At 47.0% G+C, this 143,459-nt stretch overlaps 5 protein-coding genes across 11 annotated transcripts; 3 read left to right on the plus strand and 2 right to left on the minus strand.

Moving 5' to 3' along the window:
- Positions 1-8,324: 8,324 nt before the first annotated feature.
- mef2d (myocyte enhancer factor 2d) lies at positions 8,325-66,041 on the plus strand. Of its 6 annotated transcripts, XM_066721494.1 has the most exons (12): positions 8,326-8,501; positions 35,648-36,008; positions 38,039-38,242; positions 40,620-40,757; positions 46,366-46,576; positions 47,202-47,258; positions 50,160-50,338; positions 50,651-50,671; positions 52,491-52,617; positions 52,874-53,066; positions 56,192-56,242; positions 59,560-66,041. In XM_066721494.1, the coding sequence occupies exons 2-12, from the start codon at positions 35,955-35,957 to the stop codon at positions 59,921-59,923; spliced, it is 1,599 nt and encodes a 532-aa protein (XP_066577591.1). In that variant the 5' UTR covers positions 8,326-8,501; positions 35,648-35,954; the 3' UTR covers positions 59,924-66,041. The 6 variants fall into 6 exon arrangements, with proteins under 6 accessions (XP_066577595.1, XP_066577591.1, XP_066577597.1 ...); XM_066721498.1 differs by lacking the exon at positions 47,202-47,258 and having other exon boundaries at positions 8,325-8,501; XM_066721497.1 differs by lacking the exon at positions 56,192-56,242 and having other exon boundaries at positions 8,327-8,501.
- An 8,136-nt stretch (positions 66,042-74,177) lies between these two features.
- On the minus strand, positions 74,178-86,090 carry nes (nestin). The gene is made up of 4 exons (XM_066721501.1): positions 85,039-86,090; positions 82,272-82,396; positions 80,712-80,779; positions 74,178-79,727 (listed from the first exon to the last, which is right to left on the minus strand). Exons 1-4 carry the CDS (start codon positions 85,855-85,857, stop codon positions 75,664-75,666), a joined length of 5,076 nt encoding a protein of 1,691 aa, XP_066577598.1. The 5' UTR covers positions 85,858-86,090; the 3' UTR covers positions 74,178-75,663.
- A 3,650-nt stretch (positions 86,091-89,740) lies between these two features.
- Positions 89,741-95,421, plus strand: LOC136768154 (membrane-spanning 4-domains subfamily A member 4D). Its single transcript, XM_066722205.1, has 7 exons — positions 89,741-89,841; positions 90,432-90,591; positions 90,736-90,846; positions 93,212-93,268; positions 93,419-93,559; positions 93,821-93,931; positions 94,898-95,421. The coding sequence occupies exons 2-7, from the start codon at positions 90,463-90,465 to the stop codon at positions 95,165-95,167; spliced, it is 819 nt and encodes a 272-aa protein (XP_066578302.1). The 5' UTR covers positions 89,741-89,841; positions 90,432-90,462; the 3' UTR covers positions 95,168-95,421.
- Positions 95,422-100,763: 5,342 nt separating this feature from the next.
- On the minus strand, positions 100,764-102,427 carry ankrd34a (ankyrin repeat domain 34A). Its single transcript, XM_066722206.1, has one exon. The coding sequence runs from the start codon at positions 102,417-102,419 to the stop codon at positions 100,764-100,766; it is 1,656 nt and encodes a 551-aa protein (XP_066578303.1). The 5' UTR covers positions 102,420-102,427.
- Positions 102,428-123,246: 20,819 nt separating this feature from the next.
- polr3glb (RNA polymerase III subunit GL b) lies at positions 123,247-128,998 on the plus strand. Of its 2 annotated transcripts, none has more exons than XM_066721502.1 (8): positions 123,247-123,366; positions 124,606-124,763; positions 125,015-125,144; positions 125,813-125,881; positions 126,055-126,111; positions 126,201-126,271; positions 127,586-127,699; positions 128,248-128,998. In XM_066721502.1, exons 2-8 carry the CDS (start codon positions 124,644-124,646, stop codon positions 128,332-128,334), a joined length of 648 nt encoding a protein of 215 aa, XP_066577599.1. In that variant the 5' UTR covers positions 123,247-123,366; positions 124,606-124,643; the 3' UTR covers positions 128,335-128,998. The 2 variants fall into 2 exon arrangements, with proteins under 2 accessions (XP_066577599.1, XP_066577600.1); XM_066721503.1 differs by lacking the exon at positions 123,247-123,366 and adding an exon at positions 123,432-123,450.
- Positions 128,999-143,459: the final 14,461 nt, after the last annotated feature.

Consider the following 143,459-nt stretch of genomic DNA (forward strand, 5'->3'; position numbering starts at 1 on the left):
GTGTGTGTGTGTGTGTGGCTGTGTGTGTGTGTGTGTGTTACTGTATTTGTGTGTGTGACAATGTATGCTGTGTCTGTGTATGTGTGTGTGTCTATGTGTGTGACTGTGTGTGTGTGTGTGTGTTACTGTATTTGTGTGTGTGACAATGTATGCTGTGTCTGTGTATGTGTGTGTGTCTATGTGTGTGACTGTGTGTGTGTGTGTGTGTGTGTGTGTGTGTGTGTGTGACATTGTGTTTGTGTATCTGTGTGTGTGTTTGTGAATCGCAGCTACAGGAGAGTGTGTGTGTGTGTGTGTGTGTGACAGTGTCTGTGTGTGACTGTGTGTGTGTGTGTGTGACTATATGTAGGTGACAGTGTGTGTGTGACTGTGTGTGTGTGTGTGTGTGTGTGTGTGACATTGTGTTTGTGTGTATGTGTGTGTGTTTGTGAATCGCAGCTACAGGAGAGGAGGAATGTTGTCGATTGGGCTGAGGAGGTCAAGTCAAGTGACATCAGGATTAATCAGTTTTAGTGTCTCTCTCTTTCACACACGCATGCTGTAGAACAGTAAATGCCAACCCCACACAGAGGCAATCCTCTTCTGTAACACCAGGGCAGAGCAGGGCAGGCCAGCTGAGAGGGTCAGAAAGGCGAGACACACACAGAAACCCTCACAGACACACACAGACACACAGTGTATTTTTTAAAAAATGGGGGGGCGTTTCTGGTTCTATTTTAACGCGGCATCATTGATTGTCCAGAGGATTATCGGGACAAGATTGGGGATGTAAAAAATATAGAATAATTCAATCAGAATAAAAGACAGCCCAAACTAACTTGACGCAATTCCTCAGCATATCCCTGGTCGTGTCTGTGTGGGGGGGTTATTCCTATTGTTTTTTCTTTGTGCTGTTTGTGCTGTGATTGTGTAGATTGTGAGACAACTGTACCATTACTACAGTTGACACACCCCCTCTGGTATTTAGCCATTTGCCTACCCAGGTGACCTAAAGACGTTGAAACGATCTGTATTTTGGCTGAACATCCTCAACTTGCAGGCCAATTTGATTAATCCCCAGCAGGGCAGTAAAACTGTAGAAGGCGTTTCGGTATATCCCAGTTAAAAGTCATTTAACGGGCCGGCTTTTCCTGCCCTTAGGATTCAGAGTGTGTATTGTGTGTTTAGTGGCTGTGTGTGTCAGTGCTGTCCTTAAAGAAAATATAGTGCGCCATAGTACACCATAACCCCTGTAATATGCAAATACAAAACCAATATGGAAAGGACAGACATACTGTGGTACAAGACAGTGACAAAGTCATAGGGGGACTGACATAAATGACATAATGTCATAAATGATTATAAAAACGGTACAGAAACAGGGTCTTATGTGTCAATAGTGTGCCAACTTATATTTTAAGTTTATTTCACCTCTACATACGTGTGTGTGTCTTGTGTGAGTGTGTTTGACAATGTCTATGTGATTATCAGTCAGTGTGAGTGTGTATGTGAGAGTGTTTGTGGTCTGTGTGTGTGTTTGACAGCGTCAGTGTGTTTGTCAGTTAGTGTGTGAGTGTGTGTGTGTTTGACAGTGTCAGTGTTTGTCAGTCAGTGTGTGAGTGTGTCTGTGTGTGTGAGTGTGTGTGTGTTTGACAGTGTCAGTGTGTTTGTCAGTCAGTGTGAGAGTGTGTCTGTGTGTGTGAGTGTGTCTGTGTTTGACAGTGTCAGTGTGTTTGTCAGTCGGTGTGGGTGTGTCTGTGTTTGACAGTGTCAATGTGTTTGTCAGTCAGTGTGAGAGTGTGTGTGTGTTTGACAGTGTCAGTGTGTTTGTCAGTCAGTGTGAGAGTGTGTGTGTGTTTGACAGTGTCAGTGTGTTTGTCAGTTAGTGTGTGAGTGTGTGTGTGTTTGACAGTGTCAGTGTGTTTGTCAGTCAGTGTGAGAGTGTGTCTGTGTGTGTGAGTGTGTCTGTGTTTGACAGTGTCAGTGTGTTTGTCAGTCAGTGTGAGTGTGTGTGTGTTTGACAGTGTCAGTGTTTGTCAGTCAGTGTGTGTGTGTGTGTTTGACAGTGTCAGTGTGTTTGACAGTCAGTGTGAGAGTGTGTGTGTGTTTGAGTGTCAGTGTTTGTCAGTTAGTGTGTGTGTCTGTGAGTGTGTGTTTGTGTGTGTGTTTGACAGTGTCAGTGTATTTGTCAGTCAGTGTGAGAGTGTGTCTGTGTGTGTGAGTGTGTCTGTGTTTGACAGTGTCAGTGTGTTTGTCAGTCGGTGTGGGTGTGTCTGTGTTTGACAGTGTCAATGTGTTTGTCAGTCAGTGTGAGAGTGTGTGTGTGTTTGACAGTGTCAGTGTGTTTGTCAGTCAGTGTGAGAGTGTGTGTGTGTTTGACAGTGTCAGTGTGTTTGTCAGTTAGTGTGTGAGTGTGTGTGTGTTTGACAGTGTCAGTGTGTTTGTCAGTCAGTGTGAGAGTGTGTCTGTGTGTGTGAGTGTGTCTGTGTTTGACAGTGTCAGTGTGTTTGTCAGTCAGTGTGAGTGTGTGTGTGTTTGACAGTGTCAGTGTTTGTCAGTCAGTGTGTGTGTGTGTGTTTGACAGTGTCAGTGTGTTTGACAGTCAGTGTGAGAGTGTGTGTGTGTTTGAGTGTCAGTGTTTGTCAGTTAGTGTGTGTGTCTGTGAGTGTGTGTTTGTGTGTGTGTTTGACAGTGTCAGTGTATTTGTCAGTCAGTGTGTGTGTTTGTGTGAGTGTGTGTTTGACAGTGTCAGTGAGTTTTTCAGTCAGTGTGTGTGTGTTTGCTTGAGTGTGTGTGTTTGTTTGACAGTGTCAATGTGTTTGTAAGTCAGTGTGAGAGAGAGAGTGTATGTGTGTGTGTGTGTGTGAAGGTGTTTTGCGAATAGACACTATCAGGCCCCACCTTGCCAACGTCCAATCATGACACAGCAAATGGGAAACATGAATTCATGTAGGAAGCCAGATGCAATCATGCACAGTGCACAGCTTATGAGGATCTTTTTATTTTGGATGATTATAGTTCAAGGGCAACAGAACATAAGAAGATAATAATAAGGCACTGGCAAATGAGAAATTGACACAAATACAGAAACCACCACAGTACACCACACTACAATTTACTTGTAGGGTCTAAAAGTGTCCCAGTTGTGACACTATTAAGCTACCTTCTACCACACCTCTTGGGCTTGTATATATATAGGGTGTCTCATGTTAAAACAGCTTGTGCGATTTCCATCGTATGCTCCATAATAATAGTAATAATAATACTATATAATAAGTACTAACACATAATTCTAGTAACTTACATACCATGCAAATGAACATACATGCTATTATACTACAGCTGACAACCTACTTACTTGCACATATTATTACTGGTGCATGCTAATAACCTAAATTAGACGATTACTACTTCGATTTTAAGAACAATAATACATACCCAGTAATATATCATGCAAAAAGTACTGTCATGTGTATCTTGGGATACTTTAAATTCTAGTTAATAATAATAATAATAATAATAATAATAATAATAATAATAATAATAATAATAATAATAATGTTTTATTGTTTAAGTATTATTATTAATAATAAGAATCCTTCAACAGAAGACATGTAATACCACGATTTGGTGACATTTAAGGTCTTGTTGCTTTAACTTCCCCCACATGCTGACCGGTAGTTCTGGAGACTCTGACGCAATTGTGACGTAAGTAGAGGAGTAGGGAGAATTTGGAGCAATGAAAATCCAAAACTGAACGTATTTGACCAGAAAGGCAATTTAAATGGACATGAAGCTAATATAGACTCCAACTAAATAGAACGGTCAGAGATTGTGCAAATATTTAGAAATGTTCGGCTGCTGCTGTTCCGATCAACAAGGCCGACGTTGTCTGTTTGCTTCTATTTTCTCCCTCCCCCATTAAAGCTTCACTTCCTTTCTCACAGTAAACACTATATCCCTCCGCTGGCGAAGCACGAAGTAGTCCCTTTGCCTCCTTCCTTGATAGATCTGTTGATAGTGATTTGAAAAAGGACAGAAAACTCTCAGTACTTTTAATTTACACATTTTATTTTTGAGCTCTTTTTTTTCAAACTGAAGATGGAGAAATGAGAAAAGGAGTTCAACGTGTACCAAATAAACAGCCGACAATTGTCCATGTCAATCTCATGTGCAATTGGCAGAGACATGGCAGACGTACAGAAGAGGGCTTGGGCGGTTCATTCTGGGAGTTGTGACCTTTGAGGATATATGGGTCATCGACACATCGTCCCATGGCCTAGTCCTAGTGCGTCAGCCCAGAAAATATCCCCGACAACTTTACTACACACGTGTGTAGTAAAAATTTAGTGAAACAAAGACCAAAGGAGAAAGTTAAATTATGATGATGATGAAAATCATTATTATTATTATTATTATTATTATTATTATTATTATTATTATTATTATTATTCAACCATTACTATTATCCATGCAACTTGACATTTTATATTAGTCACTGAACTGGATTTTCAGGAACTTACCATTTAAAATATGAAATCTGCAGTTTGGATAGTAAAATTAGTCATCTCTAAATCTACATATAGGGACTTTCTCTCCCCTCTTGTCTCCGGGACTGCGTGGGAGACACACAGCAAGGCAACAGTCCCCACACGACTGTCCTCGTATATTTATTATTGCCAATTATGCAATCACAGTAACGATTACATAACAAGCCCCAGACTTGAGCTGTTATTGTTTGGCCATTGGGACAGAGTGCTTAGTTATGGTCTCCAGGGACAATAACGTTGATCAGCATTGACTATAAAACTTGAGTTACAGACTACATTCTCTCTCTCTCTCTCTCTCTCTCTCTCTCTCTCTCTCTCAAAGGTCTTAAATTATGTTTTTCATATTTCTTTCTTTCTTTCTTTCTTGGTATGATTAGTAAAGTGTCCCTCGAAAACCTCAACAATAACCCTAATACAATACAGAACCAATTAAGTGTTTGCTTTTTTGGACAGAACAGCGGCCTATGGGATGGTTTGCATGTGAGAAGAAATATGACCTCATTCAAAAAGGTGGTAAAACTTAGCGGTGGTTTGTTGACAGGTGAGGGGTGGGGAATTGACGTATGTCCGTGATTTCCACTGCTTGTAAGAATTTCACACCAAGAACATCTCCAGTGAGCACAGGCCTCCCACACCCACCCGTCTATAAATGACACAGTCTGCCCTGGTATGGGCAGCTTGACCTGTGACCCGGATGACTGTGTTGTGATGTTGTTTAGTTATGAAACACGTGTGCAGCCAATTGCTCTCGTCTTTTTCTGGCTCCTCCGCTGCACTGCTCTCAGGCTACACTGTATCCAATAATAATAATAATAATAATAATAATAATAATAATAATAATTCAGAAGAGATTCATTTCAGTTTGAAGCCCAGATTGACTCGGCACGTGTTCAGAATCAAACCAAAGCATTTCCTGTCCTGGGGAGTTAATGCATAATTAAATCACATGACTAATTAAGAAGTCAAGTGGGATTCGAAGGGATTAAGGATCCTGGAAAACTGCATTTGATTAACACTGAGCAAGAAGGAACAAGACAAGGCCAAAACCCTTCCATAGCCAGGACTAGCCACCAATACCAGTATGATCTACTCAGGATATCCCAGTTAGACTCCAGCGCCACTTCTGGAGTCCTTTTTGTCCTCACTCCGACTGAGCTGTCAGTGATGTAGCTGAACCAATCAAGGGCTCGAACTATAGTCACATGGTCATGCTGTTCTGGACCAGGGTTGGACGCCCATAAGACTCCCAACCTGCTGTTCTACATGCTTCTCTCACAGCCAAACCTGTTCAGACTGTTCAATTCGATCGCCGAGTTAAATTCAGCGTTGATAATGGCAGGACTGGTCAATGTAATGGATTCCCCTCAGTCCTCGATGGAATCAAGAACCCAGAGAGTTTTCTGACAGCCAGGCCGATGCTGCAGCCCACGTGGGCTGGCGAGGTGCTTATGTAACCAGAGTCACAGTTCTGGCAGGTCTCCATGAGTCCCTACCATCAAAACAGTTGAGTGGTTAGCAGTCTGGGTTCAACAGCAACCAGGTGGCACTCAGGGGCCCAGGTCAGCAAGTCTTGCCTTTTCTTCTGCGCACCCTTTCTGTTGGCAAAGGGGTTATGGACTGTAGAGGACAGGTTAGCAGACTCTCAATTAGTGTCTTCCCAGCTGTGGGGTTTGTTTCTTTTGAAAGTATTTGATTCCCTCCCCCCCCCAAACAATGAGGATTAAAGTAATTCCATTTCAAATAAGGGTTCAATGTCCAAACTAAATCCTAAATCCTAAATCTCCTAATTTCTTGGCTTTCAAAGTAGATTTCAGAGCCTTTAAAAACAAACACACAAATAAATAAATTCACACAGAGAGGCGTCACAATCTGAACAAACTCCTCAGCGATGTGGTTGAAGCGACAATTTGGGAACATTAAAAAATAGACTGGATAGGATCCTTGGATCACTCAGTTATTAATGGACACCAAACGAGCACGATGGGTGGGATGGCCTCCTCTCGATTGTAAACTTTCTTGTTCTTATGTTCTAAATAATGAGCATAATTTGTTGAATCTACTCAAACTCTGCCTTGCTAGTGAATTTAAGAAGAACATTAGCAAGTTTACAAACTATTTTAAATGTTCCCAAATTGTTGCTTCAACCACATCGCTGGGGAGTTTGTTCCAGATTGTGATGACTCTGTGTGAAGAAGTGTCTCCTGTTTTCTGTCTTGAATGCCATGAAGCCCAATTTCCATTTGTGTCCCCGGGTGCGTGTGTCCCTGCTGATCTGGAAAAGCTCCTCTGGTTTGATGTGGTCGATGTATTCAGTCACCGCAGGAGGGCCACTGATGCTGTATCTATATTTGTAGGTGTATATGTACTTACACCCCTTCCCCCAGCACCCCTCCTCCACACACACAAATGCACCATTTAAATGAATAAATATCTAATGAGTCTCAGTCACCCAGCTCCCACACTGCAGCCCAACGCTGGGAAGACTTCAGCACTGTTCTCCCCAGATGAGGAACGTCTCCTTGCCTCGATCAGTCCATGTGACCTCTCCCACAATGGGATTACACACACACACCTGGCCCGCATCAGCACATGCTACATTAATGTAAAGTGACAGTTAACATTGTGTGAGTTTCCTCTGGGGAGTTCGCTGGGGGATAGTTAAAAATCTGCTGATTCAACATATGTGATCTTTGGCTGTTCTTGTAATGTGGCTTATTTAATAATGTATGTATGTATTTGTTTATTAGAAAAGTGGGGTGGGTGGGTGGGAATGCAGAAGACTATTGTGATATTGTGCATTTGACTCCTGTGAGACCAATTCATGAATTGTACTGTGATGTACTGATTTGTTAGAAAGTAGATTTTCAATATTGTTTTGGTAATAAATATAATAATAATAATAATAATAATAATAATAATAATAATAATATGATGATGATGATGATGATGATTGAATGATTGACATGACTAACACCTACGTCCAAAGCTCTCTCTCTCTCTCTCTCTCTCTCTCTCTGTTATTTATTTACATGCAACACAACATAATCAGAAGAGCACAACAGGTCCGTATGTTCATATATGTAGGCTATATGTACAGCACATCTAGAAGTGTAGAAAGAAAACCCAACCAAGGTGCTAGCGGACAGTGTACAGCCGCTGTATGTTGGATGCAGATCTCTATTTCTACAAAGTGCAAGTAAGAAAGAAAGGCAATCGTATAGTTTCGATATATGTATGTGGCAAAAGGAGGGAGTCGTAATTACTCTTGAACTACGTCATTAGTAAAGTTAATGTAGCCAGCCAATCGATGCAGAAGACAATACATGAACTAGGTGCCTCGGGGAAACGGGCCTGAAATGCTGTATTTTACTTAATAAAAAAGAGGGGGTTATCGTTGTCGTGACTGGTTATTGCTTTAATACGTGTGTATATAAACAATAAAAATACAAAGTGAAACAGGTCTTTCTAGCAATACAACATCCCGTTAAGAAGAATGCTCTGCGCGGGGTTCAAATTGAAGAGAAGGGATGAAAGTGGGGGAAGAAGAAGAAGAAAAAAGTCTATGCCTTTAATGGAGATATTTCCTTCCAAATAATCCAAGCAAACCCTAATTGACAAGGCGGAGGGATACACACGCGTCACACGAGCTTGAGCCCCCTCCTCCGCCCCTCTCCTGCACACAAACAACCCGTTCCCTCTCACGGCCCCCGCTGATTGGCCCCCCGGCACCCAGAGCCGGGACGTGATTGGTCGCCGGCCCGCCCGTCACGGCGCACAGCGCAGCAGGTTCGATTGCGCACCACTTTCTACATTGTATCACTTGACTGAACTAAATAGTTACACTGTACAGCCGAGAGGGAGAAAAGGGGGGGATTTTCCACAGAGACTGGCGACGGCGGGAGCTGTGACTGTTGTTTATAAGGGAAATAGCAGCGCCCGGGCCCCGCGCAGATGTGCAGACCTGGTTTCTGGGTGAGTGCGGGCTTTTCATTCCTTCCTCCGGCGCTCTGACGGCCGCACGGCTCTGCGCCGCCGCCGCCGCCGCCGCTGTTGTTGTTGTTGTTTCTTGCCCCACATCTGACGGATCGCTCGGCTGCTCGCTGTGTGGGTCGGCTGTGCGATGTGGCCGGGGGCCGATCAGAGGCAGGAGCGGGACGGTCTGTGGACGTCCACTGGTGTTTTGGCGTTATTCAGTGTGGGTCTTGCTTTTATGGCTGTCGGCTTCTGCGAGAGGGCATTTGGAGCGGGGATATATGGCGATACATATCGGTACAGGGGCACGTAGGCCTGTGTAGCCTATATTATAGACACACAGATGGACAGATAGCTGCACATAGACAGTAGTCGCTCTGGTGCTGGTGGTTACGGACACGGCTCCTGCGGGATCTGCGTGTGTGTGTCGCCGACACGGCCAGCTGTCGCGACAGGAGCTGTCAAGAGAGCCCGGCTGAGCTGTCACCGCGCACTGGCTTCCAGTTGGACACAAACTGGATCCATGTCAGAGACACGTTTTTGTCTCCCTATACGGTGGACTTACCGTCTGTAGACCGCGATCGCATTGCATTGGATGGGTTTAATGCGCGCATGTGTGATTCGTTTGTTTATTTCGATTATTCGAGCCGATTGGATGACATGTCCCCCGTATTGAGCTAATACTGTCCTTTACTTTCTGGGCATAACCCGCAGTAACAAATCCAAATCCATGTCCATGTAACACCTCTAATGCGTGTGAAGATGGGTGGCCCTGACCGGTTGCTCAGATGTCCCGTCACTTCGCTGTGCACGATCTACGATTACACCCCCTCTCCCGCTGGGGTTTCCAGCCATGCGAACTACTGCAACTGGAGCAAGACAGCACTGCATTCGGTGCCAACTGCACAGATCTTATATATTTTACATCTGTACATATTTATTTATGTGTCTGTCATTTCTGTGCCAAAATATCGGGGCCGCCGGAGCCGTAAAGGAGGATGCGCGGCGGCGACGTCACTTCTGCTGTTATTGTGTTGCTTTTCCTTCACGCGTCTGGGCTTTTTAAGTTCCCCTTTGAAGGAGAGGCGATTTTCCGTGTCTGTTTCACCCATTGAGGGCCATAACCGTTTGCTGACCAGTTGGGTTATTATTATTATGAATGCAAATAGCTTTGTTTTGGTGCATGCATGGCTCTGGCAGTGCTGAGGCTGCGCCGTCCAGAGAATAATAACACAGACATCTGCGGTCACCATAGAAACCCATTCATGCCAGCGCTGTCTTTATTACCCGACAGTCAGCAGAGGGATGGACACATCGCACATTCTGCTTCACATGCATGGAAACTTTTCCTCTCTGAAGCCCAATTTCCGTCTGCGCCACAGTCCCATTGAATGTCTGTTACAAAAAAAAAGAAAGAATAGAAAAACTCAACAAGTGACAGATGCAAAGACATCTCTATGTGTACAATATAGAGGCAGCACATACTCTCATTTGCGGACTGCGACCGTGTTTTCAATTCTCCATTTCGATTTTAGTGGACTTTTTTTCATTTATTATTGGGGGTGGTGGGCAGGTGACATTATAATAACTGCTCCGGATGACTATTCTTTCATTGGCCTTGTATGTGTATGAGGTATAAGGATAATAATACAAATTAAAGCTCTCAGAACATTTGAGAATTACTCCAGTCTTCACACAGTAGGTGCAAAGACTCCCAGCGATGCAAAACAAACGCTCTCCTCAGCAGCCAGTCTGGGCTGCATTTAAACTTGTGTGGATCAGCGTTTCCCATCATTCCTGCACCTGCCCCCCCCCCCCTCGTCTGGTTTTAGTGCTTTCGCTGAACTATCGGTCACACGGCACTTGCAGAATGTTCAATTGTGTTTATATGGCACAACAATGAGAGAAAACAAAAACACAAAAGCAAATCTCTAGTTCAAATAAGAGATCGCCAGAGAGAGATAGAGAGAGAATGGAATGGAGGAATGAAAGCTGAGGTCCAGGTGATGAGGATGTGGCAAATCTGCAATAGAAAATTAAAATAAAATACCAGGATCTCATGTTTTTCTTGCTTTGGTAAATCGGTGGTCTCCAACCCCGTCCCTCGAGAGGCCCTGTCTCACAGCTTTTCTAGGTCCTGTTCAATCTCATGCAACCCGCATTCACGCAGAGCCGGGGAAATAATTGGTTGAGGTTATGTAACTCAAAGTTTGTTTGTCAGGCAAGGGACCTTAATGGCTCTTGAGGATCGGGGCAGCGAACCCCTGCTGGACCCAAACACAGCGTACACTGCCAAACTATGCTGCTTTCCGGGCTGCACCAACCTCGATCTTCCACTCCGTGAAATCTCAGGATTTTCTGGCGCCGCCGTTCCCCCGACGAAGTGTGTTTGGGCTGTCCGGCAACGAGGTCACTTCATTAGGGAGGTGGGTCAGGGTCCCGCAGTGTGCTGTGCTGGGAAGGTCCAGTAATTGACCACCTCTTGCACTGGGGCCTCATTAAAACAGCCAAGCGAGGTACGGCACACTCGGGCAGAGAGCTGTCCTCTCAGTTTGTGCCAAATTCACTGACTGTGAGAGGACAGGAAGTTAAGAGTCTCTGACTGCTTTACTCCTCGGAGGAACTGGCTGTCCTGCCCGGCTTTTCTCTTATAATGACACACACACACACACACACACACACACACACACACACACACACACACAGCGCAATAGGAACACCACAGTGTCAGAGTGATGGGGTCACTAGCAGTTTACCTGGTCCGCAAGCCCCTGGGTTTCTGTGCCTGGCTATGTGTGCGCTCTGTAACCGATCCCTCTCTCGCTTCCTGTTTTTTGCCTCTTATCTTGCTGTCATTGTCACTTGTCCAAACAGGCTTATCTTCCTGAAATCGTACCTTCTGAAAGATTCGGTGAGGGGAAGTGAGGGGTGGGTGGGGGGGTCAGATCAGCACAAGGCTCCGAAAGGGGCGCCCCCCGCAGTAGGATGTAATTGGTTCCTGGAGGCCTGTCTTTTTCTGGTTTTGGTTTCACTCTGGAGTCCTTGATTTCTGTGATGGCTCGCTTAATGGATGGGAAGACGATCGCTGTCTCTCTGGCATGAAAGAGACCTGGAGACCTGATTCTAGCACCCCACCCCATCTCCGTTGAAAAAGCATTTTGCCCAGAGGCCTGTGCGACACTGATTGTCTTCCCCTTATTTTAACAATCCTCTCTGACTCTTGTTTTCACCTGGAGTGTTTTGTTGGCCAAGGTGGCAAGGTGGATTCATCTCTGTACGGCCCAGTGCTGCAGAAACTCTTTCCCTGCCGGTGTTCGTTAAGCATGTGTACGCGTTAAACCGATGTCTCTCTCCTTGAGGAACACTTTTGATTTACAAGGTGTTAATAATGCACCCCAAAAACCCAGAAATTTATAAACACCCAATCTAGAGCTAGGCATCGTAAGGCAATAGGGAAGAACAGAAGTCCATAGGATAAAGACGAATCACACCAGCTTAACCCCGGTGATGTATTTCACGGCTAGGCTTCTGAAAGTGATGTTGCAGGAGAGGTTGCAGGAGGCCCTATCAGCGGGTGTGCGCGGACAGTCTGCGGTGTTGGCAAAATCAGGTGCATTCAATGCCCGCTTGGCACATCGCTTCGCCAGGTGCAGAGCCGTAGAGTCCCCAGATGATCGCAGAACGTGATTTTCATTGATTCCGTTCGTTAGTTCGTGATTTTTCTGTTTAGTTGTGTTTTGATTGAGTGCCCTGCTCCTGAACTTCTGTAATATCGGCCACCTGTTTATTACAACAACAACAACACAACAAAACCCATTATTATTAATGTGAGGCCGGTGATTCACAGTGTATCGTGACCTGCACCGTGAGCCGTGACTGAGGGGAGACGCAATCCCCCGCCAACGCCCCTTCCCAGACATCATAACGAATTTACGCTTTTCTGAAACATCACGTCCCTGACACTTTTCTGTATGTGTTTCTCACTGTGTTGGTGAAATTATGATTCCCTCCCTCCCTCCCTCCCTCCCTCTCTCTCCTCTCCTGTCTGAAAAAGCCCTTTGGTTCAATAGGTATCTATTTCCAACTATTTCTCCATCAAAATAAGCAGCATTGTATAGGACTTTCAAAGCACGTGTTCCAAGACTGAGGGGTTTCGTGAATAATTAGGGTTTATTGGGTCTAACCCCTGAGGAGTGGAGAGTATTGGCCGGCTCAGTGATGCAGGGATCAGGCGAAATTTGCCTTTGGTGAGCAGCTACAAGGTTGAAACCGTAGCGGAGAATATTGTAGATACTGGATATTCCCCAGCCAAGACAGGAAGCTGAAGATATTACGAATCACTAGTTTATTTAGAGGAGAAAAACAACCTATCCACTGAATCTGTTCTTTTATTTCCTTAATATGGACTATTGAGGGTTGCGCCGTGTGTCTGAAGGGCTGAGACATCTGAGCTTCAGGTTGCATTTCCTGTTGGGCGCCCTTCTCAGTTCTCCATTGTTTGGCTACGAAGTGCCGGAACGCTCCAGTGCAGAGCCGGGTCGGACTTCGAGTCCGCAGTGTCTGCAAAAGTTCCTCTTTTACTCAAGTCGTGTAAACTCTCACAATGAGCAGCCCGTGGCGTTCAGGGTCACGACATGTCATGATGCAACTGTACCCCGTGTTTTCTAAAATTAGAATTCAGTGTCAAGAAACAGTTGCCAGGCAAATACCTCCATGGGCCAAACGTTTTTTGCGGGGAATCAGAGAGCTAGGAATTCCAATTCAGACCTACGCCTTTTGCCAGAAAAGCGTCTCGCTTGAACCATAGCGTCTCATTTCTGTAAAGAGCATCAATAGGTAAAAAAAAAAAAAACTTTTAGATAATTATTATTATTATTGTAGAGAAACTAAGAATACAGAATGTGCAATTGCCCTTTAGTTGCTTTAGTAGACCACATACACACACATATACACTCTTTCACACACACAGACACAAACACAAAGACAGTCACACTCACACAGACGCACAATTGCACTCTCCCTCTCTCACACATACACACACACAAACTCTCTCTCTCTCTCTCTCTCTCTCACACACACACACACACACACACACACACACACACTTTCACACTTTCATTCACAAACACACTCTCATGGACTCGCATTCCCCTCCCCAGTTCTACCGGTTTCCAGTAAGAGATGGACGGACTAGGCTGTCATCACATCTCTGAGGGAGCACCCTTCTTGATGTGTGTTGTGTTTGTAGTGTGTTTTGTAGTGTGTGTGTGTCAGTCATTTTAGAGATCGGGTTTGTCAGTTCAGGGCTGCATTCATTCACAACGGTAATGTTCCTTGCTGTCAGGTCCTAGTGTGCGCTGACCCCCGAAAGTCTTCAACCTGCGCTGCCTCTATAAGGTCACAAAGGTACGATTGGTCAGTGTCCGGACGCACTTCTGACTGTTATGCGAGACAGCAGTCTGGTCTGTTCTGTCACTGCGGATCTGCGATCTCTAAAATTTTTCAATTCAATGACAGTCAAATTTGTATTGTCAAAGCAATGGGACATGCATACATATACGGAAAATAAATAATATTATTATAAATCACAATAAGAAGTATTAAAGTACAGAAAGAACAAAATTAAATAATATTTATACTTAGAAATAAAGAAAATAGGTTTACTATTTACAGATTACTTTTTGAAATACGATGACATACATTACAAACAAGTATTTACATTTTATCTACAGCTGGTGCTCGTGTGTCACTGTCTCTCTCTCAAAATCAGACTCGCTTTGTTGGCATATATAAATTATTATAGTATAATGAAATCAAATAAAAATAAAATGCATCAAACACATTCGTATCTCTCTCCCTCTCTCTAGCTCTCTCCCTGTCCCTCTCTGCCTGTTTCCTTCTCCCTCTTCCTCTCCCTCCCTCCCTCTCCTTCTCTCTCCCTCCTTTCCTTGTTGTCTCCCTCTCTCCCCCTCTCTTTCTTTTTCCCTCCCTCTCTCTTTCCATCTCCTTCTCTCTCTCTCTCTCTCGCCCTCCACTCCTTGTCGTCTCCCTCTCTCCCCCTCTCCCCCCTCCTTTCCTTGTTGTCTCCTCCTCTCTCTCCCTCCTCTCTCCCCCTCTCTCACTGTGGGAGATGGCCGCCCCGGGCTCAGGTTCGCTCTCGGGAGGTTTTTTTTTCCAGGCCGGGGTTTGAAGAGCGGTGTTAAGTCACCGGCGCAGTATTCTTGCTTTGGCCGCAGCTGGCAGAGTGCTGTATTTTCTAGCTGATAAGATAAAAGCCACACAAGTCAAAATAATAATACGATTTAAAAAAACAAAAAGATAAAAGTTTGTGTTCGTCCCAGCTGGTTAGGATTCACGAGAATCAACGACAAGACGCCGTTGAGACAGAAAACCGGCTCCGGGGAGGATTGGGGCCGCGGCACACACAAGAACACACATGAAATCGTGAACACGCGTGTGAAGGAGGCCCCCCCCCCCCTCGCCAGGTGAAGCACTTTCTGTTAGCGCTGTTCCCACGGATCATGATTCGTGGCTTCTTGCAGCTGTTGTTGATGCTGGTGTCATTCTCACGTCTCCCTCCCGATGAAGCCCAGCCCAGATCGATCACATGATCATTTCTGTTAAGAAGTCTTTTTCAGGGGTCTTTCAGATTGCTCTGGTTTTCTCCCTTTCCTCTCTCTCTCCCTCTCTCCCTCCTTTTTCCCCTTCTTCTTCTTTTTCTTGTACCTTTGACCAAAAAAAAAAAAAGGAAATTAAAAACGCCCAGAAGTACCCAGCCAACAGCATGGGAAAGAATCCTTGCGAAAATAAACAAGACTCAGCTGGTGTAATAAATCCACACTACATTACACACACTCACACAAACTTACACATATTCACACACACACACACACACTCGCACACGCATTCACACACAAACTCTCACACACACACACACACACACACACACACACACACACACACACACACACAGTCGCAAGCTCACACACACACACACACACACACACACACACTGCCCTTCTTAAGCCTCATCCGGCAACGAGGAAAGCGCCGTTCCCTGTACTCCCATCCCTAATACTCTGCAATCGGCTCTGGCTCAAATCACCCCAAATCTGAAGAGCCAAGCTGTAAAACCACCGAAAGTTGGAAACATGCGCTTTCTAGGATCTCGTAATGGGGGATTAGTTCTATGGCGCTGATGCTTAGTTGAATTCTTTTCAGGACGCAGGCGCCGATGGCCCGAGAATGACGCACCACACTGCGCTGTTTGTGCAGAGGTCATATCCAATCAGATCGAGTCGAATCAAATCAAAACCCTTTCCTTGCAGATTCAGGCCAGGTTGTCTTGTTGGGTATCCTTTACCTGTTTGCAGGTTTTTTCTGTATTCGAATTAGATGGACATACACGTCACTCCCAAAAAAGTGTTGTCACCTACCCTGAATTAATTCACACTGATAATTTGATCTGGTCTTACTCTGGTTTCATTATAGATGTGTCCTATTGGGCTGAGAACCCTTACTACACTGTACTACACTGAATCTTGAGAAACGTAGGTTGTTCTGTGGGAAACAGGCCTCAGAGACATTTACAGAGCGATTGGACCGTTTTCTGTCCAGTCCAGGAGTTTTAGAAGACACAGGATGTCACTGTCACACCAGGGCGAAAAAGTGTGTGTGGACATGGGGCTTTATATTGAAGTGAAAACAGTTGAATTACTGCACAGATCTTTGTTCTGTATGGCGTAATTTAGACCAGTTGGACGCCCTGATTGTGTCTGCCATTGGTTTATGCAGTAATTTTCAGTTATGGCTCCGTCTCCTGTCCTAACTGGATGCCTTTTTCACCTGTGCGAGGGAAAGAGGAGGAGACGTATAGGAACAGCACACGCCGTGCCAAACCCCCAGGCGTCCACTCGAGTGGCATTGTGTGGCGCCGGACTGGCATTGTTTCCTGTCCTTTTGTCAGGTACCCCGACGTGCCGTGTTGTTTAAATACGCATGACAGCGCTGAAAGAGTACTTCCTCTTTTGCTTGCTTGCTTACTTTCCACCTGGCAGACGTTTGTAGGACTCCAGTCTGGGGTGGGGGGTTAAAATGATACACTCCGGACGATCTGGGGTGTTGGAAGTACAGACGCAGTATCGGAGCCTCTGTTTCAGTGGGTGCAGAGACAGACGGGTATACAGCGCTTGCCCTGTCTGTACTGGACCTGTTCAGTGATTGGAGGGGCATTGTTTCTCCGCGCTACCCGTAGGCACCTTCTGTTTGCACAACATACGCAGCTCTGGAAAAACAAACACTTAAACGGACTGATGTCGGCCGTGCTGTCTGAAGCAGGGACGGGACCCGCAGCCCGGGTGACCGCATCGTGCCTGCTCCACCCGCTCCCCCTCGCCGTTACTGGCATTATGGGGTGGCCGGGAGGGGGACTTCTGAGGACTGTCTGAGTCAGTGCAGCCCCATCGCTTTAATTTTACCTACATATTGAAAACACGCAGGAAGCGCGTGGCAGACAACTGTCAAAGCCGAACTGCGTGGTGGATCACAGGACACATGCAGGGCAGTGTGCGTAAGAGAGGACATGAACAGAAGAAAATAGGTGTGCATATATTTAAATATACACACACCAAAACAATTCTAGATGATACACGTTTCCCTTAACTAAGTGTTGCGTTTGTCTAAAAATACACAGATCAGGAGACTATATTTATCCAAAGAGGCACTGATGAGAAACAAAGAGAGAGAGAGAGAGAGAGAGAGAGAGAGAGAGATGTTACTTAAAATATCCCACTTGTGAACAGCCACACAATTGTAAGCTGACCCCGTTTTGGGGAGAGAGAAAGAAATTAATGTTTTTTTAATTTTTTTGAAATTGTGAATAGCGCATCCTGTCTATTTTTATCCCTGGATTACAATGTGTGTAGGAGTACATTAGAATCTGCTTTTATCTCTGTTTTTAGTCCTGGATTCCAGGTCCCTTTTTTTCCTAATATATTCTTTCCCTGAGTGAGTATTAGACCAGTTTGTGCCCAAAGGGTTTATCCAGATTAAGCTCTTTTGTCTTCTATATAGATACTTTAATAACAAAAATGATCAATGGACGTAAAACTGCGAGTGGCCTTCAACGTCGGTCTCCATTTATAGAAATCGCTATTGTCCCTGTGGCCTATATTCTCAACCCTCTGCAGGTCCCGTCCGCTGAGGAAACCAGCCCTGGATTACGAAGTGAGAGATGAGGTTTTCAACAGTGCGGAAAGGGAAAAGTTCATGCAAGGTCATATGCTCGGTTTCATATGCATTTAAACCATACATCTATGTTGGATCAGATATGACACTATGTTATCTGTTGGTTTTTCTTACATCTCGCAACATAAAAGTATCGTGCACCGTAACCACAACGTTTATTTATTTTTCGTTCTCTCCAAACAATGAGGTGACTGTACACTTAGTGAGCTTCATATACCTGTTTGGTTACCAAAGCAGCATTCAGTTCAGGGTTATTATTTTTGTGTTGGTATTATTTTCAGGACACGGGTTTGTGTCATCGATGCCAGTTTTTTTTTTTTTTTTTTTTTTTTTTTTTACGTCTGGTCTGAGGTTACTGTCTTGGTTTTGGGAGACCACGGTCAGATTCGGTTTTCTAGGCCCAGGTTACAGTCTTAAGTGTAAACGTAGTGCAGACCGGGGTTTCCCAATGTAGCGCGCGTGCGTGTGTGTGTGTGTGTTGCTGTGGAAGCGTGTGGAGGTGGTATTCACACCTCGGCCCTCGGTGAGAGTGGAGCATCACTGCGCTGCGACTCATCTCCATGGCAACCCCTTCCCTCTCTCACACTGAAGAGGTGATTGGGGGGAGTTGGGGAGGGGGGTTGGTTTGTGGTACAGAAGGCGAAATGCAACTCGTTCCTGCAGCTTTTTAAGTTAGAGCAGTATTATTATTATTCATAATATTTTTGGAAGGAACAGCCCTAGGCCCTTATCAGTGTCAATGTCAAAGTTTTAGCATTAAAAAGAGAAATAAATTAAAACAAATCTGTCGGTGTCTTCCCTTAGTCTTTGTGTCGTGTATCAGTTTTGCCATCCTGTTGCTTCTGTGAATAAAGTAAATATATATATATGCAGATAGGTGACAAATTAAAGGAAAAACCTGAATAAATGAGTGCAGGAACATAATGAAAGCAGATGCCTCCAAACAGGTGTACTGCATGATCCAATTAAGCAATTAACATCCTATCATGCTCTGTGGCATGTATACAAATGCTGAGCAGGCCTAGATCTCAAGCCAATTGAACACCTATTTGAGATTTTGGAGCGATGTGTTAGACGGTGCTCTCCACCATCATCAAAACACCAAATGATGGAATATCTTTTGGAAGAATGGTGTTCATCCCTCCAGTAGAGTTCAGAGGCTCGTAGAATCTCATAGAGCATTGAAGCTGTTCTGGCAGCTTGTGGTGCCCAACACCTTGCTGAGACACTTTATGTTTGTTTTTCCTTTAATGTGTCAACTATCTGTGTGTGGAGATAGAGAGACCCCTTCAACACACTGCTTTTTCAAAAGTCAATACAGTACAAATGAACGTGAAATCGTTTACATCTGTTACAAGAGCCTGCCTGATCCTCAGCCCTGTGAAGGAGTTTCCCATGTGTCCGCCCGCACAATTAGGATGCCTTTTATGGGCCCGGTGGGTTTTGGTCAGTCGGGAGGGAGGCTACTGCTCTTGTATAAATAAGAGACACCAGACTGTCAGACAGACAGACAGACAGCTCTGGCTTCTGTGATAGGAGAGGACCGGTTGCGAGAGGACTCTCTCTGGGGCCCTGCCAAGTGCGGCCACTGCCCCAGCGCAGCTGAAACAGCAGAGAGAGAACCGCCAGCTGAAACCTTACACCTCTCCCTCCCTCGCTCAATATCTCCCCCTCCCTCTCTCTCTTTCTCCGTGTGTGACTTTTTCTCTCCTAACACCCCTCTCTCGCTGACGATTTCTCTCCTGCTGTCTCTTGCTCTCTCTGTGAGAGAAAACAAAACGGGCTAACAAACAAACAAGCAGCTTCCCTTCTGTCACGGCACACTTCCCCTCCACCACACTTAAGTCCCGCCCCCTCAACTCTGAAAAGCGATCTCCCAAACTTGTTTATTTTTTAACTTTTAAATGTTATTATTTATTTATTATGTTGCGTTGGCTCTCTCTGTGGTCCTCTGCATTTTGTTTGGCTCTCCTCCCCTCAGTGTTTGCATCCTGGAGTCGTTTGTTGGAGTCCGGATTGGGGGAGTCCAATCTGAGCTGAAATTACAAGAGTGTCAAAGATGAGTCACAACACAATATGGAATAGCGAGAAGCGAGGTGTCAACTTTAACAGCCGATGTGCCGACTTACACAGCGAGAAACGCCAGAACCTAACTGTCCGATTTCTCAAATTGATTTAACAGCTTTCCGTAATGTCTTGCGTTTTCATCACAGCGCCGTACGTTCACCATCTGACGCAGTACAGAGTCAGCAGATCTCCAAAACTAACTCACACAAACGTGCTACTTTGCATCGCAGTCCAGTGTGTTGGACATATTCCTCGAAACTCTCACCCGTATGCATGATTTTGCTCAGTTTGATACTCCGCATTGCCCATCACTAGTCACACATTAGTGCTAGGGGTTGGTGGGGCTCAGAAATGGGGTCTGTGCATCATTAAAAAGGCCTCTCCCCGCAACATTGGTCCCCTGGGCCCCTAAACGGACCTGCCAAATAAAAGGAGCATTTTTTTTGTATTTATCATTGGCATTAATTTCATCCCGGAGGCCAGGCTGAGGACTAGTCTAAAGACGTGACTTTTGGCAGACATTTCTTGTTTTGTTATTATTGTTTTAAGCAGATGCTCTTATCCAGGGCGCCTTTTTCCTATCTTCCTTCTCCTTTCCCTCCCTTGCCCACTGTCTCACTTAATCGTGGTCGGAGCTACTTTTTACAAGTTTTGTTTTTGCTCCTAGAGCCCAGTTCCAGTCCCATAGACATGTTTCCTTTCTTTTCTGTCTATCTATCTATCTATCTATCTATCTATCTATCTATCTATCTATCTATCTACCTACCTACTCCAGAGAGTATTACTGCTGTGGTTTATATTATTTAAACAGTTATCACACTACAGATAACCCCTCCCCCCCAGCACCCCAGCTTGGTGCCTTTGTATCATCACTGCAGAAAAAACACCTCTCTCTCTTGTGCTTGTGTTTTTGTTACTTCGTACACCCAGACCACTCCCCGTCTCCTATTATTTTTAGTTTTTCTCTTTTCTTTTTCTCTCTCTCTCTCTGTTCTTGGATGCTGTGGTGTTTCTGTAAACTCCGATGAGCCTCATTTATCACCAAGAAAATGAAGACTGTTATTTGTACAGCAGCGCGGTGCCGGGTTTCGCAAGCTGTGTCGAGAGTCTGCCGGGGCGGGGGGGTGTTGGGATGAGCGTTCGTGACTTATCATGCTGCTCTCTCCTGGCCTCCCTAGCAAAGTGTGGCCTTCTTGTGTTGAGAGCCGAACAGGATGGTGGGAAACTCACACTGGGGCCGGAGTGGGCACTGAAGCCATTATGGATGCTTGTGAAGTGGCCCTGTAGTGTCCCCCACGGTGTTTTATGCAGCTGAACCCTGATGTTTTTTCCTGTACTGACTTCATACTCCCCCCCCAAGGCCCTGCCTGCTGCCGTAGCAACAGACACCTCGCCTGGGCTGAGATATGCTAATGAGCTCCGATGAGAGTCATGTCCAAAGACGAAAAAAAAAAGTCAATTAAATGAAGAAAACATTGCAGGGGAGGTACAGACACTAATCGTACTGTCTGCCTCATAACTTATCTTTCCATTTCTGCCCTCTGAGGCATTTCTCTCTCCCCCTCTTTTCTCTCTCTCTCCCCCTGACTCTCTCTCTCTCTCTCTCTCTCTCTCCCTCTCCTCCTCTTCTCTCTCTCTCATCTTCCTCCCTCCCTCCCTCTCTGCCCTCCGAGGCCTTCTCTCTCTCTCTCTCTCTCTCTCTCTTTCACTTGCACTCTCGCTCTTAGCCCATCCCCAGCTGGTATTTTCACTTCTCTGTTCCACCCAGTCTCGAGGGGAAGTGGCCCAGTCAGTGTGAAACTGCGGCCAACGGCCCTGGCGCTGCAGCCCTCGCCCGTCACCCGCCACCCACCGCTCCCCGACCCCTGACCCCCCACAGCCGGGCCAGGTGTTGCGCAACGTCCCTCCACGGCCCACCGCACTTGCACCCCGGTTCCTCTTCTGCCCTCCCTCACCCCTTCTCTCCTCTCCCCTGTACTTGGTGAGGGATGCGTGGACCACACTTTCTGATTGACCATCTCACCCAGGTCTTCAGTGGAAGAATTAAAGAGAACTCAAAAGAGGGAGGAGAGAATTCACACTAAACCCTAGTGAAGCCGCAGGATTGTCCAGGACTGTATTTGGCACGCACTCAGACATCGCAGTTTAGTGATTTTGTGGCCGGGATGTGTGAGGTTCCCCAAACGGGGGCGAGAGAACAGAAAATTGATGCCGTATCTTTCGATGGTGTATTTCTTTTATTAAACTTCTTTTTTTTTTTCCCTGGTAGGGCGTGTTTGGAACTTGTTTGGCCACTTCTGTGTACGGCGAGAGACAAAAACCAGGAGGGGGTGTTTGCAATACTTAGCTGAAACTTCCCAGTTTGGATAATTTAGCCTGTTGACTAACTAGTTGGCCAACACATGACTCCTGAATGTGTAGCTGACGGGGGGGTGGGGGGTTCAAAGTGGTGACGTGAGGTGGGGAATATTTGTGTGTGTGTGTGGGGGGGGTGAGGCGAGGGGGAGACATTGGAATCTCATTATTTACAAGGGTTAAATGTCTCTCTCAATGTCTCTCTAGCTCTCTCCCCCCCCCCCCCCCTCAGCAGGCCGCTATTCCGGCCACCTGTCTCGCGTTCCCTGTGGCCTCGCCTGTCTTTTCTCTGTGAAATCTAATCCTGTGCTGTTTATCATGTAATGCTGGCGTGAAAACGTCCCGAGAGCGCCGGGAGAAAATCCTCTCCTCTCAACAGCAGAAGCATGTAGAACCCCCCCTGTGGCTTTCTGAAGCAGTGACAAATACATCTCTGCCTCTAGTATCCCCTTAGTGAACCAGGTAGGTTGTAAGGATATTGGTTTATTAAAAAAAAAAGTACACCAAAAGGGGTGTTTTACGCATGAATGGGAAAAGTTACACAATATCTGTGTTTGGCCCACGGTGTGCCCTAGAAGGAACTGCAGTCCCGTCTGTGATGTATCTGAGTCCTGCGTTTTGCCCTCAGAAACCCTTTCTGTTTCTCCGCTTCCGTGTTGCGTGAGTTTGTGGCACTGGAAATTCATGGGCAAAGTGTTCAAATGCACACACACGCATGCACACACACTCACAAACAAGCCCAGACTTGCACACACTCACAAATGCGTACAGACACACAGTCACACAGTCACACACACACACACTCGTATATAGACATACACAAACTTTGTACACACACAGTCACATACAGTCTCACACACACACACGCAAACACGGACAAACATGCCCAGACTCGCACACATACTCACACACGTGTACAGACAGTCCCTCCCACTCACGCACACAAAACACGTAGACACACAGTAACACACACACTCATACACACACACACACACACATACAGACACGCACCCCGTCCTGTCTCTTCGTCCGAGTGCACAGGGACTAGTTTGAATAGTAATTTAGCGATCTGCTTCCGGGCGTCTCGGGGGCAGAGGACCCCGGCGGTTCCCTGAGGGGGCTCTGACACAACCAATCACATGACTTGACAGGGCAGCAACGCAAACTCACGGGCAAAACGTTGTACAAGAAACGGAGCAACCCGAGCAAAGCAGGGGGAAGACAGCTGAACTTGCAGTCGGCTTTTGCAGCGCACAATGACTGCACGGGGGAACAGGTGGGTGGTGGTGGTGGTGGTGGTGGTGGTGGGGGTGGGGAAGGGAGGAAGAGAGAGAGAGATGGTGGGTGGGAGGGTTAAGGACCATCCCCCCTCCCCCACTTGTAGATTGTCAGCTGTCTGTAGCCCGTTAAGAGTGTCAGCTGTTTCTGAGCAGGGGGAAAGAGAGATTGGTAGGGGTGTGTGTGTGTGTGTGTGTGTGTGTGTGTGTGTGTGTGTGTGTGTGTGTGTGTGTGTGTGTGTGTGTGTGTGTGTGTGTGGTGGGGTGGGGGGAGCCTGTGTGACTGCACATCTAACACCTCACTGCCTGTAGGGATTTTCTACATCCAGTCCCGGCATCCACTACAAAACTGCGGCTACCGACGAGGTCCGTTTGATCATGCGCCGATTGAGACATCTCTAGGGCCGAGACCGGTGGGGGGGACAGCTGCACAGCCGGGTAGTGGTTCCCGTGGCAATGGAATGGGCGCTGGACTCCGGGCGGCAGAGTGCCAGGCTGCCTCTTCAAGCAACAGCTGACTCCTTGACCCCTGACCTTTCCAGTGGAAAGGTCAAAGGGCAGAAAGATGCCTTCTGGGCTCTTCGCTTGTGGATTCCGTGGGACTTTGGGAATGTGGAGGGAGGAAGGAGGGAGGGGGGTGGCTGACTCAAATCCCACAGGCGCTTCCTGTCACAGTGTTAACTCTTTCCCGATCACAGAGTTGGGCCGGAGTTGCTGAATGGATTGATTGACTGCAGCACCAGCCCCTCCCCCCCACACCCAGTTGCGTTTCAAAGCACAGTGTACTTTCCAGCCCAGGCCCCACGTATGGAGACTTTTCTCTCTCTCTCTCTCTCTCTCTCTCTGTCCGGCTGGCCTGTGACCCAAAGGGGTGACGTCACTCACACACCAGGCGACACTTCTCAGAAATTCCCCCTGAGTGCTGAGTGTAGGGAAACGTGGCGGCGAGGAGGTTGTGAAAGATCGATTTCTCAAGTCGGGTGTGAGAGCTGGGCTTTATGAGCTCCCCCACCCCCACCCCCAGAACCACGTCTCCGATGTAACTCCAGCTTGCCGGCGTGAAACTTTGTTCAATTTTTTTTTTATGTAACTGGTTTATGCTCAAACTGGTTTATGCTCAAACGATGCGACGGTAGCAAATCTGTCAGTAAGTCAATTGGAAAAGATGTGTTTTCCTGATTTAGTTTCTTTGAAAATGTTTTTTGTTTTTTTTGTTAAGTTTTTTTGACATCAGTGACTCTGCAGTGCAACACAAACAACACAAACTGTGTAACCATGCAGTGTAGATGGCTGGCTTTGCTTTCTGAGGATATTCCATGTGCCCTGCACAACCTTATTCACTTTTAATACCTTACATAGACAGACAGGTTAGGGCGGACTTTGGACTGTACTGTACTGTTCTGTACTCGTGCTGTACCCTGCGTGTGCCACACGGGCTGGTGGCAGCGCGGCCTGGGCGAGCGTGTGGCTCGGCGGCGCATGTCCCAGCAGGCTCTGAAGATCTCGAACAGCAGGTGATGGCAGGCGGATGTGAGGGGGGAAGGGGAGAGAACAGAGCCCGGCCAGCAGGGCACTGAAGTGACCCTGAGCAGCCCTGTGGCACAGCAGGGAGCCTGTAACCTTACGTAATGGCTGTAAATCCAGCTTAGCGTAGCACTTGTTTTTAGTGGTGGATGTTGTCTGGGTTTGTTTATTTTCCTCCTTTAAAAAAAAATATATATATTTTTTTATTTATTTTTCCTGAATGACAAAATCCGATGAGAGCGTAGAAACATAAGAGGCCCAAGCTATCCTGTCTCGGGAGGCTCCCCCCTGTTTCTCATCTCTGGGTTGCTCGCTTGCTCTTTCATTCAAACCCTCCCCTCCTTCTTCCTCTCCCTCCCTCCCTCCCTCCATCCTGCTGTAACTCTTTCGCTGCCACCTTTCCCTCGCTCTCCTTTCCTCCTTCGATCCCCTCTCAGCTTTATTCCCACCCACCATCTCTCTCTCGCTCTCTCTCCTCCTTCGCTACCCTCACTCCTTCCTTCCAGGCTTCATCCCTCTCTCTCTCTCTCTCTCTCCCTCCCTCGCTCACACTGCACCAGTCCTGGCAGCAGTTAAATCTGCTGTGGGGGGGAAAAGCACAGCGCACAAATCCCCTATTAGGTTGCGGCCCAACTATCTCTCTCCAGCCGAGGGGCGTCCGGCGGAGGACAGCACAGGGGTACAGACGGGGCCCTCCTGCCCATCTGTGTCGGCCACTTTCCCTCCAATATCACTGGAGGCACTCGACGAAAGGGGAATGACCTAACCATACACACCAGTCCCTATTTCTAACAGTGGACACCCAGGGGAGGAGAAAATAATTGCTCTGTGCCTGCTGGGAGCTGCAAACCCGGGCGGCTTTACATTCCTCTCTGGCTTCATGTTTTCCTTTTCCTCTGCTCCCTCGCCCCATTTGCAGGCTCGTGTGGCCCTCCACCACCATTTGGCAGGCCTACCTGTTTTCTTAGGTGCTCTGATCTTGTTTGGCTTACACAGGCCCTCAGACGGCCGCGCTGCTCTCTGCTCGGCTTCCGGCCTTTAAGAAGGCGACAGCTGAGGGGCGGGCAGGCGGGCGGGAGGGGTGGTCCAAGAGATTTTTAAACCTAGCTGATGCCGCCAGACTCTGTGAGTGAGTTGCTGGACAGGACAGGACTAAACCGAACAGTCAGTTCTACAGTCAGTGACTCTGCCGCAGACCTGTCCAGTCCAGTCCAGTCCAGTCAGTGACTCTGCAGCAGTCCAGTCCAGTCAGTGACTCTGCAGCAGTCCAGCCGCAGTCCAGTCCAGTCTAGTCAGTGACTCTCCAGCCGCAGTCCAGTAGCCACAATTCACCCGTGAGTCCTGTAAGTCGCTTTGGATCAAAGTCTCAGCTAAATGCCAAATAAATACTATTACTAGTCTGACTAATGTAGAGCTGACAGAGTTCAATAACAGTGGGATATTTGTCTTAGGTAAGCTGGCACGGATGGCAGAGCGGATTTCCCTGCAGTTAACAACCCACTTGTGTGCGTGTCAGTCAGCGTGGCCCTGCGGCCCCAGCGGCCAAGTTACGGCTTCTTTTTTGCCACTTTTTTCTTGTTCCTTTCTTTGTTTACTCTGCTTGTCCTTCGGAGTTGTAGTTTTTCTTGTGTACGCCAATCCAACCTCCTCTGGTTTACTCTTTACGTTCAGAGTGTGGCTGTTTCTTTTTGGTTGTTGTTTGTTGTTGTTTTTTTGCGGTTGGCCCCCCGGCAAAACCTGTACCGCCGCACGTCACAAAATCTTTTACAGGCGATGTAACGACAGGCTGCCGGACTTAACCCCAGCTGCACCACCAGAGTTACGAGGGTAATAGCTGTGTAATTAAAGAGTGCCTGGCAGCCCTGGGGTCGTACATTAGGTGTACATTTATGGTTTTGGTCCTTGGGACAAGAAGTAAAGGAAAAATTCCATAAAAAAGCAGGACCATTATGCCAAAATTTCTAAATGGCCTAATGGTGGGGCTCCAATAGATCAATTTACAGCATCCATTATATGCCGGGTGGCTCAATGTGAGACGCACACTCCTGGATTAAAAGTGCTAAGACCAACACGGCACTCCCAAATGTCCTCCGTTGCATTTTGCAGGGCCGTTTTTGTTAGTTTCCCCCTCTCTGCAGTAACCACAACAGCCAGAAATAGACAATTTAGTTTCCCCCTGCAACAAGTCCCTACAAACACTACACCTCCACTACATGTGGATGACATCAGCAGGAAATTACATCATAAAGCTCTGCCCACGAACGTCAGTTGCTACGGCAAATACATTTTACATTGGGGTCCTATTGGTTCCTGTCTGCAGAGCTGTCAACCGCACACAAACACTGCTAATAATACTTTGATTACTACTATGCATATTATTACTCACTACTATTATTAATTAGCATCATAACCCTAACTGTGGCCCCTGAGGGATTTACACACTGTAAACCACAGGGCCACTCGTTCACTACATTAGCAGGAGTGACCATTGGGGGCCGAGACTGTGATTTTAGCACTGGGGTGGGGTATCTGCTCGAGCCAAGATGGCGGTCACTGACACGTAAGCTTGGTCTACAGACGGCGTCCCGAGGCCAGCGTTTGGACTCTGGCCTTGTCCTTGCCTGTCGGACTGGTCATGACGGGGACACACTGGAAAAACCGCACTTTTTACGAGCCGCTCGCCCAACAGCTGTAGGGGGGGTGGGAGGGGTCAGCCAAAAGGTGTGTGGGGCAGCTGCTACTGCACTTTAACAAGCTCTTAAATGTGAAGAACAGAGGGACAGAGAGAGAGAGAGAGAATGTGTGGGACCGTGTTTGTGCTGGGTAAGGGAGGTCTGTCCTTGTTCTTTACTTCACCCCCCCCTACCTCTAGTCTGACACGCACCCTGACGAATGAGGGGCAGTTGTTGTCGAAGTTTGGGGGTGGGTGGGAGTGATAGCGCTTACAGGCAGGGTCTTTACTCAGTTCGCTGTGGTGAGAGGGGGCTAAGGGGTCTTCTCGTGAGGGACTGAAGAGCTACAGAGTCGGGACAGCGCAACCTGGGACTACAGGGATCGGTCTGTGAGGAATTGGAAGTGATTCGCATTCAGTTTTTGTTTTTTGGGTGTTTTTGTTCACCTGCACCCGCTTCCGAAGACCACCGTTCCGAATTAGGCCCGCCCCACACGCCGACACCGGCCGCTTTGCCCCGAATCAGGTTGGTCACATTTTCCTACGCTCGTTGAGATTCCTTGAGACCAATATGAGATTTCAAAAGTGTGTAGCAGTAACGTCTTAGACTTTACCTCCAACACCCTGTTTCTGTGTTCATTTATTTATGTATGTATTTATGTATTATTTATTTTGTTCTTCATGTTAGGACAAGCATCAGATCAAATCTGAGACCTCCCTTTCGATGGACTAAATTTATTTTTCCTGGGTGCTGTACTTTGACCCCCACAGATGTCTCAGGGGTTTGGCAGCCCTTCCAATAATCCTTTCAGGCACTGGGCATCACCCTTTGAGTCACTTTTTTTGTTTTGTCAACCTGTAGAAAAGGACACAGCGATGCACACAGTGACTGGGCCTGTGAAAAAGTGTACGTTGGTCTTAGTTTGGCCCGGAAGTGTAATTAGTACATGAAGGCTGTTGCCCGACGCTCCGGGCTGCGTAGAAGTCCTTCGACTAGTTATGTGTTCAATGCTGAAGCAGGTCAATAGCTCTGGCGTTACCCGGTCACTTGCCCCCGGGTTACTTCCGTACAAACATCAGAGGCCACCGTTTACTGGTGTCGACGCATTCATGTTTCTGGTCCTTTACACGTGCTGCTGCTGCTGTTGTTTTTTTGTGTGGTGTTTTTGAGGGCGGCTAAGGTGCCAGAGATTGAGGCACAAACATGATTACGCCATTACAGGGTTTCGGATTTTATTTTAGCTGTCAGAAATAATTGCCGCGGACCGCAAAAAAACACACAAAAAACAACAACCTGTCAGTATTCCTGGCCCCTGTAACCAGACTATTTTTGGTAGGAAACCTCAATGTTAGGGCGGGGGGTGGGACCTAATCAGTCACTCTGTCTGTGCCAGATATGTCGGGGGTCTTCTTAGATTTGCAGGGGACAGATTTCTATATTAAATCAGAAAGTGAAGAGCTCGGACAGCTCGAGCTGCCAACTTCAGGGCTGAAGCGGATAACGAACAGTGAACCAGGGTGAGGAACAGTAAATTCCTCCTAATTTGCTCCAGGCAGGCCTTTCTGACAGAATCCCCACCAAATTCTGCCCCAGAGCATTCGGCATCTTGGATCAGTGTTCAGTAACAGGCAATACCTTTGAAGAACAGTATCACTTGTTACCCAGAAATGCACCCTGTCCGGTGAGAACACCAACCTTGCGCACTTGTCCCCCCTGGCGGTTTCCTCGGATTCACTGTCTTGCCCTTTATAAATGCAGGTTCGTTTGGCACCATTGCTGGGTGGGTCACAGTTTGGGTTTGGTCTGGGCTTGAGTTTGTATTCATGCTCACTGATGAAAAACTGGAAGGTTTTGGGGTCTCGCCAAGTACCCGTATCTTAATTTTTGTCCTTGGCATAAAGGCTGCGCTGCCGGGCCTGCTTTCAAGTCAAGTATTTGCAGGACCTGTCTGCCCTTTTTTCCCAGGCTGCTCAGCTTGGCGAGTGGCCTTTTGGAGAGGCGGTGGCAGGTAACATACCTTCCATTGAGAGGAACACGTTTAGCTGGTGAGGACAGGTACGTCAGCTGTGGGCCCCACACGTCTTTTCTCCCACCGGTGACGTCTGTGGATCGTGGCGTCTTTGGCTCTGATCGTATTCCCCCCCTCAGATGATCAGAGAGCGAGAGAGAGGGGATGGGAGTGGAGAGAAGCAGTCAGTGAGAGATGGATGATGTGAGAGAAAAAGTCAGAGAGAGGGGATTGGCAAGGATGGAAAATTGAGGGGTGAGAGTGGCAAAGGGGGCTGGAGAATTTGGCAAAGCTGGCAAAGAAAGGAATGCTGTGAGAGACAGAGGGAGAGAGCGTGAGGAAAGGACGGAGAGAGCTGAGCCAGTGAGTGTGTTCTCGGATCCTCTGTGTTATCGGCCGGTTGAACCACAACAAGGAAGGAAAAAGAGAGAAAAGGGAGGGGAGCGATCTTGTCACGGCTCGTTCCCTCGTGTCTGCGAAACAACAATGCTGCCCTCACGATGTTGTCGTCTGACAGGCCAGACTGCATTGTCCCCGGCGGGTGGGGACATGGGTGTCCCATTAGAGACAACGTCACTGCACCCTGTCCCGTCACACGTAACTCATGGCTTGATTGACAAAACCTTGTGCTTTTGACCTATTTTATCCCCCCAACTTCTCTCCTGTAGGCCGTGGCTATGATGTTTTTAGTTTTTAGTTTTTTCACCCTGCCCCTGAATGAATTGCTCCAAAGAGGTGTTTTGTGAGGGAGTTGAGGAGGGGGAAGGGTTTTGGGGATGCGCAGGCCTTGGCATACTCTGCCTTGATCATTGTTCTCTAGTAAGAAGGGGTTTGAGAGGATGCAGGTGGTCTACAGTAAGTCTAGGGATTCCTTCACAGGTCTAAAGGCCTGTGGCTTCACTGGTCCTTACGAATGACTGCACAGGAAACCGCGGTTACCCACAATGCACCTGGCCAGAGGAATGAGGTCCTGCCAGCTGCAGGCCAGCGCTGTATCCTGTTTTGCATGCTTATCTTGTCTTGCCAATGGTGTGGTAGATGGTGTGGCACAAACAGCTTCTGCAAAGTGAGGAGAGTGTGGTGGCAGGGTGAAGGGGATGCCCGTTTGATGGAGCGCTGTGTGATGCGGTGTCCTGTGTCACCCCTGCACCTACCGCCGGCCTCCTTGGGTATGGTTTCTGCTGAACCAGCCGGCCACCCTTCCAAAACAGCAGTTTGGATTCAGTGCTGATTTTTGCTGCGCAGACAAACTGCCAGGGAAGAAAGAAGTAAACTGACTGGCAGAAAACAGGCAGCTCGCTCCTTTTCTAGAAGTGTAGGCAGCAGGTCGCGGATCAATCGGTGAAGGAAAGGTGTGGGGGCGCCCCCGGTGAAGACCACGACATCGCCGGTGGATGTGCAGGGACAGGTTTTGTTGACACCAAAAGCTGTGTGAATGTGTGGCCTGGGAGGCATGAAACAGGATGGGGTGGAATCGTGATTTGTGTGTCTGTGCCACGCTTTTCGATTTCAGCCGGTTAAGCAGGTTGAGGTCCCTTCGTGAGTCTGTGCCACTTGCAGGCTGGGTGGCTCATTCCCCGCTTGTGTCCTCCCCCAGAGGAGTGTCAGACCCCAAAAAACACCACTTCTCGCCCACAAGTTTGCCATGGCCGATTGTTTGTCCCCATAGCCGTGCACGCCAGACCCATTTGACACAGGCAGCTGCTGCTTCTACCTCTCTGAGTGGCCTGTGGTGCCAGTTTGGGGGTACATACTGGTACCCCCCCACCTCTGATTCCCCAAATTGTCCTGTAGCCACAGAGGTGAAAATCCCTCTGCCCTCTGCACCCAGCGCCCACCCCCTGCTCTGTGATGCCCCCGCCCCAGGCGAATCCCTGTCCTCGAACAACACTGCTAACCTCAGAAATCAATCGCTTTGCACTTCTCTGCAGCTGCTGTCCATGGGAGGTCTTCGGTTTAACCGTATCTGTAAGCGCTGTCTGCGATTTCATGTGGCCATTCTCGGGACACTTGTGCTGCCTGGGCTCGCCAGTCGGCCAATCAGTCCTTGCCATGACCCACCAGAGAGCATTCTGGGATAGATGTTGGCAGCAGCGAGAGGCACCATCCTGACATCACTAAACCCTGCTGAATGTCGGTTGGCACTGTAAACAGGGCTTCGCTAGGGTTGCAGGCGTCTCTAGTGGTTTTAACACGCTTAAGTACACTGTGATGACTTGCCATGGGGAGGCTGCCATGGAAATATTGATCTGGGTGAATCTGGGTTTCCCACAATCCCGAGCGGTCATAGCAGAGGCATGTTGAACTCACAGAAAACCACTGTCAAACCAGGGGAGAAAGCCATTCACAGTGGAAACAGTCTCTGTAGGCGCCAGTTTACCCTATTACTAGATATAAATACATTACAAATATTAAACGAACTACTACTCCTATTTAAATACTGATACAAAATAGTAGGATTGATCTACAGAAATAGTTTAAATAAAATAATTTGTTACAGGTCATTTCTTCATCTGTAAGTCGGGTCTTTAACCTCCAGTGTCCGATATCGTATTTTTAAAAATGTGTTCTCTAGCCTCTCTTGATAGATATATTTATTTATACCAGTAAAAGCTTTTTAATTACCAATTACATGGTAACAGTGATTGATCCGAACATTCGCATGTTGCTTGTGACATCATCTCGGGTCATACAGGGGAAAAACACCCGACCTGTGCCAGGCCAACAGTGGAAGAGGGGCATGTGTGTCCATCAGAGCGGTAGGGGGCCGGGAGAGGATAGGGGGGACATTAGTGCCCTAGTAATCTCAGTTTACATGAGTAGTGGACGGGGGAGGGGGTCACTGCATGGTGGGACTCAGGTGTCACTGCAGCCGCCAGGACGGGAATCAAGGGCCCCCCACCGGCTCTCTGCGCAGCTGTGAGACAGCCGTCCCCCTGTCCAGCTGCCACCTGTACCAGCCTGGCACACCTGTCCTGGCAGAAGGCAGGGAGGGGTGTCGTGAGTATAGCGGCTACTTTATTCTCTGCACTGTGGATTGGAGCCCCAGAGCACATCGGTCGTATTGGTTGAAAGCAGGTCCTGTTTTGAAATTAATGTTGAAAGAGTGGAGACTGCCTTCCCCCCCTCTCTCTCTTCCTCCCTCTCCCTCTCTCTCTCTCTATATCTCTCAAAGTGCTGATTAGTCAGTGCCGATTCTTGCAGCTGTTCCTCAACTTTGAATGTGTTAATCTCTCCAGTCAGTGTCAATCTCGCCACCCCCCCCCACCTCGACAGGGCCCTCTTCCTCGGATGGTGATGGAATAAGTGTTTTTCAGCTCCTCTCAGTCACTTTTTTTTTTTTTTTTTTTTTTTGCAGATTCTCAGTCGTTTCTTGCTGATTTGTCCTGTCTGATGGTGTTTTTTTTGTTTTTGTTTTTTTTGCTTTTATTACAAAAACCCACGAGAGAAACAAAATATATTTTCTGTTCCAAATGCAAACCTAGGATTCCCCGCCGATCCACCCAGGCCTTGGGAGTCCCCTTATGTCTTCCAGAATAAGTATTAAGGTCCCCCCAAATAACCCCTCACAAAAAGCTTAAATCCTGCAAAGTCGTGATCTAAAACATTGTACAGATTGTAACTTTGGTTTGTTGTTTTTCCCCCCTCTGCCCCAAGGCTAGATAAGTTACCATGTTTGCTAATAAGGTGGAAGTGAAAGCAAAGCCTTGTTTTTCTAAATACATCTTGAAGCAGCAGCGGTTGGGGATTGTGTCACCGAAGTGATGTACCGTGTAACTGAACTAGGCTAAAGGACACTGTATTCTGTCAGTGCGGATTGACTCACTGGCGCTTTGGTTTTGGAAAAAAAAGGGAGAGAGAAAAATAAAATGGGAAGTAGGAGGCTTACGCTCACAGCCCAGCCTCCCAAGTCGCATCTCCTGCCCCCGTTCCAGAATTAAGACACCGCAGTACGTATATAGTATGTATATATATAGTGTGCTATTTTTAAGACCTACATTTTTATCCACTTAATAGTCATAGGCGGTTTTTCAAATGATCATTGAGTCTGTTTGCAGCCCGGAGTTCTATTTATTCCCAAAGCCCACATCTGAAGAGACTCCCACACACATGCACACACAGCCGCAGACCAAGGTAAACACAGCCACACGCATGCAGCACACCTTAACGCAGTGCTGGGAGCGAAATGACGCACATGCACACACACACGCACGCGCGCAAACACGCAGCTTGCAGATGGATGCAGGGTGAGGGAGACACAGCCCCACGCAGACAGACACTCTGTATTTGCCGTATGCTGTTTTGTCAGACCTGTTTTTCTATCCGTTTATGGGAATCGCCTGGATTATGAATCAGTTCCGATTCCAGGGTTATGCTAATGAGGATTGGGGATCGACGCAGGACTGTGGAATACAAGGGGCAGCTGGATCTCTGGTACATACACACATTCACATATACACACACACTGACACGCACACGCACACACACACATACACACTGACGCACATACAGTCACACACTCTCACACAAATACACATTCACACACACTCACAAACAACCATAAACAAACAAATACAAATGCACACACACAATCATAAACACACACACATGCACACACTGACACACAAAGTGTCACAATGACACAGTCACACTCACACACATTCATATACACCCATACACATAATCTCACACACAACAATAAACACACATGCAATCATAAACACAACCACAAACACACACTCAACCATAAACAAACACGCACACAACAATAAATATACACACACTCAAACACAACCATAAACAAACACGCACACACAACCATAAACACTCAAACACACACAACTTCATACACACTCATGCACACATATACATACACTCATACACAACCATAAACCCAACAAATAACTACAAACACACACACACAAACACACAGACACACACACACACATGACCATAAACACAGACACACACACACACAACCATAAACACAAACACACACACAACCATAAACACAAACACACACACACACACACACACACACTCACACACAACAATAAACACAAACACACTCACAAACACACACACAACCATAAACACAAACACACTCACACACAACCATAAACACAAACACACTCACACAACCATAAACACACTCTCTCTCACACACACACACACACACACACACACACACACACACAAAACCATAAACACTCACACAGTCACACTTGAGTCAGCTCAGTGCATGCCCTGGGCAGTAGAGATCAGCATGAAGGAGCGGAGGTGGGGGGGCATCTCTAATGAAGCTGACACAGCACAGCCCTGCTCTCTCTGGCACTCTCGCACTACCCCCCCCACCCCTCCCGGCTACAGCACAGCTTGACACTCTGCCAGTGTGTGGTTGGCTGCTCTCAGGGTGCGCGCGCACTCTGATACCCTCCACCTCGGGAAACGCAAACCCCACGCAGAAAGGTTCCTGTTTGAGGGCTCCTGCACTATTGGTGCCGGTCCATAGTATATCTCTTCCTGCCCCCTGTCCTCTTAATCTCAAATCCACATATAAAAAATGCATCAAAATATGAAGAGAATCATTGAAAATGCTTCAGGTGTGTCGAATTGCATTTTTTAATTGGTTCTTTCCTTTTTATGCATTATACGAGTGTGTGTTTATAGGTGATAAAAAAGGTGAGGCTTAAGGTGGCGTCCATCTTGGTTCTGAAATTGTGAAGTCCTGCATTTAAGGGACAGCATTGGTCCAGCGATGTCATGGCTGTGAAGTTCAATTTCATAGGTGCAAACATGGAGTTAAGGATGGATGGATGGATGGATTGATAGGCAGACAGACATTTGTTATTCATCGTGTGCTGGCGTGGGGACAGGTAAGGTGGTCCCTGAAGTGTCTAGCGTCTCTATATCTTTCTCTCCATCTCTTTCTCTCTATCTTGCCATCTCTCTTTCTTCCTCCGTCTCACTCCCTCTCTCCCTCTCTCCCTCTCGCAGGAGTAAGACCAGCCCAGAGAGGACACATCAAGGGGGGGAGCAGTCTCACAGGGAGGAGGCTTTGGCAATAAATCAGGGGGGACAAAAACCCAACAAGACCAAGAAAAACCGCCAGGCCCCAGACGTACCATGAACTGACCGCCCCCGCCGGACTCGGCCCCCGCTTCTTTCTTTCTTTTTGTTTTTCTCTCTGACTCCCATTGGCTCCTCACCCGGCAGAGGAGGGGAAGAGAGTGCCAGCGGCCAGCTGCCCCCCCACACCCACCTGATCGACGTCGTCCCTTCTTCGGAGCCCAATCCCGGGACAATGGGGAGGAAAAAAATTCAAATCCAGCGGATCACAGACGAGCGGAACAGACAGGTGAGGGTGGGGGTGATGAAGTGGGGGGTGTCTGTGTGTGTGTGAGTGTAAAGAATGTGTTTGTGGTCTGATTGTGTGTATGGGCTGACTGATTGTGTGTATGTATAGTCGGATTGTATGTATGTATAGTCGGATTGTTGTATGGTCTGATTGATTGTGTGTGTATGGTCTGATTGATTGTGTTTGTGTGGTCCGATTGTGTGTATTATCTGATTGATTGCGTGTATGGTCTGAGTGTTTGTCCAGAGCTTGCTGGAGAACATAGAGCAGGTGTTAGACACCCCAATGTGATATTTCAGTTGTCTGTTTGTGATTTGGGATCACTGTGCACTGTGAGTCCGTCACACCCTTAGGGAAGTGCACCATGTGAGTTTTGCACTTCTACCGTGCTTTTACCCTAGTCTGACCTTGGTTTACCTCGCGGTCTCGACATGCCTTCACTGTGCCTTTCCAGGTCTGGCCTAACAATGGTTTTGCTAAAATAAGTTATATTGGTGGTGTTGATGTGGGGGTGGTGGACAGGAGAAATTAAAAACAAAACAAACAGTCAAACCAAAAACAGCCCTAGCAGGCAAATGACGTCGGATAGTCCCACCAAGCCGAGAAAAAGGGATCTGAAACAAGCGATCAGGCGCAATAACGTGAATCTTCGCCAGACCTATGCAGCCTCCTTATCAGCATCCGTCTCCATCCAGTGACAGCTGGGAGTGGGAGTGGGAGTGGGAGTGGGAGTGGCAGGGGCAGGGGCAGGGGCAGGGGGTTATACTAATTATATTAGTTGTACTTAAAATAAATAAATACAAATAATAATAAAGCAGAAGCAGAAAACCAAGAACACTCCCCAGGTGGTCGTGAATCTCACAGGGTTCTCTGTGTGTTTGTGCATGTTTGTCTGTGCGAGTGTGGGCCTACCTGTGAGTGTGATTCTGTACGTGTCTCTGCATGGAATGTTATCTCCTAGTTGGTGTCAGATGTCCTTTAATCCAACGGATTCCACGTCTTCTACTCGGCAGCATTGTAGCACAGCCAGCTACTTGCTACTTAATTACTTAATTGGTTGCCAAGGCGCTGCCACAACACAGACGGAAGTAAGCTGAACGCCCCTGTGGCATTTACACAAAAATGTCCTGTTTTAAAACTGCAACCCATATATATATATATATATATATATATATATATATACAGCGATGCTTTCTCTCTCCCTCTCGACCCTGCGATGTGTGTCCCACCGCTTATCCTTCTGTCCAGTTTACAGCTTTAATTGGGACTGACTTTTGTCTGTGTGTGTCTGTGTGTGTCTGTGTGTGTCTGTGTGTGTCTGTGTGTGTCTGTGTGTGTCTGTGTGTGTCTGTGTGTCATGTTTAATTGTTGGGGCGTGTGTATATGTGTATGTGTGTGGTGTGCGAGTGGAAGTATGTCTATGTTTGTAGAATGGATGGGGAGGTGGTTGGTTGGTTGGTGATGTAGGTGGAGTCTGGCTGGCGGTTGCCCGTGGAAACGACCCCGAAATTATTTGATTTGAGAGAGAGAGAGAGAGAGAGAGAGCAAGCTGTCTTCTGCTCGGGAGAGCTACATCGATGTGACATGCCGAGCACTCAGGCAATTAGAGGAGAGAGGGAGACGGAGAGAGAGAGAGAGAGAGAGGCAGGATGCAATGGGCAGATGCACACATCTGTGCGCATCTGCCCATTGTAGTTGTTGTTGTCATTGTCGTCGTCGTCGTCGTCGTCATTTTCTTTTTCCCTTTCACTTCCTCCACCATCCCTCTGTACGTATCAACCTGAGATCCAGGGACAGGGTTGTCTTCTGAGTACCTTTTGCACAGACGTCTCAGTTGAGGGGCTGTAGACTTTTCCTTTTAGCTTAATCAGCTTTGGAAAAGATAAGCCACGGACTGTGCATTTCAAATCGGTTCCCTCTTTTTATGGGGGAGGGCGGAGTTAAACAAACGTGCTTGTGTGCGGTGCAGTCGCTTAATACCCGTCTCTGTCTCCTGCCCGCTCTTCTTCTCCCTCCCTCCCCGTCCCCAGGTGACGTTCACCAAGCGGAAGTTCGGCCTGATGAAGAAGGCCTATGAGCTGAGCGTGCTGTGCGACTGCGAGATCGCCCTCATCATCTTCAACCACTCCAACAAGCTCTTCCAGTACGCCAGCACGGACATGGACAAGGTGCTGCTCAAATACACCGAGTACAACGAGCCCCACGAGAGCCGGACCAACGCAGACATCATCGAGGTAGCACACAGTGCCGGGGGTGGGGTGTGGCTTGTATGGGGTGGGCGGAGTTTGATATCTGACCTTTAACCTTGCCTTCCAATTCCTTCCTTTCCAATCCAGGTCAGCTGAATTCCTCTCCCGGTTCAACTTCAGAACCCCTCCTCCTTCTCCCTCTCTACCTCTCTCAAAGCTAAACATTAACTGCAGCCTGAGAGTTCTCTTGTTTGTGTGTGTGTGTGTGCTTCGCAGGAGCTGCAGTTCATACAATATTCAGGGTTTCCTGGAATTTGTGCCCCGGGAGCCAGGCTAAAGACATTTTTAATGTGTTTCTTTTATTTGATGAATTCATGTTTAAACTCAGTCGGGGGCGCAGGGATTCCCTCTTCCTGGACCACAGGGGCAAAGAGTGTGCATTTTATATCCATAAGAGCAGGCTTTCGAGGGACATTGCCCTGATGTCACACACACACACACACACACACACGCACACGCTCTAATGCACAGATGTGAATGCAGACTCCCAACTGTCACAGAGTGAAACATTTGTCCACAGACTCGCGAGATGATATGTACAAACACACAGTGCAAAACTGTTGCATACAGACACACAGACGCACACACACTCACACACATGGACATATGGACTCACACACACAGGGAAACGGACACACAGACACGCGCAGACATTAACACACACACTCAAACACACAGACACACACACAGACACACACACACAAACTCACACACACACACACACGTAAACACGCAGACAGACTCACACACAGACACTCACCCACACAGACAGTCACACACACACACGTTTCGGCACGTGCTGTGAGTACAGACAGCCCGCTTGGCCTGCCACTACCAGTTAATCCGCTCGGCTGATCCAGATCAGGGGAGAGAGGGAGAGAGAGAGAGAGACGGAGAGAGAGGGAGAGAGAGAAGGAAGGGGGGATGCCCTTTTCTTAAGCCGCTCAAGGGGAGATCTCGCTGCAGCACACTGCGCAGGATTAAGAGCTTGACATTGCCCCGATCACAGGCTTTCCAGGAAGAAATTCAGGTGGTGCGAAAAGAACAGCTGTCACTCACTGGGGGTTGAAGCACAATGTGTTTCTCTCTCCGCTCTCCCTTTCTCTCTCTCTCACGCTTTTCACACTCTCCCTGTCTCTCTCCTGTCCCAGCTTCCTCTCTGCCTCCACACCACCCCCCACCCTCTCTCTCTCTCTCCTGTTCCAATCCACACCTGCCTGTCTGTTCCCCCTTCTCCTCCTCCTCCTCCACTCCTGTTCCCAGATCTCCTGTCCCCTTCTGTGATTACTCCACCTCTCACTTCATTTAACTCTCCAGCTCCCAAGGCCTTTCCTCCAGTGTGTGAGTGTGTGCTGGTCGGAGGGCTAAGGTCACACAACGACGCCCCACGCACAAAACCTCCCACCAAAACACCACCTGGGTATTTGACCCGGGTATCTTTTCTCTTTCTCTCTCTTTGTGTCTATGCCATCTCCGAGTCACCAGGCATGCTCAGCTGAGTCTCATGCCACTGGGGGGCTTTGGACACAATCCGTGCTGCTAAATCACTTAATTGATCTTTAATTACTTAATAGACTCTGGCCCATGCAGCTCACCCTCAGTAAGTCAGGATTAGCTGGAACAAAGACTGTAAGTGGACTGGAGTGGGCCGACCAAGGTCACCCTCCACCCCCTTCCCAAAAGGTCAATATCGAGACGGTGGTCAGCAAGTTCGGTCAGCCAGCACTCCAGTCTCAATCGCAGCCGAACCCTTGATTCAAATAATAAATGTGTCCTAATTAGGCCCCTTCCTTTTATAATTGTGTCTTCAACAGTTGGTGGATTTCACGTGACTTAGAAATGTTTTATTGTTGTTGTTTGTTTTTAAAGTGACCATTAAAATTCAAACTACGCAGATCATTTAAGCAATAAAGTATTTTTGCTAGGTCTGAAAGTCTAGGAAAGATTGACATCCTTAGCCAGGGAGACTGGATGGGTTGGGATGTGGGGCAGGGGCTTAATTTGGCGATCTTCCTGAACTGATCACCAAAGGCTTTATATGGACACTGAAAAATTAACAGTTCTCTCTTGATTCAGGGTCCGCGGATTCTGACATATTGAGTTTTTCGCTGAGCGGACGAACCGCAACATGGGCCGTGATGCACAAGGCTTTGATAGAACAAAGAACAGATCCATTAAAAACAAACAGAAAGGTGCCTCAGGACTTGTCCGTAATTCGGTTTGCGCTCTTGTGGTTCGCCCGCTCGGCCAAAAGCCGCGCCTGACCCCTTGAGTCCAGGAATGGTTCCCTAGCAACGTTCAGAAGAACGACATCAACAACTTTCTCTCTCTCTGGCTTCGCATCTGTCTCCCCCCCGTCTAGACGTTACGAAAGAAAGGTTTCAACGGCTGCGACAGTCCGGAGCCCGACGGCGATGACTCCATCGACCAGAGCCCCCTGAACGATGACAAATTCCGCAAGACCAACGAGGACCTGGACATCCTTTTCAAGAGATATGGCGTGAGTAGCACACTCTACACCTTCGCTAACCCCCTCTCTCTCTCTCTCTCTCTCTCTCTCTCTCTCTCTCCCTCCCTCTCTTTCCGTGGGCCCCTCTCTCCAAACACAAATCAAGGCTCTGAGCAAGAAAGAGCACAGGGACTGCGAGAGCCCAGACCCCGCGGAGCCCTTCTCACTCACGCCCCGCACTGAGGAGAAGTACAAAAAAATTGACGAGGAGTTTGATAAAATGATGCAGAGCTATAGACTGTCAGTGAGTACTCTGCCAGGCCAATGACAGAACACAAAGCCCCACCCCCTCCCCCAAACCCCATGCCCTTCACCTGCAGAGGTGTGTCTAACACAAGCTGTGAAAGGAGAGGTTTGCTGTATTTGCGCCCTGTTGGGCTGCTGGCTTTTATTCAGTCTCTTTCCCTTGGTCCTCCGGACGCTTTATTTGCCATGTGTGTCAGGATTGGCATGGAGTGCATGGAACAAAAATGACTGTGAGAGAGCTTCACACTGAGACTGAGCACCAGCCATTATAGAGCTGGGCTGGAAAGTGTTCACTACCTTCATTTGAAACCTGAAAGGCGCACCCACTTCTCCTTTTGAAGCTTTTCGGTTTATTGCAGAGCCGTGTGAGCCACTTAGGAGTTCTACTCTGGGCAGCTTTCCCAGCTAGCCAACTGAGGGAGTGCAAGGCCAATCCAACCAATCAGCTCAGACACAAAGCTTGTGACCGGCCCCTGTCCAGGCAGTTATTGGCTGGCCGTGGCACAACAGTCCCCTCGCACTGTGATTGGGCAAGAAAGAGTCTGACCTTGGCATTAAACAGCCGATAGCAGCCAAGCAGCAATGGTCCACAAAAGAAGGGTGTGGTGAAGGCGCTATATGAATTCAAGATATATTAGCTGTGGGCAGTGGTGTGGAGTAGTGGTCAGGGTTCTGGACTCTGCAGTGGAGGATTGTGGGTCCTGTCCCAGATGGGGGACACTGCTGTCGTATGGTACTTTACCCAGACTGCACCGGTACAAACCCAGTTGTATACAGGGGTAATTGTATGTAAACATAATGTGATATATTGGAGCAGTTGTACGTCGCTCTGGATAAGGTTGTCTGCTATAATAATATTATTATTATTATTATTATTAAGTAGTAGTACTTTTAGTAATTGTCGTGAAACTGAGTTAAAAATTAATATAAGGCCCTTTTATCTATATATCATGTTTCAAGCATATATTATGTGTCCACACAGCATGACAAAAAGACCCAAAATAAGCAAGAACGTTGGCTGCATTACCACCAACTCAAAAAGACAATAACAAAACACCTGGGTCAAGCTTAATTTACACCTGTTCTTACTGTCCACGTGGTCTTGGCTCATGGAGGAGGCATTTGTAACCCCTACAGTGTGGGCGCTGAGGTAGCCACAGATCTGTAGCGACCAGATTAAATGGGGCAAAAAACAAACCAAAATGAATAGATTGAATCTACAACCGTAATAAATAATCAGGACGCCTGTAGGTGTTGACGACAAAGCAGAAACTGTACTGACAGGGCACGCTTCCTTCCGTCGCTGCAGCGTATCTTTCACCTAGAAATGGTCGCCCTCCTCTCTTGGACTGCCCACAAGCTACCCCCCTCAGAGAAGAATTGAAATACACTTGCACTGCTCTGCAATACCCATGACCTCCTCTCCCCTCTCTCCCACCTCTGCCCACACACCTCTCCCGGGGCTGGTGAAAATGTAGCGCACAGCACTCACACGGGTTATAACTTTATGTGACTGATATCCGGGGCTGAGAAAAAGACAACAAGCCCGCCGAACAGAGAAAAAGACAAGCCCGCCGAACAGACTGCACCCTCCCATCCCCTTCCCCCTCCCTAATCCCCGGGGGCCGATATCCTCCATAATCCGATCCCAGAAAGAGGCAGCCCGTGGTCAGGTGGAGGAAACAACCCGGGAAAACATCTGGAAGCAGGCCAGAAAGGAAAAAGGAAGCACAACCCCTTGGCCATCTGACCTTGGTGTGGTCTTCGAGTTGCCGTGGGTGAGAGCATGCACGACTGGAGTACGGTGTGGGGGTGCTGTGGGGCTACCAGCTGTTCCTCACCGGTAGAGTAGGCATCAGTCACCAAGATCATCAAGAAACAGAAGGTCCAATCAGTGGCCTGTCTTTGCAACCCACCCAAGCTATGCAGGTTTTTGAGGTGGTGGGATGTGTTTAATGTGTGTGTGAAATAGAGTGTATTTGTCTGTGTGTGTGAGAGAGATAGAGAGAAAGAGTTAGTGTGAGTGAGAGAGAAGTGTTGGGACTGAATCTTCCCTGGGTGGCGAAAGGGGGCACGGGATAGGGCAATCTTCCTGGGAAAAAACGAGCAGTTCAGAATTGGGGAGGAGGATAAGGGGAAGAGCAAGAGAACTGGGGCAGAGATGAGCAGTCCCAGGGTAGGAGGGCTTGCGCGGGCTTCTGGGGCAGGCGGAACTAGGGCAGCGCATTAATTAGTTTGCGGCGGGAGTGCGTCAATGCACCAGAGTGAATGTCAGAGGAGTGACAACTAAATGAAAAATGGGTTAGTGCCGGTTGAAAGGATTGAGAGAACTAGTGCCAGGGTTTGAAGGGTTTAAGAGCAGTGTTTCCACGATATTTGGATATATCCGTGTATGTTATTGTACGTTATCAAAAAATATAGATTAATTAAAGGCTGTGAGCTTTATTTTAAAGCTCCTGCTTGAAACCTGGAGACAACAGTTAATTGGTTAATTGATAGTTCCATACAGTGCTCTCCTTTGGCGACCAATAACATCCTCCACCCATCCTGTCATTCAGCCTCTCTGTCAGGTGACTGCTTAATTGCCCTGCTAATGATCACTTAAGCAATTAAGGACTTGCTAGAATAAGGACCTGCACTAGAAGGTGGAATAAGAAAAAACACACACACACACACACACACACACACGTGAAGTGCTGTACGCAACATTTTCCACACAAGCCCCTAACCTCACCCCTCTGTGCTTCGTCGCTGTGCAGTGCTGTAACCTAGTCTGAATCGTGGCCACTAGCATGTCCTCCGTTGGCTTGCGCTGGGCGTGGGTCCTGGTCTTGCCTGCTCGTCTCGCCCTCTGCCCGGGTCAGTGCTGGCTAGTTGTCTTGTTTTTTGAGGGTAGGTGGCTCTTGACTCGGGCCCACCCAATTTCTGCCCGTGCACACTAACACCAATCAGAACCCAGGCGACAAAAAAGTGTGTCGGAGCCCAGGTGGGTGGGCCCTAGGTGTCGCTGTACTGTGATGCATGACTGTAGTGGTGACAAATACTTTCAATAATAACAGTAAACCTAAACTGAATAGATTCATGCACCAATTTATACATCCGCTACAGCATAGGTAGGTAGGTTAATTTCAGGTCACAGAAAAGGAAGTTAACAGCATATAGGGAGAGTAGGAAAGAAAGGGAATACACGCAGTATAAACATTAGGTTCCCCCCTAGAAGTCATAACCAATCAAGGGCCCTAATTCAGAGTATGAGACAGAAAGGAAAGCAGCTTGGATTTCCTATTGGCCGGTGAGAGAGTGGTTGGTCCAATGGGCAGTGAGGGGCGTTTCCTGAAGTCTGGAGTATTTATTTATTTGTTTGTTTATTTTTAACACAGCGTCCTGTTCGGCCCATTCCCCTCATCGCGGGCTCTGGTGTGTAATCCAATTTTAGAAAGAGAATCCGCTTATTTTAGATGAATCCCGCAGTGCTGAGAGATCTTTAATTACTACAGTGCACTTACTACTCAGTGGAAAGCAAGTTTGTACTATCTGTTTTATTATTACCTCCCTAGCTGCTTGGAGTCTCGCAGTGTGGGCCTGGGGTGGACTAACTGGAGACTGAGGCGTGTGTGTGCGCGCACGTGTGTGTGGGTGTGGGTGTGGGTGTGGGTGTGGGTGTGGGTGTGGGTGTGTGTGTGGGTGTGTACGCATGTGTATGTGTGTGATTTTGGCTCTCTCGGGGTTTTGTCCCTGTTTTTCTGTCTGGGTAGGGTCTGCTTTTGTCCCGTCTGTCTGTCTGTCTCTAATAATATGCATCTTAATCTTGGTGTGTTTCAGTTGATTTTTTTGAATTATTTTTCATTTTAGTTAAGGGGACACTTTGATCCCTGGGTTTCTATGTGGGTCTATTTCTGGTGCAGGGATAGCGGGTAGCTGATGTGATTATATATATATATAATCTGTGTATTGATTATTTATTTATTTATTTATTTATTTATTGATTGATTTATTAATTTATTTATTAGCAGAAGTAAAGATGTTCCTCTTTATTAGCGGAATATATTTCTATTTTGAAAGTGTCCTAAGAGTGTTAATGGATTTGGGAAACAGCTGGGGAACATGGGGCACAGGATAGAGAGGAGACCAGGTAGATGCCCAGTGATGAGGGACAAAGCCTTGATTCGAACCCCTGACCTTTTGAGATGAGGTACTTGGGTAGTGTCAGTCAATCAATCAGTCAATCTGAACACATTGATAACAATCCACAAAAAAATCTGCTGTAATTCACAATTTATGGAAGTTTTATGCCACTGACCCCATGGACCCCCTTAGCAATTTGTTTACAATCATTTTACAAAACAAATAAATTATAGACACTTTCATTCTTAGGTGTTTTTTAAGCTTTTCTCTCGTAAAACAGTAGGTCAAGACAGGACAGAGAATTTGTTTTCAAATCAGTGCTGCTATTCAAACCGTTAAGCATCTAAGTGAAGTTTGCAGTTATGATCCATAGTTGTTGTTGCTCCAAATTTGCCCACACCTGATTGCTTTGTTTGTTTTGAGATGCGTAGTAGCAAGCGTGGCAGGAGGAAGCTTATTAGTGTCGCACAACATTGAAGTTCACAGTGCAATATCCCTCTTTGATCCCTTCCGTTCCTCCCGCCCTGCATCCCGCCCCACGGCCCCAAGTCTCCCAGATGCAGCAAGTGGGGTATTGTATCTGCAAAGGAATGTGGAACGAGAGAGTGAGAGAGAGAGAAATAGAGAGTGCGAGAGAGAAAGAAAACAATACACCAGGGGGTTCAAAAAAATCAGATGACACAAACCAGCTCCTTTAAAACTGGGTCCCCATTCACGACATCAGAGGACACACTTGTCCCACATTCTAAATATAGCGGCCCCCATTCATAGGTGGGGGGGGCAAAAGTGGGTTGCTTAAACAGTACTGTACATCTCTGTTTTTGAGGGATCGCTGGGCGCTCTGGTTCCACTGCGAATCTCAAGAAAAAGGTCAGGCCGATTTTTCTTCTGCCCGAAAATGCCCCCCCTTTGCCTCCGCTCTCGTTTAGGCTTCAGACTTCCTGCATCTGTCCTTGTCACATCCACTAATGTCATCCATCGCTCCCCAATTGTGTGAACCGATTTGTATACTGGTGCCGTGCAGAAGAGGCCAAAAGACCCTTTGTTGCTGTTCGTTCTGCTAGAGCCAGTTTTTTACTACTAAGTTATTAACAACCATCTTGCCTGGAGATTTAATATATCGAGGGAGTGTAAACGCATTTCGCTCACTGTAAAGATGTGAAGGATAGTGTGTCTAAGGGTCTGTCTCAAGCCATTGTATTTAAATATCTCTCTCTGTCTCTCCCAGCCCGGAGTCCCGCCCACCACCTTCTCGATGCCCGTCACGGTCCCGGTGTCCAATCAGAATGCACTACAGTTCAGCAACCCCGGCAGCACCCTGGTAACCACCTCCTTCGTGACGTCGTCGCTCTCGGACCCCCGCCTCCTGTCGCCCCAGCAACCAGCGCTACAGAGGAACACAGTGTCTCCGGGGTTGCCACAGAGACCGGCCAGTGCAGGTGAGGTCCCCCTTCAAACCCCGGCGGCCAAATCAAAATCAGCTCGTCTAGATCTGGAAGGGGGATGGGATTCATCTCCATTCCTTTCCTCCTGTGCTTTGGGGATTTTGATCCAGCCTAGTTCTCAACTTCATAATTGGTCTAATTACCTGATTAAGTGGATGAATGTAACGCCTCTCTCCAGGCTCCTAAAATGATCCGTGGGTATCTTGATGTTTTAAGCTTTTGCCTGTAAATAATAATTTAAAAGAATTAAGAGTCACTGAGAAGTTCATTTAGACCCTGGGAATTGGAACAAATCCAGAGACGATGAAAGCCTGTAGGAACCAGATCATCTTCAGACAGACGGCATAGAAAGTATTCTGAGTCTCATTAGTGTGGGACAACCGGAGGCTAATTTTAAACCCCTGTCACTCTCGCTCACTGACCCGGGTTCTGACTACCGATAGCATGGAAGGAGCCTTGCCTCGCCAAACTGGAGTGGATCTACATTAGTCTCCAGTCGGTGAGACACTCGGATCTCAGGCCAGGTGTGCCTGCGGGAAAGAGCTTTGGACTTTATGGGGTCGGGGTGGGGGGAAAAAAAAAACAAATCCTAACGCGTTGTGTCTGTGTGTCCCCTCAGGAGCACTTTTAGGAGGCGATCTCAACAACTCGAACGGAGCCTGTCCAAGCCCAGTGGGTGAGTGACGCCGCACGTGACCGACTGTCCCCGCAGAGCCACCAGCCGCTGCCAAGAAGCTTCCCGATACGCCACGAGGGTAGTGTGCCTAGGTTTCCCCAAAGCAGCCCGAGCTCTGGGTAGCAAATGCGGCCTCGAAAGCTAGCAAGGATGTGCCATGCCTTCCACGTGATCTTGCGCCCCCTATTGCATTCTGAGCGAGCCTGTTGTGTTCTCAGTCAGTTGAACAACGGCAGTCCTCCGTGCTTGACCGTAGCTCTGCCGTGTGCGGCTTGGGGTGACTCGCGGTATGAGATGGAATTGCATCCTCGGTTGAGGCCAAGTCGGAAACCGCTAAGCAAGAAAAAGCTCGATAGGTTGTGTGACAACTGTCAAGCGCACGCGTGGTCAATAACACCACGTTTCAGTGCTTTTCTAATAGAAATCACAGATGAAAACCCAACCCCCCAGGCATTTGGAACCGAAACCAGGACGATTACAGCAGCGTGGAGGCAGGTGGGAAGCGGCAGGGCGTGTGAATGAGGGCCGAGGACGGCCAGCCGTAGTCACAGATGCCCTGGATAGCGGCGGAGGATATAAACAAACCGTTTGAAAACAATTTCGTGGTCACTGTGTCCATCCAAGCGGTGTCTGCGTCTCGGGCCTCGCTGGACCTGGAGTCCATGCTTTCAATGGGGCCTACTTTATTTTCTGTGTAGCAGTTGGCCAGGCGTAGGTCCTATTGGCACTACCCAGCCCCGCAACTGCACACCTCTCTGCTACCTTGTGACCCTGGCTAGAGGGAAGCTGCCCGTAGTTGGCGAACTGCTGAATTATTCCACGCTTCCACTAGTGATCCAGCCCTTGAGCCCCAAGGATTCGACCGTGAGATTTGCTAAGAGTGTGTGGATCGCGCGATTGTGCCAGAATTCTGTGATGTGGCCAAAAATTACTTCCCAGTCCAGGCAGGTGCTTAATCTTGGGTGCAACAGTGTGCTGGCGCCAACTTTGCAGTCCCAGAGGCGCCCGTGAGGTGGTTGGAGGAAAACAGTGTTTGTGGGGGAGTTGCACTTTAGGGATTGCTAGAGAGGCTGTGAAAATGGTCTCGTGAAAGGACCAGGTCTGTCAGACTCCTGAAAACATGCGCTGTCCCATGATCTGATGTTCTTCTCACGCTGTCAGCAGGGCTCAGACAATGTAGGGAGGACTAATGTATGTATATAATAATATGGTCCATCCTAATGCAGAACTGAAAGATCAAGAAAGGGAATTTGCAGCAGTGTCTCTGCTCTCTTTCTCTCTCTCTCTCTCTCTCTCTCGCTGTCCTTCCCCCCCCCCCCCACCCCACACACACTGCAGCCTGTTTATGAGAACACTGGTAGGGGCTCTTAGTGACCTTCAGCTGTCCACAGTGAACAGGTGTGGGGCAATGTCCAGAGAGAGAGAGAGAGGGGGGCAGGGGGCGCATGAATGGTCGAGACAGACACCTCTACAACCCCTCCCCCTCTCTCTCTTCTCTCTCCTCTCTCTCAGCTGTTCACTTATATCCAACTCGCCCAGCCCTCCCTGCTCTGGCACTGTGGAGCATCCTGACTAAGGTCTGGCTAGACATAGGCGCTAACAAAGTTCCTATATTGCCAGTATGCCAACTGCCAAAATAACTTGACCGGAAAGTGGCTGCATGTAAAGAAAACGGGCATTCCTCTGAGTGGCATGGATCTACCTGTCAGTGGAGAAGATGGGGCATTAATGCCACACGAGGGGAAGTGGGCTTTAAAGGGGCGCATTTAAGCTGAGCTACACCCCTATGCCCTCCCCTCGCTCCTCGCCTCCCTCCCTGGCTCCTCAGCTGTTGCTCTGCTGGCCGAGGCTCTGGGAATGTCACTATTGACGTCACCCAGCATTCCTTGCATGCTTCCTCCCCAGGCCCACAGGAATGGGATCCAGTTCCCAGCCCGATAGGGAGACGGAGACAGGCTCCGGGGGATCGTATAGACAAGGCGGCCAATGGGGTTATTTGTGTCGGGGGGAGGGGGGGTTTGCCTGGCAAATGCAGCCTGGCCGAGCTCACTCTTTGCTGGGCGATGAGAAAATCGAGTCCCAGGCCTTGGGGCATAATACATGATAAATAAACACGAAACTCCTCACTTTTATTCAGCATCCCCACCCGCCAGCCTTCACCCTAGGGACCTGTGATACTGACAGCAGAGGATTTTGCCTGGATTTCAGCTGCCAAACGTGATATCTAAGCATGTTCTGGTAGTGCCGGGACCGCCCTCTCCTCTCCATCTGCCATTCCGAGTTCCCTTGTCTTTCTTCTGCTGCCCTTGTTCCTTCCCCCCCCGCGTTGTACAAGCGATCTGAAATGCACTCGGGGGTGTAAACGGAGAGAGGCTAGTCATGGCCCTGGAACGGTGCAGCACTGCCCTATATAGTCCGGTACTGGGGCCACCACCCTCTCCCACGCCTCTCCGGTGACTCATAGCATGGCCAGGCTGCCCCTCACACCGGCCTGCAGGGGGCAAAGGTCGGGTCAGGTGTTGCAAACAGTAAGGGATTCAATTAGTTCGTTAATCGTTTAGTGAGTGAATCGGTCTGTCAGTTAGTGTGTCCGTCACTGTGTGAAACATTGGTGAAAGACCAGCAGGTGGCATTCTCTCTCTCTCTCTCTCTTTCCAGTCTGCTATTAGTAATGGGGCTCTTTGGGGTTTTGCATGGCAACATCCGTGTTTAATCCGCCAGGAACTCATTTCATTGAATTAAATGAAAAGTTTGATCTCATTTACTTACTTCATTTGTAACCATGTGTGACTTTTCCGGAATACCACATGGCGACCCCCTGGTTGGGGAAACCCTGCTGTGCTAAAAGACCATTACAATGTCTCTGTTACTGATCAGTGTTGATGTGTCTCTGTGTCTTAGCGAATGGGTACATCAGTGCCAGGGCGTCGCCAGGCCTCCTCTCGGTATCCAACGGCAACAGCTTGGGGAAAGTAGTCCCGGCCAAGTCCCCGCCGCCGCCCAGCCCGCAGATGGTGAGCAGTCGCAAGCCCGACCTCCGGGTCATCACCTCTCAGAGCGGCAAGGGCCTCATGCAGCTGGTAAGTTGACCCTCCCTTCTGTCCAGTCTGGTCCACTTTCAAGTGCAAAAAATCTCCCCAGAGATTCTGTTCACCTTTTTCGGTCTGAAGTGTTCAGTTGCTTGGAGGTGCGGTGGGAGGGGGGAAGCAATTTAATGTCGCACCCGTGCCTTGGTTAAAGCCCAATAGCAGAGTACATCCTGTAGACACCTTCCCCTGGACACCAGCTGGGGAACAGGATATGCTCAGGGGTGGGACTTGGGGTTAGCAGCCTATGCGGTGCTGAATTAACCGCCTCTTGCCCTTCTCTCCCGTCCTCTTCCCTCCATGCAGACAGATGAGGATCTGGAGCTGGTGAGTGAGGTGCATAGCCCGGCTGTCGTGTCGTGTCGTGTCATGCCGTCTCTGAGGGCCATATTCACAGCGCACCCGCCCGCACGTGCTCAGTCCGAGATCCGCTTCTTGTACCGAATCACGGTCCGCGGTGCTGGGAAGTGGCATGGCGTCTTGTTTCCATTCCAGCCAGCCATTTATTTCTCTCTTGCCTTCATTCTTCATTTGAAACCGCAGGACTCTGTTTTGGTTCAGCCGGGCCTGGCGGCGGGTGTGTAGTGAATGAAGCCCTCGGAGCAATGGATCTTTGAAAAACAACAACACACAACCCAAAAACAGCAGATTGCATCCTGTTGTCGTCATTCCCATCACAGTCGAGGTGTCCTTGCACCCAACGGGGCTGGACAAGCCCCCGGTGAACCCTTTCGTGGTGCTCCTTTTAGCCATTTAATCATCGTAGTGCTACTTGTGTTCCATCTGTGCTACTTGTGTTCCATCTCTACTGCTTGTGTGAACGCTCCAAGACTTAAAACCCAAAACGTTTTTTTTTTCCAATCAGTGCATGTTTTTTGTGTTTGTGTTTGTGTCCGTATCTGGCTGTCAGTGCTGGAATGGTGTGTGCATCCCTCTTGCGCAATGCTGTCCTATTATTGTTATTATTATTATTATTATTTTTTATTTTTTTATTTTTATTATTATTATTTATTTATTTATTTATTAGCCAGTGCTCTTGTCCAGGGTGACTTACAGTTGATACAACAAACATTTTAAAGCATCACAAAAGTGCGGCAGTATAAGCCATACAAAATACAATATACAATACAAACCTACACACATTCCCGATAAAAGACACAGCAGCTTTAGTCGTGCTGTGGTTCACTGCATAAGCAAAATTTGACCCTGACCTGGTGCCCCATCACTGTGTTGATCCGATGGAATTCTGTTCAAACTCTGTCCCGGTTCCGAAGTGGCCAGAAACACTGTGGGAGACCTCTGTTTGTATTTGTATATAGATCCAATCGGTCACTGTAGTTTGTCTTCCTTTCCTTTCCCGAATAACGCCTCGAGAAATGAGATCAACAATGAGCAGGGAATTCCTTGGATTATAATCGGAATTTTAAAAACAGCACAATGGGAACTAGAATCGACTAGATGGCACTCGGGTGGAATTGGGATCCTGCAAAGAAGGGACAGACACTTGACTTTGGTTCACATTGCCGACTTCAAATCCCAGACTGCCTGTGTTTAAACCAGTTAGGCCCCGTTGCCGTTTATTCCTCTTCCCCGCTCTGGCACCTAGTTGAGAGCTCCTCCCTGGTCCCTCGCATTGATCTTGTGAACAAATGGAGAATGACAAATCAAAAGCTTCTTCTTTCCTCATGTAAAATGGCCCTGTTGTCCTCCTCCCCACCAGCGCAAGCTTGGAGCGAGGAGAGCGGTACTAATCTGATTGGTTAGTTTTCAGACTTGACTAGATTTTAGTTTCTCGTCTCGCTTTGCTCCCAGCTGCAGGTTCAATGCCGGATCAGCAGTTCTCTTGATTTTGATCGATTAGGGCAGCAGCTGCCTAGAATTCTTTAAATGTCAGTTTTTGGCGGAGGACGCGTCTTTTTTTAATTTATTTTTTATTTCCCAAATAGGTGACACTTTCCCAAGGGTGGGGTGCTGAGGCTGTTCTGTGTGTGTTTATCGATCTCTCAGAGCTGTGCACCCCAAGCAGATGGCTAAACCGTGCACACACCAGACAGGATATGAAAAGGCTGGGAACTGAGGTGGACTTCATTGCATGGGAAAGGATTAATCGTATCTCTCCCTCTCTCTCTTGCTCTCCATCTCCCAGAATGCTCAGCGCTTGGCGGGCTCTCAGGTGACGCAGCCCTTGACGACGCCGGTGGTCTCCGTGGCGACGCCCAGCCTCCTGACGCAAGGCCTGCCATTCTCCGCCATGCCCACGGCCTACAACACAGGTAAAGGGCAGGGTTGTGCCGTGGGTGCCAGCCCAGGACGAACGCTGACTATTTTATTTTATTTTATTATAATTGTTATAGTTACACTCATTATTTAGTGGACACCTATCCAAGGGTAACTAATGACAGCAGTCCCTGCATACGCATACACATCGAAGCCAGCGAATTAATATGCATTATGTGTGTTTAATTTTAGCAGACAGGAATAAATATGTATGGAACTTTGTCTCCCTCTCTCCCTCTCTCCCTCTCGCAGACTATCAGCTGACGAGCGCAGATCTAACGGCTCTCCAGGCTTTCAGCTCACCGGGCGGCCTGTCACTAGGCAACATCTCCACATGGCAACAGCAGCAGCCGACAGCCCAGCAGCAGCAGCAGTCTCAGCAGCAGCAGCAGCAGCAGCAGCAGCAGCAGCAGCAACTCAGCCTGGCATCGCTCAGCAGCCTGGTGTAAGTACCCCCCGCTCTCCAGCACAGCGCCCCCTGGCCACACACCCCCAGAACTGCATGCCCCCCCCCACTTCCCCAACCCCCCCCCCCCCCCCCCCACGTGAGTTAAACGACTGTCTGCTTGCTTGGTCTGTCTACCTTTGTTCGGGGTCGGCAGGGATCCGCAAGCCCCTTTCCTGGAGAGCCGCGTTTACAGTAGTCGCATCCGCGGAAACCCAGACAGTAACCTGGCTGGCAACCCCTGTTCCATTTCGGTTCTTTTCCGTAATGGCTCAATCGGAGTGACAGATAGGCCGAACGAAAGGCAGTCGTACGGGTGGAAATGTTGCGCTGTGGCTCTCCGGCGGCAGGGCGCTGCAGACCTCTCGCCCCCCATCTTCAGGAAGGCAAGGGGGTCCCAACTCTCACCCCTCGAACTCTCCCCCTTCCTCTGCTCCCACCTCGCACAGTCATACTTACTCCGCGAACGTGGCGACATAACAGAATATTACAAACCACAGCAGGCCATTGGGGCGTCTCGAAGCTACACTTCCTGTAGTGGAACCAGCTGAGAACACTGGCACCATTCATTCACCATTCACTGGTACCTAAAGACCAAAACAGGACTTTAGTTCATGGACCCTGCTGTTATTGATTTATCAGAAAGCAGACATTGCTATAGTTATCAAAATGAAATAAAAAACACACGTTGTTGTTGTTTTTGCAATGCTGAGACACACACCCTGCATTGAAGGCTTAGGGGTCTGCTCGTTCCTCCCACGCACTGTCTGCTCTCGTGCCTCAGCCAAACTCTACAGAGGATTAATTATTTCTACAGAGTGGGCAGTGATATCGGTCTCTAACGGCGACCTCTGTTTTGTACACGTTCGATTATGCTCGACCGATCTAAATGTCACCAGGACATTGAGCTGCACCATTGACATTTCTAGTGTCGCCTTCTCTGGGGCTCCCTGGCTGGTTGGTAGCATACAGTATGTACGGTGACCCTCAAGTGACATTTTCCCAGAGGTGTGCATTCTTTACAAGACTAGACACGCCTAGGCAATTTGTGTTTCCTATACGACGCACACAGTTTTTCTGGATTAACCCCTCTTTCCTAAATGACGTAGAGCCCTATTCAAATACGCACCACCTGTTTTTTGTAAAGTGATGCTCAGCACTTTTTTAAAGATGTCAGTTCCCATCGGACACCGCACTGGTGAGGGACTCCAATAGTCGGAATGCAAATGAACCATTAAATCTGCAGAACTTGTTGGGGGGGGGAACAAATCTTGATATCGACAGTTTCTAATTCAGTTCAAGTCTAAGTGTGATAGGTGCCCATTCCAGTATAGTCTTTTCCTTCACCCATGCTCCCACAAGCCCCCTGACATTTTGGAATGAGCAGTGAATAACTCAAAACCCTCTTATCCTATGAGCTCCGTTTTGTGCTTGGCTGTCGTGTTGGCGTGAAGCTCACAGCCTGATTTTGTTTGGCTTGAGTGTTTTGTCATGTTCTGGGCCTCTGCATCCACCCCCTCCCCTCCTTCTCTCATTGCCCAGAAAAAAAAGATACAGGACATGAAGCGCTCCCCACGTTTTAACACTTGTGTTTGGGATGAGCGAGCATGCGTGTGTGAGAGCGTGTGTGTGTGCATGTGTGTGCTAGTGAGCCTCAGAAAGAACGAAAGCGCTCTCTGCCTTTTCTTACTCCTGTCACTCCGTCAGGTCTGCGCCACTCTCTTGCGCAGCTCAAGCTTTGTCCCTGTCACTTTTGCTGACCCCCACACCCCGTGACTTTTTACAAACATTTAGTGAGCTTTTAGCAGTTGCTGGTTTGTGGCTTTTCCTCCCTCCACCCTACACACACACACACACACACACACACACTTAACACAACAGCTAGGCAACTTAGCACGGTGCTACCAAGTCTTTTGTCTGTAGCTGTGTGGTCAGTGTTGCCGGGTTACCTGTTTTTTCCCAAGGTACTTTGCTGTCCTTTCCTGTGCTCGAGTGTTTCTTCTGCGCTTGTTTGTCAGCCATCCTCTCCTTGGGAAAGAAGATGGGGTGGTTTCCAACACCGAGCCTTTCTTTATATTGTTAACTTTTCCTGGTTTCCCTCCCTGCTGCACTTCCCAAATGCAGTCCTGGAAAATTCACTAACAGTTCCAACAGCTTTTAAAATTTGTGTTTGTTTGCTTTTCCATAGCATCTAAAACCCTTTGTGCATCCCACATTATTGCAATAACATTAATAATAATAATAATAATAATCTGGGCTGTTTAGTGCATTCAGGGTTCTGTCGAGGAAACGCTGCTTGTCTTTTGGTTTGTGTGGTGACTCTCTGGTGTGACCTGCTGCTGGTTCATTATTCTAGCTCATCTCAAAAACTGGGGGGACCCAAGGCCCCCGGAGCACCTCAGTGGGGGGAGGTTGACTTGAAGGAAGTGCTGGGAGGAAGCATTTCACAGTTGCGCGCAGCCAATCAGAGTCTGGGCCCGTCTGTGATGCCTCGCTCACTCCCAGGCTTGTGCAAAGCTGATATGCGCCCCACCTCCCCGGCCTCTCCATTTAGTCCCATTCCTCCTTTTCTGTTCCTTTTTGGGAGACTGGAATTGTTAAACGACTGGTGTAAAAAAAGAAAAAAGAAAAGCAGAAGTTACATCAGACATTCACCTTGTGCAGGGGCTCAACTCGAGTTCCTGGTGTCCAGGTTTTTGATTTAACCAGGATGGATTGGTTTGCATCAAAAATAAGTACTCACATTGTTAATTCATTATATTATGCAAACAACAAACGAAAAAGACTTGCTTAAATCAAAAACCTGGATCGCTTCTAAGTGAACAGAGTTTGGAACTGTAAACTCACTAGCTTAAAGAAGAAGAACAAATATTTGATTACCGGTGATATTCGCTTAATTTTGAAAGTGTGATTTGTGCTTTTTGAAGGTGGCCGCTGTTTTCTTGTTTGTTTGTTTGATTGTTTGTTTGTTTTCTGCCACGGTTGTGGTGTTAATAGATTCCTCCGTGTGCCCCTGATTCCTCCTCTCTCTATCTCTCTCTCTCTGTGTCCCTTATCTCTCTCTGTATCTCTGTCCGTCCGTCTGTCTGTCTCTGGAGTTAAAACCTGCCAATTTTTCTCAACAGTATGACATCTCAATCAAATTCCCTGTTGGGGAGGGAAGAGGGTGTCTACTGGTACTGTACTCCTTTTCCATCTTTCTAGAACCCACAGGACGTTTAAAGGGGTAGTGCACCCAGGGGCTCCTTCCTATCACAGTCCCAGGGGTCTGGCATCCACCCAGAGCTGGCCCCCCTCAGCGTCGAGTCTCCATCCGAGACCATTCTAGCTGATCGGCTAAACTGCTACGCCAACTTAGGGCTGAAAGAACTTTGACCTACCCGCAAATTGTCCAAATTACCAACCTGTACCCTATTGTTTAATTTTTTTTTATCAGTTTGAAGTTGTCGAAAGCGGCCTCTGACAATATTATAATCTGCCATCAGGTACAAGCTAATAATTTGCGATTTGTGAGTAGATTGGTTCAGACCTTCTTTGGACTATGTACACTGTATAACAAATAAAATAAAAAATCCTGTAAATTTCACAGTAGATCACTGGAAGCAGAGTTGTCAATAAGTTACAAGACTTTTTATAGTAACACAATCACTGTAAATTGTCATACTGTTAATGTGACAGTAACAATTTGGGGTAGGGTACTTCAGGATTAGTGCTACTCCAGGTCCTGGACTGGCCTTTCATTGTAGAAATTAGTGTTTTACCCCCTGAGTCACTATGCCACCCTGTGGAATGTGTGATTTAGCGACCAGTACAGCAATGTCAATGATAGATCTGGTTCCAAAGTTTTCAAGTTTTGACTCTACCCACCAACTAAATACAAGTAGAAAACAACAGGCATTCCATATAGCCAGACTGCTAAATGTTGTACCAGACAATGGGTGTCCTCAAAAACCCAGTAATATACAATACCTTACCATAAAAACCTCACATCGTATTTTACAGGTGAATTTACATCATTTTTTAAATTTTTTTACAGTGTACAGTTAGAGAGATATAATCAGGGACAATTCAGCTCTTCTGTAATCCAAATTGGGCTGACATTTGATGATGATGAAGAGATCAATAGAGCCCTGTTTGGCTATATCATTGGATTTTGTGTGTACCACTGTACTCCAAAATGAGAACTGGCCGCTTGGCCATCAATGCTCATCTTGTACTGGAGGAAGGAATTGGAGCCCCCTTCTGTCTTACCAGCCATGGGCACTAAGATGCATTGGTCAGAGAGAGAGAGTGAGTGAGAAAAAAGGCCTGGTCACTATCTACCCCTTTAAACTGTCCTGTTGTACAAAGAAAACATAGAATTTGCTGATTTGCTTGGAAGTGTCCCGTTTTGTTGTGAGCTCATGGTGAAGCTGTGAAAGGGGCTGTGTGTTGCACCACATAAGGGAGTTTCCTGTCTGAATCCAGTGGTGTCTCTCGTCGATGCCTGTTCTTTGGATCTACTGCTTCCCATTTTGTTTCCAGTGGCTTTTGCTGTAAAGGGGTGTGTGTGTGTGTGTGTGTGTGTGTGTGTGTGTGTGTGTGTGTGGCTGTGAGGTCGCAGTAGGAGTTTGTTATACATTATATTTGGGTGCTGGTTGAAAGTATATTTTGATATTGGATGTGATTTTGCTGTTATTTCATGTGTTGACTCTTGCTTTGATGTGATAACTCTCTCCTGCCTTGTTTTATTGTACTGGGCCAGGCTTATGCTTTTCAACATGAAGCAAAACAAAAAAACTCCAAAAAAATAAATCCTCTAAAAAGGCGACTTGGATTTCAATAGGGGGAAATCACACGGGGAAGCATTTCAGTGTCGGACACACTGCCGGATGAGTTTTCTCTGATTGTGGCTGTTTCTATTCTGTTTGAATTTAGCAATATGAACCTGTCTTGGTGAATGTTGCGTCATAAGTTGATTGTATTAAATCACCTCCACCAAAGATAGTTCAGCTTTAATACTAGGCCTTCAGGGACAGGATTTCGTACTTCTGCTGACACTAAAGGCTTCCCCCACCCACTTCCTCATAGATCCTTAATTATGATAATTTTCAGAAACCGTTTTTGTTAGTTTTTTTGTCTAAAGCAACGTGTTCAATAACCCAACATAAACTCAGTGGGGCTCCCCTATGCCCATCGCCTAAGATCTAATTGACATTGTTAAGTCCACGTCCATTTCTTAATTAAGTCACACTCGGCTGATACTCAAATGTTGTTGTTTATTTGGTTGGTGTTTTTTTTTTCTACCCGCGCTCTCATTCAAGAAAACGGCTCCCCTCTCCCTCTGGGACAGATACAATCGGTATAGTGACCTAATGCAACATATCCAATGAAGAGTCTGTTTATGTTCCACTTAACTGAATACAACTGTACGGAATTGCGATGAAGTTTCAGAATTGAGAGCTACAGGTGCCACAGGTGTTCGACGAGTGTGAATCCTTTCATTTATCTATGAATGAATAAATTATGTATTTATTTTCTGCTTACTTGTCCTCAAAAATAGTTTTAAAAATGGCACTTTGGGCAGGACTAAAAGGTTGAAATCTGGTGGTCTTGACACCGGTACAACACAACTGCAAGGATTAGGGTGAGACCCGGCATGAATCTTGAGTCGTGGCATCCTGTGGTCAGACCTAAATGTGTGGTAGGCGGGTTGCCTTACTGGACCAGGTAGCTATAAGAGCCAACAACGGGCTCAGAGTAACAGGCACTTCCTGATTCCTCGGGCAGTTCTACAGTGCTCTGCAGCATCTGTTTGGCAAGCAGGGAGTGCGTGTTGGCGAGAGTGAGTATGTGTGTGTGTTCTCTGCATGCGTGTGTGTTTCGCGTGTGTCAGGGCCTGTGTGTCTGGCATGGGTGTTATTGCAGATAATCTTACACAGGTTGCGTTATTTGGGTCGGAATACGATAATTATATCAATTACACATGCGTGTGCAGAGATGACAAATGGACATGGTTGCCAAGAAGGAACTTATCCGCTGCACGCAACCCCTTTTCTAAAAACAAATTTTATTGTGTCTGCTTGCTCAAACAGGCCCGGCAATACACAAACACAAAGTCACTGATTCAGTTCAGTTGAAGCTGTGCAGGATAGCTTGGTCTCCCAGCTTTCGTAGAATAAGATACACGTTGACGTTCACCTGAATGGTACTAGCTCTGTGTGTGTATGTGTGTATGTGTGTGTGCGTTCGTGTGCGTGTGATTGGATTCTGTGCTTTAATCCACTCAGTACACACAAACACACAAACGCATAGACTTAGCCAGCCAGGGCCACAGTGCCCCCTGGTGGAGCCTCTGCCAATGCAACAGTGCCTGTCCCAGATCTTAGTGTAGTGTAGTGGTTGGTGCACTGGGCAGAATCCTGTACAAAATAGCTCTGCAAATATGCAAAGCAAAACAAAAACAAATCCTCTCTTTCTTCTCTCTGTCTCTCTCTCTCTTTCCCTCTCTCAGGCCTACCAGCCACTTACCTCAGAGCACCACCTTGACCGTCAACACCAACCCCAATGTGAGCATCAAGTCGGAGCCGGTGTCGCCCAATCGGGACCGCAGCACCCCGTGCTCGTCCGCTGGCAGCGTGCTGACGGCCGCCCAGTACCCAGGGGCCCTGCGCCTGGACCCCACTGGCCGCTCACCCGTTGACAGCCTGAGCAGCAATGGCAGCTCCTTCGACGGCAGCGACCGCGACGATGCCCAGCCCCGCCTGGCCGACCCCAGTTTCGGGGGCCAGGGCCTGGGGCTCCTGCGGCCCTCGGGGGAGACCGACCAGGAAGGGGCCAACGTCAAGCGCATGAGACTAGACGCCTGGGTCACATAACGTGCCACACCCCCCCCCTACAGCCCAGCCCACCCTCGCCACACCTCCCTCCTCCCCCCACATCACTGCTGTCACCCCCCATCCACTCCCACCCATCCCCAGCACAGACACATGACACACGCTCACTGGCACAGAAGCGTACTTACACATACATGTCCCCCCTCCACATAAGGGCCACGGAAAGCCTTGAAAACCAGGGATAAGACAACACCGGTAGGTGGGTGGGTAATTGACTCGAGGTAGGGGGTGTGGGGCAGGGGGGCTTAGAATCCTAAAACTGAATCCTGAGATCATTCACTTATCGCGCTTTTCCAATTGGTGAGGGGCGATTGGTGCTGCCGCGTGGATAGGACAGCGATGATCTCGAGAAGGGAATTGTCCTCTGTTTGTGCAGCGCCTGGGGAGAATGTGGATCTTTGGGTGGGTGGGGATTGGCGGAGGGGGAGATGGGAAAAGGACATAGAAATAGACAGGAAGTGGGCCTACGGGAGCCTCTGGAATCTATCATCTGTCCCATTGCTCAGTGATCAGAGTGGACAAGCTTGAGAATCGCTGATTGGTCAACGTGTTAACCAATCGTGGCAGTCCCTTACAGAGTCTTTTTTTTTTTTTTTTTTACAGTACTGTTCTGTTATTAATATTATAAGTGAAGTATATAGTAGATTTGCGAAATTCAGGCCTCAACCGCTTCTCAGATTAGTTATTTCCCTCTCTGTCACCCCCCCCTCACACAAGCACCGCGACAAGCAGCAGAGACACCTTTAAAGTCACCTCGCCTGTTCTGCAAAAACAGAATTCTGTGCACGGGGGTCGACACAAAACAGTCGCTGGCTTTTTATTGGCTTTTTTAGAGCTGTACCGTTTGTCTGCTCTGGGTGATTGGGGGCTGTGCTCTCTGGAACCCCCGCGCCGTTGTTGAAGAGCACACCCCACTACCGCAGGCACAATCACGACACGGTGACCGGTCTTCGGCCTGAAGGAGAGCAGTATCCCTTCCACGAGAGGCATGTGAAGCAGCGGGAGACGGGAGGGTTAAATCTGCGGACTTGTAGGCTTCGGGGGGATGGGGGCCTAGTGGGGTTGCAGGTAATCGGGTATATCTTGGACTTGGTCTGTGGATTGTTTTTTATTGACACCAGCTTGGGACAGTGCGGGGACTAGTTATGGTTGGCTGTCTGGTGTCCCGCTCTGCTAAAGCCTTCATGCACAGACTTTATTTTAATTTATTTTACTCTATTTTAATTATTTTGCTCTCTCTCTCTCTATATATATATATATATATAAATCTCTCTTCATTACTCTCTATGTTTATAGATATATATTTATTTATTTTTCTTGTGATTGAAGTTTGGGAGCTCAGGCATTAGAAGTGGTACTGCTTTCTTTTAGTGGCCGGTGCACCTAGGTCAAAAACCGACAACATCCAGTCAGTCTTTTCCAGGATGTCTAGTGAACTGTTATAACGCACCCCAAAACCTGCCCACCCCCTCACCTCAGCCACTTCGCCACTCCCCACCCCCACCCACCCCCCCCCCCCCCCCGACATCCCACCCTCCCTACATTGTTTCCACTCCAAAAGTATCCGGGTATAACGAATTGTCAATCATGTGTTTTATGCCAAGGTTCTCCGTTTTCTTTTTCTCGGTTTTGCAAATTGCAATGAAAATGTAACCTTGGAAGCGTTTTTCTGTTTTGTTTTGTTTTGTTTTGTTCTTTTGTGGGTGCTTGTGTGGGTGCTTGTGTGTTTGAGCGTGTGCGTGTGCGCGTGTGTGTATGTGTGTTGACATGCAAACACATCCAACACACGCACACACGACGGGCCTGATGCCAACCCTTCTCCAGTTATGATTTTGAAAGATGGGATTAATTTCACACACACACATACACACACACACACACACACACACACACACACACACACACACACACATATCTATGTTGTTTTTATTCTCTTCCCATAACTGAATCAGATTTTTCTTTTCACATTTCTTCCCTGTTGATCTTTTTTCTTTCTGGGTCCCTTCTGGCTGCTAAAAACTAAATCAGGTGATTCTCTGTTAAAATCGAAAATCAAGTATCAATGAGTATTCTTAGACGCGGTTTGGGGGTGGGGGCGGAGACCAGAGGAGGAGCTTGTATTTTGTTGGGGTGTTGTTTGTGGTCGGGAGTAAAAAAAAAAACAAACAAAAAAAAAAAAAACTAAAAAGAAGAGACGGAAGACGGTGGCTGACAAAGATCTATGTATATACACCTCCTTGTGCTCTCAGTGTTCCTGTACAGCCAACTTAGCTTTCTTTTCGTAAGCAAACAGAGAAGCGTCCTTTCAGCGATAGTTGGTGGGTGGGGGGTATATATTTATAAAATTTTAGACAACATTCAAGCTATGTAGGTTTTTAAAGAGAAAATCAGAGATACAGATGTGTGTATTGTGAATGAGAGGGTAGACATTAGGGATATATATATATATATATATATATATTCACATATATTTTAAAGGTTATCCCTAAAGTAATGGTTGAAAAATATGCTGTTGATTCTCAGTGGATCTGTCTCTATATTTATGTATGTGTATATATATATATGTATATATATATATATATATATATAATGTGTGTGTGTGTAATATGTTTCGGGCAAAGATGTTGCTGTGGAGAGGAAGTAGCATCTGCAATTTTGCTGAACCGGTGATCATTTCAGACGGACTATTGACAGTGGATGGAAAGTTCTTTCTTTTTTTCTGCCCACCATCCCTTCATCGAAAGGGTTTGGCACGGCCCATCCGCGGGGGGAGGGGGGAAATGTTTTGCTCGTGGTTGATGATGTAATGTCTCATCTTTCACCTCTCTTTGAATTCCCCTTTTTGTGTCTCCGACTTCCTCCTCGCCTTGCCCATCCTATCTGGCTGATTGATGCCTGTTCTGCTGCCCTATTTGATCTCTTCTGACACAGACACTGTGGGGGGGTTGGCAATAAGGGTTACACATGCTAGATGGCCCAGTGGACAAACATTATTGTAGCGACTGTAACGAAGTCTCATAGTCCGTGTTGTGCACTTCCGTTCCGCTCAGCAGATGTCCGCCGAGTTGTGTGTTTGGGGCAGCGTCGATCCGCCTTGATCCTGGAGTCCCCTTGCGATTTGACCATTTTAGATCCAAGATAGTCTGGTTAGCGACTCCCCTGAAGCCGTAATTAAACTGCATTATTAAATAAGATGCCTTTATAAAAAAACAACAACATAGGATTTTATGGGGCCGGGGATCACAAGATACCCGTATACCTTTTGTGAGTAGCGTCACAATCCCCTGCCTGCTCAGGAGCTGATAAATGGCAGCAGGCCTCATTAAGCTCAATTATGATTTCCCTTTGGCTTTCAAATGAGGAAAGGGAGAGCTGCCAACCAAAACAAGATGACACTGGGATCCAGCAGGACTGGGACTGAGTAGTCTGGCTGATTTTGTGGTACCCGAGTCTAGACGGCCGCTGGCACCAGTGATGGGCGTTTGCAGCACTAATTCCCTTCTCCTGCACACACACACACACACTCACACTCACTTCCTGCTGCTTTGAGCAGCAGACACTGGTTCTTTCTGTAGCCAGTGTGGCGTTTGGCCACTGTTTGGAGAAGTGGGCCTTGAAAATCCCAGCAAGAAACAGGGCACAGGACATGCAGACAGCATGGGAATGGGAAGGATGGGAGTGGGGACGAGGACACAAAACCAAAAACTGCCACTGCTGTTAACTGTTGAAGGTTGTGCCTCGCTGGGAACCCTAGTAAAGGACAAGTTTGCCTCTCTTCCCCCATGACTTTGTAAGCTGTAAAAACATCCCATTTAGTATCACCTGCCATCCTGCCCCCCCACCACACTTTCAATTGTAATCTTCGCCTGGAACATATAGCAAAAAGCTGTCTTTTTTTCATTTGATTTTTCCTTCAGTGGTTGCTGTTGTTGTTGTTTTGCCAAGACGTTTAGGAAACTTGAATTTCTCATGGAAGCTGGAAACACACTCACACACTTTATTTTCCTCTCAGCAGATTTAAGGGTAAAGCCATTGACGTGGATGTGTTCGGAGGGTGGGAGGGGTTTATAAACAGCTGACCGCGTGGGCGGATGCCGGGTGGCACTTTGATACGGACAGAACGGAAGTCGGCACAGATGTGTGCACATGGCGTTGTCCCCCGACTTCCCCACCGGACTGCCACTTAGTGTGGCGTGACGCAGGGCGTTGCGCCTTCACTTCCTCGTTGTATTTCCCACGACTACGGCCTCCCTGCTCCTCGCTCCCACCCTGCCCTCGCTCCCTGTCTGCCAACGGCCACGCCTCCCAAACTGCGACTCACAGTGCTGTCTGCAGGGGGTGCACGTTTGGCTTGTTTCAGTCGCAGCCTCCTTTTCACGGCTCGGCTGTGTACATGATCCGCCGGGGCCAATGAGAAACTGACTTTTTTTTACCGACTATCACATTAAAGAATCGAACCTCGCTTTCCGAGACTCGATATGCATGTGACGGGCCCTTCTTGGTTTTGTTTTGTTTAGCTTATCTCTCGGACGTGAAAGGGAGTGTGAGGTTTGGGATTGGGGGGGAGTGTTTGGCGTCTGACAACGCACACACCGCTAACCCCCCCCCTTCCTTTACTATTGAAATGGTTCTGTGGATATTTTGCCGGACCAGGACAGACTGGGGCCAGGGGAGAGAACACCCTTTAGTCCATTTCACCGCACCTTCTCTTTTTGGTGTTAAGGAATGGGTGGCAGTTAGAAAATCGTCTGAGCGTGGGACAAAACCGAGCAGTGGAGGTTTGCAAGAAAAATGTGGGGAAAAAAGCGACACTAAGCGAGTCAGTCTTATCAACGTGGCTGCGTCCCAGACCAGCCTCGGCGTCGCTGCCAGATGCCGTCCCAAAAAACGCAGCCGGAGCGGCTGTGGCCCCCGCTTGCTGTTGGATCTGAGCTCGCGTCCTGTGTCACTGTTAAGCACTGGCATTCGCAATTTTTGTGTACAGCCCTCTGACTTTCTCTCCTTCTTCAGTACAGAGCTTATCTACAGAAAATCAATGTAATCTATCTGAACGACAATCTTTAAAAAAAAAAAAAAAATGAAAAAAAAAAAAAACGACACCCCTATTAAAGGTGTATTATGATGTTTTTAGAATATCACTCATTTTCTAGTGTTAATTTGTGCTGGTGACAGTTCTATTGTCTTTTATTATTTTTATTATTATTATTATTATTATTATTATTATTAAAGAGAAGCGATGATTTTATTTTCTGCCGTTTTCGTGTAGGGTAGCCGTCATTTGATTTTTTTGATTTTATTTTATTATATATAAATATATATATAAATATTATATATTTTTTCTTGTTTAATTTCGTTTTTTCATTTTGTTATTTTTTGTTTCTTCAAAAGGGGTGTTGCTACAATTGCACGATTTATAAAAAAAAAAATATATAAAAAAATACGCAATTATGATATTAGTAAATATTAAAGGATGGAGGACAGTTAAGAAAAAAAATAAAAAATATAAAAAAATATATAAACAATACCAGTTCAATGCTGCAATTTTTAGTCAAAAATGTAAAATAATGACATACACACGAGATAGTGAAAAAACAAACAACAAAAAAATACAAAAAAATATAAACGTGGATTTTTAATTTATTTCAAACCAGGAAACACAACTATGATTTAAACAATGTAAATGCATGGGAGTAAAACAAACCGGTAATAATCAACATCATATTTTTTTTTTTAAATGAAACGTATTACAAATGAAAAATTAAACCTCAAAAGTTAAAAAAAAAAAAAATGTAGCTGAAAAAAAAAGTTTAAAGAAGAAAATTATAGCTAATATATTGTGTTCGGCTAGTCTGCTTTGAGTTTTGTTGTAAAAAAAAAAATGTTTCTTTTCTGTTGTTTTTGGAGAATGATATACAATTTGTGTATATTTTCATAAACAAAGTATGCACTGATATGTTATTAAAAAAATTCTATACTGCTTTTACAAAAAAAAGTGTTTGTTATTGTACCAAAGTATCCATTTGTTCCTTGAAACCTTCCCTTTTTGCGTATGTTTTACCGTATTTTATATATTAAATAGACAAGTTGACCTAAAAAAAAACTAAGATCTTTTGTCTTTCTTGCAGTAGTTCCAAGTGGATCTGGGATCATTCATTCATTTCTCGACATGTTTTCTGAGTAGACACTGACTAAAATCAGCTCATACACACGGGTCACAAATTAAATTCCATTGTCATCCTGGAAAAGGTGACTCCCATCAGGATAGAAATGTGTCACAATAGGATAAAGTTGATCACTCAGAATAACTGTAATGATTTGCAGTGACCCTTCCCTCTAAGTGGACAAGTGGACCCAAATCATGCCAGGAGCCAGTTGAGCGTCTGTGTGATTGAAGCTCCTGCCCTTCGTGCCCCAATAATGCCCCCTGTTTCAAAGTCACTTAGATCCTTTCCTCTTGCAATCTTCATCCAAAATTGAGGTCAGCTGGGCCTGCTCAGCATTTGTACAAATGCCACAGAGCATGATAATGTTAATTGCTTAATTGTATCATGCAGTACACCTGTTTGGAGGCATCTGCATTCATTATGTTCCTCCACTAATTTATTCTGGTTTTTCCTTTAATTTGTCACCTGTCTGTATATTGCGTAGTTCACTCTTGGCAACAGAGACCTTGGGTGTGAGATTCCAGTCCCTGAAGACAGAGGGAGGGAGTATCTACAGGTTTATTTATGTATTTATTTATTGCAGCAGAAGTGTCCTCCGGCGGGCTTATCGGACGCTTTCACAGATGAGTTTGATGACAGCTGATAACTGCAAATGGGTCGATCTCATACCTTGTCCCCACAGGGCCCTGCAGAGTCCGCAGACAAGAGCTCGATTCATCCAGCTAGGCACTTTGTTTGACCACTTAAGGGACCGGGAGCTGGGCTGGAACCAAAACCAGCATCCCCCCACATCCCCCTTCCCGCTCATCTGTTATTCCCCTTCCTCCCCCAGGTCCAGGGTTCAAGTCCTGGGATCGTTGCCTGGGCCACAGCTCTCCTTCAGACATGTTGGACCGGGCATGGTCCTGCTCCATCCGGCTATTGAATTGCACCGATTTGTATTCCAGTGGGTGCTGTTGTTCTCTGGGGTGACTTTTAGCCACTTGGTCGATTTCTCGCTCCCAGCAGCCCCCCCGATCAAAGCTCATCATTTACATCAGGTTTCAGTCTGGGTTGAGTCCTTTACGAGGAGTGTTGGAATGTTTTTTTCACTAGGAAAGGTGGGGGGGGGGTGGTTTTGTTATTCATTATGCTTTCTTGTTTGTTTTAACTGATAGATCGATAGCAGCGAAACGGGTATCCCTCTGGACTTCCTGCTAAGTAATGGAAATGCCTGGGACTGTTCAAAAGAAATAAGTAAATAAACGGTGACCTGTAGTATCACTCTTTTCCCACACGAGGGCGGCATATCCCTTCAGGACAATGCTGCTTTGAGGAGGCAGTGTTTTATTTAAAGCTACTGACTCAGACTCTCAAAGCACTCTAACCCCCTCCACGTTCCTCAGGTACCACCACGGTTGGCAACGGGGCAGATACAGGCAGAGAGCATAAGAGATGTCCGAAAGAGAATGAATGGAAACGACGACATCTTGCTTTGCTGTTAGAGTTGCAGGGATTTGAGCTGGGTTTTTGGAAGGCGGTTTTGCTTTGATTTGTCACTTAGGAGTCCCTGTCCGATGGGACTCTGGTTTCAGGTGCTGAAATGCAGTCTTCAGTCTTATTGGGTGTCTGTTGTGGACACGCACACATGCGCACGCACACATACATGCACACACACGCACACACACACACACACACATTCACGCACACATACACGCACACACACACATTCACGCACACATACACACACGCACATGCACAAACACACACACAGACACAATGCGTACACACACACACACACACAGACACACACACATACATTCACACACAAAGATGTTTCTTTCATTCCAGGACTCGAGGCATTCAGCTGGGCAGAGAGGAGAAGAAGTAGAACAAAGGAGGAGAAATGAAAGCACATGAAGGAGGTCTTTAGCAAGTAAGAGAGGAATAAGAAGAGTTGAGTAAGTCCAGAGGAATTCACCCTCTCAGCCTGAGCATTATTGAAACTGGGGAGGGCAGTGGGGGGAGTTGGGGAACGGTCAGTCCATATTTCTCTTTCCTGTCTCTCTCTCTACCTCACCTCTCAGCCCCTGGTCTAACTGTACTGCCACAAAGACCCCAATTGGTTCATTTGTATGCTTTTGTTTTCTTTTCCTTCTTTCCTCTTTCGCTATCCTTCCCCTTCCCTGTTTCTCATCCCGCACCTCTCCTTTCTCTTGCCCTCCATGCCAAACGCCAGCGAACCGCCTCGACCAAAAAAGGGCAAAAACAACACAAAATAAACCGAGAAACCAAGCGAAAGCCCAAGTGATCTTGGCAGGGCCCGGCAACAGGAGATAAAGCGTTACACCAAACAGTGAATGCTTATTTTTAAACCGCTGACCTCATCCTTGGTTTAACTGTAGAACAAAACCTCTGGCAATTACTATACTGATATTTAAAGAGGCAGCGATTCCTCTCCCCCTCTGTCCCTCTCTCTTTCTCTCTCCCGTTATCATTTAAAGGGGTTTAGTGACTGTGCTGGAGTTAATTATACTCGGCCACTGGTCTACAGTGCTGGGCTTTTGTGAGTCAGGCTTATTATAGCCGACCGCTCGCCTTGCCTGCAGTGAGGTCATCCCCGAGACGGAGACGGAGACAGGGCAGCTTTTGTTTTTTCTTGGTTTTGTTTTTTATCATCCAATTGCTCTTGGCCGGGCCTGCGGTCTCTCACACTCGATCACGTTCTCCCTGGCAGCAGCAGCTGACCCGGCCCACGCTCCCTGCCTAGACCACGCGAGCGTCCCCTTTGTCCTCCCAGCACTTGTGCTCCGGGACATGGCGGCGCGAGGGCAAGACAGAGGAATGGCACAACCAGCTGCACCCACCGCCGGGCCGTTTGTCATCGCCAATTGGTCTGACCCCCCCACCCCCACAAACACAAAGATACACTCCCACCCTCACTCCTTTGGGGTTTGGAGGGGGTTGTTGAGTTTAAGCTTTTACTCCCGAAGGAGTCTTGTCAGGAGTCACTGACTGGAATCGACTGGACTGGACTGTGGCAGAATCAATAACTGGACTGGACTAGACTGTTACAGAATAAATGACTGGACTGGACTGCTGCAGAGTCACCAACTGGACTGGACTGGACTGCTGTAGAGTCACCAACTGGACTGGACTGGACTGCTGCAGAGTCACTGACTGGACTGGACTAGACTGGACTGGACTGTGGCAGAGTCACTGACTGAACTGGACTGGACTGTTGCAGAGTGGCTGACTGGACTGGACTAATGTAGAGTCACGGACTAGACTGGAGTTGGCAGAGTCACTGACTGGACTGGACTGGACTGGACTGATGTAGAGTCACTGACTGGACTGGACTGGACGGCTGCTGAGTCACTCTGGACTGGACTGCTGAGGAATTTGCATGGGCTTTGCCTGACATTGTGTTGTTGGCCAGGGTTGGGGTCTGATTCTGAAATAAAAATGATAAAAAAGATCTTTAGTTATTTGCCGCTCATGTCTATCTTTACTGAAGACATACATGCAGAAGAAGAGTTTAAGGAGAAAATATGGAATGAGAAGATGTGACTGAGTTAAATTTAGATTAGGGTTACACGGAAGGGTGGAAATTGTTAAACTAGGAATAGAACTAGATGAAGTAACGCATGAGAAAGAACTAGGAGTCTACGTGGACTCCTCACTTTCTCCATCCAAACAATGTGGGGAAGCAATAAGAAAGGCAAACACAATGCTAGGGTATATTGTCAAAAGTGTAGAATTGAGAACAAGAGCAGTAATGTTCAGACTGTACAATGCACTAGTTAGAGCTCATCTGGATACTGTGTACAGTTCTGGGCTCCACACTTCAAGAAAGATATCGCTGCTCTAGAGGCAGTTCAGAGGAGAGCAACCAGACTTATTCCAGGTCTGAAGGGAATGTCCTACTGAGAGACTGAGGAACTGAACCTTTTCACCCTGGAACAGAGGAGACTACATGGGGACTTGATTCAAGTCTTCACAATCATGAAGGACATCGACCACATCAAACCAGAGGAGCTTTTCCAGATCAGCAGGGACACACGGACCCGGGGACACAAATGGAAATTGGGCTTCAAGGCATTCAAGACAGAAAAACAGGAGACACTTCTTCACACAGAGAGGCGTCACAATCTGAACAAACTCCCCAGCGATGTGGCTGAAGAGATAATTTGGGAACATTCAAAAATAGGCTGGATAGGATCCTTGGATCACTTAGTTATTAATGGACACCAAACGAGCACGATGGGTCGAATGGCCTCCTCTCGTTGGTAAACTTTCTTATGTTCTTAAACATTTACATTTATGCGCTTTAGAGAGCATTATTTTGCAAAATTTACCTCCAATTAATCAATAAATTAATTAACATTTAGGTCCAGACTAAAGGCTTTATCTCCGTGTCTTGACTGCTGATCTTCTGTGTCTGAGTGTAGGGGAGGTTTCGGTGTGGATGTTAAACCCCTTGATCAGAGGAAACAGGTGTAGCACATGTTCGCTCCTCACTTCCCCCCCATTTCACTTTCATCTGACTTCCCGTGTGTCTGGCCGGTCGGTCTCCCTATCAGTCTCCGTAGCTCTGTCTTTGTGTCCATCTCTTGTACTATTGTCTGCCTACCTGCTTGTCTGTCTCCCTACATCGACATTTCCACTGTGCTGTGGCAGAAACAGTGTCACAAGCCCCCCATACCCCCTACAGTGCCATGAGTTCAGTGCCGGGGAGTGGCAGTGAGGACGGGTGTCCGTGGTGGAATGTGCCCGGGGTGGGGAGAGGGGCCACCAGACGCACACAGCCGGCCGAGCCCTTGAGCCCCTCTGTCTCAGACAGGATCTCAAATGGCACTGCCAGCTGACACGACCACCTGACACTGCCCTGTCATCCCCCTGCGCCCACCATCCCGCTCTCTCTCTCTGTCACATTCACACACACACACACACACACACACGCACGCACACAGAGACAGTCAAATACGTACTCCCAGATACATACAAGTAAAGGACAAAGTGCATGAGATTTATCAAGTTTCATTTCTCTGTCCATTCATGTCCATTCTATCTGTCTTTCTCTCTGTCTGTTTGTTTATATATTTGTCTATCTGTCTGTCGGTTTATCTCTCAATCTCTCTGCCCATCTCGCTGTCCCTGTCTAATGCTCTGTCTCTCTATCTCTGTCTATCTGTCTGTATATCTGTCTCTGTCTATCTCTCTTCCTGTCTGTCCTGTCTGTGTGATTCTGATGTTTCCCTACGTCTCTTGACAGCAGCAGCCCGTGGGCTCAGGGTGTTGTTTAGGCTGCTGTTATAAATAGTGTGCCTAAGTGCAGCTGGTGCTGGTGATAATAGCCTGTATTGCGAGGGATTGCATCAGCGGCAAGCAGCCCACAATGGAAGTGACCGGCCAGGCGGTGGAACAGGTGCTGTGATTGCACCAGGCTGAGCAACAGTGCTGCCACCATTCCTGCCCTCTGAGAAAATGCTTCCACATGACCGTCCCCCCGAGCCTGCTGGTCGAGGCCCCAGGATAGAGCTGAAGGTCATTTTATCAGAACGGCCACCCCCCCCACCCATTCCCCTGAGAGAGTATGGACTGGAATGGACCTCCTTGAGCTCCGTCCTTTGGATGAGATGTCAAAGAGCTATGCATGACCTGTGGTCTAGTCAGTGACTCGGTAGCAGTATATACCTATGGAGTGCCGTTTGTGCCAAAAGTGTTCAGCCGTCAATTTGGAAGTTTGTTCAGAAATTAATTTGGCTATTCGTCAATCCAGGCTTATATTGGAGTGCAGGTACTATCTTGTCTCAGTTCACACAAAGTCAAACCATATGTTTTTCACGTCTAAATAAGCGTAATATGTCTGTATTATATGCGTTGTGTTAAATGATCTCCGTTATGAAGGCGTTTTTATAGAAAGCCATACAAATCTGCTTGACTGAACTGCTCTGGAATCAGGAATGGACAGTCCTGTTATGTGTTGCTTTTTGGCTTCATAATTTCCGCAACCTGATGTACACAAACTACAATGCAACGGCAGTGTTTCCCTGTAACTTCAGTGGTTCATTTATTTTTTGTAAGTATAATTCAATAAACCAATACAAATATTAAATTACAGTTTGTCTGTCTAAATTCATTACACTTGTAACAAGTGTCAAACATTTCTTATTCAGACGTCTGGAATTTCCAACCCATGCCCGGGAGACGAGGATGGGCCGCTCCAGTCCACCCCATAATCCTCAGAACCAAAGGCATACCTCAAAAATATCTGTGGCACATTAGAATAAATATATACATGATTGGACACTGATATGTTTGAAAAACCATGTATCATAAAAGCACACTAATCAACAACGTAGAATTAAAATATGAATTATGAAAATATGAAGTAATTGTGACTTTCTCTTTGCGTGGAAGTTGGTCTGTTAATCTGGAAGTTTGTCTGTATAAATCTGCATGTTTCATATTAATGAGTAGTCACAATCATGAAAGACCTAGTTGATCAACTGACGTATGGACAAAGTGATAAAGTTCTTGACGGATTCCTGGATGAATTTACGACTCGATGGACAAACTGCTGGCTGAATGGCCAAATTGATTAATTGCCTAATGAATTTTTCGAATGAACTACCAAATTGATGCAGTGATACTTGCGGCACAAACAGCGCAGGTAAACCAGGGTCAGCGACTGCAGCACTACAGTAGCAGTAGTTTCTGCACAGTTGCTTGAAATGAAGACATCTGCTAAATGACTTAACCGCCGTTACCACGAACTGGACCCTTGTGCGGTTTGGGTCGCGTAAGTGTTTCGCAATAGCAAACAGAGGAACCGCAGTCACTGTGTATTAGGATCCTCTGAAGTTACACAATACCGAGACACAATCCAGTCTCTCGCCCACAACGGATGCCTTTCCAGTCTGTTTTCCTCCTTTAAGGGATGGCTCCCCCAGCAAAGATTTAGCCCGTTGAGTCAACAATATAAACGGCAATTAAGGACCAGACAGTGTCAATTATGTCCCGTGCAGATTGATATGTTCAGATAGCAAAAGTAAATGTTAGGACTTTTACCCACTGCAGCACTAAGTTTACAATGTAGAGGCGCTTCATATCGCATACACGGCATGTGTGTGACACGCCTTATTTTCACTGGTGGTTTGTTTATAAAATAGTGACGTCAGCTATTAGTGGATCTGCTAATTGATTAATTGAAAGCAACGTCTATCCGTTGCAATTGCGCAGTTGAAGGGTTAAAAAGTGAAAATGAGAAGAAAAGAAAATGAAATCAATGGTGAAATGGGAATCATGATTTATCGGACAGGAAACCGAGAAAGTACCAGACAATTTCGTCATGCAGAGAGAAGGGAGAGAGAGAGAGAAGCAGACGCAACTGCATTAGGAGAGGGGGAGAGGGGAAGAGGGGTGGGTGTACGATTTTGTGAACAGTCGGAATGAATGGGACCTAAAGAAAGAAAGAGAGGAGAGGAGAGAAGAGCGGGGGGGGCAGCCTCGTCTCAAAATAACTGGCATTGTTTTGAAAATTAACAAATGAATAACCAAAAGGAAAAGGGGGACGTTGAGACAGGGATGTGAAGTCATCCATTGTCTCTCTGTGCCTGTTTTTCTCCGCTTTCCATATAAGGGCCGGGGGGCTCGGTGCGTCGGCCGGCCCGGCTTTGAGGTCACCCTCGCTGGGTGGAAGCCAGGCTGTGTGTGGCCCCCACGCTAACCCGTCCATTCTTTGTAGCAAAGGGACGGGACAGCAGCCACAGGAGAGAGTGAGGAAGAGATTAATCCCGAGTTAATCCGGAGGAAAGTGAAAGCAAAAAGTGACGGAATTGAATGTATTTATTTATTCATTCAACCAGTTGAACTCACACACACTAACTCCGATTCCGACTCTTTTTATGTATCAACAGTGTTCCTGTTTTCCGTCCATTGCTTTCGTCCAGGTGCGTGTAAGGATGTGTATTCTGTAGATGGCTCTTAATTTTTCGTTTTTAATAATCAAACAGAGATTAAAACAGACAAACACTCAATTAAGCTTTTTATATAGCAGTGCAGTGGAATAAAAACCCTGACACAGAAGGTAAAGATAGCAATTGTAAGTTAGTTTATTATTCATTCAACTAACACCCCCCACCCATCCCCTCCCCAAAGTCTACATGTTAGCTGCAATACATGAAATGGGTCTTTAAACCAGTGATGCATGAGCACCGAGCCTGGCACGGTGGTGGCTGTTACATAAAGGCAGAACTGGGCGAAGCACTAAAGATAACTCATTACCGCAGGAAAGGTGGTTCTGACGGGTTCAAACACCCGGAACCGGTGGTAGGTTGAAGACCATTAGGCGGAGACTGGTTCGCTCCAGTCAGCAGTCCTGGTCCCGGAGATCCCCAGCTGAAGACATTCAATCATCTGAGAGCCACTGGCCAAAAACATTGCCCACCTAATGGCTGAGAAGTTCAATTCGCCAAGTCTTTAAAGAATTGTGGTCGAAGAATAAATACAGCAGCAGAAGCCAATCAGAGATGAACAGGAAGCATTTCTTTAAAAGCATACCCCTCCTCCCCCTTCCATCAGGATCAATACAATAAATACAAGCAGCTGCTGTTGTACAAACTCCCCCAGCCCCATTACTGAGCCCATTCCCCACAGTTTTGTTTGACGACAGGAAATGGAGCTTCTCACGCTCCTAACTCCACAGGGATATGGATTTGGAACATAATCCGGAGATGCTGATTGAATGACAAAATGAATGATGCGTTAAAGGAAAGACAAAAAGACCACAGGAACTGACTGGGTCCGATTTGCTAAGCTAGTGCAGTTCAGTCTTTCCTTAAAGGGGATGAATAAGCAAAGATTTCATATGAATGTGGTTTGATTTATATATCAGATCTGATCCCCCCCCACACACACAGGGTTAATTTAAGTGTAGTCTTTATGCAGGTTTCTTGTTTATAACTTATCTTGTTATGACACGTGTTCTCTATTTTGGTTCAGGTTCACAGCACACCCCTTTGTAAATGTGTCTTAAGATGGCTGTGCATTCACTTGGTGATGGCGGACTGAAAACGGGGAAAAAATTGAAATAAAAGGTTTCTTTGGGTCGGTTTACATTTTTATGGTTTTAAATGATTTGGATGTTTTGGGATGAGGTGTCTGTCACCTCGGAGAAGAGATCAACTGGGGTGTGAAAGACAATGACAAGGGCAATGGAGCTCAGGTTCCAGTCACGTTCAATCAACAGTTTTGGTTTACAACTGGAGGAAGCCAGGAACTCATTGGATCCAAACTTTACTGTTTTCCATTTCGTGATGTTTGGAATCCCAAATCATTCCCACAATTCACTGCGACAAATCTGCAATCCAAGACTGGACAGGTAAGGCTTACAGCATCTTCAGCTTCACACATCCTTCCTGTTGTCTCTGTCTTAAAACATGTCAACAGTCAAGGTGTTCCTCTCTCTCTCTCTCTCTCTCTCTCTCTCTCTCCCCCTCTTCCCCCCCCCTCTCTCTCTCTCTCTCTCTCTCTCTCTCACTCCTCTCCCCCAAAAGCTTGTTTTCAAAGTCTTTTCTACTCTTCCCCGGAGGACCAGGAATCTCCCTCGTCCAGGGAATCTTCTGACTGCCTGTCCTCGGCCTCCAGGCCCCCATCTTGCGCTGATGAAGGGCCACGCATGGTGAGGTGGGTCTTCTCCAGGGTTCCTTGTGGGAACAGAGCAGCCCCGTCCCCCTCGGTCCTCTTGGCCTCCCCTTCCGGATCCTCCTTAAGGCCTGACTTGAGCTCTTGGTTGACATCATGGCCCAGGGGTGGCAGATCCTCTTCCTCCCCTCCCCCACGCTTGTCTTTCGCATCAGTGGGGGCTCCCGTCCTTTCGGCCCAGCCCCATGTATTTCCATTCACCTTGGCACTGAACACGTCCCCCAGCTCCTTGTGATCGCCATTGCTCGCAAACCCTGAGCTGGGCTCTGGGGGACCCACTTTGAAGATGTCCATCTCATCTGCTGCGATGCTGTCCGGAGACTCTCCAACATCCCGGGTAATGTTTTGCTGGTCCACCTCCCCCAGCTCCGGTCTGATTGGCTCCTGGTCACCATGGAAACTGTGGACGGGGTTCTCGAATTTGGGATCAAAGTCTGCTGCCCCCCAGGGGTTGGGATCTGGGTTCTCCAGCACCTCCCATTCCTCCTGCTCTGGTATGCTCCTGGTTTCTCCGTCATCTGAAAGGCTGTCACTCTGGGTTTCAGGCCGGTCTTCTTTTAATTCTTCAGTGGGGTCAGAGTGCTGGGCGTGGGTGGCCAGCCTCTCCATGCTCTCCATATCGGCAGACTCTCCTCCTTGGCCAGAAGCCTGTGAGAACTGGCTGACATTGGGTGACTCGTCCTCGCTGCAGGAGCCCTCGGAGTCGGACCGAGCTGGGGCCGGGCTGTCCAGGGTCCCACTGAGGTCACCGGGCAGGGAAAGGCTGTCTGTGTGATCCACGTTGGTGAGCATAGACAGGTTCTGCCCTTCCTCTTCTTTCCTATGTACCGTCGAGTCCTGATGCTCTGTCTCTCCAAAGCCCTCACCCAAGTCACCCGAGACATGGGCCTCCATGTCCTGCTGCTGGGGTGAAGTCCTGGTGAGATCGTGCAAATCTGCATACCTTTCATCTGTGTGGGCCTCCTCTTCATTCGTCTCAGGCACCCAGTCCTCTTCAGTGGCTCTGGAAGGGGACAGTGGTGGTGTGACCAGATTTTCAAGATGAGAGTGATTCACTGTCGCCTCCTCGACCGACAGGCTCTCATCTTCACTCTCCGATGGCGTCTGGGATTCCCCCTCCGGTTGGCGCCCCTCCTCTGTGTCTTCTGTCTGGTCTGTGTTGTCGGCTTTCTCCTGCATTGGGTCTGTTTTTTCAGTATGGGACTGACTTTGATCTTGCAGATTTTTGATGACTTCCAGGTCCACTCCCTGCTGCATCTCATTCTCTTCCGTTATCTTTTCTCCTGTACATTCTGACTCATCCCTCTCTGGCTCTCCCTCCACATCTCCACCTCCTTGGATGTCTCTGTCCCCCTCTGAGTCTGTCTCTGATCCCATAGGATCTCCCTCTCTTGGTTCCTCACCCAGCCCATCTTGATCGTCCTTCTCCTGGTTGGCTGCCAAGATCAGGGCATCTTCTTTTCCTAGTCTCTCTTCTTCTATCTCTTCTTCCTCCTCTAACCCATTATGAGGGCCTCCAATCTCTTCGTGGCTTTTGTCCTCCCAGTTGTCCGTCTGCTCTGTGCCTTCGTCACCTCGTTCCACCTCACTGTGATCTTGGGCCACCTCGGCCTGACTCAAGATCTCTGCTTCTTGGGAGGGTGTCAGAGGCTCTTGAACTTCTTCATTGTCGCTCAGGTCTTCATCTTGTAACCTGCTTGGCTCCTCTGCCTCAGAATCTTCACTCAGAGTCTCTGTAATGTCGTCTTCTTTTGATGGCAAGTCCTCTTGACTTGCTTCCTTCCCCAGGCCTGATCCTACTCTTTCCTTGTCTTCTGTCTTCAGTCTATCAGCTTCCAGGTTCCTCAAAGGTGACCCCTGGGTGTTCATATCCCACACCGCCTTGTCGTTCTCGTAACGGATCAAGGGACTAGGATCAGCCAGAGTGTTTTCCAGTGCATAGCTGTCGTTGCTCTCCATCTCTGCAACATCTGCCCTCCAGGACTGGGAGACATTGGGGGATGATTCCTCCTCCTCCTCCTCCTCCTCGTCCTCCTCCTTTTCCTCTTCCTCCTGAGGTGACTCATCGCCACATTCCAATTCTGAGGAAACGTCTGGCAGGCTGCTTGGTGTTCTGTCTTCTCCCAGGGGTTCCAAGGTGGAATGTGGTTGGTCTTCCACACTCTCCTGCTCTGTTACTTCCTCTGGGACCCCCACTCCACCTGTGCCCTCCTCACAGCTGTGGGTGCTGCCCAGTGCTCCGCCTGCAAGGACTGTTTCCTCATCAGTAGCCACCTCTCCCATTTCTGCGATGCCTTCGTCCCTTGCCTCCCACTCTGTCACTCCAGTACCTGCATCCATCCTCAGCTCTGATACAGCCCCAGTCATGTCTGACTCCTCCCCTGAGGCCTCCCCGGCTTTGTCTCCCAATGAGCCCGCCGGTTCTCCTTCACACTCCGTGTTGGGGCTCTCCAGGGTCTCCAGGCTGTTGTCCCCTTCTTCCACTTTTACCGACTCCCTCTCGACTGGGGCCTCTTTGGAGAGCAAAGGAACCTCCAGGGCAGCTGTTGGCAGCTCCTCCAGAACACCATTACCTGGAACTAGGTCAACCTGGTCCAGCTGGGCCATCTGTTTTAGGTCACTGGTGGGAGAATCTTGAATCCCTGATCCTGGGGCAATCTCTTCCATGCTTGCCTCAGAATCTGATCCACTTTCAAGCCCAGGAGCTGTTGAATTGGAATCCCACACTGGGGTCTCCTTAATTACAGACTCCTCCTCGTCAGTGCCAGGGAAATGAGGGGGAGCATCCTTCAGTCCTGGCAACCCGCTGCTTTGCATGGTAGCTACAGTGCTGTCTTGCGCCTTCCCTTGAATCATTGGTAAATCATCCACAACTGGGCTTTCCTCGCTCGATTCCTCTGCCCGCCACTGGTCCTCTGCAACCCCAGTGGTCATCTCCACGGCATGTTCCAAGAAACTCTCAGCTGACCTTTTTACCAGCAGGGCTTCTGGCTGCGGTGCTTCTGTAACGGTTTCCTCCTCAGTGTCCTCTTGGTCCTCCCTCTCCAGCTCTGCCATGAGACCTCCTTGCTCTGCAAACGCTTCCACTGCTGACTCCCTGGTCACCGGTTCTCCCAGGAGACAGAGTGGGGATGAGATCTGCTGATGGTCGGGAAGATCTTCATTTCCAGACTCACAAGCGTCTTCCTCTCCCACGCCCTCAGAAGCGCCCAACGGCTCTGGTCTTCCTGTCGCGTTCTCCATGGCCGACTCCTGCTCGGTCATGCACGACTCCACAGCCATCTGAGAGCTGGAAATCTCTTCTACAGTGGCAGGTGTATTCAGAGATGCAGCGGCTTCTAGGGCAATGAGTTCTTCTGGCTGTGGACAGAGCTGGGTGGCAGTTTCATCCTCTTCAGCTGCAAGCACCGTAGTCCCTTCCTGGGCTGCCTTTTGCTCCATCAAGTCACAGCCATCTTCCGGTTCAGCTTCAGCTTCATGGGCGCATGGGGCAGAGTGGTTAATGGATTCTTGTTGTTCAGCCATGGAAACAAAGGCAGCCTGGCAAAGCTGCTCCACCTCAGCCCCCTTCTCTCCTGCCTGCTCGTCGCCCCCTTTCTGATCCTCTAGGTGACCAGTTGACCGCCCCACCTGCCTGGTTGATTCGACGTGCCAGCCCGCCTTCATCTGCTTGGTCTCCTGCGTGACCCGGACTTCCTGCAGGGGCGTGGTGGCCAGGGTCCTTGCCGTGGCCTTCAGTGTGTTTCTCTCCAGGGGTCGGAAGGGGGTCTCGTCTATCACTGCCGACTTGGCCTGGGCCAGTGTTGCGCTGCGCGGTGTCGCGTGACCTGTGCCGCGGGGTGCGGGGGGTTCGGTTGACCCTGGGGTTAAGTGGCGACTCTTGGCCATGGTTGCTTGTAGGCTCCCCCGCAGACCTCCAGCACTGGTTTCCCCATCTGTCAACAACAGAGAAGGAAGGAGACAGTGAGAGAGAGAAACTGAAGGAGATATAGAGGGAGAAAGAAAGAGAGAGGGTACCACCGCTAACATATTTCCTTGTGGCAACATCGTGTGAGCTTGTAGTGTAGTTGTATTTTGGTTTGGACAAAGGTGATGTGAGGAGGGGTGATACAGGAAAGAGTGTCTTCATTACTGCCATGATTGTGTGTGTGTGTGTGTGTGTGTGTGTGTGTGTGTGACACTGTGAGGGTGGTTAATAGGCCCATTGAGACTCTGTACAATGAACCCAGCTGCATTGTTCATAAAGTTAGGAGTCATGGACAGGAAATAAGTCATCCAACTCTTGCCCACGGAGAACAATAGTACAGAAGTGGCAACCAGGGGAAAAACAAGGAAGACAAAGGAGGGTGGAGAGCAGTGGGGGGGCAGAGAAGGGTGCACTTCTCCTGGAGTATGCCAACCCTGCAGGTGTCATTGGTCACTTTTAAAGACATAACGGCCTTGAATTCTGATCTCTTTAGCAGGTGTGAATGTAAAGAATCTATAACCCACACTTCTTCCTCCAGGCCTTCTGAAATTGCCGGTCTAAGGCTGAACAGCACTGGGGGTTGTGTTTCCACAGTGCATCCTGCTGTTTTCTGCTAATGCCCCTGGATCAAAGAGAGCGATCCCTGCTCCTTCTCAGCTGCTGGTACTCTGCAAGAGAGTGCCTCCATATGGCTCTGGTTCGCTCTGGGGACCAGTGTGGAGAGCTGCAGCCCCCAAGTCAAACACGAATGAGCGTAGGGAAGTACTGCTCGCCCCCCCAACCATCTTCTAAGTGCATAAAAGGGTCAATAGGCCAGCAGCTCATTTATTTAAAAAGGATCCTGTGAGGAAGTGATGAAAGGGAGCATTTTGTATGTGTGTGTGCAAGTGTTTGTTACTGTGTGTGTATGTGTGTGTGTGTGTGTGTGTGAGACACCAGTGCAGTTACTCACTGTAGTGGCTGAATTGACCTCTGGTAGAAGGGATTTCTGTCCTCAAGCTCTCGAAGTCTAGGAGGGCTCTGGAAAACATAGAGACAGTTGTTGTCATTAATCGACAATAATGGTCAAATTCCCAGATTAGGGAAGTGAACTATGGCATCAGAAACTGCACTTTACAGAACTGCTGCAGAGTTACAGACTGGATTGGACTGCTGCAGAGTCACGGACTGGACTGTGCTGTACTACTGCAGTACACAGCACACCGCTTTGGTCGTCTGGAAACTGACTCAGGCAAGCATATTGCGATGACATCACCGTATCCCCGTGGGTTCGGATGGGGGGGGCTCTGTCACAGCGGCCCTGGCGAGGCTGTTGTTATGGTAATAAGGCGACGGCTCTCTTATTGTCAGGCCATCTGGAACAAGTGGACCGCCCGCATTCACTCCCTCTCACTCCCAGCACACAGGCGGACACATGCACTGGCATACCCACACACTCACTGGCATACCCACACACTCACATACACACACACACATGCACAGAGGCACACAGGCAATTCCGACACACAGACATGCGTGGAGTCCATTCCTAATCCTGGTGATGTGTATGTTCCTGAAACACTCCCACATGCACACGCAACATTAACCTGTACAATATGGCACCGAAACTACACCCAAGACTGGTATCTTGGCAATGATGTTCACCCATATGAGTTCATTTCTGACCGTGACTTGAATCGGGTCGATAGCTGCCACAGTTAACTCTCCCCTGAACCCCCCATCCCCCAACGCCCCATTTCCCATCAAGCTGCTTTTATCCCCTGAGAAAACTTGGACTCCTATTTTTCTTCCTCTGGCCAGACGTCGAGGTGAAATGGGGTCAACACAAAGGGAGAGAATGAGAGAGAGGGGGAAAGAGGGAGGAGGGGAAAAAGTGAGTCCTTTTGAATAATCCGGTATAGTGTCAGTCAGTGCAAGAAAGCCCACTGCTTGCGGCCCGAGGGTGGGAATGCTAATGCAAGGAGATGGAGGGCATTGTGAGTGATGTCTTCATTTCACGCTGCAGAGAAAGAACAGGGCTGTGGAAAGGTGGAAGGAAGGAGAGATGGAGGGAAGGTGGGGGGGATGGATGTACCCTGTCACTTGACCCCTTAACTGACTCACACAACCTGCTGGACAGAGTGCACCACAACTACCAGGGCTGGACATTCCCAGTCCTATTAATTCATTAATTGCCCGGCACAGTTTGGCACTTTTGATTTGGATTGTAATGTGGATGTACCACAGTTAGATTTGTTGGTTTCCTACGGGTCTTCCACATACCTACACAGTTTTGTCCAACCCTGGACCCTGACTAGACCCTGGTCTACCCTGATAAATGTGCCTCAGAGACATTCACGTGGGGTATTGGGGCATTGCCATGGTCCAATGTGGAAAAGTGCAAAAGAAACCACGGACACACCATGGTACAACCAAAGTGTAATCCTATGGTACAATTTCCAGGCTACATTTGCACAAGATGGGGTGGCAGATGGTAGGGGCCTGTCTGAGCACCACTGCCTGAAAGAGATACCTGTAGGTGGCCACTTCCAGACCCAGAGACATCTTCATCTGCAGCAGTTTCTGCCGGTCCTCCAGAATGGATGCGATCTGGATGTCCAGACCCTCCTTCTCCCGCTCCAGACAGTCCAACTTAGCCTGATAGAGAACAAAGACAGGTAGGTTAAGACATAGTGGGTTAGGTTCAGGTAGATTAAGTTTCGTTGGGGACTAGCGGTAAGCTTACGTATGCCAGGTGAACTTTGCAAGACCACCTACATATCTGATGATGTTCTTGAATTTAGCTTCATAGAGCACCTCTGGGATGAACTTGGTTTTGCCATGAGGGTGGTGGAGGTTGGGAAACAAGCTCTAGACAAAAGTGTTTGGGGCAGCGTTGGTCCAGTGTGGGCTTCAGCCACAGCCGCAGGGCTTTCGATAAGTGGCAGCTGCTATGGATTTATTCTACCATAGAGAAGTGGACGTATTGTTTCTCTGTTCAGTGAAAAAAAAAAAGACTTTCATTTCGGACGTTCCTAAGTAGGTGAGTCACTTTTCACTCCCTCCCTCCCTCCCTCCCTCTCTCTCTCTCTCTCTCTCTCTCTCTCTCTCTCTCTCTCTCTCTCTCTCTCTCTCTCTCTGTCGATTCAATTAAATTCAGTTTCAATTCGAGGGTGCTTTACTGGCGTGACCATTATCGGCTGTGTAGCCAAAGCAATTTACATGTTGAAAAACAAAGGAAACAGGATATGTGTGTGTATGTACAAATCATAATATAGCAGGACAATCCCGGCAGCCATGGGAGGTGAGCAGGTGAGTGAATGACAATGCCGCAGAGTGAACAGAAGAGGAGAGAAAACATGCAATACAATCAAATAAATACAATGTTTCTCTCTCTCCCTCTCCTCTCTCAATTCAATTCAATTGTGCTTTATTGGCATGACCATCGAAAGCAGTATTGCCTGAGCAGTTTTGATAATATTAAATATTGGTAAGCTCTCTCTCTCTCCCCCTCTCTCCTTTCTATAATCTCTCCATCTCCTTCTCTCTCTTCCCTCTCCCTCTCTTTCTCTCTCTGCCTTTCTCCCCCTATGTCCCTCTCCCCCTCTCTCCTTCATCTCCCCCTCTCCTTCTCTCTCTCTGTCTCTCTCTTCCCCCCTCCCTTTCTCTTTTTCTCTCTCCCTTTCTCCCCCTATGTTCCTCTCCCCCCTCACTCTATTTCCCTCTCCTCCTCTCCCTGTTCCTCCCTCCTTCTCTCTTTCTCTCTCTCCCTCTCTCTCTCTATCTCCCTCCCTAGCTCTTTGTCACCCTGAGTGTTTCATATGAAAATGCATCTCTACCCCCCACCCCACCCCTCACAGCCTCAGAGCTCCCCTAATGACCCCCAGGCTGCATCTTACACTTGGATAGATCTGGAAACCAACCCCCCCACCCCACACAAACACACACAATGTGCACGGCTGGACATTGCTGACTATTTCTCCATCAATGCCTTTCCTTTAACCCCCCCCAATGCTGTGCAGTGGCACTGACTCATTAGCATTTAAAATGAGATCACTACTCAGACTGTACAGAGGCAGGAGAAATAAAGGAAGCAGACAATGGTTCTTCTAACGGACATCGAAAACCATTGAGAGAGAGAGAGGGAGAGGGGGGAGGTGGGGAAACCTTTCTTCACAGGCCAATACACGGGAGCCTCTGACACACAACCCCCCCCCAAATTCCGATACTCACTAATCTCATCCAGAGCCATTCCTATAGCAGGCTGGCCCCCATTCACGCCACCTTTGTGTACCGAGCTGCACGGAGTCACGTGACGCACCTCCCTCCATTACTGTCCGAGTGTAAACGGTGTTGGGCTCCTGTGATTTTCCCGCGCTCACAGGTTTTGTTTTGGGGTTTTCTGCGTGCACTTCATAGAACACCTCTGGGATTAACTTGGCTCAATGCTCCCGGAAGGGGGACCAATCAGAAAAAGTGCCGCCAACTTCTCTGGCTGCATGAGAAACCGAGCTGGGGGGGTGGTAATTTAATTTGTTAAGTGTATGGCAGAGTGTTGGCTGTATGTGGGCTTTCACCACTGCCTCCGTCCTTTTGATGAAACGAGGAAAACGGAGAGAGGTTGATCTGTTTTGTCTCCTCCTGTTCTGCTGTTTCAGTTAATCCCAGAGGTGTTCTATTGGGGCAAAGTCAGGACTCTGAGAAGCATCATTGAGCATTCTCACAAAGTGCACTTTTAAACTTGCAGTTCCCTAACATCCAAAATAACCAAGATGGACTCTAATCATTCTGACCCTTCTAAAAATATAGTCAAACACAAGTAGTAGGATACGTCCAGGTTGTTTGTTTGTAACAATTGAATGCAGTTCCATTTTATACCCTTTGAAAGTCCCTCGCAGTGACAGGGTCAGCACAGTTGAATGTCTACTACTTACACTACCCAACAAGACATCCACACAGAATCCCATCCCGGCCACACTTCCCAAGCAGCCCCTCCGTCCGCTGTGCGAGCGAGCAGGAGGACTGCGTTTGGTCCATCGCATTCAAAAGACTTCTTGGACACACACTATTGGTCTCTTGTTTCTCTGTTTTTCATTGCTTTTGTCTTTAATCTTTTTTTTTTGCACTGCATGTGTAGCTATACGACACCTCTGCTGTAAGACACTACACTGAAACTGACCCTTTGTCTATGCTTCCCCTTCTGACTTGATTTGATCTCTAAAATAAACATCACGACCTCCTCCTAAAATCGATTGGTCATCCCTTCACCATCTCCCCTAACCCCTGACCCCTGAGCTTACCTGCAGCCCCTCCAGCTCCCTCCTCTGCCGCTCCTGTTTCTCCACCAGACCCCTCTCCAGTGCTCCCTTCCTGGCCTTTGCTCCCTCCAGCTCCTGGGCCAAGCTCTGAACCCGGAGTTGGCCCTCCCTCTTCTCCTGGGATACCTGGGCCATGCGGGCATGTGCCTGGGCGAGGGTATCTTCCAGCCGCCCCACCCGGCTCTGGTAGGCATCCGCCGCCTCCTTCCAAGCTTGGGCGGCCCTCTGGGAGTAATCCAGGCTCAGATCCTGGAGCTGCAGGTGCTGCTGGGAGGGCAGGGGAGCCCTCAGCCCAGGTTTGGCTTGACAGAGGGCAGCCTTCAGTTGAGAGATGTCTTCTTGGTGGGCTTCCATCTGCAGCTGGAGCTCCTTCCCCAGCTGGGTGACCTTCTCCCGCAGCCAGATCTGCGCCCTCCTCTCCTCCTCTACCTCCTTCCTGCTCTCCGCCAGCTTCCTCTTGGCGTCCCCCTGGGCGGCCGCTTCCCGCAGCCGCCTGGCCTCCACCTCCTGCCACTCCTGGCTCAGGCTGCCCACCTCCAGCTCCACCCGGTCCTTCTCCTGGCCCGCCGCCTCCACTGCCCTCCTGGCCTCACTCAGCGCGGACTCCAGCTCCTCCTTCCAGGTCCGGGGATCCTGATGCCTGCGCAGGCCCTCGATCTCCCCCCGCAGAAAATCGTTCTCCTCCTCCAGGAACTTCACCCGGGACAGGTAGGACTCCAGACGCTTGTTGAGCTCCCACATCTGCATCTTCTCCTCTCCGTGGGGCTGGTGCTGGGCATGTCTGAAGCTGAGGAGGTCCATTTGTGGATGCTGGATGCTGTGTGTGTGTGGAGGGAAGGGAGGGGATGACTGTGGTTAAAAGATTTTGAAGTCAATCAAATATCTTAATCTCTCTCCCTCTCTCTCCCTCTCTCTGTCTGTGTCTCTGGCTCCGTCTCTCTCTCTCTCTGTCTCTCTCTCTCTCTCTGTCTCTCCTTCTCTCTCCAGCCCGTAGGACGAGTGCCCTTTAGTGTGCAGATGGCTTGGGGAGCTGCTCCTTTCATAGTCCAGTGAAGGGCAGAGTGGGAGGGTAAAGGAAAGAGAGGAGGGATGGGGAGGAGGGGGGAGGAGAGAAGTAAGTTTTGGTTTAACCCTGGCAGTGCTGGGAAGTTCTAAAGCTTGGCAGACTGGTAATAATATTAATACAAATAATAATTCATTGATTAATGATTCAGTAATTTAGATATTACTGCTGCTTCTACTACATCTACTACTGCTGCTGCTGGAAAATATTATTAGTACTAGTGTTTTACAATTAAATTATGAGAACTGACATTTCTGATGTGCTTTTCATAACTAGCATGTTGAGATTATCAAGGTCTTAATATCTGGATAACACACACACACACACACACATACACACAGACAAACATACACACACGCACACCCACACACACACTCACACATATACATACACACAAACACACACATACACATACACACACATAATACATACACAAAACACACACACACAAACACACATACACACATACATATACAAAACACACACACAAACACATACACACACACACACATACATACATGCATACATACATACACAAAACACACACACACACATACATACACAAAACACACACACACATACATACATACATACACACACACACACACACACACACATACAAAAAACACACACACAAATACATACACAAAACACACACACACACACACACACACACACACACGCAAACCCACACACACACACAAACCGATCAGCCATAACATTATGACCACTGACAGGTGAAGTGAATAACACTGATAATCTCGTTATCATGGCACCTGACAGTGGGTGGGATATATTAGGCAGCAAGTGAACATTTTGTCCTCAAAGTTGATGTGTTAGAAGCAGGAAAAATGGGCAAGCGTAAGGATCTGTGACTTTGACACGGGCCACATTGTGATGGCTAGACGACTGGGTCAGAGCATCTCCAAAACTGCAGCTCTTGTGGGGTGTTCCCGGTCTGCAGTGGTCAGTACCTATCAAAAGTGGTCCAAGGAAGGAAAAGCGGTGAACCGGCGACAGGGTCATGGGCGGCCAAGGCTCATTGATGCACGTGGGGAGCGAAGGCTGGCCTATGTGGTCTGATCCAGCAGACAAGCTACTGTAGCTCAAATTGCTGAAAAAGTGAATGCTGGTTCTGATAGAAAGGTGTCAGAACACACAGTGCATCGCAGTTTGTTGCGTATGGGGCTGCGTAGCCGCAGACCAGTCAGGGTGCCCATACTGACCCCTGTCCACTGCCGAAAGCGCCTACAATGGGCACGTGAGCATCAGAACTGGACCACGGAGCAATGGAGGAAGGTGGCCTGGTCTGATGAATCACGAGTTCAAGGTGTTGACTTGGCCTCCAAATTCCCCAGATCTCAATCCAATCGAGCATCTGTGGGATGTGCTGGACAAACAAGTCCGATCCATGGAGGCCCCACCTCGCAACTTACAGGACTTAAAGGATCTGCTGCTGAAATCTTGGTGCCAGATACCACAGCACACCTTCAGGGGTCTAGTGGAGTCCATGCCTCGACGGGTCAGAGCTGTTTTGGTGGCAAAAGGGGGACCTACACAATATTAGGCAGGTGGTCATGATGTTATGGTTGATTGGTGTATATCCACTCAAACACGCACACATACACACACACACAAACACGCATACACGCATACACTCTCACTCTCTCATACACACACACACACAAACATATACATATATACACAGCCAGCAATAACGTTGTCCACTGCAGAAAATTAACAGTCCGCAACAAGCTCCCGTTTTAAGACATCCTTGACCTGCTTTGCCAGCAGTACAGGGGCTTCGGTGTCCTTTGATGATGTCATCCTCTCTGCTGCAATGCCCTCTTGTGGCGCCCTGTCCACATGACATTTGATATTTGGGGATCTTTAGGCCCTCGAATCTTCAGCACTAGTATTACAGTTTTTTACAATCACTTTGGCACTGATTTCAGAACCTCAAAACCTTCAAAACTCACAACCGATGATCAAAATACACATTTTTCAAAACTCTAACACTTTTTTCCAATTGCTTGGATACAATACTAAAATCACCTGTTCAAAATGACACAACTTAACATCAAAGTATTACCATTTCAAAATGCAATTCATACATTACATCTGAGATGACTGTCTATTCATTTCATTACAATGATCTAACTATCAATTGATACAGCTGCTCAAAATGATAAGTGACTGTTGCATTACTCTTAATGCATAGTTTTATGGAAACTGACAAACAATATTCCATGAAAGTTAAATGAGATAATAAACCTTGTATTGGATCATATAATGCAGCTCTCCTTGTAACCTTCCTTGATGAGCTAAATCAGGTCTGTAGAGCTGTGAAATAATGTCAGGTTCACCTTGCTCAAATGGTGCAAGCATGGTGTCAGGCCCATCCACAATTTACCACCCTGTACTAACCCCGACACTCTCCTTTCCTTAACCCAATTGAGGATTTTTTCTCCACATGGAGGTGGAAGGTATATGATAGGCGCCCTCCCAAACAAGTCACCCTTCTCCAGGCCATGGATGACGCATGCAATGATATCACGGCAGACCAGTGTCAGGCCTGGATTCGCCATGCCCGAAGATTCTTCCCAAGATGTTTGGCTAATGAACACATCCATTGTGATATGGATGAGAACCAGTGGCCAAATCCACAAGACAGGGTTGATGGAAATATAGAAGTTCAACAATCAATCCTTTGTTTTGCTTTTTACAGTAAGCCAGGTGAGGAACACTGCACTTGAGGTTTTACTGTCGTTTATTTCTTTTTTGTAGCCAATTATTTTTGCTTTGATTCAAAGAAACATATGGTGTGATTTGATTGTATTGCATCAATACATTTCAGATTTTGTTCAATGATTCCACTGTCTGTAGTATTCTCTCTACTAGTCCTTTTACAGTGATGTATTTACGTGTAGTACCATAATGAAACATGTATCACATATTTTGTACTACAATATTTAATGATTGTACGAACAACTACACAGTGAAACTATCGGTATCTTGTGTGTGGGTGATCTAAATTAATGTTTCTATGATATTTCATGATAAATGAGTAATTTGAACCAATGATTCTGCAAGTGCAAGGTTTCTTTGAAGATATAAATGCACAATGCAATGTTTTGAACATTGGACAGCCTGTTTTGAGTTTTGTGTCTAGAGTTTTGAAAAATGACATAAAGGTTCTGAAATTAGTACCAAAGTGATTGTAAAAAACTGTAATAATAATTATAATTATAATAATGGGAACAAGCCCAGCCGTCCTGTGTGTGTAGTGTCAGAGGTAAAGAGTACATCATCGATGGGCAATGTGTCTTTTCTTATTTCTTTCTAGACCCATCTAGTGCCAGATAAGAGGCGTGATCCTCGCAGGGCACCCATACAGTGTGTGTTCTTGTAGCCACCCGCCCCACTGCCGAGACAAAGGGGTCATATACGGTTAAGGGTACTCTCTATTGTAATTTCTCGAAAACCATGTTATCAAATTGTCTATGTGATAAGGAGAGGGGAATTGTGGGTGATTTAGATTAGGTGGCCTTTGCTATAAGGGATATAAATTACCAAGAAAGGTGGTGTGTTGAGATTACATTGACGTGGAGTTATGGAGGTTGGGCTCCAAACTTATAAGGGGACCCACTGCAACAGAAAGAGAGAGAGGGAGCGTGAGAGAGAGAAGGAACGAATCTCCCACTTGCCACTTCCCACTTAAGGTAATACATTAATGTACGTGTTTGTTTGTTTGTTAGTCACATATTCTTTTTCCAGTGGTATTGAGCCCTGGTCCTGGCGAGTATTCAGGAGTCTAATAACTCGATTCAAAGTGGTTCTTGTTGTAATTATATATATATATATATATATATATATATATATGACAAACTACAGTTGACAGAACAGTATTCTCCAGCCCTGGTCCCAGCCTCCTATTGGTCTTCAATAATGGGGGCTACTAATTGGGGCTAATTAAGACACCAAATAGTTAAGTAGGGAATCAATTGTTTGGTTACAGTAGAAACCTGATTGGCTCTCCATGACCACGGCTGAAGACACTTTTTAGATTGTGATGGATGAGACGTATTGCAAATAAAATAATGTATCTTTCTCTCTCTCTCTCTCTCTCTCTCTCTATATATATATATATATATATATATATATATACATGTTGTTGATAATGTTTTTAATATGTACCAGCTATTAAAATCATGCTCTGACTTTTAACACACATGGGGTCTTAAAATGAACAATGTACTACTCTCTCTCTCCTTCTCTCCCTCTCTCTCTCCCTCCCTCTTTCTCTCTGCAGTAGGAACATACCTCCATCTCATCTCCTGAAAATGTCCAGCCCAGGCTACACCCCCAGTGGAATGGTTTTCACACAAAACCATACTGCTCCCACTGCCTTCGTGTCCAACCCCCCTTCTCACTTGAAGAAGTTCCTAAATGGGCAGCCCAAAATCCTTGGGGTACGAGCTAACCTGTTTGTCTGTGCCTGTCCGTTTGTGTGTGTGTGTGAGAGGTGATCACAGTGGTGTACCCCTGCATATCAGTGTAGTTACACGTCCTGCTGGCTATCTCAATCGATGACTGTCTTTGCTTATCTCACACAGGCCATACAGATCTTGATCGCAATGATAATATTTATGCTCGGTATTGTGGACAGCTTGTGGACGAACAGTCTCGCCCTGTTCTCCGGAGTCTATGTCTGGGGAACAATAATGGTAAGTTCGCCACTGTCTCTGGGTGTGTAGCTGTGTGTGTGTGTGTGTGCATGTATTTGTGTACCTCTGTGTTTCTGTGTGTATGTGTCTCTCTGTGTCTCGGTGAGTGTCTGTGTGTGCGTGTGTGTGTGTGTGTGCGTGTGTGTATGGGTTGGTTTATGTGGTTTACGAGGACTTTTTTTAGGTTACAAACTGGTAATTACAAGGTTATTATGCAGAAAACGGCGGTTAATGAGGACATTGCCAATGTCAATAATTCAAAACGCTTAAAAAACATACTAAATTATGTTTTTTTGAAAATGTAAAAATGCAGAAAGTTTTTTATGGTGGTTAGGTTTAGGGTTAGGGTTAGGGGATAGAATCTATAGTTTGTACAGTATAAAAGTCATTATGTCTATGGAGAGGCCTCATAATGATAGCAGCACCAACATGTGTGTGTGTTGTGTGTGGTTGGGAAGAAGAACAAATCACACAACTCCCTATAAAATACAAAGAAGTGTAGGTGTAGTAGCATCAAACTGAGTTCCCGTCCCTATCAGACCCACCTTTAGTCAGCCACGCCTCAGGTATTAACTTCTTTACGGGAGAATTAAATGTGCATCATGGGATCAAAGTTTGCTCAGAATTACTGTAAGAGGTGATAATAAATATATATATATATATATATATATATACATTTATCTTAGTCAGTTACACAATGACAACTGGAGGGGGGGTTAGCGGAATGTGAGAACGGGGGGAGTTGAAAATCTGTGAGACAGGTGGGGGTGGGTGAAAAACGGTGAGGGGGGGCTCGTCAGAAAACCAGACCGCATTTTATGTTACGATATACACTCACCTAAAGGATTATTAGGAACACCTGTTCAATTTCTCATTAATGCAATTATCTAACCAACCAATCACATGGCAGTTGCTTCAATGCATTTAGGGGTGTGGTCCTGGTCAAGACAATCTCCTGAACCGGAAAGAAAGGTGATTTAAGCAATTTTGAGCGTGGCATGGTTGTTGGTGCCAGACGGGCCGGTCTGAGTATTTCACAATCTGCTCAGTTACTGGGATTTTCACGCACAACCATTTCTAGGGTTTACAAAGAATGGTGTGAAAAGGGAAAAACATCCAGTATGCGGCAGTCCTGTGGGCGAAAATGCCTTGTTGATGCTAGAGGTCAGAGGAGAATGGGCCGACTGATTCAAGCTGATAGAAGAGCAACTTTGACTGAAATAACCACTCGTTACAACCGAGGTATGCAGCAAAGCATTTGTGAAGCCACAACACGTACAACCTTGAGGCGGATGGGCTACAACAGCAGAAGACCCCACCGGGTACCACTCATCTCCACTACAAATAGGAAAAAGAGGCTACAATTTGCACAAGCTCACCAAAATTGGAAAGTTGAAGACTGGAAAAATGTTGCCTGGTCTGATGAGTCTCGATTTCTGTTGAGACATTCAGATGGTAGAGTCAGAATTTGGCGTAAACAGAATGAGAACATGGATCCATCATGCCTTGTTACCACTGTGCAGGCTGCTGGTGGTGGTGTAATGGTGTGGGGGATGTTTTCTTGGCACACTTTAGGCCCCTTAGTGCCAATTGGGCATCGTTTAAATGCCACGGCCTACCTGAGCATTGTTTCTGACCATGTCCATCCCTTTATGACCACCATGTACCCATCCTCTGATGGCTACTTCCAGCAGGATAATGCACCATGTCACAAAGGTCGAATCATTTCAAATTGGTTTCTTGAACATGACAATGAGTTCACTGTACTAAACTGGCCCCCACAGTCACCAGATCTCAACCCAATAGAGCATCTTTGGGATGTGGTGGAACGGGAGCTTCGTGCCCTGGATGTGCATCCCACAAATCTCCATCAACTGCAAGATGCTATCCTATCAATATGGGCCAACATTTCTAAAGAATGCTTTCAGCACCTTGTTGAATCAATGCCACGTAGAATTAAGGCAGTTCTGAAGGCGAAAAGGGGTCAAACACAGTATTAGTATGGTGTTCCTAATAATCCTTTAGGTGAGTGTATATATGTTTCGACCCCCCCAACCTCATCATTTTTATTTTTGAATCTTTCGGAGGGGGGGTCCAAGTCTTAATTAGGGGGGTTGAACCCCCACCCCAATCCCCCCTGTAATTCGAACCCTGATCTTAGTTTAATTTATTAGTTTCATTTATAGCAGCATTCCACAGATTCCTCATTTACAACACCTGTAATCCTGGGAGGGGTTCAAATACAGTTCAGATATGAGGAAAATTTCAGGCACTGTCCTTTTCTTGTCACCCTGTTTTCTCCCTTTAAAAGCATAGTTTATTTTTTTCTTGTCCCCCCTGTCTACTTCTCTCTTCGCTCCGGCAGTACCTCACCTCTGGGTCCCTCTGCATTAAAGCCGCCACACAGCCCAGCCGATCCCAGGTGAGTGCCCCACAGCCAGCCAGGACACTTTATGCTTCGAGTGGTCTTCACAAGAAGTTTTTAAGAATCAGCTGTGTTTCTCCAGGACAAGGGCTGGAGACTCTGCTGTACTGGACTGTACTGTCACCTGTGTCCCTCTCTCTCTCCCAGGTGACTGCCGCTCTGACCATGAATGTCTTCAGCGCTCTGACAGCCATCAGCTGCTTCATCCTCATCATTCTGGATTTCTTTGTATGGTACTGGGAACGCTGTAGCAGCAACAGCTGCTACACTTACCAGATAATTGCAGTGGTATGCTAGTGTTGTATATATATTTTCCATCATGTTTTCTTGACTTTATTTCTGTATCAGCACAGAGAAGAAGTACATCGCCCCGAAGCTTAACCGAGCTTCTTGTCAATTCGATTAAAAAGATGGTCAGCGGCCCCTCAAATGGAAACAATAAGCCTAGTCCTGGCCGGGCTTGAACCATCTCTCGCTCAATGCTCTCGGTCCTGCTGTGGACGTCCGTGATGCCGAGGGCTGAGACGTGTCTGTTCTTGTGGTTGACAGGGTAAGACTTTCGGCATCAAAGGAGTGTTGGTGGTGCTCTCCCTTCTGCAGCTCTGTGTCTCCATCTTGGCCTCGGCCTTCGGCTGCAAAGCTGTCTGCAACAACTCTGAGGTACGTGGCCCCGGGCTGCTCCCAGATGGGGGCAGTAGCTGATGTGGGGTTTGGGCGGGTAGTGGTGGTGGAGGGGGTCTTGCAATCACTTATACTATACAAAATTATGCTATAGTACACACAGTGCTGACTCCAATTTGGGCCCTATACTATACTATACTATTGTAAACGCTGGACACAATTAGAGACAGAGACTCAGGATCCGACAGTGTCCTGGCTTTATTTGGGTTCCCGTGAGTCCAGTAGGGAAACACAAAAAGGGGAGGAAAACAAAGCAAAAACAAACACACAAACGTCCACACAAACAGCGGGGCTCAGGGCAGTTGGGGTAGTCGTGTCAGACTTACTTCTCACCGGTTAGCTAGCCCACCCGGCGAAGGAGCAAGATTTAATAGATAAAGCACAGCTGCCGCTGACGTCACAGTCGCCTCGGTGCTCATTGCCCGCAGCCGTGAGTCCACAATCTGTTTGCGAGGGAGCAGGCAGCACAGCTGCGGCACATGAGCACCTAATCAGTAGGCGTCAGCAGCAGCCATGCCGTGACAGACAGCGGCCTGTCACAACTATACTATACTGTACTATACTGTACTATACCATACTATACTATTCACAGTGCTGACTCCATTCTGGGCCTTATACTGTATTATACAACACTATACTGTACTATACTTTACACATACTCACTCCAGTCTTGGCCCTAAACTATACTATACTATACTATACTATACTGTACTATACTATGCTATAATATGATATAGTCCATACAGCGCTGGCTCCAGTCTGGGCTGGTGTCAAATCCTTAGGAAAATAAATATTTCAGTTTCCAAAGAGTAATAAAATATATTAAAAAAAAAAACATAAATACAAAAATCCTATAGCTATGTAGGACTGGTGCATTGTCCTTAACTGAATGTCTTACCTCTCCTTCCTCCTGCCTCTCTGCTCTCCTGTATTGGTCTGTTTCAGCTTGTGGTGGAGTTTCAGAACTACAGTGTGACCAGTCCGCAATTTGGCACAAACCTGAACACCCAGCTCAGCCCAGCTCAGGGATACCAACCCAGCCCAGCTCAGGGATACCAACCCAGCCCAGCTCAGGGATACCAACCCAGCCCAGCTCCGGGATACCAACCCAGCCCAGCTCAGGGATGCCAGCACTGCACCTGCACAGTGCCCCCACAGGGGCAGAACCTCATGCTGCCAACAGTCCCTCGGGCCGGAGCTCCCAGATACTACTGAACACCTTCACGTCCTGTGTGTCCCTGCAACAGTGTTGCCCGCTGGACGATAATTATTGCATTTGTACGATACTTGAAGCCTCTGTAGGATCAAAAGAAAACAAACACGAAATTACTTAAATATTAAACACAGCATCATCATTTTTGTATTAATATCATTTTTTTCTGTCTTTAGTTTTGCATATATATGGATGCTGATATTTTGTTTGGCCTACATATGTTCTCTCCCCAATAAAATAACTGATAACCATAAAACACAACAGCTTTTTCCTTTAACTAGAGTGTTGTGCTATTTTTGCACCCTAAGCTTGAGCTCCAGGAACCCTTTTGGGCAGTATTCCTCAACTCTGTTCCTGAAACCCCCCATCCCACAGAACAAGCAGAACAAGCTCTCGAGTACTTCATATCTGAACTGACCCCATAGCCTTCTCGATTTGACTCCTTAAATGGTGTAGCACAGGGGGAAAAAAAGTGTGAGAATTAAATTGCTATCCTACAATGTGTTATTTCAACTTGAGATCTCCCGCCGTGTACAGTTACAACAAATCTCCGACTGGGTCAGATAATTACTCCAGGAAGTAACTGAAAACTCAGATGGAATGATTTGCCAGCAGCTCAGTGGGGCCCCTGGGTCACGAAGCCTGCGCTTTTAGGGGTAAAACTCAACTCGGCCCTTAAGGACCCACTCTGATGTATGTATGCCACCCGTGAGGGAATGTCTGCGATATCTACAAATGCAAAATGGACACTACCTGGCTACACCCATACCAAATACATATACCCCCCTCTGTTGCAGTTTGAGCAGCTCTCCACTAGATGCCGCTACTTCCCTCATCCATTGTTTTGTCTTCTGGAAGGGAGGAGGACTGAATTCCTAGCGTGTGCAGCCATGTTCGATTTGCATCAATGTCAGGGGCTGGCACTGTGCACTAAACACGGAACCTAGTCTTCACTGTCGGGACAGAACCAAGCCAGTATCATCTCAGTACTGTGAGGTCCAGTAGCCATTGTGTGAAGGGAATACTCACTCGCACATTCCTCAATACTTCCATTCTTGATTGGGTCTTCTTGTATTCCGGAAGCTGCTACTGAGGCCCAGGCCAAACCAGACCCATCTGTGTCCCGGCTTGTGGTTTCATTGAGTGTCAGAAGCCATTTTACACTACTCGGGAATAAACACTCAGTAGGGTACAGGTTTGCAATTAGAGATTTGCAGGTCACTTTACGTTTTGACCGGGTCTAGGCAGGTCAGGGTCCAGGTCTCGAGGAGAAGTCTGAAGAAGAGGATTGTGTGTGTGTGTGTGTTTGGTGACCTTTTAAAACCCAATGAAAACAGAACACACCTCAAAATGAAAGGCTTCTCAGTGGTACATCAGTTATGGGGCAAATCTCACTGGGATTGGTCTCATTTTAATTTCTGCATTTGTTTCTGCTTCCTCTCCAACCTGTAGGTGCTGACATAAGCATAATCAATCCACAAGCATACATGCATGCGTGTGTGTGTGTGCACACGCGTGTACAATCAAGCCTCCTGTCACTGCCACAATAAACAGGGCCCTGCAAAGGTCAAACCTGCTGGGAGAGAATAATGGTCTCTATAGCAACGTGGCCTGGCACTTGAGGATAGCACTGGGGTGGTGTGGCATACAACGCTTCCCAGCATGCAACACTTCCCACATGGACTTTGTGTTCCATTTTAATTGTATTTTCAATTAAAGAAAGAATAAAAATATCTATACATGTGTGCTCCATAGATTGGTATTTATAGATAGATCCCCTTTATCTGTCCCTATGACATAAGGTGGTTAAAGAGCTTAAATTAACCTCAAAGTGCTCTCCCACATATTTGTGGTATGTGGCAGCTTCCTGGTACATAATTATGACATCACTTGTATATATTTGTAGAGGTTATCTGTAATAACTTGATTGCATTATTTACAGTTGTGGATTGTATTCTGCTACTGTGCTCAGGTTTTGACTTGACTTTTTGACATTTTGGACAAATATGCAAGATAATGGAGATATTATGGACACTGGGGATCGTTAATCAACAATGGTCAGTGGTTTGATGTGATCCAGGTTTAGGATTAGGCACAGTTAGGCACTGTGTTGAGATCACAGATCTGAGATCACAGACAGATGCTTCAAACGATTAGCAGTTACAAAACATCCCTGTTCATCAGCTCAGACACCAGGCTAGACAGCAACGTTAAAACCAGCTGTTCTTATTATTTTTATCATTATTATGATGATGATCATGATTTTGATGAATCCATGTTTAAAGCACAATCAAATAGTCATTTTCACACAGCCGGGAAAAGAAAAACGAAAGAAAAGTAAAGTGCATAAACGAACACGTTGACAGAACTGTACAATTTCCTAACAAGCATTAGAAAACTAGCGTGTCTTTCTTCTTATAAGCATTCTCGTACACTATTTTGTTTTTCAGTTTTATTTTATTTTGTTACCACAGGAATTGAATTTGCAGCACTTGACAGTTCGTTGTGGAGAGACAGGAACAGTGTAAAGCAGCAGCATTTATTAAGAACACAGACAGGAACTTCCATAGTTATACTTGGAAACATATTTTCCCCCCCTATTGTTAGTTTAATATTATGATTGTTATTAGTAGTAGTATTTTTAGAGGCCAAACTAGAACAGAGACATCTGTACAGTCCAAAATACAAGAGGACGCCATCTGTGTTTTTACCAGCCCTTCCCTGTTACTTTTTTAATCTTCCCTTTAACTTGTGGAAGTGTGCGTGTTTCTCGGACAGTCGTCCTTGAAGCCAAGTAGGTCCACTCTGTCATACAAGGTACTGTTGGTCAGTTTACCCTGTTATTTCATTTGATATGTTTTTATCTATTGCTGCCAAAACTGTGCTATCCAATACGTGCTCTCCTGTTTTTTTTACCCTCAGATTTCCAGTTGGGTGCACACCATGCTTATCCATGGACAATACTACGTCTATGCTCAGACAGGAGCACCCTCTACCTCCTGGAGAAACCTCCTTTACCTCAGCATGCAACGGAGATGGGCCACTCCAATTTCAATTGTCCACTTCCCTGATAAATGTACAGTCCTACAGCTTTTAGATATGCCTTTTAATTAGCACCTGAGGGAGACGCAGTAATGCCCCGGTAATTCGGCCTTTTAGTGATCACTTATAGCAATCAAGATATGAGGTGGAACAGAAACAAGTCCGTTCATCCATCCCCTACAGGGGAAACGCAGGTGTGCTCTTCCTTTAAAGCAGTGTGCTTAAAATGAATTTGGAGACCTAAAGTCATTTTTATAGATATCTCTATTCTCCTGCTTCAGACCTTCAAGATTACTCTGGGGATTACTCTGCTCCTGTAAAATTATAGGATGTTCAGTTAACTGCAAGATCTGAAGAGGGATGAACATCAAGGAATCCTTTGGCAGATTCATGGACTGCTTTAAAGGAAAGTAGGGTACTCAAAAATCCCCAGAAGCCCTACTCCCCATCATGGACCTATTTGTATCTGAGACAGAGGGAGAGGGGGAGGGGGAGGGGGAGGGGGCGAGGGAGAGGGAGAGGGTGGGGTGGGGAGTGGCCCAGTCCTTTAACCGTTACATTAACCAAACTGCTTTCTAATGTGCTTCTGACTGCTTCTGGCAGAAATTAAAACAAGATATTTCTTCTACACGAGAAAGAAAACAAAATCACATGGAATGTGATACAGCAGTACAGTATATTGCACATATACATCTTATATAAAACACTTAAATACTTTCATATACTTCAATATGTACACTATTTACAGCGTGCACTCATTGTGTAGGAGTCCTGGTGCGGAGTGTGCGCAGGACCCAGAGAGTGCAGGGAGAAGTGTCTGGGGAACGCTATTCTGGGCGTTCTCCTTCATTCGGGAGCAAAAAGACCGGAATGAACTCAGCCAGAATTTATTAGGAATCCAAATGAGAGAGGGATCTACAAGGGGGAGAGTTGATATGGGAACTGCACTTAATAAACAAATAATATGGTGACACCTGATTGGGTGTTATTTGTTTGGGAGGGGCTCTGCAAACAAACATTTGCTCCAAAACTTTAAAGACAATCACTGGATATCTACCGTATGTCGCATTCGCAATGGAGTTCTGTCTGTGCTTTCACATGTTGTCTTTTGGAGGTCTTTGCCTCTTCTCTCAGTTTAAATTGAATAGACCACCCCTAAAGTACTCATAGCTGCAAAACACACGTTTGTTATTGATCAATTTGGCAAGAAGAATCACTTGTTCATGGAAGGGGAACGCTGGCTCTCTTAGCTTTCTTAAACCACTACCTGCTTCACTGATCGCTATGCAATCTTAACAAAGTGGTGGTGTCAGGGGTGGCGTATTAAACATGCTGCATTCGTGCTCTCCCAAGCCCAGGGTGGGAGACCTACAACTCATGGCTCTACTGCTGGAGAACATCAGGACTTCATTGTGCTCTACTGGATTGGACCGTCAGGGAATATCAGGACTTATTTCTATAAAGTAACATTTACCCTAAATACCATACATATTTCTATGGCATGTGTATAGCGTTAGGCCCTGGTAGAGTGCAGTAAAGCACAGTGAAGACATGTTGGACCCCATAGGAGACCACTGTCAGACTAGGGGACAGCCACAGCCAAACCCTGTTGAAAGTGTTCCGCTGGTGAATTTACCAGGGTAGACAGGCATAAAGGGCATCTATCAAAATTAATAAATAATACATAAATAAATAGGCCAGATTTTTATATCTCTATGCCAGTTCCTTGTGATCAATTGGAAATAACCATCCCACTTCAGGGCGCTGAGCTGTCCCATACAGTGCAGCATGATGGCAGAGATGGCTAGCCGTGGTTTATATGTCCTCCAGTTCCCAAACTATCTAGGTGCATCTCTCCCTTGTTCAAGCTATCTTGGCATCACTACTACGACTACTACAATACACAGCTTGCAGAGAGGGTGTCACAAACTCTCTACGTTGAGGGCCATACTGACTAGCTCAAAGTTTCCCTACCACTTTTTTAATAACCAAAGATGGAGAAAAAGGAAGTGTCAAAGACTGAAAATCATTACTTATAGTCACTAAAAATAGAGAGACGGAGCAAGAGAGAGACAGAGGAAAGAGAGAGAACATAAAAAAAAATAAAAAAAATCTTGGACTAATTCAGTCAACCCAATTCCAGAGCGTCTTGGTTGCATCATTCTCTTCCTTATTGCGCAGCTAATAAAAAATAAATATTAATCTCTTTTGTGAAGTAGGTCACCCAACCCAAAATAAAAAGCTCAGGATTTTCCAGCGTCCCCAGGGAGATCGATCCAAGCTGTCTATTCCTAGCTCGAATGCGGAGGCTGAGCCTTAAATAACAATGCAGAGCTTGGAGAATCTGGGCCGGAGTGCTGCTATTTCTCCGGTACATTTTTTGTCTTTTTAACGAAAGAGTGCGCCCCTGTGAAAACCGGAATGGAGGGGAGTCACTGAGAGTGACCTTCCTTTTAATCCATACATCCATCCCTCAATCCCACCCTCTGTGTCCCCTCCCCATTCCGCAAACCCCCCCTTCCTCCATCCCACCCCCAACCCTCTCCCAGGAGGGTCTCAGTCCCCTGTGAATTCGATCATCTTCTCCGTCAGGACCTCCTGAAAGCTGGAGAGCTGCTTCATCTGCTCGGGCTGCATTGAGTGGCGCCTCGTTAGCTTCTTCTTCAGCTTGGAATCACCGCGCTTGGGGGAGCTGGGCGCCACCGGGATCAGGATCTTGTGTCCCGTGTGGACAGGGGACGGTGGCTTTCCGTTGGCCCGGATGTCTGGGATAGGCCGCTGGGGGTTGATGTTGAGTGGGGGTAGGAAGCCTGGCCGAGTGTGAGAGATGTGGTCCAGGAGAAGGGTGCCAGAGCCCCTGCGCTCCAGCAGCCCCGGGGGTCTCCGGCGGACAGTGATGGGCGACACTGAGTTGGGAATGCTCTCCAGGGACTCCCGGGAGGAGCTGGTGAGCAGGGAGAGGGGGGAGGCATTGTACTTGCGGCGTTCCACTGATACCCTTCCCGAATCAGGGGAGCCGGGGATGGATTCGGGACACAGGTGGGTGTCCGATTCGTAGTGTTCCATGCGAGTCAGCTTGGGGTGCGCCAATCCCCGGGCTCCCACCGGCACAGGTCCTGAACCCGCTCCTGGTCCGGGCACCATTCCCGGGCCCGTGCCGGCTGTCTCCTGCGATTCGGGGGCTGTGTTCCTGCGGTACAGCATTTGGTGCTGCTGGACCTTGTCAGCCCAGGAGGAGCCATAGAGTGCAGCACAGTCCTCGGAGCACGAGCGGTCCTTGAGTTTGGGCGAGATGGGGTCGTGGGTCTCGATGCTATGCCGTCGTGAAAGAAGGGGCCTGCCAGGCCCAGAGACGCACAGGCCGTTCATCTCGGAGAGGAGGCGCTCTTCTGTCTCTTCCTCCACCCCAGGCACTACTTCCCTCTCCCCCTCCCTGGGGGGCTGTTCCTGGGCTGCCGCGCTCAGCACAGAGGGCGCCACCAGCCCCCACGGCTCCGAATTGAGCCTCTTGAGGAGCTTGCGTGGGGGTGCCCTCTTCTCCCCCAGGGGACGGGCGGAAGGCAGGGGGAGAGCAGTCGACAGGGCAAAGCTAAAGATGCCCTCCTCTTCTTCTTTCTCGCTAGCCGGGGACGCGGTGGTGCGGATCTCCACCTCAGAGGGTGACATGCAGGAGACGGGGGAGAGTTTGTCGTCGATGCCGGGTGAGGGTGGTGAGTTGAGGTACTGCTTGGTCTTCTTGGTGCCTGAGGGGGACGTGTCTGTGGTGATGATGATAACCTCCTTGCCTTTGGCCTTGCAGGCGTCCAAAAGGATCTGCAGCGTCTCACGGTCCCCCCGGTTGATGGCGTGGACCAGGGCTGAGGACCCTGAGTAGTCCTTCAGGCTGGGATCGGCCCCGTACTCCAGAAGCAGGGACACTACCTCCTTGCCAGCCTGTTCCGCACAGGCGTGCATAAGAGCTGTGCGCCCGGACTTGTCGGGGATGTTGGGGTCAGCGCCCTTTTCCAGCAAGTAGCGTACCATCTTCTGCTGGCTCTGCGCATCCTCGTAGCCAGCCAGGCAGGCGGCCGAGATGGGCGTCTCCCCCCTTTCATTGCCCTCGTTGATGTACGCCCCCCCCTCCAACAGCAACCGGGTCAGCCGCAGCCTGCCCTGGAACACAGCCTTAAGAAGGGCATTCCCCTCAGTGTGGAGGGCCCCCCCGTCACCCATGGCACCCCCTCCCTCCGCCGGTCCGTCAGCGCCGCCCAGTCATCGTGGAGAGGCCGGCAGGAGAAGCAGGCAGGGGGGGAAGGAGGGGAGAGACCTGGAACAGACAAGAGGGTACATGGGTCAGCGAGGCGGGCAATGAAAGGAGAGCACAGGGGACATCTGCGGAGACCTGTCCCATCATTCCCAAAAGCCGCTAGCTGTACCGGGGGGTTTTCACATTCCAGCCCTGGGGTCTGGGGGGGGGCGTCAGGTTTTGCCTCCAGCCCAGCTCAAACCTGAATTGGCTGAATTAAATAATCAACTGAATTAATTTAACACTTCCGGCTAGATTGTGAAAAGCTCCGTGGATGCAATATTTAGAGTAATCGATATATTTTAAGTCACCAGGTGTGAAGCTAAAATGCGAAGGTCTTCGAAAAGCCTATGCATGAAAATAATGTAATTAATTGAGTAATTGAAATAATTAGTGTCTACACCTGCCTGTACTGGGGTGAAGGGTGAAAACAAACAAATTAAAAGGGTGATGAAGATAATTATTAGATTTCATGGGCTGGCACTTTTGAGCAAGGGGACGGGATAACACAAGAACCAATTACACAGTGATTGAATTGAATTGAATTGAATGCTGTGTAACAAAATGTAATTAGTTACATCCATACATAAAACATACTACATGGTTGCACAATACAGCATGGTATTAGGTATATACAGCATAACAAACAGAATGCAAAATACATTTTGTAGGGTGTACTACAGACCCAACCCTACCCTTAATGTTAATCACTGCTGTGTTTTTATTGATTGCTTGCTTGCTTGATTGATGGATGGACAGAGGAATATACCAGTGTCCTGTCAAATTTGGTATCAGTCCTGGAGTACAGCTTGCAGTTCATCCCAGAGGTGCTCTGTGGGATTCATGTAAGAATCCCATTCTTCTTTCTTAATTATATTGAAATGATTGTGCTGCAGTCCCTGTTGGGTCACATGATGTGTAACTCCACTGGTCATGAGATCTAAATCTACCTCCAGACGGGATTTGGGTTTGTCTTGTATTTCTACCATTTATCCACGTTTTTAACCACGCCCTCCTCTTCAAGCCTTAGTTAAGGGTAGTATGTCAATCAAGCTAACCAGAAACAAAAATACCACACAAACAAGTCCAGCCAAGAGCGAGAGAAATCTGTTGCCACAGCCTTGATGACATCAAACTGCAGATATGTTTCTTTACAGGTTTCAAAGTATTCATACAGGAAGAAGAAAAAACACCAGGCACAAACCTTTGGAGTGGCACTGATCAGATTGGAGCTCCAGTCAAGTGTGAGAAGTTATAACTAAGGGCCCCTTTTTTTCCCAAGGTGCTAAGAAGATTTACTTGCGAATATGAGCAGCAGTTTTAAGATGATTTCTCACATCCTGCTGCTCAAAATTAGACACTTTTCATAGTGGGGGTTGGGGAGTTGCAACCATCTTGTATGAGAAGATAAGCTGTTACAGTAACACTAATAAAGACATGCACTGCCATTCCTAATCAGTGATCATCTGACCCGTTTTGCAGAAGCAAAAGCCTGTTCTAGTGTCTCGTTATGGTGGCACCCCTTCTAGGAAAGGTACGATACTGTCTGGGCATGGATCACATACTAGAAACCACACTAGCCAGCTTAACTGTATAGAGTCTTCTGTTTTATGCTCTGAAGTTCATACAGCGAATTCCCAAACCACTCAGGATTGATAGAGCAAGGAGCACACACACACGCACACACACACAAATCCAAGTTTGTAGCTGCAAGTCACCGCACCGAATCCAGGGGACAATGTGCACTACCCCCCCCATCAAGAGAAGTAGCTTTATTAATCCAGCTGTCGTCTGTCAATTATCACCAGCAACGCGAGCATATGTTGACAGAGCTCCCTGCCAGGGCAATTACCACGGAGCTAAGACGGCATAATTGCTGGCTGATTAACGAGCCGACCTTCAACGGCGCTTAATGGAGACCGTGGCGAACACAGACAAATTAAAGACCAGAGAGAGGAAAAAAAACAACTCACAGCTGCACCTGTGCCAGCCCTAATCCTGCACTCTGGGTGAAGATTACTTATTTTTTGGACCCCATTTGTTTAACATTCTTTGGCAAATATTTTTAAAAGGTTGTCTGCCCTGTCAGGACACTGGTTAAGATGGAATACACAGAATGGGGTTATGAAAGAAAGAAAGAAAAAAAGCAATTTGCTCCTAATTAAACCCAATAATGGAGTCAGATAAGTAGTTTACTAAACACAATTTGGCTGTCCAGGACCAGATTGGACAGATGAACTATAGAATTGGTCCCAGAACTTTACCCAGCTGGTTCTTGACGAGAGAAGATTTGTCCCAGGATACTTTGCCGCAGGCCCGTCAACTCTCTGTGTAAATCAACGACCCCAAGTTTCAAAACCTCTTCATCTGACCTTTCTTAAACCTTTATGCAAATGAACCCCACTGAATTCTCCACTGGATTTTTTACATGCTTTTTACTGTGGTTGCACCATACTTTTATTGAATTCTTCTATGGGCTCCAACACTGCTTCACTGTGCTCTGTTCTCACTGCCCAAACCCTGGTCGACCACAGTAAACGTGCCTTTGAGAAGTTTATTGTGGCGTATCGGGACATTCCCATAGTCCAGTGTGGAAAAGCATAGCAAAGGCACGTTGAACCAAAAGCAAAGCTTGTTGGAGGTGAATCCGCAGCATTGTGGGGTTCTGAGTTTTTGAATGGAACGCCCTCTCCCATTCTTCCATGCTCACCCCAACTAGGGAAATAGCAGAGAGCAAATTACAACCCCCTGCCACCTCCATATGTGGATGTCATAGGCAGTCTACAGAGATGTGGAAAAAATTGTTCTGGTCAGATGAGTCATCCGTCACCATATTCTCAAGTGGGCGAGTGCATGTGTGGGACACCAAGAGAACGGTACAGGCCTGACTGCTTGACCCCTACAGTGAGGGGGTGCAGAGGCTCTGTTATGCAGTGGGTGGCATTTTCCTGGCATGGTTTGGGTCCACTTGTCCCCTTAGAGGGAAGGGTCACTGCAAATCATTACAAAGTTATTCTGAGTGATCACCTTTATCCTATGGTGACACATTTCTAAGCTGATGGGAGTGGTCTCTTCCAGGATGACAATGCCCCATCCACAGGGCACAAGGGCTCACTGAATGGTGTGATGCGTATGAAAATGATGTGACTCATATGCTATGGCCTTCGCTGTCACCAGATCTCAACCCAATTGAACACCTATGGGAGATTCTGGACTGACGTGTTAGACAGCGCTCTCCACCACCATCATCAACACACCAAATGAGGGAATATCTTTTGGAAGAAGGGTGTTCATCCCTCCAGTCCAGAAATTCATAGAATCTGTGCCAAGAGCATTGAAGCTGTTCTGGGGCTCATGGTGCCCAACACCTTACTGAGACACTTTATGTTGGTTTTCCTTTAATTTGTCACCCGTCTGTACGTCTATTGGGGGTGTCCAAACTCCTGAATTCACTTTCTTGGGGCTGGGATTCCATGCTGCTCAGAAAATTACACATCCTTTAAACAGAAATCAGGGCTGGTGACAGGTGACATACTGTAACACTTTTCCCGATCCAAAAAAATGACAGAAGATGTAAGCAAACCAGAACCATCCAAAACACAAATCACATTTCTTTCTTTCTTACAGAATATGGCAAAAAAAGGCTTGAGCGCACAGATCATAAGTGTAAACGGAGTCCAGGACGAGACTCACAATGACAATAGACAAACATCACAGTTTAAGGAAAATACGAAGGTGCAAGAACTCATTTACGGGAAGAAAGAATAAAAAAGAAAAAGCTAGAAATAATAAGTGGATATCCCCACACGGAGATCTCGTATCATTTTTGTTGGATGCAAATCACAACCAAAATATCAACAAGAGAACAATACCTCGGCTCTTGTATCTAGCACACACTAGAATGTCCAGAAGAATTCATTTAACTGTCGTATTTATGCATACAGTTCCCCAAAAAGAAAATGCATCAAAAACAACGAGAAAACAAGGAGGATATCACAAATAAAGTTAATTCAAAATGTAATCCAGTTTTCAGAATCCATGTTTTTGAACTCCAGAACATGAATAATCACCATAGTCTCTTCACATAATTTAGTTGAAAGTATTATTAGCTGTTCTTTTAAGCTGTTTGTCAAGTCCAAAGCTTGCATATTCTGAACAGAAACCTGTCCCCATACTGCAGCCAAGGGACTGACATATTAAACATAGCATATCATAGTATCAATCATTTCAATGAACTCTAATATTTTATAAATGTATTTGAGCTCAAGAAATCACCTGGCATACTGCAACTTTTACTTGTGCAGATAATGAATACGATTGTGAATTGCATTTCATTCATTATCTATATTATGTGGTAGTCCCACCCACCCTCTACTGGAGGTATTGGGAATTGCACTGAAATAGGGTTTCAGATATGCAACATTTTTAACAGCTGCTTTGTCACTAACAAGGAACTGAGTCCTATGGTTAATTGGTCCCAGATTAGACCAGGACCACTTTGGTGCCACTTGAGCAGAAAATTCACTTGTGGTGTTAGCGGTGGGATGTGTCTCTCTCCACACCAAATCTCCCTTCTGGAACTACATCACTTTAATGTATAGTACTTTGCCAGCTTATTTTGAGCTTTATCTGCATTTCTGGCAACTTGCTGGGATAAGAGATATTGTATACATAGTGATATGTGTCCCGAGGAAGATGGGATAGGAGCATTTGCTATCAAGCAATTAAGGGGTCCCTTACGTTTTCTACCCAAGGCCAGTTCTGCTGGGGAGAAGCCTGTTGACTCTTGAAAAGAAGGGTATAAAGCAAACCTGAACTCATGGACCCACCTGCCCCGATTCTGGTGATGTTCCCCTACATCTGAGGCGATAGTTGTTTTAAGTGTCCCATTACTCCGCTCAGTCAGGTTAGTTTGTGGATGGTAACTGGTGGTAAGCGACCCCATCAGATCCCCCCCTAGCATGTGCCGTGGCTCTGACACCTGTGTTAATTGTAACAGACCAGCCAGCTTGCTGTTAGGAAGCTTGAATTGTTGACATGTTGGACATTTCATGTCAAAAGCCCAGGTATGTTTTCTGATATCTGACCACCATGCAACATCTCACATCCCAGGTAGTGTTTTCAGGCATCCCAGAAGTCAACCTAAGTGGGTTTTAATGATAATACTAAAGAAACATGGATGTTAACTCAGTAGGAACCATAAGCTGCAGTTTATAACCATCATTGGTTATGAGCACTGGGCAATATATAAAACACCATGTTCCTGTACAAAAACCATGTGATAAGTTTTTCCCACAGCAGGTGAAGGCCAAATCCGCAACTCTGTCCTGTACTTTCTAGTCTCTTCATTGTGCTTCTGCAATGTGGCTGAGGGACACTGGGATTTCATAGGTAACGTCTCTGATTCTGTTTCTATGGCGATGATGATGAGACACTCCGAGGCAATGCTTTGGGAGCGGCTTTGAGACTCCCTTTCTGATACAGGACGACAACATTGTAGTGTTGGAGTCTTAAGGTCCTTCTAATGTGATGGGATTTTAGGGTTGTTAAATGCCCAGGTCCGAGCAGCAGGACGGGCAGGGGAGCAGAGTTGTCGAGCAGGGTTGTCCTCTTCAAATCGACCAAGGTTGCTATCCAGTCAGTCCATTAAGGATGCTCTGGAATGGTCCAAAATGCAGTAGAACAAAATTCAGTCCAACACAGGGTTACTGCAGGGCCAAGGCTGAAAACCAGAAGTCAATATTTTTCCAACTTTCTTCCCACCTCACCCCAACCCCCAAACATTTCTTTCAAGCCATTAACAGGGTTGCCAGTTTTCCGCACCTAATGTGAGATGTAAATCGCAGACTGAATTATAAATAACACAGAATTCAAACGGGCACAGTGCCTCGGCGATCTAGGATAAAGGGGCTGTAAAAAATGCCTTGAGAGGGAGAAGAAAGCCATTCCACGCAGCCATGAGTTCTCTCACCCGGCACTGCGCCACATTGCCTTTTTAACTGCATTACACACACATGCCAGATCAGGATATGATCACAATCTAATTCCACCCTTGTTACTCTGTCATCTTTTACTGTGGTTCTATTGCTGCTTGAGGAGAGAGAGAGAGAGAGAGAGAGAGAGAGAGAGAGACAGAGACAGACAGAAAGAGAAATAGACAGAGGGAGACATAGACAGACAGAGAGCGAGAGATAATGACAGTGAGGGGGAGAGAGAGACAGAGAGAGAGAGCAGTTGCATGTCCCCTTGCAGAGAGAGGCGGAAGGAGCTCTGTATTCCTGCCAAAACAGACATCAGCCCACGGCAGTGTGTGGGTATCTGCATCCAAACGCCAGGTACCTGCAGCTCGGGAGAGAGCCGAGCCATCAGCTGCAGTTATCCTCGTGTCGATGTGCACTGCCTGGTCCTGCCCCGAGGGTATACAGCATTGGTCCTCCAGACGTGATCCTCACAGAACCATCAGGCTTAAAGAGTGTCTTGAACATCATTGCTCTCTTTAGCTCCAGGGGTGAAAGAGAAAAATGCCTCAGGCCAAGTCAGGGATTCTGAAGAGCTCTGATTTTAAATTTGTTAACCTGCGCCACCCCTGATTGGGAAAATTTGTGATCTGGTCAGAAATATTTCACTTTCACTCAGAAACTTATATCTGGTTGTAATTTCTCTTACCCTTCACCCCCTCATCCCCTCTCCCATGGAAAACATTCAATCTTTTCTACTGGGGGAAGTAATAGTTGGGTAACTCTATGCAGAGAAACAACCAGGCCACTGCGATCACACACCACTGCAGTTTTGACACTGTGCAATGGGAAATGCCACCATCTCAATGCCCACTAGTTCGACCAATACCACAAATAGCACCGTCCAAAAGCCAGACCCATAGGTGCACTATCATACAGCCTATTCCTCCACTTATTCATAATTAATGTACCATTCAGTTATACGGCTGCTAGAGCCTGACCACAGTTTCTCCAAATCTATATCGCTTCCCCCGCTGTGTTTCTTGCTGCGGTCTGTGGAGTCGCAGGGCAGAGACATGGTGCCCGGAGAGCACACGCATGTATACACACGCCCCGTGCACACGCCCCGCACACACGCCACAGCACCCTTTTGCGTCAAAAACCAGCAGGGTGAAAAGGTACTGATCCAGCCTGCCCAATTAGCTCAAATGCAGGAAACGGGTGCTGAAATCCGCGTGAATGGCAGACCGGTGTGTGGCGAACACAAACAGCTGCCTACCTCTCTCCTGCATCTGATCTCGCTCTCTCTTTCTCTCTCTCTCTCTCTCTCTCTATCTCTCTCTCTTTCCCTCACTCTCAGATTGCTTTGGCCTGGCTTGACCTTCTCCTGCTCACTTGATTGGATCACATTCGGAGGCCAGTAGGCTGCCACCCACACATTATAAAGTCATCTGCTCTATATCCACTGTGCACACCCCTCCCTCCTCTCCATCTCTCTCCCCTCTCTCTCTCTCTCCTTCCCTCTTCCCCATTCCTCTCTTCCCAATCCCCCCCCTCTTGGGAGGTCCTCTGCAGAAGATGTCTTACTATCCAGGATTTGTATTCCGCACTCCACTCAGGCAAAGCAGAGAGAGAGGGAGAGGTGTAGATTGGCGGGGGGGCTGTCACTTGGTGAGTCACTTCTGCCCGTGTGTCAGTCCACTCGAGAATACAGAAGATTGGCTTTCTCCATGCAGGCAGGCAGGCAGGCAGGCAGTGGGTGGCGGGAGACGGGAGCAAAGACTCAATCAGAGCCATTCTCTCTCCTTCTCTCTCTCCCTCTCTCTCTCTCTTTCTCTCGCTCACACACACACACCCACACACACACACCCACACTTTACAGCAGCCTCCCAATGCAAACGAGGGAGGCTGCGAGACAAGGAATGAGGAACTCTCTCTCTGTCTTTCTCTCCTTTCCTATTTTAGTCCTCTGCCTCCTTCTTCTTTTCATTGTCAGTTTCTTTCCTATTGCTCCCTATATGTCTGTCCCTCAATCCATAGTTCCTCTTTTTCACTGTTCTCAATTCACAGCACTGTACTCTGCTGTTCCTATTGAGTATAATTCTTGCCAAAGCAACCATAAAGCATGCCGTCCTGCCATGAAGGAAAGACATTCAACACTTCACCTGTATTTTTTAACAAATACAACCTCTTTCTCTCTCTCTGTATAATATATATATATATATATATATATATATATATATATATATATATATATACACTCACCTAAAGGATTATTAGGAACACCATACTAATACTGTGTTTGACCCCCTTTCGCCTTCAGAACTGCCTTAATTCTACGTGGCATTGATTCAACAAGGTGCTGAAAGCATTCTTTAGAAATGTTGGCCCATATGGATAGGATAGCATCTTGCAGTTGATGGAGATTTGTGGGATGCACATCCAGGGCACGAAGCTCCCGTTCCACCACATCCCAAAGATGCTCTATTGGGTTGAGATCTGGTGACTGTGGGCACCAGTTTAGTACAGTGAACTCATTGTCATGTTCAAGAAACCAATTTGAAATGATTCGACCTTTGTGACATGGTGCATTATCCTGCTGGAAGTAGCCATCAGAGGATGGGTACATGGTGGTCATAAAGGGATGGACATGGTCAGAAACAATGCTCAGGTAGGCCGTGGCATTTAAACGATGCCCAATTGGCACTAAGGGGCCTAAAGTGTGCCAAGAAAACATCCCCCACACCATTACACCACCACCACCAGCCTGCACAGTGGTAACAAGGCATGATGGATCCATGTTCTCATTCTGTTTACACCAAATTCTGACTCTACCATCTGAATGTCTCAACAGAAATCAAAACTCATCAGACTAGGCAACATTTTTCCAGTCTTCAACTGTCCAATTTTGGTGAGCTTGTGCAAATTGTAGCCTCTTTGTCCTATTTGTAGTGGAGATGAGTGGTACCCGGTTGGGTCTTCTGCTGTTGTAGCCCATCCGCCTCAAGGTTGTACGTGTTGTGGCTTCACAAATGCTTTGCTGCATACCTCGGTTGTAACGAGTGGTTATTTCAGTCAAAGTTGCTCTTCTATCAGCTTGAATCAGTCGGCCCATTCTCCTCTGACCTCTAGCATCAACAAGGCATTTTCGCCCACAGGACTGCCGCATACTGGATGTTTTTCCCTTTTCACACCATTCTTTGTAAACCCTAGAAATGGTTGTGCGTGAAAATCCCAGTAACTGAGCAGATTGTGAAATACTCAGACCGGCCCGTCTGGCACCAACAACCATGCCACGCTCAAAATTGCTTAAATCACCTTTCTTTCCCATTCAGACATTCAGTTTGGAGTTCAGGAGATTGTCTTGACCAGGACCACACCCCTAAATGCATTGAAGCAACTGCCATGTGATTGGTTGGTTAGATAATTGCATTAATGAGAAATTGAACAGGTGTTCCTAATAATCCTTTAGGTGAGTGTATATATAGATCAAAGCTGAACAAAGGGAGCAATTGAATGGATCCCAAGAGATAAAAAGAGGCCTAGAAGACACACATAGAAGATAAGATGAAATAATAATCTTTGCAGGCGAAGCAAGTGGAAACATCTTGGGGGGCCCGAAGCACTAGGACTCACACCTCTTGGGGGTGGAAAGGGTAGAAGAGGGACTGTGTGTCACAATAGGGCTATAATAAATTAATACATACGGAAAATACCAAATGGGATAGTCACTGCTGTGGCTACACTGTCTCGAGTGGAATCACAGCATCGGACTGGCTAGACCTTTGACTGCCATGGGGGAAAACAAAAAACAGTGTTTTGATGAACACATGTAAGAGTGTGCAATCAAACCATGAGATGTGAGGAGCCGTTTTCCCTGGGCAGCGCAAAATGACTCTCAGTCCTTACCATGTAATGACAAGATTGAAAATAAATAAATAATGAAATAAAAACACCCTAAGCATCACTGCAATGACTGGCGGACGCAGGATCACCCAAGATATAACACTCTCAACAACATTCCTGCGATTACCTGACTTTTACCACAACCGTCACCTAGAACAGTCTCTCTCAAACTTATCTGGCCTGCGGACCACTCAGCCGGTGCCAACTCTTCCCCGGACCACCCAGTCACACCCCCGACCCCGCAAAATTCATTTACTTATCTCTAAATACCAGCAACACAAATTTATTCATATCAGCAGAACATAAAGACTTTCGGTTTTTTTAAAGGCAGCTATAAGGTGTGTGTGTGTGGGGGGGAGGGCATTTAGATATATTCCCACCATTATATATGATCCTATAACCACCACAGCACTTACCTCATCCTCTCCCATTGGCCACCCAAATGCGACGAGTGGTGCTGCATTGTGAATAGGACAGAGCAGCTCAGTGGGTAAGGCTTACTCCAGCCGCTAAGAAATGAAATATTGCTAATGAAAACTAATTTACCAGAAAACATTCCTTGTATTTAATCAGGGTTGTTTACCTAACTTCATTTTAAAATTACATCTAAGTACGATATTAATTCATGTTTGAAATAAAAGGTTTAAACCGTGTCATTATTTACGGGTTGGCCTGTATTGGCATCATGCTTGTGAACCACCTGAACCACCGCACACCATTTGTGCCGAACAGATGTCACACAAAGAGACAAAGAAAAGTAGTTGTGGTCGAGTCATAAAACAAACATCAGTTCCATCCGTTATGTATATATATATATATATATACACCGATCAGCAATAACATTATGACCACCTGCCTAATATTGTGTAGGTCCCCCTTTTGCCGCCAAAACAGCCCTGACCCGTCGAGGCATGGACTCCACTAGACTCTGAAGGTGTGCTGTGGTATCTGGCACCAAGACGTTAACAGCAGATCCTTTAAGTCCTGTAAGTTGCGAGGTGGGGCCTCCAAGGATCGGACTTGTTTGTCCAGAGGTCAGCATGGGCACCCTGACTGGTCTGCAGCTACGCAGCCCCATACGCAACAAACTGCGATGGACTGTGTGTTCTGACAACTTTCTATCAGAACCAGCATTAACTTTTTCAGAAATTTGAGCTAAAGTATCTCGTCTGTTGGATCGGACCACACAGGCCAGCCTTCGCTCCCCACGTGCATCAGTGAGCCTTGGTCGCCGGTTCAACGCTTTTCCTTCGTTGGACCACTTTTGATAGGTACTGACCACTGCAGACCAGGAACACCCCACAAGAGCTGCAGTTTTGGTGATGCTCTGACCCAGTCGTCTAGCCATCACAATTTGGCCCGTGTCAAAGTTGCTCAGATCCTTACGCTTGTCCATTCCTGCTTCTAACACATCAACTTTGAAAACAAAATGTTCACTTGCTGCCTAATATATCCCACCCACTGACAGGTGATGATAACGAGATTGTTAGTGTTATTCACTTCACCTGTCAGTGGTCATAATGTTATGGCTGATCGGTGTATATATATATATATATATATATAAACCATCATATTCATCAGTCTATATCGATGAAGACCTCCACCAGATGTTTCTACTTGTTTCTATCTATATCTTCACTTTTCCATGTCAAGCCTGCAAAGTTCATTATTCCATCTTTTATGTGATTGTCTTTTAGGTCTTGTTTCACATATACAGTGGGGGAAAAAAGTATTTGATCCCCTGCTGATTTTGTACATTTGCCCACTGACAAAGAAATGATCAGTCTATAATTTTAATGGTAGGTGTATTTTAACAGTGAGAGACAGAATAACAACAAAAAAATCCAGAAAAACGCATTTCAAAAAAGTTATAAATTGATTTGCATGTTAATGAGTGAAATAAGTATTTGACCCCTTCGACTTAGTACTTGGTGGCAAAACCCTTGTTGGCAATCACAGAGGTCAGACATTTCTTGTAGTTGGCCACCAGGTTTGCACACATCTCAGGAGGGATTTTGTCCCACTTCTCTTTGCAGATCCTCTCCAAGTCATTAAGGTTTCGAGGCTGATGTTTGGCAACTCGAACCTTCAGCTCCCTCCACAGATTTTCTATGGGATTAGGGTCTGGAGACTGGCTAGGCCACTCCAGGACCTTAATGTGCTTCTTCTTGAGCCACTCCTTTGTTGTGTGTTTTGGGTCATTGTCATGCTGGAATACCCATCCACGACCCATTTTCAATGCCCTGGCTGAGGGAAGGAGGATCTCACCCAAGATTTGACGGTACACGCCCCGTCCATCGTCCCTTTGATGCGGTGCAGTTGTCCTGTCCCCTTAGCAGAAAAACACCCCCAAAGCATAATGTTTCCACCTCCATGTTTGACGGTGGGGATGGTGTTCTTGGGGTCATTCCTCCTCCTCCAAACACATGGCGAGTTGAGTTGATGCCAAAGAGCTCGATTTTGGTCTCATCTGACCACAACACTTTCACCCAGTTCTCCTCTGAATCATTCAGATGTTCATTGGCAAACTTCAGACGGGCCTGTACATGTGCTTTCTTGAGCAGGGGGACCTTGCGGGCGCTGCAGGATTTCAGTCCTTCACGGTGTAGTGTGTTACCAATTGTTTTCTTGGTGACTATGGTCCCAGCTGCCTTGAGATTATTAACAAGATCCTCCTGTATAGTTTTGGGCTGATTCCTTCACACAGGCTGTTGTCACCTTCTCACCAAGCTGCTTGGCGATGGTCTTGTAGCCCATTCCAGCCTTGTGTAGGTCTACAATCTTGTCCCTGACATCCTTGGACAGCTCTTTGGTCTTGGCCATGGTGGAGAGTTTGGAATCTGATTGATTGATTGCTTCTGTGGACAGGTGTCTTTTATACAGGTAACGAGCTGAGATTAGGAGCACTCCCTTTAAGAGAGTGCTCCTAATCTCAGCTCGTTACCTGTATAAAAGACACCTGGGAGCCAGAAATCTTGCTGATTGATAGGGGATCAAATACTTATTTCCCTCATTAACGTGCAAATCAATTTATAACTTTTTTGAAATGCGTTTTTCTGGATTTTTTTGTTATTATTCTGTCTCTCACTGTTAAAATACACCTACCATTAAAATTATAGACTGATCAAATACTTTTTCCCCTCACTGTATACCTGTGTATGCACGTGTGTTGTTAATTAGGACATGAGGTGAGGGTTGAAGAAGACCGAAAGAAACCAACTCACTCGACTCAACATTCGCCATGGGACAGCGGCTGGGAATCTGTCATTTTTCTAGTATGTGTCCAGTTGTACACATAACCTGATTTCACTGTGTGACTGTTATTCCCGAACAACCCAATACAGAGATGGCGAAGGTTAGGATTAGGGATGGTTCCAGGTTATACTCACCCAGTAACAACAGCTACAGCAAACTCAGGCAGATACTTGGCTGTAGCCTCAGTGGTCCCCATTCTTGCTCCTGCAGTACCCTACATCTGTGTAAACCCCTGGCTGATCTCAAGTTCACACCGGTATATTTACCATTAACATGTTTGCACTTGAGTTTTAAAATGAGGTTCGCCCCTCACACTCATCCCTTCCCACCATCCATCACTTCGCCTCCCTCCGCCACCCCATGCAACACCTTCGCAGCAGCTCATTGGCTCGTTCCATCTAGTGGAGGTGGTGTTCGGCTGGCCTCTTTCTCACACCCAGGTCATCATTCCCTTAATCAAGCGAAAAATCGGGGGAAAAATCAGCTATTTACCTTCTACTACACACATCTGTTGGGGTGGTCTGAGCTCCTGAATAATATGTTTTTCCTGTCATTCAGCAGTCATTTCCTTTGCTTTTACCACACTGGACCACGGCAATACCCTGATACACCATGGTACCCATTTCTAAGGCATGATTACTATGGTAGACCTGTGTGTAGAGTGTTGTACAGCCATTCTCAAACCAAAAAATCAAAAATACTAAAAACTCCTATGGTAAATTTAGCAGGGTCAACTCGCATATCGGGAAAGGCTGTTTGTCTCAAGGTGCCGCCACTCATCGGTTCCCTCGAGAAATGGAGAGATCGGCTTGAATGAGAAGCAGAAGGCACTGTGAGTCTGTAACGTGCATATGATTCTATATGGCTCTCCTCCCCAGTCCTTATTGCTCCAGTCATCACCGAACCATTTGTAGTAAAATCTACAAGTATTAATCTCTCACCCACCGGAGGCTTTTAGCATGAATGAGGAGAATTTGAGTGCTCTGTGTGGAATAATAATTAGCATCGTTTAGAGGCCTGAACGTGGATTTGACTAATTCTGGTCCCAGGAATGAATGAAACTGCTCCACGTTTATTCAGGTGAACATAGGTGACAATATGTCAAGGAAGTGTCAAATAAAAGAAATACCTTTGGTTCTTTAAGAGGGTAGACTAGAAGCTTCTTGCTTATCATCTGGACTCCACCACTATATATACACTGTGTAGCATATCCAGTCACCCACCCAGTAAGATAGTATTGTCTCGACACCCCAGCTGGGGGGGGGGGCTGGAGAGAGGGAGAAGGAGGGACTTCGGCTTCTGTGACAGCCTGTGCTTTTTGGGGGGTCTGGGTGGGGGGGGGGTGAACGAGCTACCTGCGTGTGGTAGACTATACCTGCCCCCATTCATCAGAAAGAGCTACACGCCGGCTACATCGCGCGTATGTCGTATTTCTTGAGGGGTGGGGGGCTCCAGTCTGGTCTGCCTTGTCTGAGAGCCCGATCACCGTTGGCGAGCTCAGGATGCGGTTTTTCCAATCCGGAGATCCGCATTGAAAACCTTGTCTCAGAGCAATGCACAATGCATTCTGTAATATATAGAGATCGCAGAGAGTATCAATATACATTATTATTATTATAATTATTGCACTGAATTAAAAAAATATATTAATAAAATATCCTTTTATTTTTGGTTTTGCGATACGCTCTCGTTTTCTCGCCTCTGTTTCTCATTTTTGAAATATTCCTTTCATCTCTGAAGACCGTCAGAAGGCGCTACATCAAGTGTGACACATTCGTCTGCGGCTGAAGCGTTTTCTTCGAGATTAGTGGCGTTTCAAGGGGGGGGGGGTGCTCGTCAAAGTTGTATCACAAGCGCTGGTGCTGTTATCTCCAAATAATACACTCTCACCGAAAATAACTACACACAGGCAGAGCAGTGATATAGATAGATACATTCATAGATACACAGATAAAACAGTTGGTCCAGGCTGTATAGAAATGTATTTTGCCAGAGATTGAAAATGCAAGATGCCGATTTAAACGCATCTCCATACCACCCAAGATCGATAGCCATGCTTTAACCATAAACCACCCGTAGCCTTTGGCTGTCGATATTTGTATATATTTTTGCAATTGCAACCAAATATTCCATATAATGATAAACGGAATGATAAAGTTTTATTATAGAATATCAGCACATGACATATAGCTGCGTCTGTATTATTTATATGAGGTGAGTGTGTGTGTTGTGTGTGTTGTATGTGTGTATATACATACACATACAGTATGTGGCAATACACAAAACACAATTAGAAACACTCCCTGATGGGCGCGATTATAACGAGGAAGTTCCAGATTTGCAAAGAAAATTGGTTAATTTCTCCAAAATCGTATTCCAATACGCTATATTTAACTCAAAATTAAACAGGACATTCAAATGCATTTACAGAACAATTAATAAAACACATGTATTCATTTTGAACTATATATATATATATATAGTTCAAAATGAATACATGTGTTTATGTATATATACACACAAACACACGGTGGAATCGACTAGAAAAAAAAATGTATTATTTTAATAACTTAGCAATATGTATAAAAATACACTATGGTCAATGCAATGGTATATAAATCGGTGAACACAACTCCTTACCTCGTTTGCGCCGCTTGCAACTGCGTTATTCTACACAGACTCCATGGACCGACAGTTCCTCGCTGTAGCCGGTGATAAGTCAGTCTGCGCTCCGCAGCGGTTCCTATTTGACAGTGTGTTCTGCATTTAGCTTGACTTACCCCCCCCCCCCTCCACACACACACACACACACACACACACACACACATACACACACACACCTCCCTCCCACCATCAGCACCACCAGCACCACCAGCCCTCCACCCCTCCCCCCTCTACCACCATCCCTCTAGCGATCGGGAGTTTAGGGCAATAGCTGTGGAGCCGCTGCGGGGGTGGGCAGCGGGTAGGTGGGAGAGAGACAGAGAGAGAAGGAGCTAAAGAGAAAGAGAGGGGGTGCGTGTGTGTGAATTCAGTTTGCCCAAAGAAAGACACGGCACAAGTTCTGCACAGGAGGGAAACAGCGACATGGGAGACGGAGTTGGGAGGCCGGGGGGGGTGGGGGGGTGTTGGCTCTGAACTTACCGTAACCCACCCGTGGTCTTCGGACTCGCTGGTCCGTCTAGCAGGATCAGCCGCAGCTCCGTCAATAGCATCAGCCACCGCAGAGCAGAAGCGCACAGGCTGGCGCTATCAACACAATCAAGACCTTTCCGACAATAAATAAATAAATACATGCATGGTTAATTATAACATATTGTTTGTTCATTATTATCATTATTACTATCCTTGTTATTGTTATTGCCTTCAAATCGCACCCGAAAGGTGTACAGCAATAGTTGAACATTTAGACTGGTTTTAAATGTATTTATTTGTTCCTTTCTTTCTGTAAAGTATAAACAGCCCCAGTGTGACAGCTATCTTGTTAGCTGGATTTCTCTTTTACCTCCGCCTTTTTCACAACGTCACTGGCCTGTGCCAAATAACCGCCTCCCAGACCGCCAGGCTGAGAGTGTCTATATAAGTAGGCTATTAAAAGGCGGCTTGGAGAGCCTCAACGACAGTCTAGGGGCTTGACTCAATGCGCAAAGACGCCAATGCTATGGTACTGAAATGGCGCAAAAGTGCGATAACCGAGACGATTCATTTGAATGACCGAAACAGATATATATCTCCTGTCATCTCTAGCTGTTATCTCCCCATCATGCGCACAACAGAACCGCGGGGTTTAATATCAACTGCATTTCGGGCCAGTCTTACGCATGATTGCGATACCGTGGTTCATGGACAAGCTTGGCCTTCTACTAAGACCATTGCTCTTGTCCGGACGGGAGTTCAATATTAACACTCTCGATTTGTCATTTTCCCTACATGGGTTTGCCTGGCATATCAGATTGGCATACACCACATCCCAAAACGCACAACAGTCCACTGTTCACCAGATCTCTGGGTCATGCATGGTCTTCTGGGGTGTTCTCCCCGCTCAGTCATTAATGCAAAGATGGTGAGAGGTTTTAATGAGAAATGTGTCACCTGGGCGCGCTAAAAGTGATTTGAGCTCTCGCCGACGTATTCTAATTGCAGATATCTTCGGGACGCCATGGCAATGTGATTGTTGCAGTTCTGGATGTGTACCTGCTCCCCTTGTTGCATGTGTGCATTTGTTTATTTTGTTTTAGTGAATGTTGCTATATATGTCACGGTGTTGGAAAAATAGCAAATACACACAAAATCTGCTATTCTGTCAATGGTCAGTCGGCGGTGGCTGCTAAGGCCGTCTTTAATGTTGTATTATGCTGACTCACTTTTCCCAATATAAAGCGCTTTTTTATTCCTGTGATATGTTTATTTCGTATTGATTTTTTTAGGGGGCTGGTGTAGGCTGCTGTGAGTAATTGGGATCTAATTCAAATATGTTGTAACACCGGGATGACAGGCCTCGGCGCACAGATCTCACCAGATTGTGGAGGAGAGATCCAAGGCCACAGCTGGCTTGCGTTACATAACCTGTACATTGTTCTCTTGTCCTCTCCCCGCATGGGATTTCTGTATTTGTGTATTTTATTGAGTTAGATCGTTCGTTCGTAAATCAATCCCCAACCGTTTTTTCTCTTTGTAGAATTAATCCCCCGTCATATTCTAAAATACCCAACTAATGTTGAGCCCATCCCGGTTTGATTTTCCACAGAGGCACACGCACACACAACGCGATGTTTGCTATTCCCGTTTTCACACTGCCACCAGAAATGGAGATGCATGGGAGTCCACAGAACAATCACCACATCGAAACGGAATGACCTATTTGGGTAATCTCCCACAGGCTCTTTAGACTTTGAACAAGGTTTGACTGTGAGTGTACTGTGGTTTGTCAGTGGCTCCCTGTGATTTTAACATTCCTTCACTGTGTTTTACTACAGTGGGGTATGGAAACCCATGGGCTATCAGAGTTAACATGCCTTATAGAAATATCTATCACAGTAAGTGCTTCCCATGCGCGCGTTCTCCGCCCCCCCTCTTCCTCTTTCTACTTCTCCCTCTCCCTCTCCCTCTCAGTTCAATTTCAATTTAAGGTGCTTTATTGGCATGACTTACAAAACCAGTGTTCCCAAAGCAATTACACATTGCATACATACATGGAAACCTAATATTTCACAATGTTTTATCAATTAAAATACATTAATGGACAAAAACTCTCATATATATATATATATATATATATATATATATGTGTGTGTGTGTGTGTGTGGATATAGCCTTCATGCAACAGTGTATCGATAACAGCTGATGCTGATATACTTTCATAATACAGACAGGGTGCCACTTTTATAAGTGTTAAGCATTAACCTATACCTGAGCCTGGAAAGAAGACTGTCGACTGATTTTATCATTTGTTGTTTATTTCCTTATTTTTGTGGGAACATCCTTCATCTAATTAGTGTATCCGAGCTTAATCTAAAAGAATACGCGCTTGCAGCAGTGCAGAGAAACACTGAGGACCCACAGTTAAAAATATGTCTTTCGAGGGGTGTGTGGGGGTAGGTGGGGGGCAGAAGGAGAGCGAGAGAGACAAAAACACCTAAGAATTGTATTCTCAGACGGCATAAATACCAATTTAATAACTGTGGCGCTATTCTAGAACACTGGCTGTCAGTTTCTATGGCAACGGGCTCGCTGGATTCCAGCAGGAGCGTTCCCACGGTGCCGCGCGGGGAGGCGCGCGCTCGGCCGGCCGGTCGCTCCCTCTATTTCCAGGTTCTCGTCGGGACGGAGGGGTGTTATCGGATTTTAATAAACAGGGTTGGGGGCTCGCTGCTCTACGTTGTCATAGGAAATGAAAACGCGATGGAGAGGTTCAGGGTTCTCTGCCGCAGCTCCTGTTATGTAACACACCCTAATGTGTTAGCAATAGGACACTGGGGGATGCGGTGAGTGGGGCGCATCACCGTCAGAGTACACCTGAGAGCTCTATGACGTCACTCGCATTTGTAGAGCCCATTCCGTTTTTTTTTTTTTCTTTCTTGTTGTTATGCATTGATTTGCTTATGATGCAATAGTGAGGAACAATAACAAATCGTTGTGTAACGCTACCGAAACCCTGATAACAAAAACGTAACGCACGTTCCCGCACACGCTCCGCCAGTTAGGTCGTAGTTAACCCCCCACCGTTCACACAAACTCCCTGTGTACATACTGCAAAATGTTGTCTCTCTTGGTTCCCCGTTCCTCAAGAGGCGTCGGGTAGGGGTGTCAATTGCACACATTTCAGAGTTAACCGATTCTTAAAAAGAGAAAGAACATATATATATATATATATATATATATATATTTGTTTGAAGAGATCCAAGTGTCCTACAGAACAGATTAACGGAATTCAGAAATATAAACTCACATAATGTATTTATGCTATAGGCATAAATTAGCAGAATTAAGGCAGAATTAAATAAATAGCCAAGTTTTTTCAAGGGACAAATCAATGTTAATGACAAATCTGAAAACAACACAAAAAACTGGGGTATAGAGAACACGGGATAAAATCTAAAGTCGAAAATGTATTCTACTTATACTAGTAAAAACAAAAAATATGAAGTGATATGCTTTTAAAGATTGACAGTTTCATTGTATCATATACAAACATGATACAATCAAAACTCTAAAATGTGAATAAATACATAAATACATAAATAAACTGTGTATGTACTATAATACAATCAAACAAGTTATGTTTTGCAAGAATTGCACATTTATTTTATCCGTTGCATTATTGTCATAGTCGGTGTAATTCACTTATATGATCTGCGCACCCGTGCTTTGCAAGTGGGTTTCATGCTGTTTTGGAGTCATAGGTTTAGGACGCATACAGATGTTTTAAACACACATGAATGTTTTTGACAGCAGTTTAACTGCCTAGCGCGAACACACACACTGACAGTGGTAAAATAATAAACGGGCATACTATATGGGCCAAATAAGAGGCTGGGACACTTTTCTCCCCTAGGGCATGCCCGTCCCCCACGGCACGCTTTTGTAATCTTCTAGGACACTTTTGTGACGGCTTGATACACTCACTGACTGATTGATGACACAATGCCTGTGTGTCATATCCTAGAGTTGTATAGTCTGTATGTGACAACAGCAGAGTACTAATCTTTTGCACGGTTATTATTATTATAATTAATTGATGATTATTATTAAAATATTAATCACAGCGTTCTGAGCTTTGTTCAGTGATTCGACAGCAGTAGGGTGTTTCTCTTTTATGTACAGCACAAGTCACTGTCAACTTATTCTGACAGCTAAAATAGTAAATGTAACATGTAGAGTTATAGTATAAATCCAATATTTGTATTGTATAATCCAATAAACACAAAAATATCTATTGGTATTGTGTAAACACTTATTGATCTGGCGTCAGAATATGTTGTTCAAAGGCAGCACTTGAGTAGCTGACTGACTGGATCTCCAGCTCTGTGATGCTAAAATGTTCCTAGTAAACTGCTAACCAGACAAACACGTATAGACATACAGATACGGTGCCCGCCTGAGCTCTGGCACATGTACTTTGCACAGCGGTGATGCCAGAGGACGGAGGTAGGACCCCCGCAGCGGAACCAGCGCGCAGCACCGAGGCTTCCGCGTCGGCACAGTTTAGGCGCTGCACCAAAACACGCTGGTGCTATGCGATAGTGTAAAACAAAAGGTAAAATTATTACTATTATTATCATATGTTGTACAGACCTAAATTCACTTCTGTTTTACTACTGTGAATCCGGTCGTTTTTAAGGTATATTTGTGAGACGAGAAACGTAGTACGCGTCTAACGCAGTATGCCAAGTGCTGTGTGTAATAAAGTTTGCTGGAGCACGAAGATGAAGTGTACATGGACTAGTTTCCGATACAATGTGGATTTATGTCCTGTTTTGACTGCAAAGAAGCGGTCGCATTTGGGTTTTATTTTCTGGTCGGCATTCATAAATAATATATCGTCTGGGTTGAATTGCTAAAGTCCTAAAGCTACCCTGCGAAGGGCGCGGATTGATTGATTGATTGATTGATTGATTGACTGACTGACTGAGACTCTGCGGCCCTGATTCAACTAATGCATTTGTGCGTGTGTGTGTGATATTTTGTGAGCAAAACATATTATCCGTATTCATTCAACATTCACCACGCTTAATCTACAGACATATGGGTGTTACTGACTTACTCGCAGGTTTTAATTAGTATTCTTGAGTATTAGTATTATTAATTAAGCCAACCGTTACCTTCAACGACACTGTAGCGTTTTGTGTTTAGGGGGAGCTGTGGGGAGTTTGCACGGTAGCGGTCATAAGAGCGTGACAAAACATGTAGGGCAGTGGATCTAAAACCGGTCCTGCAGGACCCCCTGCCCCGGTTGTTTTTGTTCCACCCGAGCTCTTAATTACATAATTGCATTGTTATTTCAATTAATGATTCAATTAAGCAATTAAGATCTCAGAACCAATCATCAGGACAAGGGGGTCCTCCAGGACTGGTTTGGGAATCTCTGATGTAGGGTAATCCCTGATTCAGCAAGCTACGCTAAAATGAGATCTGAATATGTATCTGTCACCTATTCTATGGTGGAATAAGGAAGGACACAAAGCAGATCAGATCACAAAGGTGGATCGTTTAATTTAAATGTATTTGGCTCACAGAGAGTCCATTCATACAGTTTATTGCTTATGGAGCAATATGCATTAAGATGAAGACATTCAAGAGCAGTGTCTCAACCGAGATTTGAACCCACAACACTCTACTTACAAGTCCGTAGCCCTGAGCAGCACTCCACACTGCTGATGTGCTCAGATGTTTCTCCACAGCTGCCAGAGGACTGACCTCAGCTGCCGGTCTGCGCAGTTTGTTCCCATCACTCACTCTGCTTCCTCCTCTCCCCCTGTCCCTGCTCTCCCTGCAGGTGCCTGTGCTGGTGTTTGTGCCCCGGTTTGCTTCGCGATGGCGGGGAGAGCCCGGGGGCGAGGCCGGGGGCAGATGAATTTCAACATGGAGGCTGTGGGCATCTGGAAAGGGGACCTCCTGCCCCCTTCCACCCTGCAGCCCACTCCACTGTTCCCCGTAAGTAACCAACACCCCAGCAGAGATTCTTTGGCACCAGAATAAAATACAGAGAAACAACCAAACTCGAAAATATGGCAGCAGGACCGCCCAGATAAGATCCCAAGAATAGCACAGGCTGGCGCTTTTAAGTATTTATTTCCTTGAATCGCCCCCAACCCCTCTACCTGGCTGGTGTCTGGTGAATCTGCCTACGCCTGATTCTGCCCCGCTGCTGACCCTGCCTTGTTGTTCCTCTGCCCCGCCACCAGCCGATGGAGTACAAGCCTGTGCCCCTGCAGACGGGCGAAGAGGCGGAGTACATGCTGGCACTGAAACAGGAGCTGCGGGGGGCCATGAAGAACCTGCCCTACTTCGTGAGGCCCGCCGCCCCCAAGAAAGGTGAGGGGCCCGGCAGTGGCGTGAGGGGCGTGGCTGCGGGGGGCGTCGGCGCTCGGTGCCAGGGTTAGCAGCTCCCAAGAGATCTGAGGCTAAAGAGGGAGAAGCCGCTGTCAGGGGCCAGACCTGTCCCTCACAGCTCCTCTGGTGGCACAACCTGGAAGTTACCCATCAAATAAGAGACTTTATCATGGGATCTGTTTTAGCTGCCATGAGGCCTAGTCCTTAAGCCGTAGACCCCCAGAGATTTATCCTCTCCCCCGTAACAGACCCTTCTAATATCCTAGAAGATGGTCTTCTTTCCGTTCTCTCTACTACGTGAAGCGATCTGTGGTGACTTGTTGCCAGGGGGCGCAATATAAAATCAAAATTGAATCGAATCGAATTGAATTTTAATGTCCAATTTCAAGACTCCTTGCCCGATGTAGGCCTGGGCTGTTGGATGCAAATATCCTCCCTTGTGGTAGCTAAATAAAGGGGAGGAATGTAGTTTAATAATATTAGGAATGTGTTATTATTATTTGTATTATTATTATTATTATTATTATTATTATTATTATTAGGGATGTGTTATTATTTGTATTATTATTAGGCATGTGTTAGCTTTATTAGGAGTATTGTTATGTGTTTTGATCATACTGGTTTTAATGGAGATTTACTGGTATTTGCAGACATAGAGCGCTACTCTGACAAGTACCAGAGCTCGGAGCCCACGGACAACACCATCGAGTGGAACCCAGGTGGGGGCGTCTCGTCGCTGGGTCAGCGGGGGTGGGACGGGCACTGATATGGCAAAGGCTTAGTCGTCCTTTTTTCTGTTGTATTCTGTGGTCCAGTGTGGTGTATCAGGACTGGTGTGTTTAACAGTGTTAACAGGGCAAGGAGTATAATGGTTTGTGTGTGTGTGTTACAGACTGGAAACGGCTGCCCAGAGAGCTGCGCATCAGAGTACGGAAGCCCCTAAAGGACAGTAAGTACCGGGTCTCTTGAGCAGGTTTTTTGTCGGCTGGAGAACCCGCTTGCTCTCAGTTTTCTGACCGTGCCCTCCTCTTCCTGTAGAGCCTCCCGCCGCTCCCAAGCGCAGTCAGCACACCCGGGTGGACAAGGAGGAAATCATCCGCAAACTGGAGGTGAGGGTGAGAGGGTGAGAGGCCGTCACCTCAGCGGCACAGTGATAGCTCAGATGTGGCCCCCGGCTGCACAGCGGCCTCCCGGGGCCCCTCTATGATTGGCAGCTCCACCTGCGTCACATTCAACCTCACTTTCAAATGGCCACCTCCAGAGGATAAAATTAACTTTTTCGGCCACTAGCCACTGTGTCTGGTAGAAGGAAAAAACTTACCAGCCACTTGGTATTTTACCAGCCAAAGGCAAACATCACCAGAAATACATAATGTCTGGTGAACATGTTAAAACATGACATTTATTCAGGTAATTAATCAATCACTATAACAAAAGCTAATTGCAGACCTGTATAGACTAGACAGGTGTATATGAGGTCTTTGATCAAAACATTGCATTCTATTGAATTATAACACTTGCTAGTAGAGGTGGGAGCATCGTTTTCAAATGAATCAATCACATATGCAATAACGTGTCAGCTAATGGGGAACTAGCACATGAGAAGGGGTGTTATATTGTGACACATTATTGCTCTTCATACTCCTCTTCCTCTTCAGTGCTACTCCCTTCTCTGGGTTTCTGCACGTCATTAAAAGGATTTCATTGGATTGGCTAGATATTCATAGAGTCACGGTCTGTGGTTGGGTAAAAAATATATAATCTCTAGGAATGATGACAGACGGTAACGTCCTTTCCATTGGTCAATCCCGCACGCCAGCAAAGACGCAATGCAAACAAACAGCACGTTTCTCTTCAGAAGAATCTCCGCTACGCAGCAAAACATATGCATCTCTATTGCAAATCATTTCCCCATAAATTAATATGTTGTAATTGATGCAATTGATGAATACTTATCTAACACAACAACTTTGTTAAATAAATACCTATGTAAAAATACATTATTAGAAGCCATATGGAAATGGCATAATAACAACAGACCTGTCAACTCTCAGGCATGTCATGTCAGACTCTTGTATTATTGTCCCGACATTATCCCGACTGTTTATTGTCACAATTTCAAATCAACTATAAAGGTTGTGACTATTTGTTTGTAAAGGAATATTTTGCAATTACAGCTGTTCCCGTACACTTCTTGGCTACCCACCAAAGTGGCTGGTAAAATTGACAGATTTACCTGCCACTGGCTAAATCTACCCGCATTTGGTTAGTGGTGGGTGCTAATTTTATTCCCTGGTTGCCTCCCTGTTCCAGATTGCGGGGTCCAGATGTTTTGTGCTTCTTTGTTTTTGTTGTTTTGTTTGTTTTGTACTCTGTTTTTGTGTTTTTAACCTGGTCAGGATTGTTTTTTCCCCACGCTCCAGACCCTGGAGAAGAAGGAGCAGGAGGTGAGCTCAGAGGAAGAGGAGGAGGAGAAGAAGCAGGAGGAGGAAGAGCAGGAGAATGAGGAAGAGTACGACGAGGAGGAGTTTGAGGAGGTGAGGGAGCTGAGAGAGCCTACCCCTCTCTGGCACTGTGGGAAGGGGTGGCCGGGGTCAAGGAAGCGTGGACAAATTACCCCTACTACGCCAAGAGGAGTCTCACATTGAGTGAAGGGAGGGAAACAATTATAAGTATAAAACAACTGAGGGAGGGAGAGGGGGAGTGAGAAAGGGAGGGGGAGTGAGAGAGGGAGCAGAGAAGACAGGGAGAGAGAGTGGAGTAAGAGAGAGAGTGGGAGAGGGAGAGAGGGAGAAGACAAGAGGGAGAGTGGGAGTGAGCGAGATGGAGAGGGGGAGTGAGAGTGGGAGAGGGGTAGTGAGAGAGACGGAAAGGGAGAGTGGGAGAGGGGGAGAGAGGGAGTGGGAGAGAGGGGGAGAGAGAGGGGGAGCGAGATAGAGGGAGAGGGGTAGAGAGAGTGGAGGAGAGAGGGAGAGGAGGTTTAAGGGAGAGAGATGGGGACGGTGGGAGAGAGGGGGCACATGAGAGAGGATTCAGATGTTGAATATGTGAAAGACACTCACCGCGCTGCCCCGTGTCTCTGCAGGAGACGGACTACATCATGTCCTACTTTGATAACGGGGAGGACTTTGGGGCGGACAGCGACGACAACATGGATGAAGCCATCTACTGAGGGGAGCCAGAGAGACAGGGACCCGGGACCGGGGCGCAGGGGGACACAGCACTTCACGGAGGGACCTGGAATAGTCTGTCTGGGACAGAGAGACACCTGGGGGTGGAACACAGAGGTGCAGAAGGCAACACTGTCCCCGGATACACAGTCGCACTTATTTATCAATGTTTTAGGTTCACGTTGGTGGAGTAAAAAAACAACAAAAAAAAAGGACACGAGCGTTTCACCCCAACGGACTTTGTGGGGGGGTTGACCATTTTGGCGCGAGGGGACAGGGGTGTGAAACCTCCTGTCATCTCTCTCTTCAGTGTTGCTGAGATCCTCTTGCACTGAGGGACCAGAGTGCTGTTCTATCACCCAGAACAGGTTCCTGACAGAATTTTACATAAAAATGAAAGAAAAGGACAATATTTTTTTATTTTTTGTAACGGTTTTATCGTGTGTTTTTTAAATGGAAGTTGCTGTTTTAGGAAGTGTGGTTTTAAGGTCGTTTTAAAGTTTGTTAAACTCCGAGAGATTCTGATGTCATTCTCAGTGACTACAATGCTGCCACCCGCCACCAGGGGGAGCTGCCGTCCTTGTTATTGTTTTAAATTGTTCTTCTGCCGATGTTGATATTTTGGGAGTCTGTGGCGCATATCAATGTAAACAGTCTCTGTGTCCAGCTGTGCTTTGTGTCGTCTTTTCTGCATCCGAGTTCAGGGTGAAAGCTAAAAGATTTTAACATTTCAGCGTTTGGTTTTGTTCTACCTATCCTACGTTCTTTGCCAGTGAACCTGTGGAAGGATTATTATTAACTCTGTGGCTGTTTTTAAACTTGGATATGAGGATCACTTTTACTAGTTTCCATACCTCCCTTCCCTTTATCAGAATCACAGGGGCACACTCACAGAGTCTGAAATATTGACGTTACAGATTTTCTCGATTGCTTGAGCACGTTTCTCCAAACAGATTTCATTTTTCAAAACCGTTAGGTGAGCTGTATTGTCTGGGCCAACAGTAACACCTTCTCTTAAGATGGCTGCACACATGGTTATAGCTGCACCTCTCTGGCCAGAACACTGACTGTGGCTCTGTAACTGATAAAGCTCCTCCCACATCTGCTCAGTCTGGGCAAATTGAATCCCGCTTCATCCACGTATATGAATTCATGTGGTGACGCATTTGCCTCAAGCGAAACACAACATGAACATGAGTAGCCATTATAATTGTCTGCTACTAAATATTGTGAGGAAATGCATGGAAAAGTTCCTGTGGTTTGATGTGGTTGATGCCTTTCATGATTTTTAAGACTTGGATCAAGTCCCCATGTAGTCTCCTCTGTTCCAGGGTGAAAAGGTTCAGTTCCTCAGTCTCTCAGTAGGACATTCCCTTCAGACCTGGAATAAGTCTGGTTGCTCTCCTCTGAACTGCCTCTAGAGCAGTGATATCTTTCTTGAAGTGTGGAGCCCAGAACTGTCCACAGTACCCAGATGAGCTCTAACTAGTGCATTGTACAGTCTGAACATTACTGCCCTTGTTCTCAATTCTACACTTTTGACAATATACCCTAACATCCTGTTTGCCTTTTTTATTGCTTCCCCACATTGATTGGATGGGGAGAGTGAGGAGTCCACGTATACTCCTAGGTCTTTCTCATGTGATACTTCATCTAGTTCTATTCCTCTCATAGTGCAATTATAGTGGACATTTTTGTTACCTGCATGTAATACCTTGCACTTGTCCACATTGAATTTCATCTGCCAGGTGTTTGCCCACAATTGAATATTATCCCTCTGAATAGCCTGTGCTGCTGAGATTGTACCTGCTGAGCCACCTATTTTAGTATCATCTGCAAATTTGACAAGTTTGCTGACTATCCCAGAGTCCAGATCATTAATATAGATTAGAAAAAACACTGATCCCTGTGGAATTCCATTGATTGAAATGGTCAAGGAAGACGATGGAAAAACTCCTGACGTGTATATTGTATACTACTGTAATGTAGTGAAGTCATCAATGGTTATTATTGCCATTTCTAAATACTTTACTATTATTTTACTAAATACTTTTACTAGTAATTATTGATGCCACAGCTGCTTAGATTGGGCTGCACCCTCTGCCCAGCCTCTGGCATTGAAAGGCCATGATTTATCACATGGTCAACCATAGGGGCACATGTGTCATTAGATACGTGTCTATGTCTTCCCCAGTGAGCTGCTGTGCCACCGACGCACATAGATGCACCCCTCTTCCTCTGTGGGCTCGTGGCTGTGGTTCCCCCTCTTTCTCTCTTTCGTCTTTGTCTTCTGACTTGCTCCATTTCATGCCAGCACCAGCTCACTGTTATGTGTGATTATGGACTGATTGCTGATTAAACAATTGAGCAATAAGGATTCGCACATGTGGGAGTGTGTTGTTGACTGTGAACAAATGCTCTAAGTTTGACCAGACTTACCCAATATATTTGTGTGTGTTGTGTAGAGAGTTGTGTTTACTGTTTTGCACAGATGTGATTGGAATTTTGTGTGAAAGCAACCATATATGTCTTACTGCTCTTCTAGGTGATGGTGTTGGTCATGTGGACCACAGTTTCATTCACATTGGCTTAGGAAACGAGAAAAACTAATTAATGTCTCATATATTTCGGATGAGTCAGGATCTGCTTTTCCCTCCAGCTGTGTCCCAGGTTATTGACTTGAGCTTTTAACTAATTGACATCTTTGCTTATTTCAACTGTTTTTACTTCTCCTTCAGTTGGACATGTTCAGTTCCCTTCTCCCTACCCTGATTCCCGGTTCCTTTATTTACTCCCATGCCTCGTACTGCCTCTGCACACCCATAGGGGGCCCTGTGGCTCTCCGGGCGAGAGGAGCCATCCCTCATAAAAACTGATGGATTGAAATAGTGACAGGCGGGGGTGGGAGGTTGATTTAATGAAGGGGGGCGGGGGACCCAGTAAAGCGTGGATCTGGGCACTGGGAAGTTGGCCCGGGGAGGCCCGCAGCGTTTGGGTGTCACAGCTAGGAATGTACAGTGTACATGCCAGGCCCGGCCCGGCCCGCTGATGCGCTGTAATCTGACCCATAAGAGCCCAGGAGCCCCCCTCAGGAGGGAGGTCAGGTCTTGGTCGATGGGACAGGCCGGGACATCGCTGGTGAGTGTCCTTGTTTTAGTTGTTTTTTTCCTCTTCGTTTAATTTTTTTTCCTTTTGAAAACAGTGGGGGAGGATTTATTTCCTGATTTGGAGGGTACACTGCTACAACACTACTGTGCATGCCCAGTGCGGGTGGGGGGAGCAAGTAGGGGATAGGTGCAGCCATTGCAAAAGTGCTCCTTTTATTACGGCAGGGGCTCAGCTGCCATTTCGCCTCTTGCTCAGTGCTTCCGTGCACAAGGACGGCCTGCAGCCACCGGCGACATAAGAACCTGAACTGCTGGTTCCCAGGCCTGTTTTTGTTGCTCTTGTGTACCTCAGCCTCTCTGCCTGGAACTCCACCCCCTCACCCCCCAGGTGTGCATGGCCGCCGAGTCCCGGGCCACAGCCTTACGGCCACCATTCACCCCACCCCTTCCAGTCCCTGTCGCTGCTCTTCTTGCCCCTTGGCGCCTCATCTCTCTTGCATGCTTTGTGCAACCCAATGGCAGATAGATTGGAGAAGTAAGATGCAGCTGGGCACAGGTCTGCATGGTATATCCACTCCAGATGAGCAGTGGCTACATTGGAGGAATCCATACATGGGCCAGATCAGAGGACAACACCTCCCTTCAGGGACTTGAGGTGCTGGCCACAAGCCACAAGTCAGTCTGTGAAAGGGGAGGGTGTTTTTTTTTTTGTTTAGTTTTTTTTTTTTTTATGGCAGTTGACCCACTTCCACACCCTACACCCATCCCCCCGGAGTAAGGAATTCTGCTTTCGGCTTCCCTTGCAGGCCACTGAGCTGCAGCTCGCTGTTCCCACTCGGAATAGAACTGTGATCCTTGCAGAATCGCCCCCGGCTCAGATGGTGTGGCATCCTGGCCATGAAACAAGAGCGCTGGAGAAAGGAGGGGAGAGGAGGATTTCTGCCTGTTGATTGCAGACTTAGTCTCTGGCTCCTTCTGTGCTGGCAGCCCTAGCATGGAGGGTTAGTGTGGGATACAATAGTTCCCAGCATGTAATTCTGCCCAGGCTGACTGCTGGTTCCATTTTTATTTTTAAAGTGTTTTTTGACCCACAATTGACTGGGGTGTCCTCTTACACGACCAAACCTGAACAGCCCTGTAGAATAGGATCTCAAACGGTCAGCACCATAGCCCTCTCATGGATTAATCAGAGGGAGGCGTTGATGTCATCAACAAGCGCCAGCCACAAGTCCAACCCTGGGCGGTTCTGTCTATGTGTAAAGACGGACAACTGTTATTTCATTGTTTGTTTTTAGAACTTCAAAATAAGAGTCACATAAAATGTGTCTTCGAAATATTAGTTGGACGCAATTATTCTAATTGTGCTCTTATATGTCCGTCTGCTCTGCCTCACACACAGGTTCCTAATCTTTTATTTAAACCAGGGGTTCCCTGCCCTGCTGGTTTTTGTTCCAACCGAGCTCTCAATTATTGAATTGAACTAATAATTTTCTAAATCAGAGCCTTTTATTTACTTTAAATAGTAGGGTTTTAAGTTAAGTATAGAATTGTATAAATAACTTATTAAAGATCCAAATATTTTAATTCACAAGATTGTTACTTCAATTAAGGGTTAAATTAAGTGACTGAGAGCTCGGTTGGAACAAAAACCAGCAGGGTAGGGGGTCCTCCAGTAACAGAGTTGGGGACCACTGGTTTAAATATACAAATATACAATTTTCCACAGAAGTGTTCAGCTTTCGTCTGGGCAAAGGACCCCCCAGTTAGATGTCGCCATGTCAGCCTGTCACCGAACTCCTCTCAGGATTTGTGCCAAAGGAACACATTTCCAAGAATTGTCTCTGTGAAGAACTAGTGAAGATGGGTTACTCATTAGCCAGAACTGGCATTATTTTTGTAACTAATGCAGAGCGGCCAGCCCTGATCCTGGAGAGCCCAAATGCTGCCGGTTTTACAGCTCTCGAATTGCTCAGTCACTGGATACCATGAACACATTGCTCAATTAAGCACTTGATCATAAAACCCAGAATGCACTGCATCTCTCTGGGACCGGGGTCGGCCAGCCCGTGGTCTAATGCTGGAGATTGAACTGTTTAAGATCAAACAGAGGTGTCTGTCAGGTGTGTTGCATTTGTCGCATGAGCTTTGCCTGATTTGGCTTCATAATAGATTTTAAAAATAAAAAGTTTTAAGAGAAAAGGGAAAAGAAGGAGAAGAAGAAACTCCAGCTTTGCATTGCTTGCTGGTGTGCAGGGTAGTGCGTTGAAGGAGGTGTGACAGTTTGCAGCTGTCAGGAGCTTGCATTCCAGCGGGCTGTTTATGTTTTTGGTTTGGTATTTTGTCCCTTTACTCAGACATCTGCAAAGCTGCACGTAGCTCCCTCTCTCTCCCTCTCCCTCTCTCTCTCTCTCTCTCTCTCTCTCACCTATCAATCAAACTAGACTGCTGACTTGCAGAGTGTGTGAACAGGTGAGCGTGCCCCCCAGAGACCAGCCTGTAGGGCAGTGAAGACTGAAAACAAGAGGGCTGGACAGATGCATTAAAAACTCTCTTTTCTCCTGTGCTCACTTTGCCCAGGGGGTGCTTGGGGGGATAAGGCCACAACTCCCACGATCCATTGTAATGCTGGCAATCCTTGTACCCAGCAGGTAGCAATCAATGTGTCCTGTCCTAACATAACACCCCCACCTCCTTTCCATCTGTGACAGGCGCCTGCAGGATGCATATATTGACCTACTACTGGAATTTGTAAAATGTATTATGCCTTGAACAGTACTGTATTGCACTTTGTATTGCTCTTATACACTCACTACTGCACACTTGTTGAATCAATGCCACGTAGAATTAAGGCAGTTCTGAAGGCGAAAGGGGGTCAAAAACAGTATTAGTATGGTGTTCCTAATAATCCTTTAGGTGAGTGTATTTTGTAAGTCGCCCTGGACGAGGGTGTCTGCTAAGAAATTAATAATAATACTAATTGCGCAGGGCTCCCTGTCGTTGAGGTGTTAGTGCCTGCTCCCATCTGTGCTTGGCACTGGGCCACATAAATATTTTCATTCCTTCAAGACGGCCCTCTTTATTGTGCAACTAGAGTGCAACTACTGGCACTGCCTCTATTACTATTACCAGTAGTGCCACTGCTGCAGTAGCTACTACTGCAATTAATAAACAGTACTACTACTACTAATAATAATAATACTATGGCATTGGTTAATGGGTTGAATGATGAATTAGTCTTGTGAAGAATTATTTGTACTATCTTTCTATTGCTTGCTGTAAACCTGTGCATATGTGATGTGATGCACTCGTGGTGCGGGGAATGTCGCAGTTTTGCGGTGTTCTGCTTTTGCTGGAGAAACATCCAATTGGTACAGCGTGCTGTGTGCCAGGGAGACGTTAGTGTCTATATTTGCAGAGGAAGTTGGCGAGGACACACAGTACAGCGTACAACCCCCCCCCCGCGCGTCCTGCACGGAGTCGCAGGAGCATTTTGTGTCAGGGTGGCTTGCATGACTTTTTTGCAGCGTAATACTTTCACTGTATGTGCAAGTCGCAAGTGCTCCTGTTGTCGTTACTTTACAGGGGGGTTCAATCCGGTCCTGGAGTACCCCCTGCCCTGCTGGCTTTTATTCCAACCGAGGTCTTAATTGCTCAATTTAACAGTATATTACGTTGTTAGTTCAATTAATGATTCAATTAAGCAATGAAGACCTCGGTTGGAACAAAAGCCAGCAGGGCTGGGGGTACTCCAGGACCGGTTTGAAAACCACTGCTCTACAGTCTAGATTTTTGTATTATTATTACTAGATTATCATGGATGTTAATATTGTTGTTATAATGTATATTATATAATAATAAGTCCGTTTTTGTAGTTGTCCAAAGCAATGACTGCCTACTAAATTTAATTTCCTTTTCCTCCAGAGCCTGAAGTACTGTAATTACACAGCGTTTTGCACGACTGTCCGCCTCAGGCACATGCTTGACGTGTTTGTGTCTGCTCCGTTTTGTGCCTGAGCTTTGCGCACGATACACCCGTGTCAGCGCTGTCAATCTGACATTGGTAAACAGTATGAAATGCTGTGCTTGTGTTTGGCAGCATGTTGACTGTATGCAGGTCTAAGAGAACACCGCCCTGGGGAGGAGATGACATCACACTCCAGTGCACAGTGTGTACTGTGTTGAAGCGGCTGCGGTGTGCGAGGGAACGCTCTGTACCCGAGCCACTTCCCCTGCACACCACACGATCGGAGCTGCTGCTTTAACACACACTGCCACTTACTCTAAAAGTCTAACATCTAACATTTTGGGCGAGTGAATAGTATGTAAGATCAAATGAAACATTGTGCCCATGTGCTCTACAAGAAAAGGGGGCTGCAGTTACTTTCATGCCCACTTGATGGCGACCCGTCTTTCACCTGGACGCCAAAATCAAGTTCAAGTTCAGAAAGGAAAACATGTTTTGTTAACGCTGGGAGTTCAAGGGAAAAACTTCACAACTCCCAGGCAATTACGTCATATTTTCGATAGTTCTCCCTCAACCTTTGACATTGATGCTGCTCTCAAGGTGTATTTTCAACCACAACGCCGGGTACATTGTGTTTGTGTGTTTAAAGACATCTTACATAATCCATGTGCTTTCATACACACACATTCTGACCTAAGGGTATAGCATCGGGTGTCTCATATGTTTTCTTTACTATTTGTGCTGCAGTTGCTGTAGCTTAAATATATAGACCTATTTGCTATTGTTGGCCTCTTTAATACATTTTGTCTTTCCTGGGCTTTCATATGTGGGGGGCGGCTTAGGCTAAAATACTTCCTCCCATAGAAAACTCACATAAACACACCATGTACAATTGGTCCCATGGGGAAGGCGTCGCTAAAACACGGCATTACGGTCTGCTCAGAAGTGTACTAGCGCTCCTTTACTCTTCACCGGTGCAGTGTCTGCCGTTTCAGCACTTGTTTTGGCCGGTGTAATGCTGACGGCTGTCGCCAGACATTTTCACTCAGTATGCGATGACTTCATCACAGCCGAACAACATTAAGAACACTTACCAGTACAGAACAAACGCACCAGAATGCCTTTCTATAATGAACTCTCTTTGATCTATGCCCTCAAGGCCTGTATACAAAAAGAAACATTTGGTCTACAGATACAAGAAGAAATACACTCACCTAAAGGATTATTAGGAACACCTGTTCAATTTCTCATTAATGCAATTATCTAACCAACCAATCACATGGCAGTTGCTTCAATGCATTTAGGGGTGTGGTCCTGGTCAAGACAATCTCCTGAACTCCAAACTGAATGTCTGAATGGGAAAGAAAGGTGATTTAAGCAATTTTGAGCGTGGCATGGTTGTTGGTGCCAGACGGGCCGGTCTGAGTATTTCACAATCTGCTCAGTTACTGGGATTTTCACTCGCAACCATTTCTAGGGTTTACAAAGAATGGTGTGAAAAGGGAAAAACATCCAGTATGCGGCAGTCCTGTGGGCGAAAATGCCTTGTTGATGCTAGAGGTCAGAGGAGAATGTGCCGACTGATTCAAGCTGATAGAAGAGCAACTTTGACTGAAATAACCACTCGTTACAACCGAGGTATGCAGCAAAGCATTTGTGAAGCCACAACACGTACACCCTTGAGGCGGATGGGCTACAACAGCAGAAGACCCCACCGGGTACCACTCATCTCCACTACAAATAGGAAAAAGAGGCTACAATTTGCACAAGCTCACCAAAATTGGACAGTTGAAGACTGGAAAAATGTTGCCTGGTCTGATGAGTCTCGATTTCTGTTGAGACATTCAGATGGTAGAGTCAGAATTTGGCGTAAACAGAATGAGAACATGGATCCATCATGCCTTGTTACCACTGTGCATGCTGCTGGTGGTGGTGTAATGGTGTGGGGGATGTTTTCTTGGCACACTTTAGGCCCCTTAGTGCCAATTGGGCATCGTTTAAATGCCACGGCCTACCTGAGCATTGTTTCTGACCATGTCCATCCCTTTATGACCACCATGTACCCATCCTCTGATGGCTACTTCCAGCAGGATAATGCACCATGTCACAAAGGTCGAATCATTTCAAATTGGTTTCTTGAACATGACAATGAGTTCACTGTACTAAACTGGCGCCCACAGTCACCAGATCTCAACCCAATAGAGCATCTTTGGGATGTGGTGGAACGGGAGCTTCGTGCCCTGGATGTGCATCCCATAAATCTCCATCAACTGCAAGATGCTATCCTATCAATATGGGCCGACATTTCTAAAGAATGCTTTCAGCACCTTGTTGAATCAATGCCACGTAGAATTAAGGCAGTTCTGAAGGGGAAAGGAGGTCAAACACAATATTAGTATGGTGTTCCTAATAATCCTTTAGGTGAGTGTAGATTGATGAAGGCATGGCTGGAGATATAGAGCTCGGCTTGGGGCGAGACACAAACTGCCTGGACCCCTTGAGCTGCTCTCTGGCTGTCGAGGAGGACTTTGTGATTTTGGGCAATTGTGTCCCATCCAGACCCCCACCCAGCCCCGCAGCCTCTTTTCCTGCACACTCCAGCAGCCGCCCCACGTCCCATGACTCCCACGCGACGCCCCGCTTCCTGGCTGCAATGACCCGGTGCTCTCCAGCAGAACAGCCCTTTGTGTGTGTCTGCCTGGGTGTGTGTATCCAAAAATAGGGTCAGTGGAGAGAGTGTGTTTTGTGTGTGTGTGTATACGTGCGTCTATGTGTGTGTTATGGGGAATGTGTTCCTAATCAAAAGTGTTACACAAGAGTACCGGCAATCTCAAAAGCATCTCCCAGAATCCCTCCCCTTCCTGAAAAACAAAAACAAATCCCGAACCAGCCGGCTTGGACAGGTTTAGCAGGGTGGTTAACTGCTCCCTCCCCCTCCTCCGAACCCCAAATCAGCGATAGGTGGGCAGGCCCTGTTCGCACAAGCTCATTTCCTGTATCCCTTGGGGAGGGTGTGGGGGACGAAGACAGACATTGAGCAATCCACTGGTGATGATGACTATGAGGTCGTCCAAACCCGAGAGCGGAGGGGGAGGGTGCCCGCCTGCGTGGGTGAATGCTGTGGGTAGACCGGTGTCTTCCGGAGACCGAGCTTGAATGTTTGGTGCGAGACAGTGCCCTTACTTTTAAACTCTTGTTCTAACCTGATAGCATGTCAGTCAGGCAAGAAAGCATCTGGAGGGGGAGGGAGAGGGAGAGGGGGAGGAAGAGGGGGAGAGGGAAAGATGGAGCGAGGGAGCAGGTGAGGGGGAAGGAGAGAGGGAGGAAGATAAGAAGGAGAGGTGGAGGCCATGAGGGGAGGAGGAGGGAGAGGCAGAGAGAGGGAAAGAGGGATGGAGAGGGGGAGGGAGAGAGGGGGAGGCAGAGAGGGAGAGGAGGAGAGGGGGAGGGAGAGAGGTGAAGAGGGAGAGACAGGGGGGAGGGGGAAGGAGAGAGGGAGAGTGTAGATGAAGTGAAGAATGAGAGGGGGAGGGAGAGAGGGAAAGAGGGAGATGGGAAGTGGTGAATGAGATGGAGAGAAGTGGAGGAAGAGAGGGGGAGGAAGAGAGGGAGAGAGTGGGAGGTAGAGAGAGAGAAAGAGACAGAGAGGGAGCAGGTGAGGGAGAAGGAGAGTGAGAGGGGGGGTAGTGAGGGGAAGGGGAAGGGGAAGGGGAAGGGGAAGGGGAGGGAGAGAGGGAGTGGAAGAGGGAGAGAGGGAGGAAGAGAGGGATTGTGAGAGGGGGAGGGAGAGAGAGGGGGAATTCGAGAATGTGGGGGGAGGCAGTGGGGGAAGGGGGCAGGAGAGAGGGAAAGAGGGAGACGCAGAGAGATAGCGTTCTGTGGGCTGAGGATGGGTTAACTGGGTTATAGAGCTGTTAAGCGTGAGGAGGCTGGGAGTGCAGCGGCCCGCTGAGCTCAGATGATAACACTCTCGCACTCGCAAGACAGGGAGGCTAGTTGAAAAGCACTTGAAGCTGCAAATTGCTCTCAGCAGATATCTCTCCCTCTCTCTCTCCCTCTCTCTCTGTCTCGCTCTCATCTCGTTATTAGACACACCTGATGGGTTCTTGCCTCGCTGACGCTTTAGGGATGGAACAAAAGTGTGCTTATTTCCCCACAGTAATAAACAACACTGTGGCTCCTGCGCTTGTCTGTGTCCACCTCTGGTGTGTTGGTGCTGTTCCCTTTTTGTGCTTGGTGTTTTGCACAACTGTAGCCTCTAGGTGGCTGGCTGTGACTGCAATGTATAGCCGAGAACAACCACTGATGGAACATTCAGAATTATTCATTATTATTATTAATAAGCTTGTCAGTCGAGAGAGTGCAGAGAAGGTACTGATTTATCACTGGCTTGTGTTTGCCAGGAACCTGTCAACGGCCTATAATCAGACTCCAGCCACTGCAACTGCCCCCCCCCTACAAACACACACTCTCGATTCACCCTCAGGATTGGCGTCTCAGCAAAATGCCCACAGCTTCTGAAGCTCAGCATTAACCGAGCTCATCTGAACCGGCACGGCCACCGGCTCCCAGGAGAGTGTGAACGTGTGTGTGTCTGTGTGTTTGCATGTGGGCGTGCGTGTGTGTTGCTGTCTGTGCATGTTTTTGTGTGCGTCTGTGGGTCCGTCTTCACAGTCCTCAAACTGTGTCTCCTGCAGGATACCTTAGAGAGAATAGATCTCGAATTCAGGCTGATTTTCATCTTGGACAGAAGCAACTGACGACGAGTACATTTAGGTCACCGTTTTGGCACTACTTTTGGGTGTGTTTTTGCAGAGACTATACTTCTCATCCTGTATTTATTTATTTATTATCAGTCTCAGATTACAAAGGAGGCTTTTTTCATCCTGAAAACCCCCTTCTCTGCCGGTGTGTCCCGCCCTCGGAGCTGCAGAGAATGAGGTTGGGTTGTTTTTCTGTTTTGGTTTTGTTGCAGTGTGTGTTTAACCCGTGGCCCCACTGGGCAGGTCTGCACAGGCCCGCGTTCCCCGCGTTGCCTCTCTGTTCACATTCCTGCTGCCGCAGAGCTCAACTGTTTTGAGTGAAATCCCGAGAATGGGCCAGACGGGGGCTGTTTTCCACTTTCTTCTGCCAGGAAACCCTCCCCAACACCATTTATTTCTGCAGTGCATCACATTCACATACACCCACCACCACTTTGCATGTTTATGTCCAACCTGTTTTTGTGGTGCCTGGACACAACACCAAGCACAAAAGGGAACCGACTCACACTCGTCAGTATCTGGCATGTTAGGACTTTTGCTCTGGTTTTCTGAGGGGTGGATGGTAGTTTTCAAACAAACAAAATAGCAGAAGGCATTCCTTGGGGCGGGGGGAGGGGGGGGTGAAGCCCCAACTACATCTAGTGTAGTGGAAGCAGAAATGCTATCTATCCTTGGGAAGAGGAGAGAGGGAGGGAGGTAGGGGAGCATGCAGCCCCTGTGTGCTAAACACTCTAGGCCAATGGGAAGGCGAGTGACCAGGGTAGGCCGGGCCAATCAGAGAGGCTCCCCGAGGCTCTGGGCTGAGGTAGGAACCGTGACCGGGATTAGGTGTGGTGCTTCCTGGCTATGGCAGCAACCTCAGTGTGAGGGGACAAACCAACAGCAGTTCATATATGTTCAAAATGAAATCTGCCCAGCTTTCTTACCTGAAAACCTTGAGATCTTTTCTAAGAAACAAAACAATAAAAACAGCGTGTGTCACCCAGGTTGTGTATCAAGTCGTGAAGGGACTTCTCTTCAGCACTTCTGCGGCTGACCAGTCAGCTCCTCGTCTTGATCATAAGATGGAGACCCTCACCCATCATCTAACACCCATCTTGACTACCTCTCACTCTAACACAGAGGTTGCCAAATTAGTAGGATCATTTAAGTTATATATGTAATTTTTTTTTACAGTTTTTTTCTAAATTAGTATTAATACAATAATAATAATGGTCAGAAAGTCAAGAGTTTTATGCCAAAGGGGGAAATGAGAACCGGCACCATTCTGGCTGTGGCTTTAAGACATCTCAAGTCCAAGAGGCCAGAATGTGGAGACTTTCTGTAGACGGGGAATTGTTCATTCTGTTTTCCTGCTCAAGCCCTCTTTCGGTATTGAGAGCGGAGAAACTGTTGACCTCGGCAGCATCTGCTCCTTGTCAGCGGAAATCTCACACAGACAGCGGCCCACGAGCTAGCTGGCGGTTAAGACTGCTGCTCTCTCGCTTTGCAGTGTGTGGGCCAGGGGAAGAGTGCCAGAGAACAGGCCGCAACACAGACAGAGAGCAGGGAAGGGGGGGTGCATGGAACACCAAGCACGAGTTCCCAGAGTGGCTACCCATGTGAAGAACCCACTGACCAATCACAGCCTACGTGATTGCCTGCCTCAACCAATCGCAGGGGACCGAAGGCTTCTGTTGGCCAGGAAGTGTGAAAGTATAAAGCAGTGCAGTTTGCCTTGGCAACAAAGTTATTTTGGTAGTAATCCGTGCTGTCTTTCTCACTTTTTTCATGCTTACTATTTAGTTTTTGCTAGGGCATTGCAGAAGTTGTGCAAGGAAGACAAAAAGAGGAAATGTTCGCCGTTTCATTGTAACAGCACTTTTGGCTGGAACTGCATGTTTCCAGAGAGCTTGTTTGCTTCGCTGCTGTTGTTATTAAAATAAAAGTATAGGAGAGTTGCATAGACCCTCAGCACAGGGTGAGCTGTGGAGACTTGCGCGACACCAAATTCCTTCCCCGGCTGCAGTGGCCCGCCATCCAGAATTTATTTTTAGCTTTCTCTCCCTGCTTAAAATAATAAACCATCCACTGCTGAACAAAAGCAACAAATACAACAATCTAAATCTCCTCCTCTCATGCTTGCTTTGTCCTCACATTTGTCAACCCCACCCCCCCATGACAAAATGTGCAGAACCTGTCCTAGTGCACGTACCTTATCACAGGTACGTTAGGCGTGCACCGACTGAGCAGGTACACAGACAGCTGTGCAGCACAGACACCAGACTGTCAGTTCAGCCCTGGCTGTGCAGAAACACATGCACAATAATTTCGGGGTGCACCTTTATGAGTTTTCCCTCTCCCACCAGCCCCCGTAATGCAGCTGCCCCCTCTTAATCCACCTTTTGTGCACCGCCACTGCAAAGAGGACAGGAGAAGCTGTGCAGAACAATACAGTGGGTGGGTCAGCAGAGGTCAAAGCAAGAATGGGCAAGAAATCCGGCAGCACCTGGAAGAGGAGATTGCATCATGACCTCTGGCGCTGGCGAAGGTGGAGGAGGACATTTTTATAAACTAGGCTGCACGTCTTTTGTGGAGGATGGTTATATGGAGGACAGGGTGGATTGAGAGCATGCACATCCCCTCAGCACAATGTCTGTCAGACCTATTTTTAAAACCAAATACGAATTTACCTAGTAATTAAATACCAAATACGAAGTAATTAGTACTTAATATTCACTTAATACTCACTTCAAGAAAGATATCGCTGCTCTAGAGGCAGTTCAGAGGAGAGCAAGCAGACTTATTCCAGGGAATGTCCTACTGAGAGACTGATTGAACTGAACCTTATCACTCAGTGGACTGTCAATCCCCCAGCCCTGCGCGTTTTCTTTACATCTTCAGTTTCCTGTAGGCATTCACACTATGACATATATAATTAACAGATTATTTTACTTACCGGACAATATTGATTAAACTAAACCAGGTTTGGAGGAAATGTCATACCTGAGACTGAGGAAACTGAAGCTTTTCACCCTGGAACAGAGGAGACTATGTGGGGACTTGATTCAAGTCTTCAAAATCATGAAAGGCATCGACCACATCAAACCAGAGGAGCTTTTCCAGATCAGCAGGGACACACACACCCGGGGACGCAAATGGAAATTGGGCTTCAAGGCATTCAAGACAGAAAACAGGAGACACTTCTTCACACAGAGAGGCGTCACAATCTGAACAAACTCCCCAGCGATGTGGTTGAAGCTGAAAATTTGGGAACATTCAAAAACAGACTGGATAGGATCCTTGGATCACTT

The sequence above is a fragment of the Amia ocellicauda genome, chromosome 14, assembly GCF_036373705.1.
Source record: "Amia ocellicauda isolate fAmiCal2 chromosome 14, fAmiCal2.hap1, whole genome shotgun sequence".
In the NCBI taxonomy this organism is placed as follows: domain Eukaryota; kingdom Metazoa; phylum Chordata; class Actinopteri; order Amiiformes; family Amiidae; genus Amia; species Amia ocellicauda.

Bases quoted from the DNA above. Each gene is read 5' to 3' on its own strand.
- ankrd34a (XM_066722206.1), bottom strand. From the start codon at position 102,419: ATGGGTGACGGGGGGGCCCTCCACACTGAGGGGAATGCCCTTCTTAAG.
- mef2d (XM_066721494.1), top strand. From the start codon at position 35,955: ATGGGGAGGAAAAAAATTCAAATCCAGCGGATCACAGACGAGCGGAAC. The intron at 50,672-52,490 runs GTGAGTGAGGTG...TCCATCTCCCAG, and splicing joins CAGATGAGGATCTGGAGCTG to AATGCTCAGCGCTTGGCGGG. The intron at 52,618-52,873 runs GTAAAGGGCAGG...TCCCTCTCGCAG, and splicing joins GCCCACGGCCTACAACACAG to ACTATCAGCTGACGAGCGCA.
- nes (XM_066721501.1), bottom strand. From the start codon at position 85,857: ATGGACCTCCTCAGCTTCAGACATGCCCAGCACCAGCCCCACGGAGAG. The intron at 82,397-85,038 runs GTAAGCTCAGGG...GTTCTCTATCAG, and splicing joins GGGAGCTGGAGGGGCTGCAG to GCTAAGTTGGACTGTCTGGA. The intron at 80,780-82,271 runs GTATCTCTTTCA...TATGTTTTCCAG, and splicing joins CTGGAAGTGGCCACCTACAG to AGCCCTCCTAGACTTCGAGA.
- LOC136768154 (XM_066722205.1), top strand. From the start codon at position 90,463: ATGTCCAGCCCAGGCTACACCCCCAGTGGAATGGTTTTCACACAAAAC. The intron at 90,847-93,211 runs GTAAGTTCGCCA...TCGCTCCGGCAG, and splicing joins ATGTCTGGGGAACAATAATG to TACCTCACCTCTGGGTCCCT. The intron at 93,932-94,897 runs GTACGTGGCCCC...GGTCTGTTTCAG, and splicing joins CTGTCTGCAACAACTCTGAG to CTTGTGGTGGAGTTTCAGAA.
- polr3glb (XM_066721502.1), top strand. From the start codon at position 124,644: ATGGCGGGGAGAGCCCGGGGGCGAGGCCGGGGGCAGATGAATTTCAAC. The intron at 125,145-125,812 runs GTGAGGGGCCCG...TGGTATTTGCAG, and splicing joins GCCCGCCGCCCCCAAGAAAG to ACATAGAGCGCTACTCTGAC. The intron at 127,700-128,247 runs GTGAGGGAGCTG...GTGTCTCTGCAG, and splicing joins ACGAGGAGGAGTTTGAGGAG to GAGACGGACTACATCATGTC.